At 41.4% G+C, this 105,000-nt stretch overlaps 5 protein-coding genes, 1 long non-coding RNA gene and 1 other non-coding gene across 8 annotated transcripts in view; 4 read left to right on the forward strand and 3 right to left on the reverse strand.

The window, feature by feature from the left end:
- rabgef1 (RAB guanine nucleotide exchange factor (GEF) 1) overlaps nucleotides 1-10,728 on the forward strand; it is a 19,147-nt gene extending 8,419 nt beyond the window's left edge. The window contains exons 4-10 of the mRNA XM_076274544.1: nucleotides 619-785; nucleotides 1,277-1,358; nucleotides 3,788-3,920; nucleotides 4,108-4,199; nucleotides 4,513-4,769; nucleotides 6,937-7,152; nucleotides 8,471-10,728. Coding sequence (XP_076130659.1) covers nucleotides 619-785; nucleotides 1,277-1,358; nucleotides 3,788-3,920; nucleotides 4,108-4,199; nucleotides 4,513-4,769; nucleotides 6,937-7,152; nucleotides 8,471-8,665 — 1,142 coding nt within the window. The 3' untranslated portion in view covers nucleotides 8,666-10,728. The remainder of the gene's footprint in view (nucleotides 1-618; nucleotides 786-1,276; nucleotides 1,359-3,787; nucleotides 3,921-4,107; nucleotides 4,200-4,512; nucleotides 4,770-6,936; nucleotides 7,153-8,470) is intronic.
- Nucleotides 10,729-32,607: 21,879 nt separating this feature from the next.
- On the forward strand, nucleotides 32,608-53,180 carry LOC143111431 (protein NLRC3-like). Of its 2 annotated transcripts, XM_076273668.1 has the most exons (11): nucleotides 32,608-32,682; nucleotides 34,715-34,769; nucleotides 35,112-35,231; nucleotides 35,410-35,439; nucleotides 40,615-42,382; nucleotides 46,253-46,426; nucleotides 47,375-47,548; nucleotides 47,848-48,021; nucleotides 48,430-48,600; nucleotides 49,226-49,272; nucleotides 49,515-53,180. In XM_076273668.1, exons 2-11 carry the CDS (start codon nucleotides 34,718-34,720, stop codon nucleotides 50,138-50,140), a joined length of 3,336 nt encoding a protein of 1,111 aa, XP_076129783.1. In that variant the 5' UTR covers nucleotides 32,608-32,682; nucleotides 34,715-34,717; the 3' UTR covers nucleotides 50,141-53,180. The 2 variants fall into 2 exon arrangements, with proteins under 2 accessions (XP_076129783.1, XP_076129784.1); XM_076273669.1 differs by lacking the exon at nucleotides 32,608-32,682 and having other exon boundaries at nucleotides 32,791-34,769.
- A 4,571-nt stretch (nucleotides 53,181-57,751) lies between these two features.
- Nucleotides 57,752-57,825, forward strand: trnan-guu (transfer RNA asparagine (anticodon GUU)). The gene has a single exon. It is a non-coding gene; the product is annotated as a tRNA-Asn (tRNA).
- Nucleotides 57,826-59,976: 2,151 nt separating this feature from the next.
- mdh2 (malate dehydrogenase 2, NAD (mitochondrial)) lies at nucleotides 59,977-69,600 on the reverse strand. Its single transcript, XM_076273792.1, has 9 exons — nucleotides 69,423-69,600; nucleotides 67,426-67,594; nucleotides 63,768-63,851; nucleotides 62,876-62,985; nucleotides 62,426-62,551; nucleotides 62,186-62,263; nucleotides 61,857-61,956; nucleotides 61,236-61,387; nucleotides 59,977-60,298 (listed from the first exon to the last, which is right to left on the reverse strand). Exons 1-9 carry the CDS (start codon nucleotides 69,483-69,485, stop codon nucleotides 60,167-60,169), a joined length of 1,014 nt encoding a protein of 337 aa, XP_076129907.1. The 5' UTR covers nucleotides 69,486-69,600; the 3' UTR covers nucleotides 59,977-60,166.
- Nucleotides 69,601-87,483: 17,883 nt separating this feature from the next.
- On the reverse strand, nucleotides 87,484-90,868 carry LOC143111541 (uncharacterized). The gene is made up of 3 exons (XR_012984545.1): nucleotides 90,798-90,868; nucleotides 88,355-88,380; nucleotides 87,484-88,254 (listed from the first exon to the last, which is right to left on the reverse strand). It is a non-coding gene; the product is annotated as an uncharacterized LOC143111541 (long non-coding RNA).
- Nucleotides 90,869-91,442: 574 nt separating this feature from the next.
- LOC143112063 (uncharacterized) lies at nucleotides 91,443-96,454 on the reverse strand. Its single transcript, XM_076274313.1, has 6 exons — nucleotides 96,322-96,454; nucleotides 95,758-95,943; nucleotides 94,715-95,032; nucleotides 93,669-94,085; nucleotides 91,625-91,726; nucleotides 91,443-91,450 (listed from the first exon to the last, which is right to left on the reverse strand). Exons 1-6 carry the CDS (start codon nucleotides 96,386-96,388, stop codon nucleotides 91,443-91,445), a joined length of 1,098 nt encoding a protein of 365 aa, XP_076130428.1. The 5' UTR covers nucleotides 96,389-96,454.
- Nucleotides 96,455-98,136: 1,682 nt separating this feature from the next.
- The window catches only part of faxdc2 (fatty acid hydroxylase domain containing 2), an 11,619-nt gene continuing 4,755 nt past the window's right edge, over nucleotides 98,137-105,000 (forward strand). The window contains exons 1-5 of the mRNA XM_076274299.1: nucleotides 98,137-98,243; nucleotides 98,602-98,651; nucleotides 101,225-101,313; nucleotides 101,557-101,660; nucleotides 102,073-102,194. Coding sequence (XP_076130414.1) covers nucleotides 98,171-98,243; nucleotides 98,602-98,651; nucleotides 101,225-101,313; nucleotides 101,557-101,660; nucleotides 102,073-102,194 — 438 coding nt within the window. The 5' untranslated portion in view covers nucleotides 98,137-98,170. The remainder of the gene's footprint in view (nucleotides 98,244-98,601; nucleotides 98,652-101,224; nucleotides 101,314-101,556; nucleotides 101,661-102,072; nucleotides 102,195-105,000) is intronic.

Here is a 105,000-nt window from a genome sequence, read left to right on the forward strand (position 1 = left end):
AGTTTAGTGTACCTCATCTTAGCTTAGCTTAGCTTAGCTTTGCTCAGCTTAGTTTAGCTTAGCTCAGCTTAGCTGTGGGACGGCTGAGAGGCCATGTCGAAGAAGCTTCTGGCGGGTTTTTGAGGCAAAGCCCCTGAGGCACATCGGTCAGACCCCTTGGAGTGATGGAGTCTGCAGCAGGCGGCAAGAGCACCTGTGTGAAATACCTCTCTTTTGCCCCAGCGCGTCAGCACTGCTCCGAGCATGCGCGTGTGTGTGTGTGTGTGAGAGAGAGATCTGTGTTGTCACGGTAACCCTCACATTCTCCACATCTCTCAGCTCCAAACGGCCTCAGCCTGTTCTCATTGGCTCCTCATTAGGATCAACGCTGGTGTACCATAGAGACTCACACTGGCCTGTTCTCATTGGCTCCTCATTAGGATCAACGCTGGTGTACCATAGAGACTCACACCGGCCTGCTATGGCGGGTTTGTACGTTATTGAACACTGACCTGCGCCGGTGTGTGTACGTTAGAAACAATGATGACCTTTGACCTCCTGCTCTCTGCCTGCTAGTGTGTGCTTCAGCAGGACACTGATGCTGTGTGTGTGTGTGTTTGTGTGTGTGTGTGTTCTCAGAGACTCATGAGGGGAAAGCGCCGAGCCCTTCCATCTCGCGGCAGTCCAGCATCGAGACGGACCGGGTGTCGCGGGACTTTGTGGACTTCCTGAAGAACCTGCAGAAGCCGGGTCGAGAGATCCACAAGCAGAGCCGTGCCTTCATCGAGGGCATGGCCAATAAGAAGGTCTGTTCTTAGCAGCATGGCCAATAAGAAGGTCTGTTCTTAGCAGCATGGCCAATAAGATCTGTTAGTTTAGAGGCTAGTGAGCTCTGTTCATTGAGACCATGACTAATAATAATAATGTAAGAATAAAAAAGTATACTCTAAGAGAGTAGCCAATAAGAGAGTCTGTTCATGAGCATGGCCAATAGCCTGGGTGCCATTCCGAACTTAGTCCCGCCCACAACGTTTGAGGTCGGGAAGTTCGACTAGAATTGAGTATGACTACGTCAGGCTACATGGCCAATAAAATTGTCTGTTAATGGAATGGCTAATGAAAAGGTCACTGCTTTTTGAAACACAGTTGTTGTCTAAACTCTGTGCGTGCGTGTGCGTATGCGCGTGTGTGTGTGTGTGCGTGTGCGTGTGCGTGTGCGTGTGCGCGTGCGCGTGCGTGCGTGCGCGCGTGCGTGCGTGCGTGTGTGTGTGTGTGTGCACTATCTACCATCTCACAGGATCTCAGTGCTGATGAGCTGTCGGAGTGTGTGCAGGACTTCTACCAGAACATGTCTGACCGTCTCATGACTCATTTCAAAGGTAAAGTCCACACACACCACACACATACAGGGTACTCCTCTCACACACACACACACACACACACACACACAGGATACTCCTCACACATATACTCCACACACATACATCCACAATGTCATTTTTTAGATGAAAGTCAGTGTTTCCCACAGAATTGAATTCTATTTGTGGTGGTAGGTTTGCGGAATACAACAGTTTTTAACAAATTAGCACAGCGTGGTTAAAAGATTTAAAGGAATTATCCGGAGTAAAATGCACTTTAGATCAATTTACGGATGATTGGGAGTACATACGTTGAGTTGACATCCAAATCATGTCATTCGGATGTGTTTTGAGAAAGTTCGATGTTACCGTTTTTAGTCAAAAGCCTGGAAGTGACGCATGTCATTTCGCCGCTACAAAACGCTATTTTTATACCTCTTCTACAGTTCCAAACAACATTACACTTACGTGGTAGTGAGTAGAGGGTCCCTAAAGCCAAACCGAAGTATCCCGAGGTCTTTATGAAAGGGCGTCGTAGTGGGGGGACAAGTGGGAATAAATTACCCGGGCCCCAAGTGGGGGGAGGGCCCCTAAGGAGTTTAATTTTATTTTCCTTAATAATAAATAATTTCCTTAATTTAAAGATCTTAATAAATGTTATTAACTAATATAGATGCAAATATCTTGGGTAAATGCATCAGTTGATTGATGTATTAAATTGTGTCCAAGCCAACATTGTTTGAGGGCAGGCACCCTCTCCCTTGCACGAAATGGTTCAGTCTGCCTTCCCCTGCTAGGCGCATCTTTGAAGTAACGTTCATTCTGCCGAAGCGGCAATGCAGTCACGGTGTGAAGATGTCTAAGTCTAAGAAAGCTAAATCCGGTTCCCAGAAAAGAAAAGAGAGGCAAGAAAGGGAGAAAAAAAGAAATGAGGGAAAACAAGTGTTAACAACCTTCTTTCCCAAGAAAGGTGAGCCCAATGTGAAAGCAATAGTCTACAAATGAAATGAACTCCACCGTGAATACCACCGTGAATCCGCGATTATCAGTGCTAAAACAGCATTAACACAAAATTAGAAATAACATGATGCCTGATTTATAGCCTACCACAACATTTCAATAGCCTACTAATTTGAAAATTATCATGAGCTAATAGCTTAACTTAGTAGGCTCAATGTTAGGTTCATGAGGAAAGGCTGTCAAATTAGTAGCAAAGCTAACTTGTGAAACGCAACGCAGAAACTGTCACAGAGAGTGATGCAGCAGCAGCAGACCTCTCACCATCTGATGTGGACTTGACTTAATGTATAGATAGCTGTTCTCTCAGCCAAAAGTGTTCAATTTGTATAGATAGCTGTTCTCTCTGCCAAAAGTGTTTTCATTCATTTCATGTTCTAGTTTTTAAACATTCTTCAAATAAAACAGAAATTCAGTGAAGTCTTGGGTAATAAGATTATTTTCTGTTATACAGTACATATAAGAGTTGTTAGATTAATTCAATGTGTGATTAGATAGTAGTTAGTTGTGAACCTCATGCTTCATGCTTACAGCCGGTGGTTGGTTGGTTGGGAGGGGGGGGGGGGGGGGGCTTGGTGCTACGCCCCTGATCCCCAAAAGTCTTTATGTGGTCGGATAGAGAGTCCAGAATGGAAAAAAAAAACGGCGACGAAATGTTGAATTTGCAGAGCGTGTTACTCCACACTCAGCAATCGACTCCTACGAACTTTCCCCTGAAGATAGCAGCAAAGATGGCAACATTTCCGGAAAGATACTGGCTTGATGAAATTCATTCTGGAGTCTATATCCGACCACATAAAGACCTCGGGATACTTCGGTTTGGCTTTAGGGACCCTCTACTCACTACCACGTAAGTGTAATGTTGTTTGGAACTGTAGAAGAGGTATAAAAATAGCGTTTTGTAGCGGCGAAATGACATGCCCGGCCCGCGTCACTTCCAGACTAACGAGTTTTGACTAAAAACGGTAACATCGAACTTTCTCAAAACACATCCGAATGACATGATTTGGATGTCAACTCAACGTATGTACTCCCAATCATCTGTAAATTGATCTAAAGTGCATTTTACTCTGGATAATTCCTTTAAGCCCAATTTAGCCAGTGGACTTTTATGCCAACAATTGCCTGATTGTTAATATTTTCTAAACATGCAGGTAGGTGTTTATTGAGAGACAGAGAGACAAGGAGAGGGTGTGCAAAGGTGCACATAGCTCTACACTGAATGAATTCCATCCAATTGAAATAGTACAACATGGAAAATCATTGTGTGGTGGTCAGTGCTGATATTGTGGTGGGCCGCCACAAATAAGTCAATGTATGGGAAACACTGGAAGTTGCTATGTTTCTTGGTGAAAACTGTGTGTGTGTGTGTGTGTGTGTGTGTGTGTGTGTGTGTGTGTGTGTGTGTGTGTGCGTGCATGTGCGTGTTGCAGGCTCCTCTGAGCGTGTAGAGTGTGTTATGGATCAGGTGGAGAAGTACATCATGACTCGGCTGTACAAGAATGTCTTCTGCCCTGAAACCACCGACGACGAGAAGAAAGACCTGGCAACTCAGAACCGCATCAGGTCAGAAACACACAAGCTCACACATGCATACACACACACACACGCATACACACATGCACACACACGCGCACACACACGCTCACACTTGCATACACACACACACACACACACACACACACACACACACACACACACACACACACACAAGGCTCCTGACATCATGCCAATCTCCCCATATCAATGACAGGGCTCTGCACTGGGTGACCATTCAGATGCTGTGTGTACCACTGGACGAGGAAATACCGGAGGTGTCTGACAGCGTCGTCAAGGCCATCACAGGTGAGAGAGGGAGGGGTCAGAACATCACAGTTGAGGGAGGGGTCAGAACATTACAGGTGAGAGAATGAGGGTTCAGAACATCACAGTTGGAGGGGGGGGGGGTCCTAACATCACAGTTGAGGGAGAAGTCAGAACATTACAGGTGAGAGAATGAGGGTTCAGAACATCACAGGTGAGGGAGGGGGCGTTAGGGAGAATTTATATCAGTACTGACTGTGTGGATGTCAGTGATTACAGTGTTGATTTGGTGCGTGTGTGTGTGTTTCTGTGCGTGCGTGCGTGTGTGTGTGTCTGTGTGTGCGTGCGTGTGTAGATGTGATTGAGATGGACTCGAGGCGTGTGCCGCGGGACAAGCTGGCGTGCATCACCAGCTGCAGTAAGCACATCTTCAACGCCATCCGCGTCACCAGGAACGAGCCCGCGTCCGCCGACGACTTCCTGCCCACGCTCATCTACATCGTGCTCAAGGCCAACCCGCCACGCCTGCAGTCCAACATCCAGTACATCACGCGCTTCTGCAACCCCAGCCGACTCATGACCGGAGAGGACGGATACTACTTCACCAACCTGGTACACACACACACACACACACACACACACACACACACACACACACACACAGTGTCTCAGTCTCTCTCCTCCTCTCTGGATGTTTCTCTCTCTCACACACACACACACACACACACATACACACACAGGGCTATATCTTGCACTTTAGCGCAGACTTTGCGCAAATCGCTTTGTGAGCGTATCTTGGGTGCTGTTTCTATTTTACCGGCGGGATCATGACTGTTGTGCCTGACGCAAATCTAAAATGGGGTGGTCTGAAGTAGCTACATTAATCATGGGTATGGTTTGGGCGTAACGTGCAATAATCCAACCAATCAGAGCGTCATCTCACATTCCCTTTAACAACAGGCACGCTTGTTCCATAGCGGATTGCTATTATTCCTGGCTGGAATCCAGCCAGGAACGGTTCACAGCTCTATAGTCAGTTGGGAACAGTTTGCTATTGATTTTTCCTCTTGACAAAATGTAATACAGAAATGTCACTTTACGATGTTTTGGTATCACTCTCACTGAATCACGAGGTTATGAATGCATGGTGATATTTTTGCAATGTAATCTACCTTACTATAGAGTATAGACAATGCATATCTGTCAGATAAGCTCTCCTCTCCCGTGCTGCTGCTGGGGCATTTGGGTTAAATGGCATTGGCATGCAGTTTAACTTCACGTCTCATTAAGTCCTCTAATATTTCCTAATTTATGTCATCAACACATCCGTGATTCGTGGAAATGTGTACGCTAGATTTATACCTATTTTTTCACATCGGACACCACACTGATTTCTCTCGTGTAGCAATATTTGTCCTTGTAATTATGTATGGTTTGGAGAAATGGGAACTGCGTCGTATAGATGAGAGGAGCAAAGTGCATTGCGCAACACAGGCGCCCAAGCAAGCGCTCCTGCAGGTGTACGCTACGGCTGTACCTTACCATCAGGCAACAGAAACAGTTTCTAAGTTGACCTTTCCAACTCTGCACAGTATCCCATTAACTGCATGACAATAGGCTATTTACAATATTTTATATAAAGTAGAGTTTGTAAACACGTTATCATCAACTTAATGCACACATAACTTTTGTTTGAGCAGGAGAGAAAATAACAATGAATGGACGCAGCAACTACAGAAATTGTAGCCAAGGCTACTTGCTGCTTTCTTTTACTGTCTATGGTTGCTGGTTAACAGCACATAATAAGCTTATTTAAGCGAATTCACAAACTCAAGACTTCAAGGCCATCATGGATATAAAACGTTTTTGAAAACAACAAAAGGATGGAGGGAACAAAGCAAAGCTTGGAGTTATTTCAGATGGACTACAACAAGGTAGGCAAAATTGTGGTGCTTGTCAAAACCTTAGCGCAGCTGGAATAATGCTTATAAGCTGATGTTAAAGCGCACACGAGCCATACACAAAGGTAAATCGAAACAAAACCAAAGGTAACTTTAGCCTTTATAAAGTCTGTATAAAGTTGTCCAAATTAATAGGTCGTAATTAGGCGTTGTTGTTGTAAAGATATTGCATGTAGATGTACTATATAGGCTACTACATTTTTAGTTGACCAATGCACGAACAAACCCGGGAAACGGACAAATATTATCAAGGCTTTGAATGTTTCCATCTGTGCACAGGGTGTCTGTAGATCGGTGTGCATAGCATTAATTTCTGCAGGCCTGTGGCCATGCATGCACCCTTAAAATAGCATCTGAATTTGCGCCACTGACTTTAGACCATGAGGTTCCTGGTCTGTGGCGGAATTGTTTTCTGAAACTGCAAAATATCAACAGGGACCGTTTGCGCCGGAACACGCCCCCTCTTTTTGCTGAAACGCCCCCGTGGGCGCACATGTACCTGTGGAGGGAAAATTCCAATATGCGCTGACTGCAAAATAGGAAAGACAAATGCGCGAGTATACAAAGTCAATTGCGCTGGTGTGCACGATAGAGCCCACAGTGTCTCAGTCTCTCTCCTCCTCTCTGGATGTTTCTCTCTCTCTCTCTCACACACACACACACACACACACACACACACACACACACACACACACACACAGTGTCTCAGTCTCTCCCCTCCTCATTGTCTCTCCTCCTCACTGGATGGTTCTCTCTCACACACACACACACACACACACACACCCTCTCACCCCCTCTGTTTCTGCCCCCTCCCCCAGTGCTGTGCTGTGGCCTTCATAGAGAAGCTGGATGCCCAGTCTCTGAACCTGAGCTCTGAGGACTTTGAGCGCTACATGTCTGGCCAGGCGTCTCCCTGCGGGCCGGAGGCGGGCCGCGGCTGGGCCGGCAGTGGGCCGGCGGGCGCCAGCCCTGGGGTGGTGCAGGCCCAGCGGCAGATAGAGACGCTCTCGGGCCTTAGCCAGCGGCAGGAGCAGGTTGGAGTTGTGTGTGTGTGTGTGTGTGTGTGTGTGTGTGTGTTTGAGGTGTGTGTTTTTGTTGTAACTGAGATGTGTGTGTGTGTGTGTTGTAACTGAGGTGTGTGTGTATGCTCCCCAGGTGCTAAAGGGTGTGTGTGTGTGTGTGTGTGTGTGTGTGTTGTAACTGAGGTGTACATTGATATGTGTGAGTATTGTAACTGATATGTGTGTATTGTAACTAATATGTGTGTGTGTGTGTGTGTGTGTGTGTGTGTGTGTTGTAACTGAGGTGTGTGTGTGTATTGTAACTGATATGTGTATGTGTGTGTGTGTGTGTGTGTGTGTGTGTGTGTGTGTGTGTGTGTTGTAACTAAGGTGTGTGTGTAGGCCTGTCGCAATATTCAATAAATCAATTAATCGCATGATAATTAAAATCAGCTCGATAATTTTTCTGGCCGCGATAAATGCCATTTGCTTTTTTGTTTTCCTCGTCTCTCTCTCTCCCTCTCTCGGGTCCTTAGAGTAACGATGAGTGAACCCTCATGTCAGTCACTTGTCAGTCGCATGGTGTGTGGGGAGGCGGGACTACTGGTGTAGCCTACCACAGAGTGCAGCTAAAGAGCCGCGTGAGAAGTATACCGGTAGGCACTAGGCAGAGAGAAAGCTAGTTGCGAGTTCGAGTAGGCTACGCCTAATAAAGACAAAAAAGATGGAAGTGGTTTCTAAGCCAAACGCGACAGCTGCAGTGTGGGAGCATTTAAACCGAATGCCCGTGGTGAACCACTGAACGTGTGCGAGTCGGTGTGTCGCATTTTCTGGAAAACAGTCACAATTAAAAGCGGCAACACAACAAACATGCATATGCATCTAAAACACAATCATCCGCTGCAGTTTTCCCAGTTGGGAAAAAAAAAACACAACAAGTGGGCCGTCTTCCTCTTCCCGAGGAAAATTCTCAGAATGACAATATTATCGCTTATCGCAATAATTTCTGAGACAATTTATCGTCCAGCAAAATTTGCTATCGTGACAGGCCTATGTGTGTGTATTGTAACTGATATGTCTGTGTGTGCGTGCGTTGTAACTGAGGTATGTGTGTGTATTGTAGCTGATACATGTGTGTGTGTGTGTGTGTGTTGTAACTGAGGTATGTGTGTGTGTGTGTGTGTGTGTGTTGTAACTGAGGTGTACATTGATATGTGTGAGTATTGTAACTGATATGTGTGGTAACTGAGGTATGTGTGTGTGTATTGTAACTGATATATGTGTGTGTGTGTTTTTATTGTAGCTGATATGTGTGTATTGTAACTGATGTGTGTGTGTGCATCTTCCCCAGGTGCTGGAGGGTGTGCGTGAGCTGCAGGCGGAGCTTGTGCAGTGGGAGGCGAGCGTGGCGCGGCAGGTGCAGGGCATCCAGGAGAGGTACCCGCTGGAGCTCCGCCCCCTGCCACCTGCGCCCGCCATCGACTCCGACAACACCGACGACGACCGCCTGCCCCCGCCACTCACGCCGCAGGTCTTCGCTGGCTAACGTCGCCCTGTGTGTGTGTGTACTTATGGTATCCTGCACCTGTGTGCAGCGTGTGTGTGTGTGTGTGTGTTAGCCTGGTACGTGTGGGAGTGTGCAGTGTGTGTATGAGAGATCTGTTATTATTTAAGGGAAAGAGCGTCTGCTGTGCGTTTTCAAATGGGTGTGTTTGATCTCCATCAGTTTTGTTTTTATTTTGATATTTTTCCATCATTTTAATTTCATCCTTTTACTTTTTTTAATTGTGTACATGCTAGAAGCAGACAACTAGGCTGGTGAAACTTAAGAGACATGCTAACAGCAGACGTGCTTAAAGCAAAAATGCTTACAGCAAATGGCCAGGCTAGGGCTAGGCTAGGTTCTTTAGCCAAATGTCCAGGCTAGGGCGAGGCTAGATTCTTTAGCCAAATATCCAGGCTAGGACTAGGCTAGATTCTTTAGCCAAATGTCCAGGCTAGGGCTAGGCTAGGCTCTTTGCCTCTCTCCAGGCTAGGCTCTTTAGCTTCTCTCCAAACTCTTTGCCGTTCAGGTCCATCTTAATTGTGCAACTGACTCTCTGAACTCATAAAGGTTTTATTTATTTATTTAACTTAACTTATTTACCGCAAAAAATTCAGTTCAAATTTCTCTGCGAGCCACATGCAGTCAACAAAAGAACAACAACATATCTGGCTCACGAGCTACCAACTCCCAGCCCCTGCACTCCACACGTATCAGCCTGGGGTTTCCCATGCTGCCTTACGCGCACAATTTTATTCACGCTGCTAGGCAGCCTGGATTCCATGGAGCAAATTTTCGCCTCAATTAGGGGACCAATCACAGAACTGAGTGAGGGACCGAAGCCGTTATGAGCTACGTACAGACGCATTTGATAGACATTCGTAGCGCCCAATAAACGTCTCTGGGCATTTGTAAACCACCTTTCAAAAACTAGAAAATGAATGTCTAGTTCCCAATGAGATGAGGTCTGACGTTAGCCAGGCTACACACGTATATGGTGTACCAACAAGAATATTCAAAATGAGACGCAGGGTTCTAATGCGTGTCCGCAGCTCACATCAGCACTGTGGAAACTGCTCAGTGAGAACAGGCAGTGACACCAGCCCCTGCTAATTTATTGACACGTCACAAGACTGAATCAGGCATTAATCGGTTGGGTAATTAGAAAAACTTTTCGACAAATAGAAGAAGATGACAGCGCTGGACTTTGAATGGGTTTTTTTTTAGAAGATTTGTGGTAATGGTGAGACTTTTCAAGGAATTCAGCGCTTCCTTGTCTGTGCTCTGCCCCACCGTTGTTTGCTTGTAAGGTCTCGTGCATGCTGTTAAATTTCATAGTGATTAAATTAAGGTTAGTTTCTGTGCAGTGGTATTATAACATTGTGTCAGACATATTAGAGCCCAGAGTGCAGGAAGTCAGGGAGCCAGACTCGAGTCGTGTAGAAACCTGAAGCTGAAGTTAGTGTTGCGCTCCAGATTATACCTCATACCTCTGGTCCTCCGCGAGTACATTTGAAGCTCATCAGTCTCATGGCATTACGCACCCACTCCGCTGCGTTACATATCCAGTGTTGCGCTGCTTGGGCTGAAATAGGCAGTGTTGTCCAATGTGTCCAGTATTCACGGTTTTGGGGGCTTAAGACCGAAATGGGAAAAGGAAATTGTAAATGTGTTATATAACTAACATCCCAGAGAAGCTGCTGGGGGCAGACCTGTGGTTATCATAACTGACCGCCACACTTTAGGGATCAATATTCTGGTGGTCAAATGTGTCATAAAACACACCTGAAGAATAAATCTGTACGCTAATGATATTTATACCATTCCTGTGATATATGGGTACGAATATGTTAAAGTTCATTCCGAATACGTTATTGTCTTGTGACTGCATGGGTATGAGGCCTTCCCAAGCTTACTGACCATATGATGCCTCAGGAGTTTGTTGTGGTCTCATTACATTTGGGCTGTAACCGTCTGGCGTCTTCTACAACCATTACAATATGTTACTGTACCTGCTAGTGTTAAAGGAGAATTCCGGTGTGATTTTGACCTAAAGTGTTTTGAATGAACAGGTATGATAAGGGATCAGATTCCAAAAATAATTCTGTGGAAATGCATGGATTACAGTAGCAGCAACTGGAATCCATGCATTTCCACGGAATTATTTTTGGAATCTGATCCCTTATCATACCTGTTCATTCTTACTCGTCGCTCGACTTATCGTGACTAAATTCAAGATGGCTGCAAACGCTAAACTTCGAGAAGATACTGTCTGTATAAATTGTCTTGTAAGTAAACTACCAGTGCTTTTTCAAAGTTCTCAATGTCTCGTTTTAAATGTCAGGGCCCTCGGAAGTCTACCAATGAAGTGTGGAGATACATTGAGCCTCGTAAATGGTGTAAAACAGTGATTTATTTGCATGGCTATGCCGATGCCGAGGCACCACCATTGACCGCCTTGTTGGTAGCATCGGCTAACTAGCGCCAGATTTCGGAGTGCAGGGGACAAGCCGAGATGGGCTATGAGACATACGTTCACACTCGGTATCATGTTTCAAAACACTTTAGGTCAAAATCACACCGGAATTCTCCTTTAATGAGGTTGGGTTCTGCTACACCCATTACAATTATGTTACTGTGCCTGCTAGTGTTAATGAGGTTGGGTTCTGCTACAGGGTTGGAGATAGTACTACAGCGTTAATGTGGTAGCATACTGTTACAGCGTTAATGGGGATGGTACTACATTCTTAATATGGTTAGTACTACAGCGTTAATTGGCTTGGTACTACAGCGTTAATTGGCTTGGTACTACAGCGTTAAAAGGGATGGTACTACATCGTTAATGTGGTTGCATACTTTTCCAGCGCTAAAGGGGATGGTACTACATCGTTAATGTGGTTGGTACTACAGTGTTAATTGGCTTGGTACTACAGCGTTAAAGGGGATGGTACTACATCGTTAATGTGGTAGCATACATTTACAGCGTTAATGGGGATGGTACTACAGCGTTAATAGGGTTGGTACTACAGCGTTAATGTGGTTGGGTACTGCAGTGTTAATGTGGCTGGGTACTGTTACAGCGTTAATGGGGTTGATACTACAGCATTAAAGGGGGATGGTACTACATCGTTAATTGGCTTGGTACTACAGCGTTCATTTGGTTAGGTATTGTTACAGGGTTATTAGGGGTGGGTACTACAGCGTTAATGTGGTTGGTACTACAGTGTTAATTGGCTTGGTACTACAGCATTGATGGGGATGGTACTACATCGTTAATGGATTGATACTAGGGCGTTAATGTGGTTGCATACTGTTACAGCGTTAATGGGTTGATACTACGGCGTTAATGTGGTTAGGTATTGTTCCAGGGTTAATAGGGGTGGGTACTACAGCGCTAATTTGGTTGGTACTACATCGTTAATGGGGTTAAGTATTGTTACAGGGTTAAAAAAGATGGTACTAGAGCAGTGTTTCTCAGTGTGGTCCGCAAGCTATCCCAAGTGGTCCGCGAGCAGACGTGGTAAGATATAATATAGATGAGTTGTTTGCAATATTGAACCAACATGTATGTAAATCCAAACAGTTCTTCAACACTGCCTAAGCTACGGCAGTTTAAATCATATGAATCCTCTGACACAATAAGCAAGGTGCAAAGACAGTTAGCAAGGTGGTTCACTAAGTAGGCCTATTGTGTAATATACTGTTGAAGTAGGTCTAGGCCTACTCTTTTTTTTCAGCTTGGTGGTCCATGTTTTTTTTATTGGTTAAGTGGTCCCTAGTCTGGAAAAGTTTGAGAAACACTGTGCAAAAGCATTAGTGGGGATAGTAGTAAAGCGTTTAGGGCATTTGATTGTTAACCAGCAGCAGCATCCTTTATGCTGGAAGGGGGAAGGAAGGGATGAAACAGGCCCTGCTACTGTACGTTATCACACTGGGACTTGAGACTACTGCTGAAGGGACTGGTGCTAGAGACGTGTGTGTGTGTGTGTGTGTGTGTGTGTGTGTGTGTGTGTGTGTGTGTGCGCGTGCGCGCGCGTGTGCTTGTGTGTGTGATCATGACCCCTGCTCTCATTGATGTTCTGAATATAACCAGTGTGTTGTTTGACTACTGTGCTACCTGTTCAGCCTCTGTAGGGCAGTTTAAGGGACAGTGTGTCTCATTCCTGCACACCTTGGGCTGAAGACCTCAATACCATTCATCTTAATATCAATATCATTCATCACTTATCGTATTATCATCAAAGTCTTGTAACAGTACCAAAATTATGACTTCAATATGACACCAGTATTGATGACACTGTAGTATTCAATATGACACCAGTATTGATGACACAATACCAAGGCAAAAGCCTGAAGCATCAGTTATTAAAGTAGTAGAATAGGCCTAGATAATGGAGCATGGGACTTATATTTCTTCTTTTTTTGTAACTGATAATGAATATGGCTTTTATTTAGACCGAATTAAATTAAACACAATTGTGTATCGGGACATTTTTCTAGTATTGGTGTATCATGCAACACTGGTGGACACTAAACATTAACCTCACTTTTAATGGTCCACACAAGGGTGTGTGTGTGTGAGTGTGAGTGTGTGTGTGTGTGTGTGTGTGTGTGTGCGCGAGCTGCGAGCGAGAGATCAAAAGAGGTTGTGTATTCAGAAAACACTCCTTATTTCACCGGTTTGTAAATGAGGGAGATTATCTCCCTGTAGGGTTAGAACTCTACCTTGACTGGTTTATGTATATTTATTTAAAAATGTAATATATTTGAGTTGTTTGACAGAGTAATCATAATTTATCATGCAAAATAAAACATTAATGAAGGCTGCCGTAGTGTCTTGTTTATCTTCTTTGGTGTGGTGGCTTTAGGTGTCCACGGTTTCAGAAGCTGCATCTAACCCATGTACTGTACAGTGGCTATAAAAAGTATTCACTTGGATATTTCACCTTTTTATTGCTTTAATAAATGGAATCTTTGTCCATTTAATTTGGCCTTTTTTTTTACAATCATTTACAAAAATCCCCTTTTTGATGTCAAAGTGACAGCAAATTTCTACAAAGTAATGTTAATTAATTAAAAATAATGCAAAATACCCGGTTGCTTTAATATTTACCCCTGTTAAAGTGACTGACCTAAATCAACAGTGGTCCAGCCAATTCGCTTATTCACCCAGCGGCGAGAACAAGGCTACAGGTACACTTGCCATTACACCTTAGTCCAGCAGATGGAGGTAATGCACTCTGTTTGCAAAAAAAAACTCACTGAAGAAGAAGAACATGCCATCGAACCCTTCTTCCTTCTTCGGTGAGATTTTTCTGCATACAACATGCATACAACTTTTGTCTGAGTTCTTCACCAGTCAAAGCTCTTTGGGTGAGAGGCAAAGCTGTTATTAAATCTCGACTAATGTTCACCCAAAGACATACGGGAGACTCCAAGGTCAAAAGGTTCTTTGGTCTGATAAGACCAAATTGAGCTTTTTTTGCCATTAGAGTAGATGTTGTGTTTGACGGACATCAATCACATCAAATCACTAAAAACGCACCATCCCTTATTTGAAGAATGGGCATGGTGGCATCATGCTGTGGGTATACCTTTCCACAGCAGGCCCTGGAAGACTTGTAAAGGTGAAAGTAAAATGAATTCAGCAAAATATATAGACAGAAATTGTATAGAATTACAATTTGATTCAGTCTGCAAGAGAACTACGACAGTGAAAACTACACAAATGTTTTAAAGACAGCAAGGTGAATGTTCTGAAGAGTAGAGTCAAAGCCCAGACCTCAATCCTATCTGTGGTTGAACTTGAAAAGGGCTGTTCACACCTGATCCCCTTCCACCCTTGCAGAGCTTGAGCAGTTTTGCACAGAATAATGGAGTAAAATTGCAGTGTCAAGATGTGCAAGCCTAATTAAGACCTATTCACACAGAGTCCATGCTTTAATTGCAGCCAAAGGTGAATCTACTCAATGCTGACTTGAAATAGATGAATATTTATGCAATCGTTTTGTAAATTATTGTTGAATATACAGTCTTGTATTCGAGAACCATTTTTTTCAATGTGGTATCTAACAGGATTTTAATGAAAAGAACTAAATCAGAACTAATTAAGTGTGCTTGCTGAAAGCAGCACACTTATTGTTCTTCTTAAGTTTTCTTATTCCTGTAAGCCCGATTTTTGGCCAGCTCCTGCTCCAAGACCTTTTGAGATATCGCCACCGGTCCAACTCTGGAACGTCCACCCGGAACCGGTGATTGAAAATGATGTCACTGACCCTTGTCATTCGTCCGCCATATTGGGTTGAATAGAAGGCGAAACTAAAGTTTCACAGGTCACAAATTTGGTCCGAACTTCACGAAACTTGACGTACATGATCCTTGGACCAAGCCTCACAAAAGTTACAGAAAGGATTTTTGATTTTCAGAAGCGTTTGCCCGTCACAGCCAAACGAAATCAGCATTTGGCAAACCACCCACCCGTGTTTGGTAACTAGCACCTTTCACATTTGTAGTTGTACTTCATTCACAATGCCTTCCAAGTATGCACAATATCTCTGGGCAGCCACAATGTCTATGGGCAGCATTGCCCAGTCATGAAATCATTGCTCTGCCATGGGATAGTATGGATTTACTGACTGAAATGGCAAGGAGAACAGTAGCTATATATAGCTTACATAATACAGTTGTTTTCACATTGACGGTATTCAAATTAAATTTTTCCTTATTGTTAAATGTCATGATGGGAGAGTATTATTAAAAAATGTTACAAGTATGCAAATTCATATGTTTACGGGAAATTAGGTTTTACTGGGTTGTTTTGTTGTAAAGACATGCAAGGCATTCTGTATGAAGGTATATTGGGTGCAAAAGTGGCGAGCACATTTAACTGCAGATTTTGCATGTGCACACTAAAGTCGTAAATGTGTAACAGTAAAGTTGAAGTTGTACATATTTTTTTATATCTTGTTAACACAAAATAGGGGCTACGGGTTCACAAATCCTTTTTACAGGTACACAAATCCTTTTTACAGGTACACAAATCCTATCCTGTGAGTCACAACTTTCAAGAGTCACGCACTCGACACTTTTGCTCCAATCGTTGCAGCGCAGTAGGTGCGAAACACATTTGCACATCTGTGTTTCATAATCTGAGAACATGCACAACATTCGTGCATTTGTAAACCCAAATGTGAACTAATGCATCCGAAGTTGTGCATCTGTGAAATAATTTCTCATTAATAAAATTCTACAGATCGCTTTGATTTTCTTGCACGACTACAAGTCAATTGATACAAGTGCTCGAATCTGCTTCTACGAGTGACGAGTGACTTTTGCTCCTAGCTAGGTGATATAATAGGTGCAAAAAGATTTGTATGTGTGCACGTCGAGCAATCGATCGAGAAAACAAGGCGGCCGGATCTGGATCCTGGATCACGCTCAGACTACCATTGCCTGCTCATAAAGTAAGTAACCTCAGCATGTTTCCTTATCAATGAAGGACACACGATTTATAGTTTTTCTTTGCACAAAGCGAGGAAAAAAATTTTGCGGTGTGCGGTGTTAAGTTCTACGACCTTATTATTCATAATGTCTGCACAGCAAACAATTGCTAACTTGCCTTGCCCTATCCAATAGTCTTCGTGCAAGATACAAGTCAGCTGTTCGAAAATTGCAGAACGATTGTGTCAGATTGTGTGTCCTAACGATTTTGGACGGGCAGTGTTATATTTCTGTACTTCTAAACTAGTTATTTATCTAGCGATAGCTAGCTTGATCTGGCACTGGAGGATTTAGCAAGCAGGTAAACTAAGCTAAACATAGCTGTCATGATAATGTAAACCAACAAACAAGATAACTTTCTTCATATTATTATCATGTTACTTACCTTAGGAGCAGGCAATGGTAGTCTGAGCGCGATCCAGATCCGGCCGCCTTGTTTTCTCGATCGATTCGCTCGACGTGCACACATACAAATCGTTTTGCTCCTATTATATCACCTAGCCAGGAGCAAAAGTATCGTCACTCGTAGAAGCAGATTCGAGCACTTGTATCAATTGACTTGTAGTCGTGCAAGAAAATCAAAGCGATCTGTAGAATTTTATTAATGAGAAATTATTTCACAGATGCACAACTTCGGATGCATTAGTTCACATTTGGGTTTACAAATGCACGAATGTTGTGCATGTTCTCAGATTATGAAACACAGATGTGCAAATGTGTTTCGCACCTACTGCGCTGCAACGATTGGAGCAAAAGTGTCGAGTGCGTGACTTTTGAAAGTTGTGACTCACAGGATAGGATTTGTGTACCTGTAAAAAGGATTTGTGTACCTGTAAAAAGGATTTGTGAACCCGTAGCCCCTATTTTGTGTTAACAAGATATAAAAAAATATGTACAACTTCAACTTTACTGTTACACATTTACGACTTTAGTGTGCACATGCAAAATCTGCAGTTAAATGTGCTCGCCACTTTTGCACCCAATATACCTTCATAGTTAGTCAGACTGATTACAAACTTGGCAGGTGTCTTGCTACAAGTGCACTGCCGAATTTGACGTTGTTTGAATAAGAAATGCAAAAGATATCGTTAAATAGCCTATATCGGTAAAAGAAGCACGCATTGGCTTTCGCCGCTAGCCACTCCCCCTCCCACACAGCACTGTAGGACTGTAAGCTACCAGTGAGGATAGAAGCAGGGCTTTGGCAGAATTGGATCAGTGTAGGTTACACGGGTAAAAACTTAAGCGAGTGCAAGATAACTCCACGGATTTTGCAACAACACGCCAACATGCCAACACACACAGGTAGGCTATATGCAGTGGCTCTTCAAAATGACGTAAACAATGATGTGCAATAAGCGGACACTTCGAATAGCCCAGGCTACTTTGGACTGTCTTTAGACTTTGAATAAGCACATGACAATTCAAACTGCAAGGTCCTAAATTGAAACGAGCGATAATGGTCCCGAATTAAAGAACGTCTCAGAATGCCACACATGCAAAGCATAACCAGCAACAACCAACGAGTGGCAGACAGAGTGTGATGTCACTTATAGGCCACCAGAGACTGTTTTTGAGTCACACCGTTGCAAATTCCATATGATGCATCATTCCACAAAATGGTTTGTTTTCTCTATCATCAAGTTATTCAATAGGCTAAGCATATAGCCTTGACTCAAAACAGCTGTTAGGATTATGTCATTTTGATTTGTAAAAAATGTCACATGCAGCCATGCTTAAATTCTGCTCACTTCACATTTATTATATTATTATATTATCTGTAGGCCTATTCATTATTGAATGCTTACCTGGAATTATGTTTTTCCCTATCATCCTATTTTTAAAGCAGGCCTACCTGCAGGCATGTAATTGGGCTACAGGAATAGCATGTTTGAACGGGCACTGCACTAGTGTAGTTGAATATTAATTCGTGTTAACGTTTATCATGTACCAGACTTACCATACAGCAATCAAGCCCACTATTGTTCTTCTTAAGTTTTCTTATTAGTGGGTTTGATCCAGCAAGCCCACAGCATGGCTTTTTATATCTTCCTATTCACCCACTTTTTGTACGAACTACTGCTCCTAGATATTTAAAATACTTTCACAGCAAAAACTATATGCTATATGCATTTAGATTAATTAATCACAGAGTACTTAATTAATTAGATTACATTTTTTAATCGATTGACAGCCCTAATTATAATACATTTTGAATGCTCTTCCTTTGATATTTAGAATTCCCCTGTCCAATTATTGGGTAATAACAGTTTTTTTATAAAGTAGTATTGTACCGACAGTACTTGGTGACCTTGAGAAACGGAGCTCTATGTGAAAAAGGTTGCCGGATTTCTCTATTAAGTGTTTCCCTCACGTCCGGTAAGTTTCCATTATAGTCTATGAGACCGGGTAGGTATAAGCTCATACTGTAGGTACTGTCATGACCCGGCTCAAAGGCCATGGCAAAAGATGGAGCGTTTAAAGCCAAAATAATAAGTAATTTTTTATAACGGTAACGCAAGTAGACAGACTAAACCGTAGAGTGTGGAAGTCAGTAAAGTCAGTAGTGTAAAGTGGATGAAAATGCAATGGATGAAAGCGTGTTGCATGCAAGAAAGCAATTGGGCAAAAGAAAAGAAGCTCCAACGGGTAACAGGGTGGAAGCCGTTTTAAAGGGCGTGGAGACACCGGACCCAGCAATTTCACAGATGATCTGCAGCCACGCCTACAAGAAAGACACACAGGGCACAGAGCAAGACAGGCACAGACCATCACCGGGGCAGCAGACCATCACACTACATAAGAAAACACTTCACCAGTGTCTTTTGTTTATGTCTGCAATCTATAAATAGGGCTCAGGTTGAATTATAGCAGATTTTCCCTTTGATGTGAGGTATTTAGTTTGGATCTGTCCATTTTTTTTAAACTTCATTAGAGAAACTTATCCTAGTGGACACCGAGTTGAGCATAGATTTAATATAATTATCTGTAACACTGCACCACGTAGATCACTTCTCTGAAGGAAGTGAATCTGCTTTAATCACAGGCCAGGGAGATGGATCATGGGTATCTGGATGTCTCTGTCCTGTTTCACTTTCTCAGTCAAAGCATGTATAACTGAAGCCTTTGTTTTGATTTTTTGGCAGACTATCAAGGCTTAAACATAGTTCTCAGTAAAAATGTCAAGTTTTTGCCTGAAATTGCACTGTGCCTATTTACAAGGGCATTGTTCCCACCTCTTTTGGGGTCAACCATCAAGTGCTGGACCTCTATAGAAAGCTGAGAACCTGTAGCTTTCGTAGGAAGCAGTCAGGATAACTGTGTGATGTACTGACAAAGAGCTACAGAGGCTAGAATATAGTTTTTTCTTTCTGCCGGATTACAAGCATCTCTGAACTGACCACATTTCAGGCCTCTAGGTCACTTGATATCCCTTAGAAACACAACTGAGCCCTAGCACCAGGTCTTGTGAAGCTGTGTGCAAAAGTTGATCAATATAGAAATAAAATATGAGTGCTTTAGACTATTATTTGCCAAGGTATACCCATGCGTTTTGTAAAATGCCTATGGATACTCCCCATAGGACTTTTTGTTATCCAAAATGCATACTGACAATCAAATGCTTACTGCACATGAACCCCTTTGTCTAGAAGCATAATCCTGGTTTCAAATGAAAGGTAACACTGAGGTTTCTTGTGGACTATTTAGATTGTATGTCAGGTGTTCTGATATAGACTGACTACACAAAATATGGAATAATTACAAAAAAATACAAAAACATGAAGATTCAATTTCTATGGATTCTTGTGAATATTTCAGTACCCAATATGAGGCATCTACTTATTGTGCTGCAGCTACACTGCAGCCAGAAGTCAGGGTATCACCAAAAGCAGAGGACGGGGAGGGAGGCATTTTGGATCAAATTTAATTGAGACATAATAAAATTAATCTGAGAATGTAAAGCACTATACAGATTGTACATGAAAAAAGTTGTCATTTTTGGATTCCCAAGAGTCAAAGCTTTGAAATGGTGTATAACATTACTATGCTACATAGCAATATGGTGCATACAATTGATTTAGAATGTTGGGGGGAGGGGGATCAGTTAATATCTGCATCATAATGACATGTTAACAACAGATTTCAACATCAAAATCTTTAGGTGTGGAGTATAGCACAGGAGAGGTGGTGGGAGTGGGTGATGTCCTCCAAGGAGGGCAGAGAGCAGCTGGGTTCACTTGGGTTCAATCCCTGCCGTTGTGAGTCTATGTCACGTTGTATAACAGCTTCTACTATATAACTTTAAAAAAATCATGGACACTGTTATGTAAGTTGGTGCATAGAAGAACACGGCAACACAGAGGTATGAAGTTATCCACTTTACTGAACTCTTAACTCTCCAGTCTTACATTGTTCTCCGTAACTCTCCTGCGTCACACTTCACCCCCTGACCCTTTGCGTCATCAGTCACAAACTAATCCACACAACAGACACAACATGCTTGTTTTGTTTGTGCAAATGGTCCCCATCTATGGCTATGCATACTGTAGTGATACAACATAGTTTCATAATTTCATAATATTTTGTGGATCACCTGTCTCTGGATCGTAAGTTAAAGGAACCACAAATGCCTACTTACCAAAGATTGTCCGCTAAAGTAATTCAGTGACTGAACCTTATCAGATGCTCTCTGGACCCGACTGATCTCACACATATGACTGTATAGGTGCTATGTGTGTTATAATGTTCACAATCCACTTCTGACGAACAGCTTGGTCTTCGGCTCGCCCTGGGAATCTGTGTAGTGCTTATGTATGGTGTTACACAGGGGCAGGCTGTGTAATAACGGCGGGGGAACTTATATATTTTTGTTCCATATCTGTATTTTCCCACTGCTGTTGTAACAGCCGAACACACAACAGGTTCTTCCCGACATCGTAAGACAATAAACGAAGGGGGGAAAAGACGATTTGTTCAACTCCACAGGTAGCTATCAGCTATCACAAACGTTAGCGCCGACGTGCCTAACCCGCAGTAATGGCACTGCCCCCGCCGGATTCGTCTCAGCGCATGCGCAGTCTTGATCTCGATCTATGTTTCTTTTCTCAACAAGTAATGCCTGTGAATGCGGCGATGACGTATTTTGACAGTTGAGTCACTTGTGCGAAGTCGTACTCATACCAAAGAAAGCCAACTGTAAAGTTTGATTTCGTACTTGTAATTTTTGAATTCATATTTTTTTTCCATCCGTATTCTGATGGATAAAATACACACAATATATTTTATGCACGACTGGACTCATTCGAGAATTCACAAATATTTATTTTATGCACAACTACAGACAAATACGCACGTGTATCAAATCTATGGACACGAATATTTTGACAGCTATCCCCCTCCATAAAACTGGCCCTATTAAGACTACACATCCTGTTAAACTACTTCCTCTGCCAAAAACTGTTTCAAAATAAAAGTCCTCACTACAATATTTCACTGTTAAACAATTTAACCCTTTAAACTACTGAACTTTTTAACTGTTTAGCCATTGTAACTGTTACTTGTCATCAACTATGACTCCTACCCACTGTAGCTAGTTAGCATGGTTAGCATAGTTAGCATGCTAGCATGTTAGCATGCTAGTTAGCATTTTTAGCAAAATTACTAAAAATACATGGTTAACATAGTTAGCATGCTAGCAAGTTAGCATGCTACCATGCTAGTTAGCATTTTTAGCAAAATTATTAAAAATGATTAGCTAAGTTAGCTAAGTCACATGGTTAGCATAGTTAGCATGCTAACATTCTAGTTAGCATTTTTAGCAAAACTGCTAAAAATGATTAGCTAAGTTAGCTAAGTCACATGGTTAGCGTAGTTAACATGCTAACATGTTAGTTAGCATTTTTAGCAAAACTGCTAAAAATGATTAGCTAAGTCACATGGTTAACATAGTTAGCATGCTAGCAAGTTAGCATGCTAGTTAGCATTTTTAGCAAAATTACTAAAAATGATTAGCTAAGTTAGCTAAGTCACATGGTTAGCATAGTTAGCATGCTAGCATGCTAGTTAGCATTTTTAACAAAACTGCTAAAAATTATTAGCTAGGTTAACTAAGTAACATGGTTAGCATAGTTAACATTTTTAGCAAAACTGCTAAAAATGATTAGCTAGGTTAACTAAGTAACATGGTTAGCATAGTTAGCATGCTAATTAGCATAGTTAGCATAACTGCTAAAATTATTAGCTAAGTTAGCTAAGTAACATGGTTAACATAGTTAGCATGCTAACATTGTTAGCATAGTTAGCATGTTTAGTAAAACTGCTAGAAAATGTTAGTTAAGTTAGCTAAGTAACATGGTTAGCATGCTAGCACTGCTATAAAACATTAGCTAAGTAGCATGGTTAACAGAATTAAAAATCTTAGCATAACTGCTAGCAAACATTAGAGCCGTTCAAACAAAGTCAAAGTCAAAGTCAGCTTTATTGTCAATTTCTTCACATGTTCCAGACATACAAAGAGATCGAAATTACGTTTCTCACTATCCCACGGTGGAGACAAGACATATTTTAACAATTTTAAGTCCACAGACAAACATAACATTCAAGTAAACAAAAAAGTAAGTAAATAAGTAAATAAGAGGGCACATATAATGAAAAAATAAGAGCAGCAAAATTTGGTTGAAATTGTGCATAGACAGTCAATAAAATAAAATACTAGTGCAAAGTCAGGCCAATAAGAGGCTGAGGTAGTTCTGTTTGACCTAAGTAAGAAATAAAGTGGCATAGTGGTGCAAGTTATGTAAGAGCAGCAGAAGTGTTGTGTTTCCAGGACAACAACAACAAGTTGCAAAGTGTACAAGTGTGCAAGTGGAGTGGTGCAGGCGGCCATTTGTGGGTCCAATGTCCAGGATGTTATGTAGCTGAGGGTGGAGGGGGGAGAGGAGGGAGAGAGTTCAGCATCCTAACAGCTTGGTGTATGAAGCTGTTGGTGAGTCTGGTAGTGCGGGAGCGCAGGCTTCTGTACCTCTTCCCAGAGGGCAGTAGATCAAACAGATTGTGAGCGGGGTGACTTGCATCACTCACAATTTTGGTCGCCTTGCGGGTGAGGTGGGTGGTGTAAATGTCCTTCAGGGAGGGGAGTGAAGCACCAATAATCCTTCCAGCTGTGTTCACTATGCGCTGCAGGGCTTTCCTGTTGTATTCAGTGCAGCTTCCGCCCCACACAGCGATACAGCTGGAGAGGATGCTCTCAATGGTGCCTCGGTAGAATGTGGTCATGATGGCTGGTGGAGCACTTGCTCGCCTGAGTTTCCGCAGGAAGTACAGGCGGCGCTGAGCTCTCTTCGCCAGTGATGCTGTGTTGGTGGTCCAGGAGAGGTCTTCACTGATGTGCACCCCCAGGAATTTGGTGCTGCTCGCTCTCTCCACCACAGCACCGTCGATGGTCAGTGGCAGGTGTTGGGTGTGACCTCTCCGGAAGTCAACAACAATCTCTTTGGTCTTGCTGACGTTCAGCAGGAGGTTGTTGTCCCTGCACCACGTGGTCAGATGGTCGACCTCCAACCTGTATTGAGTCTCGTCGCCCTTGGTGATGAGACCCACCAGAGTTGTGTCGTCAGCAAATTTCACTATGTGATTGTTGCTGTAGGTTGCAGTGCAGTCATGCGTCAGCAGGGTGAAGAGCAGCGGACTGAGCACGCAGCCTTGGGGGGCCCCTGTGCTCAGTGTGATGCTGCTTGAGGTATTGTTGCCAACACGTACTACTTGAGGCCTCTGACAGAGGAAGTCCAGTAGCCAGTTGCAGAGGTAGGTACTGAGTCCCAGTTTGTCAAGTTTGCAGATGAGTTGTTGTGGTATTATGGTGTTGAATGCAGAACTGAAGTCTATAAACAGCAATCTCACATATGAGTCTCTTTTTTCCAGGTGGGTGAGGGCTGGGTGGAGGGCAGAGCAGATTGCATCCTCTGTAGACCGTTTGGCTCGGTATGCAAACTGGAAGGGGTCCAGGGTGGGGGGGAGAATGGATTTGATATGTGACATGACAAGCCGCTCAAAGCACTTCATGATGATGGGTGTCAGTGCCACAGGGCGGTAGTCATTGAAGCAGGATGGAGCAGTTTTCTTCGGCACAGGTATGATGGTGGCAGCTTTGAAACAAGATGGGACGATGGCTTGCTTCAGGGAAGTGTTAAAGATGTCTGTGAAGACATCCTTAAGCTCCCCTGCGCAGTCCTTCAGCGCACGACCAGGGATGTTGTCTGGACCTGTTGCCTTACGGGTGTTGATAGCAGCAAGTGTCCTCTTCACGCTGTCGGCAGAGAGGCACAGGGGCTGCTCATGTAGAGGGGGATGGGTCTTCTGTGGGCAGGTGCTGTTTTGTGCTTCAAAGCGAGCAAAGAAGCGGTTCAGGTTGTTGAGCAGAGGGATGTTGCTTTCAGTTATCGTTGCTTTCAGTTATCGTCAAATATCTACCTATGCACAGCCATTAAACTATTTGAATATCAACATTCATTAAACTGCTAGAAAACGTTAGCTAAGTAGCATGGTTAGCAGGTTAGCATTGCTAGCACTGCTATAAAACATTAGCTAAGTAGCATGGTTAGCATAGTTAAAAATCTTAGCATAACTGCTAGCGAACATTAGAGCCATTCCAACTTTCAGTTATCGTCAAATATCTACCTATGCACAGCCATTAAACTATTTGAATATCAACATTCATTCAACTTCCAGTCATAGCACAGGGTCGGTATCGACCCAAATCACTCGTTCAATCACTAATCTCAGTGTGAAGTATATCGTAGCCGAGTCATTGTGCTAGCTACATAGTCATGGCATACACCATTGGAAAGCCATGAGCCTCAGGATTCATTTGAGATCCGTGTCGACTGAATGAAACCCATCCCGAACGGCTAAAACCTACAATTTGTATCACTAGTCACGTTTCCAAATGCCCCCACCACCACCGTGTCTCCTCACATTACAGCCTTTGTGTACATCCCGGGCTTCAGGCTACCCCAACATGCTTGGTGTCATACTGTTCACAAGAAGCACGAGAATCTGAATATCCACCGTGTTTTGTCGACATTACGTTTAGAAGATGCATAATTCCACCCAAACAGTACCGTTTAGTTTGTAAAAAAACAAACGATAACTTTTCTCTGACAGAAAACCACATAGTACGTATGCTTATCCTATGTATCGCCGGGATTCACACCACTCAGCGTGTTCAGGAAGCTCTCCTGAGTACGTAGACACCAGTGACAACTTTGTGTGACGTACCGTTGTCGAGAAACACGTGTTAGAAGCATGATAGCCATGCGAGCTGGCTAATGGATAAGTTAGCTTTGATTGACAATAGCTCTGGCCTATGACAAGCTACGAGGATGGTTCAAAGATCGTCTTGTAGCCAACGAGTAGACCTTTCGAATGACGTATGGTACAACCACCTCCGGTGAGGGGAACTCTGGGAAATTGAGTCCACCTTCGTTGTGCATAACGATAGCTTACTAGTACGACCGGCTCGTCAGAGGAATACAGTCGCAATTTTTACAGTTAGATAGATAGATAGATACTTTATTGATCCCCAAGGGTAAATTCAAGGATCATTTGGATCTTTTGAAGAAGAAGAAAGCAGAAAACATGCCGAAAAGACAGGCAAAGAAGAAGAACGTGGAGGTTGAACCAGCTGAGCATTTCCACACAAAAATGGCTCTAAAGGGGTCATACTTCATTGTACAAACATTTCCTTAGATATTTATCTTCACAACACCTGGGAGTGGGCCTCTGATGTGTTTCAGTGGCCCTTTTAGGGACTTTCACATCTGAAATGTGGCCATTTCCAGGGATTTACATAACCGCCTGAAAGAAAAAGCAATATTCCAGCTACTGTAGCACCTTGACAGTACATAACAGAGTCATTCTGACAGTTTCTAAAAATTCTACAAGGTCTCAGCTTTCAGGGGATACCAGGCATTTGATGATAGGTCACAGTATGAGGACACAGGAGCTATTACAATAGACGCTGTGCAATTTCGGGCAAAATCCCAAAAATAGGCCCATATGCATATAAAACTAGCTGTCTATCAACAACTTTTAAACTATCTACTGTCTATCAACAACTTTTAAACTATCTACATTCAACTTTTAAACAGTCTACTTTTAAACTATCAACTTTTATTAAGCTATGCAACCACCATGTCTATCCTAGCATCACCGTAGTAACCATCTCTTTATTATCTGTTTTAACTATACATGATATTTTACATCACAACTTTAGCATTTTCATGCACTGGTAATTCCTTGGAATTGCATTTCTAGTTATTACAGTGCATGAAAATGCACTGTACTGTTCTTCCTAGGCTTCTTCTTATTATTATTATTATTATTCCGCTTACCACTTTTTCTAGACGCAATTTCTCTTGAACAGTTTAACTTAGAAACTTCATTCAAACTTTGTAACGTAGGTCTTCAAACAGATCGGGTTGCTATCTCTTTTCAACTTTGAAACTTTTATACTTTTTAAACTATTAAAGAAAAACTTTTTAAAAATCCCCATAGACTTAACATTGCCGATTATGACATCATAATACGGCCATTAAGCAATTAGAATCCTATGGCAGGTGTTCAGGCCACCTGGATCTCAACTGCCAGTCTCAGGCTTTAAGCATACAAACTGGCCCTATTAAGACTACACATCCTGTTAAACTGCTTCCTCTGCCAAAAACTGTTTCAAAATAAAAGTCCTCACTACAATATTTCACTGTTAAACAATTTAACCCTTTAAACTACTGAACTTTTTAACTGTTTAGCCATTGTAACTGTTACTTGTCATCAACTATGACTCCTACCCACTGTAGCTAGTTAGCATGGTTAGCATAGTTAGCATGCTAGCAAGTTAGCATGCTAGCATGTTAACATGCTAGTTAGCATTTTTAGCAAAATTACTAAAAATGATTAGCTAAGTTAGCTAAGTCACATGGTTAGCATAGTTTAGCATGCTAGCATGTTAGCATGCTAATTAGCATTTTTAGCAAAACTGCTAAAAATGATTAGCTAAGTTAGCTAAGTAACATGGTTAGCGTAGTTAGCATGCTAACATGTTAACATGCTAGTTAACATTTTTAGCAAAACTGCTAAAAATGATTAGCTAAGTTAGCTAAGTAACATGGTTAGCATAGTTAGCATGCTAACATGTTAGCATGCTAATTAACATTTTTAGCAAAACTGCTAAAAATGATTAGCTAAGTCACATGGTTAACATAGTTAGCATGCTAGCAAGTTAGCATGCTAGTTAGCATTTTTAGCAAAATTACTAAAAATGATTAGCTAAGTCACATGGTTAGCATAGTTAATATGCTAGTTAGCATTTTTTTGCAAAACTGCTAAAAATGATTAGCTAAGTTAGCTAAGTAACATGGTTAGCGTAGTTAGCATGCTAACATGTTAACATGCTAGTTAACATTTTTAGCAAAACTGCTAAAAATGATTAGCTAAGTTAGCTAAGTAACATGGTTAGCATAGTTAACATGCTAACATGTTAGCATGCTAGTTAACATTTTTAGCAAAACTGCTAAAAATGATTAGCTAGGTTAACTAAGTAACATGGTTAGCATAGTTAGCATGTTAGTTAGCATAGTTAGCATAACTGCTAAAATTATTAGCTAAGTTAGCTAAGTAACATGGTTAACATAGTTAATATGCTAACATTGTTAGCATAGTTAGCATGTTTAGTAAAACTGCTAGAAAATGTTAGTTAAGTTAGCTAAGTAACATGGTTAGCATGCTAGCACTGCTATAAAACATTAGCTAAGTTGCATGGTTAACATAATTAAAAATCTTAGCATAACTGCTATCAAACATTAGAGCCGTTCAAACTTTCAGTTATCGTCAAATATCTACCTAAGCACAGCCATTAAACTATTTGAATATCAACATTCATTAAACTGCTAGAAAACGTTAGCTAAGTAGCATGGTTAGCAGGTTAGCATTGCTAGCACTGCTATAAAACATTAGCTAAGTAGCATGGTTAGCATAGTTAAAAATCTTAGCATAACTGCTAGCGAACATTAGAGCCATTCCAACTTTCACTTATCGTCAAATATCTACCTATGCACAGCCATTAAACTATTTGAATATCAACATTCATTCAACTTCCAGTCTGTCAACAACTTTTAAACTATTTACCTTCAACTTTTAAACGGTCTACTTTTAAACTATCATTAAACTATCTATTAAACTAGCTGTCTATCAACAACTTTTAAACTATCTACTGTCTATCAACAACTTTTAAACTATCTACATTCAACTTTTAAACAGTCTACTTTTAAACTATCAACTTTTATTAAGCTATGCAACCACCATGTCTATCCTAGCATCACCGTAGTAACCATCTCTTTATTATCTGTTTTAGCTATACATGATATTTTACATCACAACTTTAGCATTTTCATGCACTGGTAATTCCTTGGAATTGCATTTCTAGTTCATTTTAAAGTCTTGTGTGTGGGAGTATGTGGTGTACGTGTGTGTGTGTAGATTCGTAGCTGACACTGAGAGTTGGCCCTCACCAGTGTGTGTATGTATGATGTGATGTTTTGAGGACCCTTCCGTCCGGCCCACCCAGTAGCCATCAGCAGACATCTGAAAGCCTGGACCTACCGCAGCACCTCTCCAGCACACTTCCTCTCTGTGGCCACCAGATGGCGCCCTTTCTTTGCAAGCTGACTCCTGCTGTGATAGTGAGTGTCTGGGGATGGTTTTCTGTCGCTGCTGGTGTGTGGGGGTATAATATTTGGGGATACAGGGCATGATTGGTGCCACCATGCCAGTCTACTGCCCAGACGGCTGTGCCCATATGAAGGCCTGGCACTGCTCTCTCTTGAGGAGGAGCTTTGGCTGCAGCTGAGCGCTCGGCCGATGTCCTGCAGACAAGAGCCCACAGGGAGAGACTCAGCTCAGACAGCACACTCAGGAATCTACTCAGTGCTCTGCACAACCACCACAAAATGCATGACACAGAATATTATTATTTTATTAATTAATACATTTTAATGCTTACACACATAGATGTGATATCTGCTTATTCAACCCTTTTCCCATACTGATGTTAGCTAACATTGACTGTTATGGTAATGGTATGTGGTATGCATTTATATAGCGCTATTCCACTCCTCCAAACACTCAAAGTGCTTTACAATTTCATGCCTCAAATTCGCCCATTCACACACACGCCCATACACCGATAACAGATGCTGCCATGCAAGGCGCTGCACATCGAGAGAAGTTTGGGGTTAAGTGTCTTGCACCTTGACAGGGTCAGGAAGTGTCAGGCTCGAACCAGCAGCTTTCAGGTTGCTAGATGACTCCTCTACTTCCCGTGCCAAGGCTTGCGCCCGTGTGTCGAGGTTGCAAACATAACGTAGCTCAAGAATGCCCCTTATGCGCAGGTTTGAATCCCACCTTGCCTGTCATCAGTATCGTATTACAACTGAAATTACGTGAAATATATTTATTTGTCTACGGAATGCCACTTGCGAAATGTCAGCTGTCATTATTTTGTGTGCAAACTTTTACTCTTGTAATTGCAGGTGCATTGTTTTGTTGTTGACTGATTGAATGAATGAATGAATCAAAACGATGAATATACGCACAAGAGCAACAACAGGATGGTTTAAATAATGTTGCCCTACTGTATATATATATTAGGGCTGTCAAAATAACGGATTAATTTCGATTAATTAATTTGAGGAAAAATAAATGATTAAAAAAATTAGTGCAGATTAATTGATTCCGTATGACTTTGAACTAGAGCCGTTCTAGTCAGTAAAAATTAGACTGTAAAATGAAGGAGAGAGAAGAAAATGCGTTGCCTGGATCATTGATTCGAACATTTACTTTTTAAAAACGGCCTGATGGTGTTGAAAATAAAGTCCTCTGCAATGTCTGCAGCAAGGAATTTGCATATCACCGGAGTTCATCAACTCTATAGTATAGTATAAGTATAGTATATATACTCTTTTGATCCCGTGAGGGAAATTTGGTCTTTGCATTTATCCCAATCCGTGAATTAGTGAAACACACAGCACACAGTGAGGTGAAGCACACACTAATCCCGCCGCAGTGAGCTGCCTGCATCAACAGCGGCGCTCGGGGAGCAGTGAGGGGTTAGGTGCCTTGCTCAAGGGCACTTCAGCCGTGCCTACTGGTCGGGGTTCAAACCGGCAACCCTCCGGTTACAGGTCCGAAGTGCTAACCAGTAGGCCACGGCTGCCCCAAGTCGCACATCAATGCAAAGAAATAAGTGTTGACATTGAGGGGAGTGTTGATTTATTTTCATTGTGTCCCCTAGGTTATATCTGTGGCCTGAAATGCCTTGTATGTGGAAAAAAAAACTTCTTCCCGAAGCACTTTTGAATTTATTTCCTCAGCATATTAGGTCATATCATAGATTATTATGCCAATTATTTTAACAGTGAAAATAATAATAAAAGAGTTTTTGAACTTTAATGTCACTAATGCTGATTATTTAATGATTCATTTGAATTTAAATATTTAAAATACTTTCACAGCAAAAATTATATATGCGATTCATTTAGATTAATTAATGACAGAGTATGTAATTAATTAGATTTTTTTTTAATCGATTGACAGCCCTAATATAAGACTAGTAGTTAAGAAGTTAAGACTAGTAGATAAGACTATAAATGGAATCACACACAGGTTTTATTTACACAATTTATTTTACAGACCCCCCCCCCCCCATGCTTCTTTTCCCGTAGCCTTTGGCTGCCAGTTGCTCCCTCCATTCAGCACTGTGGCTGTCTACTCACAGTACCCATTACTGAAATACTGCTGGTGCCCGGGAAGCCTGCGGTCCTTCAGGCCCTTTTTACAGACTACCACGTCTGTTTTTTTATGTAATTCCATAAAATCCTGGGCTTTCCCTCCCCAGCTTTCTCTTCCCATACAGCTGGGTGGAATACGAGGCAGACTCCACCACCTTTCGACTTGCCAGACATCTCTGTCTTTTTGCGTACCAACAGTAGCCTACTCTGTGACATCGGGAAATGGAGCTTTATGTGAAAGCTTGCCGGATTTCAATTTCAAAGGCCATACAGGTGTAAGATAGCCTGACGAGCCAGACCCACATTAAAATGTAGGGTCTGGGCACTCACCGTTCGCAGTGCTCAGTCCGAGGGGCGGGATAATCGGTTGTCTTTCAAATTCCCTCTGCACGCAATAGGACAGCACTATGAGTCCCGTTTTCCGTTTTCCCACCAACGGAGCTAGTTGGTTAGTTCAAACTTTTGCCAACTTAAAAAAAGCTTAACTTGTGTCACACTGTTTGGCCAACAGCAACATCCATCTTCTTTGTTTTCAAGTAGCAGGGAATTCAAGCCAAACCATTCCAACTCTGCCATCAATCATTATGTTAAGCCCGCCTAACGACTCTATACACGATTTGATTGGCCTGATAGAAGTTTAATTTTTCGAGCTCACAAGTCAACGGAGAGTTGGTAGACTAGCCCTGGAAGCAAATGTAATTTGCTGCCGTTAGGGTGCGTCTAGATTTCTAGGCTAGGTGTAATTTACAATCTTTGCCTAAGCTGATGATAAAATAAAACATGATACATGATAGATAAAAGAATAAAACAGTTTTCTCCCACACATAACCAAAACACAAAGTCCTGAACGTTTGGCATATTTAGGTTGGCTGCTCTTTCACTGACAGTTTGCACGCAGTAGATGGCACAGTTCAGTTGGAAACAGGAAGTATTGCTTAACTGCAGAATCTTTGCACAATCAACATGTTGACACTTAAAGAAAATCTCCAGGTCTTCCTCTATCTGGGGCCTGTTTTTAGATCGGTTTTAGATTCGAAATTGGTCAAGTTTTGAGTCAGAAAATTTAACCTAATTTGTTTTCATTTTGATCTGTCCTTACGCCTCTCTAATTAATAACCAGTTAGAATGTTATAGAAGAATGATTAATAACATATAGGCTACTATGTTAATAAAGTATAAAGTATAGACAGTTTACAAATAAATAATTTAAATCAGTGCTGCAACACATCACAGATCCTGATAAAAGCTTTCTTTCCATGTATGTCCACTCAACTAAAAATGTACAACGTGTTATGTGAAATATTGTCAGTGTTGGTGACTCACTCTTCCCTTTCTACATCCACGGGCAATTTTGTGTAATGTTTGTTTGCTAATGTGTAATGAGTGTAATGTTTGTTTGCTAATGTGTAATGAGTGTAATGTTTGTTTGCTAATGTGTAATGATGGTATGCTAATGTGTAATGTTTGTTTGCTAATGTGTAATGATGGTATGCTAATGTGTAATGTTTGTTTGCTAATGTGTAATGATGGGGAACAGGAAGCAGATTTCCCTCTACTTCCCTATTTCTGTTGCAGAAATACAGAACACAGATTTAGCTCTAAAAGATCAATTCCATTCATGCATGACCGCTAATGTGAACTACATTTATTTTTCATAAGAAGCAGACTGAAGACACTCAGGTAAACATTTTAATCATTGTTATCACCAACTTAGACTTAGTAGGCTAGTATGGAATTATACATAGATAGATAGAGATAGATAGATAGATAGATAGATAGTTAGATAGATACTTTATTGTTCCCCAAGGGGAAATTCAAAATCACATTGTATAGGATTGAGCATTCCTTTAAGTTATAAGGAAATTAAACACTGACTGGGGTTCCATCCCATTTATTTGTATTATTATTTTGAAGAATCTCTGATTAGACACACTTGGAATTCACAGAAACCCATCTATTATCCATCAATAAATTACAACATGGTGCAGAAAAGGGTCAATAGATAGATAATAGATCCTATTAAAGGACTATAGAGTATTTTACCTTAAAATAACATTTCCAAAATCATAGGAATAGCACATAAACTCTTAATAGGGCACTTCTCAGCACTTCTGCCATACTCGGCAGCATGGCCGCATAGCTTGTAGGACTAAACAAGTTGCTTTGTTACACAACAAATGTTTGATTGTGAATGTGTAATTTACTTCCATGTCAACAAGTGCTGAAGATATAGACTCTGTCTCAAATCGTGTACTTCTGCACTTACAATACCTAATTTGAGTGCATGAGGGTGTTCACACTGACAATTCCAACGACACGAAGGGCGCTGCAAGTTCCCGGATGGTGCACTCATAACGGTCAAAAAGCTGAGTGTGCAACGCTGGACACTTTTCGCCCTTAACGGACGCCATCTTGGCCAAATAGCGGAAGGGGAGGGAGCGTTTTCAAACTCGTGGAAATCGCAGTTGAGAAAGCTGAAACAGCAGCAGTGGAAAACAGACTTTATGGAGGTACAAGCAAGTTATAACATAAACAGTTCATGTTTTGACACAGTATGACCATGTCACTGTCGAGTTGAGGACCCCAATAAAGTTATGTTAAAATGTTTGCGATCGTCATTTCCGTGAAGTGCACGGAGTTAGTGTTTGATATGAGACAATACTATTTTGTTAAAATTTGCGCACTCCGCCAGTAAGCACACAGTGCACATAGTGTACTACACGAAAGTGTACTCACGTAAGTACACCATTTGAGACAGACTAATAGTGTTCACTATCTATGCACACACGTCACAGCATACTGTTAGTCACAGTGGTTACTATTACTGCACATGTCAATGCATAAGTCACAGTGGTTACTATCACTGCACACACATATCACTGCATAAGTCACAGTGGTTACTATCACTGCACACATCACAGCATAAGTCACAGTAGTTACTATCTATGCACATGTCACAGCATAAGTCACAGTGGTTACTATGGCTGAGTGGCAAAAAGACAAATTGCAGCTTTCCATTTCAATCTCCAGCAAAATTTGAAATAAGAAAGAGCTGCTATGCTAGTATAGACTGATAGACAGAGGAATTCAGAGCACTCTGTCTACAGACTGCTGTCCGTGCATTCCCTCTATATCGTATCCGGGATATGTTTATAGTTTGTGTGCAGTGTTTGTGTATCGTATCCGGGATATGTTTATAGTTTGTGTGCAGTGTTTGTGTATCGTATCCGGGATATGTTTATAGTTTGTGTACAGTGTTTGTGTATCGTATCCGGGATATGTTTATGTATCCGGGATATGTTTATAGTTTGTGTACAGTGTTTGTGTATCGTATCCGGGATATGTTTATAGTTTGTGTACAGTGTTTGTGTATCGTATCCGGGATATGTTTATAGTTTGTGTACAGTGTTTGTGTATCGTATCCGGGATATGTTTATAGTTTGTTACAGACACGCACATTCTCAACTGTAGGGGGAGGGACTCTGAGAGCAATTCTTCTTTAGTGCTGTAGTGGTTCTGCCCACCTCAATTAGCTAGGCTAACAGTGGGTGCTCATCAGAATGGATGCACCCACTAAACTGCACGCAGACGTTTGGAATATATCATCTCACCTAGCTCTGGGGGAGACGGAAAATAAGATAATGCCCCAAAATGTTTGTGTTGATGCATTTCAGCCAGACAGCTTTGTTTCCTATGTGGCCTTTTGTTCCAGGAGATGATGGATTGCTTGAGAAGATGCTGCAGATGCAAGAATGAAAACACAAATGGTAAAACTCTGCCTCATGTTGGAGGGACACAGGTGACAGGAAGGGAGCTTTGTTGTTCATTTAGCTTCTGTCCAGTAGTGTCCACCTTTCTTTAGCAGTGATCACATCACTTCAGTAGTGCCCACCTCTCTTTAGCAGTGATCACCTCACTTCAGTAGTGTCCACCTCTCTTCAGACAGACCGAGACAGATAGATAGATACCTTATTAATCCAAAGTGACATTTTCAGTGCCCACCTCCAACAGTGTTCAATTCTACATCCTCATTCATGTTGCATGTGGCTCTACAACAGTCTCTACATCTGTTGTTCTGTTCTTGTTGATTTATTTATTTCATCCCCAAGGTCCCACCTCTTACCCAGCAGTGTACACTTCACTCTCGGCTCAGACAGGTGGAGCTGTTACCATGCCAACTCTCACTGGCTGCAACATCACAGGGCCAGTAACCATGACCTTCGGCACAGGTAGGAAACACTGGTCCATGAGCATGAAGCTCAGCAGAGGAAAGAAAATACTTTTCCATTCTGAAATGTAAATTAATTTATTATGTCTATGTAGGCCCTGAGCCATTTAGCTTCTGCTTCACCATACAATTGATTAATTTTGGTTTTCTCTCCCCTCTCCCTCTCACACACACTAAAGAATGTGTGGAAGTTAAAAGGGAAATGGAAGGTATGTTGAAATCTTAAAAACTATTCTCTATGGTAATGTAGTTCATATCATAAAAAAAACAGCCAGGTATAGTGTTAATAATGTACATATTAAGATATTAAATCAACCAGCCAATGGCCGAGTGTTTTCCACAGCCAGCATGTGTGAGTGACAGTTGAACTCACATGAGGGTGCAACTCATTAAGCTGCAACTGAGTTGATGGTTATGGGTAATATCATAGATAAATAGACGTATATGGTTCCGTATTCCATTGTTTTATAATTTGCCATAGTAATGTTTGTGCCCTGTCCATATCCGGATGAATAAAAATATGCATATTTCAGTTGGAAACTATCTCCATCCACATTATCGTTTTTGTGTCATTTTTGACTGTTTTGCGTCCACACTAGAACACAAAAACGCCATTAAAGCGTTTGTTGATGGTGGTGTCTGGGGCAGTCAATTGTGTCAGTATAATGGCAACCGCACATGATCATACAGTATATTAAACTGTTTTCACTGTCCACACTACACCGCGAACCTGCCATTTTCAAATGTTTGCACCTCAGAGACCATTTTTTAAAAATGTATCTTTTTCGGTGTCAACGGCGTTTAAATGTGGACGGAAAGACTAAATAGAGAAATAACTACCGCATAGCGGTACAAAATATGACCGCCGCTCAGTCCTGTACATCCAATCGTGAAAATAAATCACACTAATCAATTTGTCTCCATCTTTTACTCCATCCCCCACTCTTGAAACGTTTGTGTATGCTTGTTTGGCATGCCTGAGTGTGTGTGTGCGGCTGCACAGAAAGTAGCCTACTGGCGCTGCAAAGGTGAATAGATTGTAGAATAGGCAAAAAAGTTGTAGCATTGTTATAAAACCTTTAAATCTCTAAACAATCACAAGTAGGGCTTTTCATCACAGTTCATCCATTGCAACTGGATTGATGAAAGGTCACTTACACTTGTAGGCTACATTGTATTTGGGAAAAGCAGAAGGTATCAGCATAATGTTATATTTTTATTTATTTATTTATTAATAAACAAAAACATCTACGGAGCCCGTGAGGTGACATGAAGAGAAAAAAAACCAAAGGTGAAAAAAAAAAACAAACTGAGAAAAAGTATGTACTTGACTTGTACACTGACTAGGTTTGCGAGATCTTGAGTTTGTTTTGCGAGATCTCGAGTTTCTTTTGCGAGATCTTGACTTTCTTTTGCAAGATCTCGAGTTTCTTTTGCGAGATCTTGACTTTCTTTTGCGAGTCTCGCAAATCCATCAATGCATTATGAGAACCACTAGAGCTTTAGCCACTGGAATTAGGTTGCAGTTCCTTATTTTGGCATCTGCGTTGGTCTGAGGTTGCGTTTGTGAAAAAAGCCAAGGGGGGCGTCATCGCTCCTACACATCACTCCATCCTAAACCTCGATTTCAATAGTCAATTTGATTTTAGAGGCTTTAAAAATATGAAGTTTCGTTTCCCTTTCTTTAACTTGTTTAGCTGTATTCTCCAGTGCAGTGAACAAGACGCTGCATTCTGCAGTGAGTCAAGACCAGAAGTTAACGTTACCGGCACACACGCACAGTGATAGTCTTTTGATTTTAGACAGGGCCGGTTCTACGTTATTCTGTGCCGGGGAGCAACACGCCCACGACCGCAACAGCCATTGTGGTCTAGGAATACGCACGCAGCACAGGCGAGCACAGGCTACCAGGAGAAACATCAACCAATTCAGATCAATTAGTTAAAATAATATAGATGAACCATACAATTGCAAGCGACCATGCCACAGCTGGCTACTGTATTAATGTCATCATTGTCCTGCCGTATCCTCGAACTCGTCTATTGCCCGAATGTGAAGCCAAGAACCATAGGCCTCTTTGCGTTCTCTCCCTCCTTTTTTGTATTTTCTATCCTCTGTTTGTGTTCTTTTTTCTGGCTACCAAATTTGTTTACAGCCATTTTCCCACTAGTTTTGCCTACCAAGCATACGCGTAGCCACGGCCAGGCCTGTCTACTTGTCAGTCTTGCCCGTCCAATTAGGCTTTCCTTCGTTTACGTTCACCATCTAAAAAAGACGCGCAAAGTCAACACTGCGCTGATAGTTCAAGAATCAGTAAAATCGCGTAGGCTACAGCCGGCAGCTCCGTAATTGTCAGGTGTGATGAAATGCGTTCATATTCCACTTTATATGTCATAAACGCTGCATGCCTATGAAAAGGCTTTGCAGTAGGATTGTCCGATGGTCAAGCTGTTGCTTCAATTTGTGTTTTAATTCATGCAACGCACCGATGCTGGGTTCATGCAGTTTTGCGCAAGTTTCAAATGTTTAGCCGACAGCATAATGTGTCATTTTTGTACAATAAGTTCCACTTTTCATGTCATGAATGTAACATGCCTATGATAAGGCTTTGAAGTTGTCCAATATGGTCAATCAATTGTGTTTCATGTGACGCACCGAAGCTACATTCATGCATTGTTTTGTTCCAGCTGGAAATGTTTTTGCGTAATTTGTCAGCTATGATCAAATGCCTTCAATAAATTCCACATAAATATAACATGCCTATGATTAATGTTTGTATGGCCACCCATTTGAACATTTCTGGCTACGCTACCGAGAACAGAATCTTTCAATCTCACATCTTGACAGGTCACGTCTAACGTAGCCTACTATTCCCCACGGGGGAGGGGTAGCCTTTTGATACATTTTTAAAAATAAATCGTAATCAGCCAATAGGAAAACTGCCAGAAACAACAAGCAACAACGCTTTAAGCTGGTGAGTGAGACACATCGATGAATGCACACTTAATGCAGAATCACCACAGAAAGCGTTTATTTGATTATTTATTTCCCCTCCAGACCGGGCCGGTGCTGTTGCTCCCGTTGCTTCCCGTTGCGTCTCTTTCAGTGATTTCGCCGACAATGACACTGCAGCCTGGCCTGCATTTATGCGCGAAGCCCGTTAGTTTTGCTCTTGTTCGCCGCATGCTGGCAAAACAAGGCACTGCAACGTAATTTCAGTGACTGAAGCTCTCCAGAACGTTTGTGGTTCTGCATTGATGGATTTGCGAGATCTCGCAAAAGAAAGTCAATATCTCGCAAAAGAAACTCGAGATCTCGCAAAAGAAAGTCAATATCTCGCAAAAGAAACTCGAGATCTCGCAAAACAAACTCAATATCTCGCAAAAGAAAGTCAAGATCTCGCAAAAGAAACTCGAGATCTCGCAAAACAAACTCAATATCTCGCAAAAGAAACTCAAGATCTCGCAAAACAAACTCAAGATCTCGCAAACCTAGTCAATGTTTGTCCCAAGTACATACCTTTTCTCAGATTTTTTTTTTTTTTTACCTTCGTTTTTATTTTTTTCATGGCACCTCACGGGCTCCTTAAACATCTCTGTCAGTTCCATGCAGTTTTCAACAGCTATCAACAAGAAAGGTCATTTTTGGATGGATGGATTTTTTGTGAATGTTTATTCTTCTACATAAGATTTTAGTCATCTTTAGTTCATGTGATACTTTATTGTCAATGCACAAATTAAGTACCAGTAGTCTGAAACGAAATGCAGTTTTACATCTAACCAGTGGTGCAAATAACTGACATGTCCATATGGGCCTTCATGAAATGCGTCGCTAGACTGTTCATACACATTTTAACGGGCCAAAGTTGAAGAGCTGTTGTCCGTTATTGTTCATGCAAATATAGGCTTATTCATGTTCCCTTGCATTGTGTAACTGAGGTCCATGGCTAGTCTGGCTTTCACCAGACCAAGCTCAATCTTTTAAGAAATCAAAAAATAAATCGCCGGCAGATCAGGCTGGGTTCACCCTAATAGAACGCTAATAGCTTGCTAAAGCAGCCATAATAAAAACCATTGTTTGGATACTTCACACACACATGCTTTTTAATCTCACAGACTACAACTACCAAGCTGGAATCAAAGCACATCGATTCCCCTCTCACACCCTTGCACTTGCACGCATGCACTTAAAACAAATAAACAGGCGTCTCAGTCTTGCGTGTATAGCCATAGGCAAAACTGTATCGGACCGGTGTAACGTTGGTAAATCATCCATTGCACAGAATGATTTTTGTAGCACGTGCAACAAATAATATTACGATTATGAGTACAGCCCTGCCTTGGATACATCTCCAGGTTAATCATACACATAAAATGTGGTGCAGTTCTGAACATCTTAACTGAAGATAGGGGCGATTAAAGCAGAATGATATTGCATTTTCATTTTTTACCGAGGGGTGCAAATCACAAATGAGTGATTATGGGCCAGGTTGATGTGGGCCCTTGAGACCAACATACCATAAAAAATTCTTCATCCTCAGTGCCACGGTTCAGGTAGTTATTTAAGAAAAACTGCATTTTTTAGGTTTCGGGGGGCCCAGCGCGGTGGGGAAGTGGCCCCCGGGGACCAAACAAAATTTTTCAGTAAAAGTCTAGTGGGTCTACATACCCACCAAATTTCATGTGCCCCTGTTTTTCGGTGTCCCGGGTATCGTTGACCAAAAATTCAGGAAGTAGATGACGAAAAAAAAAAAAACTCTACCAATCCCTTATATGACCGCTTCGCCAGCTACGCTAGCGGCGGTCATAATGATGCATATTCATATTTACCCGGCTTAGTGTGGACAGGGCCTGAGAGTTGTGTATTGTTGCTGAGTTCACTGTGGAGACATATTTGCCTGGTTAAAACCAAATTCATTCCTTTCGTGAATAGAGTCTGGGGACTCATGATTGGGAAATCTTTGGGAAACACTAGGATGTCAACGGACGTAAACAGCGTTAACTATGAAAATCATTGCTCCAGCCTAAACAATCACATTAGTTAAGGATTCCTAACTTTACTTCCTATTTTGCCTAAACTTTACAAACTGACAATAAACAGCATTGGTTGTCAGGAAACAATGTATGTAGGCCCACCTTTGCTGTAAAAAAAATGTACACATTCTTCTGACTCCTTTTACCACAACCACTTTCGACTAGCGTCATCCTCTCTTGTCGCTAATTGGCTTGACCTTTTTGGGGTCCAATGGAAACGTCAGTGACTTATGGTGTTACAGACTAATATCTCCCTGAAAGGAGATGTAGGTGGCCATGGCCAGACTACAGACATATATCAGATAGTTATGATTCTTTGTGACAATCATTTTTTACACTGTTTCCAACCAGATGACACAGTCAGGAGTCAAATGAGTGCGGAAAATAAGAAGGCCTTGCGGGAGAGGTATGAAAAGCTGCTTGAGGGAATAGATGAGCGAAACAACAGGAAGTACCTGTGTGAGATCTACACTGACCTCTACATCACAGATGGAGTGAGTGAAGAGGTGAACACGCAGCACGAGGTTCGGCAGATAAAGATCAGATCCCGGAGAGAGAGGAGAACTGAGACAGCAATCACATGCAATGACCTCTTTCATCCCTCTCCTGGACAAGCCTGTGTCCGAACAGTCATGACACAGGGAATAGCGGGCATTGGAAAAACAGTGTCTGTGCAGAAGTTCATCCTAGACTGGGCCGAAGGTCGAGCTAATCAGGATGTAGATTTCATCTTTGTGCTTCCATTCCGGGAACTGAATTTGGTTCAAGATGTTCAGTATAGTCTTCTAAAACTCCTGCTTGACTTTCATCCTGAATTGAGAACTGAAGTAGATCCAAATTTCTATCATAAATCTAAGATCATATTTGTCTTTGATGGTCTGGATGAAAGCAAACTTCCTCTGAGCTTTGAGGAAAACCGTAATCTGTCTGACATAACTGAGGCCACCTCTGTGGACATGCTGGTAACCAACCTCATCCGAAAGAAGCTTCTGCCCTGTGCATTAAAATGGATAACGTCACGACCAGCAGCTGCCAATCAGGTTCCCCCTGAGTTCATAGACAAATGGACGGAGGTCCGGGGATTCACTGACCAGCAGAGGGAGGAGTACTTCAAGAAGAGAATCAAGAGTGAGACTGAAGCAAACAGAGTTGTCTCACAAATAAAGAAATCCACAAGTCTGTACATTATGTGCCACATACCAGTTTTCTGCTGGATTTTGGCCACAGTGATTCAGAGAATACAGAATCAGAGATGCAAAAGAGAACTCCCACAGACTCTGACGGAAGTTTTCATCCAATTTCTCATCATTCAAATCAACAGGAAGAACATGAAATATGGCAAGAAAAATGAGAAAAGGAAGCTCTTGATGTCAAACAAGCTTATGATCCTGAAACTATCTGAACTGGCATTTAAACACCTGGAGAGGGGGAATATTTTATTCACGGAGAAGGACTTGGCAGAGTGCAGAATTGCTGTGAGTGAAGATCTGGAGAAGTCTGGGATGTGTACCGAAATCTTTGCAGAAGAACCTGTAATTCAGAAGAGAAAGCTGTTCTGCTTTGTGCACCTGAGCATTCAGGAGTTCCTGGCTGCTCTCTATGTGTTTCAATCCTTCTTAGCCAAGAACACTGAGGCATTGGCGTCTTTCCCCAGGAATGAGGAGACACTGCATGACCTGCTACAGAGTGCAATCGATAAATCCCTGCAGAGTACTAACGGGCACCTGGACCTTTTCCTGCGCTTCCTGATGGGCATCTCACTGGAGTCCAATCAGAAGCTCCTACAGGACTTGCTGCCTCACACACATCAGAGCTCAGAGAGCCTGGAGGCTACAGCCAAGTACATCAGAGACATTATAGGGCAGGGCCATGACTCCACAGAGAGAAGCATGAACCTTCTACTCTGTCTGCTTGAAGTGAAGGATAACTCCCTTCATGAGGAGATGAAAAAGTACTTGGAATCGGGGACAGGTCTTTCAGAGGCAGACTGTTCAACAATAGCCTACATGCTTCTTATGTCAGATGACATTCTGGATTTGTTTGACCTTAGGAAGTACAACACATTAAATCAGGGTCGTGAGCGATTGGTAATTGCCGTAAGAAACTGCAAAAAGGCACAGTAAGTGACAATAGCCTAGTACTAAACATTTTATAGACCTGCTAACCAGAGATGGGAAACCCAACTTCCGAAAGTAATATCCTAACACATATGTGACCTGATCTGACGATATGACAAGAATGAATTACAAAAAAAACTAGAAAAGCATTTCCTGAAGGAAATACAGTGCATGAAAATGCAAAAATATGATGTAAAATATCATACAGAGTAAAAACAAACTATATTGGTTGCTAGGTAGATTTAATATAGTTGGAATGACTGAACAGTTAAATAGGTGGATAGTTTAAATGGTTAAATTATTTAGGTAGATAGTTGACGATAACTGACAGTTGGAATGGCTCTAATGTTTGCTAGCAGTTATGCTAACTATGTTAACTATGTTACTTAACTTAGTTAACTTAGCTAATGTTTTCTAGCAGTTTTCAAAAAAATGCTAATAATGTCAATGCTGTTAACTATGCTAACTATATTAACCATGTTACTTAGCTAACTTAGCTAATGTTTTCTAGTAGTTTTGTCAAAAATGATAACTATGCTAACCATGTGACTTAGCTAACTTAACTAATCATTTTTAGTAGTTATGCTAACTAGCATGCTAACAATATTAACATACTAACTATGCTAGCCATATTACTTAGCTAACTTAGCTGATCAGTTTTAGCAGTTTTGTTAAAAATGCTAACAATGTTAGCAATGCTAATATGCTAACTAGCTACAGTGGGTAGGAGTCATAGTTGATGACAAGTGACAGCTACAATGGCTGAATAGTTAAAAAGTTGTTAAATTGTTTAACAGTGAAATATTGTAGTGAGGACTTTTATTTTGAAACAGTTTTCGGCAGAGGAAGCAGTTGAACAGGATGTGTAGTCTTAATAGAGCCAGTTTGTATGCTAAAAGCCTGAGACTGGCAGTTGAGCCAGGTGACCTGACCACCTGGCATAGGATTCTAATTTCTTAATGGCTCTATTGTGATGTCATCAGCCCAATGTTAAGTCTATGGGGACATTTTGATTAGTTTTTAGTTAATAGTTTAAAAAGTATAAAAGTTACAAAGATGAAACATACATTGCACTCATGTCCTAAGTAAGACCTACATAACATAGTTTGAATGAAGTTTCTACGTTAAGCAGTTGAGGCTGAATTGCGTGCATTAGAAGAAGAATAATAAGAATTGAAGAAGTAGAAGCCTAGGAATAACAGTACAGTGCATGACTGTAATTACAAAAATGATTATTCTACGTAGTGGGAAATCATATCTGTACCTGCTTGTAACTGGAAACAAATGCTTTTTTCAATTGGAAAAAGATGGTGGGAGACCATAATTCAAAATTCTGTATCTTGACAACGTCAATATGACTTTGATGATGACATTTAGCCTGACGAGCCAGACCCACATCAAGATGTAGGGTCTGGGGACTCACCATTGTGCATAGTGCTCAGTCCGAGGCGCAGGATAATTGGTTGTCTTTCAAATTCCCTCTGCATGCAATAGCGCTACAACATGAGTCCCATGCGTTTTCCCACCAGCAGAGCTAGTTGGCTAGTTTAAACTTGTTTACAATAAAAAAAAAGCTTAAAGGATAATTCCGGTATTTAGCACTTTGAGTTCCTTTTCTGGTTTGTTTTGGATGAACTAGAGTGGTGGACACCGACATTTTGACGATTGGTCCTGTCTCGACTTTTCTGACTCGTTTTGAATCGCCTTTACTGCTTCAGAGTGGCTGCCTACGGGCATGCACAAATATGTCCTTAAAACAACCCTTAACGTTCGTTTTCAAAACTGTGCAACTCACCGAGTGGTTAGTGGTGTTCGTCGATGATTAAAAACAAATATATCGGCATAATGTATGATTTTCAGCCGTTATTTGCTGTTGTGGAACTATTTTTTCCAGACACCTCACAACCGGGTATAAACGCTCAATATTTGAGCCTGAAGCAGACAGTAAAAGAAGGTCTCGGGGAAAGACTACAACCAAATGTAAATAGCCCACGTTTCCGGTGGCGCAGCAATATCCACGTGCAATGACTCTTCCAACAGAAATCAAGGGGATTTTATAAAATGCCAAATAAAACAAGACAGAAACTGTATTTCGCCACGCTACTTGTTTTGGAACATCAGCGAACAACACTAACCACTCGCTGAGTTGCACAGTTAAGGACATTAAGGGTTATTTTAAGAACATGTTAGTGCATGCCTGTAGGTTGCCACTCAAAGTATTAAATACCAGAACTATCCTTTAACTCAGGGGTCGGCAAATAGTGGCCCGCGGGCCAATTTTGGCCCGCCATTGATTCTATCTGGCCCGCGAGATGACGTTAATTTGCTGTTGAATGAATTTTTTTTTTAACCCCATGTTTTTAAAAAGAAAAAAAGGCCTACAGCAATCCCATCAATTTCAAAACATTTATTGAGGTATAGATGATAGTCCTACTAAAGTGACAAAACAGGTGGAACATCCTTGCAGTTATCCATGACGCACAGGTCGGAACGGTATTGGCACGCGAGTGCGCGTAATCTTGTGCAAAAAAAAAACAACAGTGTCCTGTCTCCCTCTTCCAGTGGGCAAGGTCAAAAATAGCCTATGTTTCGTTAAATTAATAGGCTTGGCGTTAAGAAATGCAGGCAGGCTCAACACATACCTCTGCTTCCATTCTTCTTTGTAGGTCCTGCATTCTGAATCAATTTTTCTTTTCAAGGCTTTTGACAACGACATTTTGCATCGATAACTAGCATATAGCAATGTTCAGCTAATCATTTACACGTCATCCAAAAGAATAATATTTGTAGCCTACACATTAGTTACGGCAAGTTGCTAGGCAAGTCGCCTGTTTCATGAGAGACGACAGGAGATGCAGCAGGCGGCATAAAAACAGCGCACATAAGCAAATAAACGTTTTTAATGGAATTAAATTAAATGCATTTTAAAAGTTAGATGATGTTTATTTTAATATAATATAATAATTAATAATTTAAATAGTAGGCCTATAACCTATATAATTACAAAAGCTATGGCCCGCGATGCCATTGTCTGAAAAAAAATTGGCCCGGGTCCAAACGTAATTGCCGACCCCTGCTTTAACTCGTGTTACTCTGTTCGCCAACAGCAACATCCATCTTCTTTGTTTTCAAGTAGCAGGGAATTCACGCCAAACCGTTGCAACTCTGCCATCAATCATTAGGTTAAGCCTGCCTACCGACTCTATACACGATGTGATTAGCCTTATCAAAGTTTACTTTTTCCAGCTCGCAAGCCAACTGAGAGTTGCTAGACTTGCTGTCACTAGGGTGCATCTAGATTTCTAGGCTAGATGACATTGTGCCCTCTGTCCACTATACGACAGGTGTTTGCTTTCTCATTGTAAACAAACCACTCTAGAGTTTGATTGGAAATGAGCCGAGAACACCTCCTCTAAGCGGTCTCGGTCTGTTTGTTTTGTTCCCGAAACAGAGTGATTGCTGCTTTCACATATACCCAATTGAACCGATCTTTTGGTGGAAACGCACCACGTTCTAATTCAAAGAGCCTTGTGTAAAAGCACCCTTACTTTCTCAAGCCAGATTTCCCATCTCTGCTGCTAACTCCAATGCAATGAATTAAAGGAGGCCAATTGCTTGACACTAATAGCAATAAGCCATCCCAAGTACACACATTCTTTCCAGCTGTAATGTGTGTGTGTGTGTGTGTGAGCGCAGAGTGTGAACATGCATGGGTGTCTATGACACTATGTGGTGAGTGTATCTGTATTGTGTATCTGTATGTGTCTGTTGATGTGGTTTTTAAGGTTTGTGTATTTGTGTGGGTGTAGAGTGTGTGTGTCATTTGGCTATAAAGAAACAAGCTGTTTTAATGGTTTTGGTGCTGTTGGCAGATTTGCTGGATGTGGCCTCTCCCTGGGTTCGTGTCAGGTTATAGCTTCTGCTCTCCAGATAGAAGACTCACCTGTGCAGGAGCTGGACCTGAGCTCTAACCCCCTGCTGGACCCGGGGTCACAGGCTCTGTGTTCCGGACTGACTCACACCAACTGCCAGCTGAGGACTCTGAGGTCAGGAACGTAGCATCCTGAGTTATACTGGGGTGTCTTTTCTTTCTGTTGTAAAGATCACCACTTCCTGCTATCAATCAGTCTTTAAAGGGAAACTTGGCAGGATTAGCTATATTTCCCCCTCTGCTGGAGAAATTGTGCATTATGCTATTTCAAACTGTGGAAAAAGGTAATGATAAAGCACATGGATTTGTTTACAAGCTAGCGAAACAGTTAGCATAAGTTCGGCAGAACAATGTGGATGTTACAAGGTAAGAAACACGATTTAAAACGAGTTTCTTGTTTCTTACTTCTCTTTCCGGGACGGTATTCTTAATGTTGCAAGGTTGGTTTTCCGCCTGGGGACGCTAGGGGCAGCGGGGAAAGTCACCATTTTCACAGGGACAGGTCATTTAACCATCCAAATGATTTCTAAATGGGTTTATTATGTTGAAATAGTTGCCAAGTTCCCCTTTAAAGGACAAATCTGGCTGAACATGGCCCCAGAGTGTAGCGCTATAGCTGCCTGGCTGTAGCAACTCGAGCTACGTAAAACCTATTGTTTTTTGGGGGGTATTTTTGTCCGACAGTACTCTGTCGTACAGTTTACTGTCGGTACACTGTCATACAGCCCGCCCGTTAAATCCCCGGGTCATGTCCGGCGCCCAGCTTATGTCTGAAAGGGGCTTGAGCAACACAGAGCATAGGTGTGTTTCTGACAAGCATGACATGTTTTTGACATTACAACAAGGTTAAAAATATCATTACACTTCTGTGATACTATGGAGAGGGTCCCTACAGACAAACCAAAGTCATTTAAATGTGTAAGGGAACAGAATGAAAAGGACTGTTTGTAGAGTTAGTGCATTGCCTAAATGAACAAACCTAAGCAAAAGTTTGTCTTCCTCCTAGTCTAGTATGCTACTGTAGGACAGATGTGACACTGATGTAAAATTATGCTGATTTCAGACTGACTGGGTGTGGGCTCACTGTGAGATCATGTGAGACTCTCAAATCTGCTCTTCAGTCTGAAACATCTCAACTTAGGGAGCTGGACCTGAGTTCCAATGACCTAGATGATTATGGAATGCAGTTATTGTCGAGTGGTTTGACGCACAAACACTGTAAACTGGAGGTGCTGAGGTGAGTACTACATAAAGTAATAAATAATAATGATGTCAGGAGGATATGTTCCATTCAGAAGAAACATACAATCTCTCAGACCTCAAACATACACACACACACACAAAGTAGGAGAGAGAGAGCATACAAACATAATTGTTTTTAAGTAATTCATGACATTGACAAAATACAAAAAGAAAGTAGAAATAGAAAATATGAAAAGATTTTTTTAAAAGCTTGTCATTTTCTTGAACTTAATTCATTTCAATTCATAGATGGTTTTCTGAAACAAACAGTAGGTGGCTGTGTGTGTGTGTCAGACTGGCCTGCTGTAAGCTGGGAGAAGAATCTTGCAGAAGTCTGGCCTCAGTTCTCGAATCAGGACACTCACAGCTGAGAGAGCTGGACCTCTCCAACAATGACCTGACTGATGAAGGCGCTAAAGAGTTATCTTCAGGCCTGAGCCATCCGCACTGCAGGCTCCAGACACTGAGGTAATTCTACAATATACACTGATGAGGGCGCTATAGAGCTATCTACAAGCCTGAGCCATCTGCACTGCAGGCTCAGGACACTGAGGTAATTCTACAATATACACTGATGAGGGAACTATAGAGTTATCTACAGGCCTGAGCCATCTGCACTGCAGGCTCAGGACACTGAGGTATACAACAATATGCATAATACCTCAGGACAACAACCATATTTCCCCACTTCCTAACAACCATACACCTAATCAGTGTGCATGGACTGAATGGCTTTAAGGGATGTATTGGCTTACTGGAATTATTGCTCTACATGATGTGGTAATTGTGATGGCAAAGGTAAACACCTTAGTAGATATTCCTATTTCACCATGGCGATATGCGTCTCCACTTGCCCTGTCTTTCTCTCTCTTCCAGTCTCTCTGGTTGTCTCATCACAAAGAGAGGTTGTAGGTGTCTGTCTCTGGCTCTCAAATCAAACCCCTTCCACCTGAGAGAGCTGGATCTGAGCTACAACCACCTAGAGGACTCTGGAGTGAGAACTCTCTCTGCACTTCTGAATCAAGAGTGCAAACTTCTAAAGCTCAAGTAAGAATAAGGGATGTTAAACTTCATATGTGTCCTTGTCATTGTCAGTTTTACTTAGCATACACCTTTTCACCTGTCAAAAGTGGATTTGAAAAGCCTGCAGGTAACCATAGTTATAGAAAGAAACATGATATAGTAATGTGAAATGGTTCATTTAAGTGTATTTCACATCTTTGTGCGTTGTTAAATACTACTGGAATATATTCGGGGATGGATTACTGCACGGGCCGACTGGGCCCAGGCCCAGGGGCTCAAGGGGTCAGGTTGCCCTGAACCTCAAGCCACTGCATATTGGCCATCCCCAAAATGCACCACAATACATGAAATCACATCAAACAAATGAAAAATTTTCTGGGGGAGGACCCCCAACCCCCCCCTCCCACATATGCGACATTTAGTGGGGGGCCCTTAATACATCTGGGCCCAGGGGCCCGAAAGTTTATAATACGTCCATGACTATATTATTCTAAGTTTTAAGCATTTAATCTTGAAGAAGCTAAGAACCCCACTATCGACAACATCAAACTAGACAGAATGTATAGATTTGACTGATACTCAAGTAGTAAGTTTGTAGGATGTATTTTTTGTGTGTTTTTTTACACCGGGTGCATTTTTGTCTACACAGGACTGATCATGATGCACTTTGCTGGTTGAAACCAGGGCTGCAGAAATGTAAGAAAATCACTGCATATTAAAGGCACCCTGAACAGTTTTTTTACCTCAACATAATAATCATTTTGATGGCACAATCCCATAACATGACAAACGGCACTCCTGCCATTGTCTGAGCTGCCCTCTGTACGTGATTACCGGCCTAGCAACTTTCTAGTCTCGGGTTTGTGGTGTTTCACAACGGTTTACATTTCCTTACCACACACACAGAGTAAACTCAGTTGTCTTGTTGTTTCCTGCAGACAACTGTGAGCCCAGGCTGGACCCCAGCACAGCACTCCAACGTCTCAATCTGTCTGACGGGAACACAAAGGTGACACTTGAAGAAGAAAAAGATGGTACAGACCCAAAGAGCCAACATTTCAATGTGCTGTGCACAGACGGTCTGACTGGACGGCACTACTGGGAGGCTGAATGGAGTGGACTAGGAGTGTCCATAGGAGTGGCCTATAGAAGCGTCATCAGGGAAGGGAATATCTACGACTGTGAGTTTGGGGACAGTCACATGTCCTGGTGTGTGGAAATTTACGATACAAGTTTTACAGCCAGACACAGTGAAATTGACACTTCCATCCCTGAACCCCCCTCTGGCTCCCGTAAAGTTGGAGTGTATCTGGACTGGCCGGCTGGCACTCTGTCCTTTTACAGCGTCTCCTCTAACACACTGACCCACTGGTACACATTCCACACGAGATTCACTGAACCTCTCTACCCAGCTTTTAGCTTTACATTCATGTTTTCTTGCTTTTATGGAATTTACATCTCCTCCTCTGTGACCATCTCTCAGATCCACACAGAAAGAGCCCCCTCACTGCCTTTGCCAGACTGGAATGAAGAGGAGGAGGAGGAAGCGGAGAGAGGTCTATAGTGAGAAGGATATTGGGGATGGGGGGGGCAGCAATAGATCTGGACTGGTGTTCAGGTAGAGATGGTGGGGCAACGGATCTGGACTGGTGTTCAGGTAGAGATGGTGGGGCAACAGATCTGGACTGGTGTTCAGGTAAAGGTGGTGGTGGCCTAACGGCTCGTGTCCATTATCGCGGCAAAGCCCACCGCGCCGCACATAGCCCATTGATTTCCTATGGAGAGCGGCAAGGCGTGGTTTACGCTTCCGCAATGCACCTTGGGAAGGCGGCGCGGCCATTCAAACAGAGGTGGCGCGTCAAGAAGTTGGGCTCGGCTGAACTTTATGCAAATGAGAGCGGTCCTTTGCTCTAGTCTTCCGGTCTGGAACAATAGCCTGCCAGAAATATTTGTTCCGCCTGATTATCGTGTAGGTTTCATGAAAATATATTAAGCTATATAGTGGCGAAGAAGTTATGTCTAGAACAAGTTCGCCACTGCACCCTATCAAAAAGACCTTGTTGGCGACTTGAACCAAGGCAGAATGTGCTTTGGAGGAACATGTCAGTGATATTTGTGAGTGTTTCAATAAAATATGTTAACAGTAGTAGCTACCTCCACTTTAGTAGCCTACGTTAGCTGGCATTGTGTAATTACATCAAATAAAACGTTACACCATACACTTTAGCCTATACACGCCCACAAGCGGCGACGGGAGAGAGGGCTAGGCGTCTGCAAGCGTCTACGCGCCGCAATAGTGGACACGAGCCGTAAGCCAGACCGCAGAACTTCCTTAGTTTAAATGTGCACAATATGTGAAGCAGCACTGAAGTCCTTGTTTGTTAGCTTGAAGTAAGAAATTAATGATCATTATCTGTAAGAAATGGTTCAATACCACAACATAGTATAGTGGCTGGAGTAAAGATAACTGTATGAGACATGTTGGGGCAGTCGTGGCCTACTGGTTAGCGCTTTAGACTTGTAACCAGAGGGTTGCCGGTTCAAACCCCAACCAGTAGGAAGCGGCTGAAGTGCCCTTGAGCAAGGCACCTAACCCCTCCCTGCTCCCCGAGCGCCGCTGTTGTTGCAGGCAGCTCACTGCGTCGGGATTAGTGTGTGCTTCACCTCACTGTGTGTTCACTGTGTGCTGAGTGTGTTTCACTAATTCACGGATTGTAATAAATGCAGAGACCAAATTTCCCTCACGAGATCAAGAGGCATTGCTACTCTGGCCATGTTAAAGGCTGGGCTTTGGTTTACATTAGGCTAAAGCTGGTAGGCTAGATTAAGCTATGTGGATGTCAATAGAAGTGTTTTTGATGTACACAAGATTAAAACAAACCACATCAGACCCATTTCTGACAAAGAAACCTAATTTATATCAGGCCATGACAAAAATATGGGTAAAGAGCAGGAAAGAATGGAGGATGACCAAGAGGAGAGGGATGGAGAGGTAGAATACAGAGGAGAGGGGTGGAAAGGTAGAATACAGAGAGGAAAGGGATGGAGAGGTGGAAAATTAGGTAATGCCACCTTCACCAATACCTAGTCAAATTCTACTACTGTGTTTTGGGATGCTGTATTTGGCTGTGCCAATACATGTGAATCTACAAAGCTCAGCAGCAAAAAATATGCAGAATATGCTTATTGTAACCTAAAATGTACTCTAAATGTAAGAAGAGCTGGACCTAAAATATATTTTAGCAAGATAGTTGCAGCATGGTAGGCTGAATTGCATACCAGCAATATCATAGTGAAAGACAGATTTAAGACCTCCTCTGATGGGGAGAAAGATCTGCTGTCTGATATTTCAAACCTGGTGCTGCCTGGGCTCATTGAAACAGACAAGAGACTTCCATTAGATTATTAGCCCATCTCTAGTGTTCCTGACCAATTTTAAATCTCAAGAATGGAGTTTCCTGGCTGACTTCATGATCATTGGATGGAAAGAAAGCAAATCACGAGACAGACGGCAGACGTGTTTCGACCTATGCCATCTTCAGCGTCTTTGATGCATAAGACAAAACTACAGGGTCTTAGCTGTCTACAGAGGTCAAGCATTTGATGGTAGGCCAAAATAGGTGGGAACAGTGCCCTCTGAAGTAGGTAGAGTGCAATGTCGGGGGAAAAGCCTAGAAATGGCCCAAACCAGATCAGGTTGCCACAGATGAGTGGAGTGTCTATGGATACGGCACCACCAGCCTCTGGAGATGGAGGTTGTGAGGGCTTCAGCTGTCAATCTGATCAAATCATGACCATCCCCCACTATGCCATTATGAGTAAAATCTACATGTATGACTTGTACACAAGTACCAAATTTCTGTTCATTGTCAGTACCATGTTTTTACTTTGAGGGTCAATTGTATAGTGGGATAATCTGATGAAGTAAATTAACCTAATATGAACCCCTCCCAGAAATAATTACCACAACAAATTAAAATTATGAACGTTTTTATTCATTCAGCACAGTATAAAGAGAACGTTATATGGTGACAGAAATCAACAATCAAACAAGCCACTTTGATTTTTTTTGCTGTTTTCATGAATACAAAAGATGGGTGACCCCCCCTCCTAGACAAAAAAAAGTTGGGTGACCCTCCCCTCAACAAAGAATAAAAAGACATGACCCTCCCCTATTTTCTTCTGGTGGCCCCTTCAATAAATAATGAATAGTCAAGATCATTTTTTATGTTTGAGGTCCACACGATGGGGCCCTTACACAAAGGGAGGTGTGTTGATCCAGCATCTTCCACACCTCCCATGACACTCCTGACTCCAGCCAAATGTGTTGCATCCTCCTTACCATGTCCCTCTTATAGGTGTACAGAGTATATGGAGAGCTACCCATCCCTTCCACATTGTGTATTTTGTGTAGTTCGCATACAATTGTTGTTCAAACTTTGAAAACTGACATCTTTTCATTTTTTGGAAACCTAAATGAGTGTCAGACCTCTTTTTTATGTTGCAGTGTCACCATACCTTCCTCCCAGTCTTTTTTGCGTTTGTTCCTGTTCTTGTTTCAAACACACATTGAAAACTTAATAAATAATCTATTGAAAACCTAACATGTATCAGTCATCCTTTTCATGCTGTAGTCTGAAGGGAATATTTTGTATTCATATTTTATGTGAATGGTTTAATGATTCAAGTCTTTATGACTTGAAGACTGTATAGTTCTTATGGTCATTTGTGATTGTGTACCCATGTGTACCCTGTGTGTGTGTCTTTGGTCTGTATGCAGTGTATCCATTGTTTATGCCTTTTGCCCATCACCAAGGTGTGAATGTTTGTAGAACAGCATGTGTCCAAGCCTCTGAAGGACTTCCCAGGAAAGGGGGTAGTTTTAATTAAAAGATAATAGAAGCTGACCAGACCTGATGAAGGCCTAATCCTCATCCTCCCTTTCTATTGCATATTCAAACTGGGTTGGACCTAGAGGTCACTCCTTCTTTGTGTGTAACTTTAAATATGGTCTCTGTTAGTCAGAGAAGTTAGAAGAGAATATTGATAATCTGGTGAAACCCATGATGGGGTGACACAAACATGTACTTTTCTCCCTTGAGGGGCACTAGGCCCCTCATTGAAAAGAATAAAGCCTGGATTCTGACCTGCATCGTCCTGATTAAGTCTCAAGAGAAATATGGTAGTAAAAATATACTATCAGTTATGGAGGTTCCACCGAGATATTACAATTTTGGATTTAAATTGGGTGTTTGACGGCACACTCTTAAGGTAAGGTAATTTATATTTTCTGGTGGTGAGATCTAGGGAGCTCCTAAACAGTTCTAGTCAGACTGGTCGGGCGTTAGAAACAGTCTTTGTTTCTGGAAATGGCTCTAGGTATTGAAATAAATACCATATCGGTTCCATGAATCTAAGCCTTCGGCGTTAGAAACAGTTGTGTTTCTGGAAATAGCCTATGCATTTAAGACTAAAATGCAGTCGGTCCTATGGACACTATTGAGAATTTTGGGGTCAAAATTCTGGGGTAGTTAGGAGAAATGACCAATCTCCTGTAAAAGTCTACAAAAAAGGGGGACTGCTCGCCTGAGGATCTCTCACCTGAAAATGAAATTGCATAAGAGTGTTGCTGGTCATAACAGATGTATGAAACCATCTTTAGATTGTGTAACTAAGATCACAGTTTGAAGTAGCCTATAACGATGTTGAACTGAAAGCGTAATGTAATAGTTGGGGCGTCGAATGACGCTTTCCACCGTTTAAAGTAAAGACATTGGAGTGGATATGATACTGTGTTCTTCAAATTGATAAATAAATGCAATTTTTTTTTTTCTAAATTATGGAGACTTATGATGGATGATGAAACCAGGATTCATGTCGTAGGCTAATAACCTTTTTCAAGTGTGCAAACAGCATAAGCTCAAACAGCATAAGCTCAAGAAACTATAAAAAGGGGGAGATAGATGGCATTGACTTGAAATACTTTCTTCCCTAAGTTTACTGGTTTTATTCCTTAAATTGTCATTTTTAAATGCTTAATGTTTTGTTTTACTGACCCTCACTTCTAATGCAAAATGGAGGTAAATAGCCCTGAAAACATTAGCATTCTTTTGTTGACTTGTGACACTGCATTCACAGGACACTGCTTGACTCTGTAAGTTTTTGTTGCTTTAAAGCACCTAGGCTGTACAGATGCTGGAAGTAACTAATATCATTTCTATACTTTCTTTGATTTGATTCTCTTTGACTTTGAATTTTATTTTTGTTATTCTATTGCACCTTTTATTTCTTTATGCTACGGTTTATTTCATTTGATTTCCTTTTCAGTTTGTCCTGACTAGGAATACTTGTTGCTCAGATGATATGGTTACAGATTTCCTAATTCCATTATAGGTGCTAAGATAACAGGAGGATCATTTTATATAATCCTCATTTGAGCCTTTCCTGGCTGTGTTGTTATTTTATTTTTATTTTATTTGTTTCCTTGTTCTCATTGGGTTAATTTCTGATGGTCTGTTTGCTTGCTTTAACTGCTGATATATTTTAATTTCATTAGAGAGCAGGTTAAAGTTTCATTTTTATGTTGTTTGTTTGTTGTTTTGTTACCACTGTCATAAGAAATTTTTACATTATTACTAGGAATTCTGTTCTGAGGCATCACAAGCCTCAAAGTTCATGTACTGTATTGTTTGCGTGTTTGGAGGTATAACTGAGAGGTCAAGACAGACCTGACTGCAGCTGACGTCATCTTTGAAAAATGTTGAACTCCACTGAATAATCATTTCCTTATTAGTACTGGAATGACAGCTAAAACCTTTTGCTCCAAAGCTACATGTATGTTCAAGATCTGTTTACAGACTCTGAAGTCGCAGACCCAAGAAACATCCTAACGACGCATGTCTCACTTCCCCCGCTGGCTTCAGAAGTGTGATGACACACAACTTATCGAAAGGGGGAAAGCAACCAACATCTCCCCTGGAGACCCCAGCAGACTTCACAGTGTCCTTGGGAGAGCCGCTATGCATTTGGAAGTCTGGTGTACCATCCCACAAAAGGACCTCGGTCAGAACATCACGAGAAAGCAATTTAGAATAGTGGACCTGCTGTGGGCAGAATAACCCCCAAAAGCAGCAAGGATCCGAAGGTTCAAGGTAGTCAACCCTGACCTTCAGACTAGAGAATTTTTATTTTGTTGGTATACTTTAACTGGAGAAGGAAACATTGAAGAAAAAGAAGAGGAACACAGGGTGTTGGGGAACGCCTCCTATTAATAGAGCCAAGCGCCGCCCTAAGCACATTTTGCACACACATACACATACTAAACATTGTGCACCACACGAAGAATGGAAACTGGCTTTGGTTGCATTTTCTTAGCTGTTTCTATGATAGACGATGTCAGTCTTTCTACTGTTGTTATTTTTATCTGTAACCTCCTTCCACACCCTAAAAGTCCTCTGTTGTTAATAAGCTGATTCATAATTTATGTAAGCAAGTTTAGATGTTCAAGTCTTTAAGGACTTGAAAAGGGGGAATTGAAGGGAATATTTTGTATTAATATTTTATGTGAATGGTTTAATGATTCAAGTCTTTATGACTTGAAGACTGTATAGTTCTTATGGTCATTTGTGATTGTGTACCCATGTGTACCCTGTGTGTGTGTCTTTGGTCTGTATGCAGTGTATCCATTGTTTATGCCTTTTGCCCATCACCAAGGTGTGAATGTTTGTAGAACAGCATGTGTCCAAGCCTCTGAAGGACTTCCCAGGAAAGGGGGTAGTTTTAATTAAAAGATAATAGAAGCTGACCAGACCTGATGAAGGCCTAATCCTCATCCTCCCTTTCTATTGCATATTCAAACTGGGTTGGACCTAGAGGTCACTCCTTCTTTGTGTGTAACTTTAAATATGGTCTCTGTTAGTCAGAGAAGTTAGAAGAGAATATTGATAATCTGGTGAAACCCATGATGGGGTGACACAAACATGTACTTTTCTCCCTTGAGGGGCACTAGGCCCCTCATTGAAAAGAATAAAGCCTGGATTCTGACCTGCATCGTCCTGATTAAGTCTCAAGAGAAATATGGTAGTAAAAATATACTATCAAGTCTCACCAGCCGGCTGAAATTTTAGTGATAACTGATAACTATTTCATTGAAACAGTTGATTGCTTATTGAGTTACAATTGTGTTATTGAAACTTATGCTTATCTTGCCGTATTGATCCAACTTTTCACATTTAAGTTGTTGATGATTCTTAACCTATGTGTTTTTGACATGTTTATGGCTTAGTCTTAACATGTTACGTTGTGTGATGGCACCTTTATGCTATTTCTCCAAAAGAACAGAACAGATGTAATGCATTGATCAAACTGTTAAAATGTAAGCTGTTAGGCTACTGATTGCTATTCATATTTATTTGACAGACGTTTATTGCTAGTCTTAGCCTAGGCTACAATGACCAAAGTTGTGCGGTAGGTTTGGGGGGGGGGGGGCACCTTCATCTTCATCCAACGAACTGGAAAGGACACAATCTAATGTCCACAGAAAAAGGATACAAAATGCGTAGCCTACGTTTTGACAATGTAAGTAGCCTAAAGTAGGCTATAGCCTATACGTCAACGAACTTAGGAAGGTGACAGGAACCGACTCTCAATACAGTCTACACTGCCACCCTGTGGTCAGCAGGCTATGTCCACAACATAGTTGGGTTCTTGACTCAACTTGCCTGACTTTTTACAGTCCGGTTCCAAAACAGAAAATGTAACGAACGAAAAGGCCTACTGATTTCAGGTAGGATATTGTGTAGAAATATCTGTCTGTGGACACAAAACTACCGAAAGCCATGCAACTTAGGTGGCCAGGAGGTGGCTCAACAGAGCCATAAACGTCTACATTTTTTTCGTCTTTAAATTAAGAATTAGAGTAGCCTAGGCCTATCTGGTGAATAAACGTGCAATTTTGTCTTGATATTTAAATTCATTCATATTCAATATATTTCATATATTTAAACAATAGCCTACCTTTCTGTAGATCGGCTTCCATTTTTAAAGCCTCTGTCTGACATCGAGAGCAGCAAACATTAGGCTACCAGACAATAGAGAACATCGCATGGACTACTCAAAGAAGTCTGTGAATAGATGTTCGCGTTGAATTAAGTCAATCACGCTTAGTCAGCGCGGAGTCTCTGTGGCGCAATCGGTTAGCGCGTTCGGCTGTTAACCGAAAGGTTGGTGGTTCGAGCCCACCCAGGGACGGAAGGTTTTTATGTAACATAAAATTGTATGCTTTGGCACTGGAGACTGTAAAACGACTTTGATGGTATAGCCACTGCAAGTGTCAAATTACATTTACACGCACATGCTTTGCCAGTTTTTTCCAGACGAATTTGATTGAATTAGATGAGCAATTCAAGGCATTTCATACGAAAACAGTTTCTCTCCTGCACATTTTCATTTCCTGTGGTGAGCAGACTGTGATTGCTGCTAAACTAGTGTTAGAAAGCCGATACATTCTAGTACACGGTATCCGGTGGTACAGTTTGTACCCGTGAACCCAGTAAAGGAGGCATAATAATTCTGTAGGCTTCGAGTTGTCTTGAACGCAGCCACACGGCACTCTTCCATTGACTCGCACTGTATTTAATACAGCGCCTCGCATGGTACAGATGGGCATTACAAGAGTATACCTGGAGCAAGAGCATGCGTTTTGAAATTAGTTTTTTTAAAGTATATTTTTGGGGCTTTTGCCTTATTTGGACAAGACAGTGGAGAGTGACAGGAAGCAAGTGGGAGAGATACATTTGGTGATCATTGGTCATAGTTTTCTGACCTTGCTCTGCCTTAACAATCTTTGCTTACACTACGCCTTTTCATAGCAGAGTAGGCCTATATACAAATGTCAGATAAGGTCTAATAATTGGACTTTGGGTTGGATTTTTTGATAGTTTTATGTGGTTATAAGGAGTAATATGAGAGAGAAAATTGGTGATCACTGAGCGTTGTTTTAGTACATGACTTATGATTTTTTCTTTCAATAGGCCTCAATGAAGCAGAAACGCTTGATCACATAACGTCCATAATTATTGGACTTGGGTTTGATATTTTGACAGTTTTATGTGCTTATGAGGAGCAATATGAAAGATAAATTTGGCATCATTGATCGCGTTGTTTAAACCACGTTAAGCCTTTTCACAGCCTAAAAAGCTTAATGTCAGATAACGTCCATAATAATTGGACTTTGGGTTGTATATTTGTATAGTAGGCTAATTATGATGAGCAATATATGAGATACATTTGGGGATCATAGTTTTACGACCAAGCCTTTTCATAGGCCTATAAAATGCTTAATGCGTAATATCAGATAACGTCCATAATACTTGGACTTTGGGTTCGATTTTTTGATAGTTTTATGTGTTGTTATGAGGAGCAAAAGGTAGGCTACAACCACGTTAAGCTTTCTCCTTTCAATAGGCCTCAATGGAGCAGAAACGCTTTATGTCATAACGTCCATAATTGATTTGGGTTTGAGTTTATGTGCTTATGAGGAGCAATATGACAGAGGTCCCCAATAGGCACTTGGACCCGTATATGGTGCCACAGCGGCCCCCTCCGAAATTACGTTTTAACAGCAGTTTCCTCAAATAGTCATTTCTTTGCCATTTTTTGATGTTGTGAACTAAAAACTATATAGTACCTGGATTCAGCAGATTAAGGACTTAACATTGTCCTGAAGGCAGGGGAAAAAAAGAGCCTATGCACTGCTTTCCTGCCACACATGCATCAACATGAATACACACAGAAAGCAACAACTATCAGTAGAAGGTAGATATTTTATTTCATTTCATAGTTACTTGTCGTCTTGTGGGATCGCTCTAGTGTGTGTGTGTGAGTGAGTGATGCCAGTGGTGAGGAGATGGTGCGGGGACACAGCACGGGCCATGGTTCCCACGACAGCTGAGACTGGATCACTTGGGGCCTAGCAACAGGCCGAGACTGGATCACACGGGGCCTAGCAACAGGCGGCACAAGAGTCCAGACTCACCTGCCGTCTGGGTGCAGGTGAAGGGGACGGCTCTACCGGGCTAAAAGGAGCCTTTTACACCAGTCGGCATCACCATTGGCTTGAAATGAGCTGGCAGGGGGAAATCCCCACCAAGCAAGTTTTCAGACTCAAAAAGAAACGTGCGCCTAGGAAAACCTGGCACCCACATTTTATGTAACACAGAATATACACAGGTAACAATTAATCGGGTGATCATAAACAGGGTTTCAGGTTATACTGAGTGCAGTCATACAGTAATGTTGCCTTATGATGTTCCACCCAGATAAAAAAACAAACAAACACACACATATACACACACACACACAGAGACACAGATACACAACGCACACAAGCTTCCACGTGAGTGTGGTAGAGGACACTGTTTATTGATGAAGCCATGGAGAGATTGAGATCAGTAACAAGCTGCTATGTGTGTCATCGCTCATGATGAAGACTTGACTCGGAGATGCTCCGAACCCAACAGACAAGAGACTGGACTACATAAATAAGTGCTCGTTCTCCGGCTCAGACGGAGAACCCACTGGAACCGCCCGCTCACTTCATGTTTGCCACAAAGTCTTCGCCCTTCTTGATGGAGCCCTTGAGCTCACCGATGGCGTCGGCCACCAGCTTCTCCTCGAAGGCGGACAGCTTGCCCAGGCCCAGGTTCTTCTCAATGCCGTGTTTCTGGAGGAGGACAACAGGCGACTTTACAACCAGATCCATGCACACAATTCAATTTCAATCTTATTTGTAAGGGACAGTGTGCAATTAAAAACATAAATGTAACCATTTGATGCATTACACCAGAGTAAGCCGTAGGCTGATTTACATCTTCAGTCCCACATCAATAGATGAATTGATTTGAACCTACTCTGTCTGTCTGTGTGTGTGGTGTGTGTCTATGTGTGTGTATGTGTGTGAGTATATGTGTGAGTGCGTGTGTGAGTGTGTGTGTCCATGTGTGCGTATGTGTGTGAGTGTGTGTGTGTGTGTGTGTGCGTGCGTGCATGTGTGTCTGTCTGTGTGTGTGTATGTATGTATGTGAGTGTGAGTGTGTGCGTGCGTGCGTGCGTGCATGTGTGTCTGTCTGTGTGTGTATATGTGTGAGTGTGTGCGTGCGTGCATGTGTGTCTGTCTGTCTGTCTGTATGTATGTGAGTGTGAGTGTGTGCGTGCGTGCATGCATGTGTGTCTGTCTGTGTGTGTATATGTGTGAGTGTGTGCGTGCGTGCATGTGTGTCTGTCTGTCTGTATGTATGTGAGTGTGAGTGTGTGCGTGCGTGCATGTGTGTCTGTCTGTCTGTCTGTATGTATGTGAGTGTGAGTGTGTGCGTGTGTGCGTGCGTGCATGCATGTGTGTCTGTCTGTGTGTGTATATGTGTGAGTGTGTGCGTGCGTGCATGTGTGTCTGTCTGTCTGTATGTATGTGAGTGTGAGTGTGTGCGTGCGTGCATGTGTCTGTCTGTGTGTGTATATGTGTGAGTGTGTGCATGTGTGTCTGTCTGTCTATGTATGTGAGTGTGTGCGTGCGTGCATGTGTGTCTGTCTGTGTGTGTATATGTGTGTGTGTATATGTATGTATGAGTGTATATGTGTGTGTGTGTGTGTGCGTGCGTACTCACCCCCAGCAGCAGCGGTGTTGAGAAGTACTTGCATTCGGTCTCCTCGGAGCGCACGTAGGAACATTCCACTACGCCCTCCTTCCCGTTCATAGCGTCCAGCACGGAGAAGGCGAAGCGGGCGCCAGCATACGCCATGGACAGAGTGGCAGAGCCTGGACACACATACACACACGTAAATCAGGTTTCTTGGCCAAGTATACTTGCGTATACAAGGAATTTGGTCTCTGCATTTATCCCATCCGTGAATTAGTGAAGCACACAGAGCACACAGTGACCACACAGTGAGGTGAAGCACACACTATCCACACGGCTAAAGCTGAGAAACAGAACAAGTCCCTCTACCTAGCTACCAGACAGGAAGGCAAACTGCCATTCAGTTCTCTGTTTTGTTAGCAGATGGCAACAGAAGCACATGAGAGCTAGCAGGAAAAGGAACTCTACTCCTCATTCGGCTATGAAAATGGTGTGAACACGTCACAGGCAATGTGGCGCGTGAGAAATGAAAGAATTGGCAAAACTTAAAACACTGCAAACGAATATAAAAAACTTTAAAAAAGGGCCAATCAGACGCGAGGCTGGCCCTGCGGAGCCAATCAGACGCGAGGCTGGCCCTGTGCCCACCTGCTCCAGCCTTGGCCTTGACGACCTCAGTTCCTGCCTCCTGGATCCGACCAGTCAGAGCCGCCAGCTGATCAGCAGGGAACTCCACCTTTGGTGTGCACTAGAGGAGCAAGTACAGCACACACATGCACTCACGTAAGGCAGAGGGAGTCACAGAGGTAGTGTGTGTGTGTGTGACACTGAGTGTGTGTGTATTAGTCAGATGTTGAGGCTGTGTGTGTATCAAACATCGATTGAGTGTGTGTATCTGTCAGATGTTGAGCCTGTGTGTGTGTGTGTGTGTGTGTGTGTGTGTGTGTGTGTGTGTGTGTGTGTGCGTGCGCGCTTACCTGTGAGATGAGGGGGATGATTGTCTTTCCTGCGTGTCCTCCAATCACGGGCACATTCACTCGTGCTGGGTCAAGCCCCTGAGGACACAACACAAACATTACTAAGGTTTCAAACCGAAACACACACATACCCTCTCGCTCAAGAGTGTATACATACAATACCAACTACCAAACACACACACACCCTCTCATTCAAAACAGTGTACACATACAATACCACACACACACCCCCCCCCTCACCTTGAGCTCAGCCACAAAAGCGTTGGCTCTGACGATGTCCAGTGTGGTGACTCCAAAGATCCTGTTGGGGTTGTACACGCCGTGCTTCTTAAAGATCTCTGATGTGATGGGAATAGTGGAGTTGACCTACACACAACAGTTTACGATCAAATAGGGCTTCAGCTAGCTAGATCATAGGGCTACATTCAAAACGATGAAGCATGTGATTCAACAATAAACACACTCATAGTCATGAAGGACAGTGAATAGAGTTTGTGTAGTACCATCAGTAGTGTGTGTATGAGTATGTGTGTGTGTGTGTGTGTGTGGCTCTCAGACAGAAGTTGAGACATCCCATGGTTGGTGTGTAGCAACACACCTTAGGCAATGCTGTACAGTGTGATACACAGGGACACAAGGGCCTGTGCACCCATGCCAGTGTTAGAGGTCAAAGGTCGAGGGTGTACATACGGGGTTGGCGATGATGCAGATCATGGCCTCTGGGCAGTTACGGGCACACGCGTCAGCCAGGGTGGCAACAATGGTGGCGTTGGTGTTGAAGAGATCATCACGGGTCATACCTGCAGACAAACAGGCATGCGTCAGGAGACGTGCGGGCAGGCGCACACAGACAGCTCTCTAGACTCATTATATATAGATTCTCTCCCCAGGTAGAGCACCTCTCTCTCTACAAACGTCTCTCCAGGTACAGCACCTCTCTCCCTCATATATATATATATATACCGTATTTTCCGGACTATAAGTCGCACCGGAGTATAAGTCGCACCAGTCAAAAAATTTTTCATGAAGAGGAAAAAAACATATATATAAATATATATATGTTGCACCTGAGTCGCAGGACCAGCCAAACTATGAAAAAAAGTGCGACTTATAGTCCGGAAAATACGGTATAGATATATATATATATATATATTTTACACACACACACACACACACACTCTCTCTAGGCTCATCTCCCCAGGTACAGCACCTCTGACGGTACAGTTAAACTAGGTGTGCCCACACACACACACACACACACACACACACACACACACACACACACACACAAGCTACTCTCACCTGGCTTCCTGGGCACTCCAGAGGGGATGATGAAGACACACACACACGCACTCCTCACCCAGTCCATCTACCCTTTGGCCTCACCTGGCTTCCTGGGCACTCCAGAGGGAATGATGCGCACACACATACACACACACTCATCACCCAGTCCATCTACCCTTTGTCCTCACCTGGCTTCCTGGGCACTCCAGAGGGGATGATGAAGACACACACACGCACGCACACGCACACACACACACACACACACTCCTCACCCAGTCCATCTACCCTTTGTCCTCACCTGGCTTCCTGGGAACTCCAGCAGGGATGACCACCACCTCACATCCCTTCACCGCTGCATCCAGCTGGTCTGCACCAATGTAACCTGTGGAGCAGAGATACCCATGTGAGCAGGACGGCTATTGAAAACCACACACACAGCTTATATTCAACAACGTAACAAGCAAGAGGGGGGTTTTAAGACTTTATTAAAAAAAAAAAAACGACAACAAAAAAGCCAAAGTAAACTTGGTTCTGTAGTGCCATTAGTGTCTAATTTATTAAACTTTGGAATAAACACATACAACTTATATTTTCCTGATTTTTTTTTTTTTTAAGTATTTTTGCATGGATTGTACTTTTTATGTATATGTATATTTTAACCCTTAGTTTTTTTTAGGGCATTTTCACTACCTTTATTCAGAAGGACTTATTCTGGTCATTGTAAGTGCCACACACACATATTATATATTGTTTTTTTCCGGTAGAGTCTAAGCTATCCAAATCTGCCATCATTTCATGTATTAGTACTAGCATTGATTTTATTTTGATTTTTAAAGAATTAAAATATAAAAAGCGTATTATAAAAAATCTTATATTTTGACATGCATCTCACCACAGCAAGCTCATAGCTCATACATGCATGTCATGTGTGTTTAGGGCAGACTGTCCTGAATCTGGCAATATCATTCCCACTGTGGAGGGATTCTCTGGGGCTGAGCAATTTACAGACATATGTGGTGTGCGCCTTACAGAAATAAATGCCTTTTTTTTTTTTTATTTAGTGATTAAAAATTACCTTTCTGCGCTCCATATCTGGAACACGAACTGATCTGACCTGACTTGAGCCGAGTTTATGTGCGTGTGCCTGTCTGCACTCATGATTCTCTACAACTTTTTCCTGCGTTGCCATGAACAAAGTAAAGGCAAAAAAGGCGTTTCTTTGACGAACAAATTGGGATGCAATGTGAGCTTTGAATTGAATGCCATGCAGGAATTAGCTAGGACCTCAAAACCAAATTATGAACATTCTTTGCCATAGAGAAACACACAATAGCGTTGGATTATAAACATGCTTTGCCACAAAAACAGACAAAAACGTAAGGTAAGTCGAGCTATATGAAGTTATTATTTTGCTGTCACTTCGTCTGTTTCATAACCCAGAAGGATGTACTTGGTATCAAATGATAGCTCTGTCTCCTCTTTCATCTGGTTTTTGTACATGACGTTATTATTTTGCAGTCACTTCGTCTGTTTTCATAAGCCAGAAGGATCGACATAGTTGGTACCAATGGATAGCCCTGTGTCTCCTCTTTCATCTGATCGTGATATGCTTGCCATATCTATCCGATCACGGGTTCGCGAGTAATTCAAACGAGAGTAATGGGTGCGCAGGTGAACGTAGAGACTGTAAATATAATGCAATTTGATTTAATTTCATGATTTATTTTTTAATCTTCATACTTTAACGTACAGACAAGTGGTGGTCTCGTTGGAAAGCCCCACTTCTGCTCTGTCACTCACACACACAATAAAGGCTTCTCGCTGCTATGAACAGTTGCGGAGCAATGTAACAGAGAAGAAAGGGTGTGTTTTTTGACGCACTTTGCGTAATCGGCTTTTAAGGATTAAAATCTCACGTACCCCCTGGAGTGCCTTCGCGTACCCCCATTTGAGAACCACTGGTCTACATCACTTAAGTTGGTACACTATGCTTTCCAATAATTAGAATGACCCTCACTGTTTTTTGCTGTGGAAAACTGCTGCACTACTGCTAGATAGCATGCTAGTTAGCGGTACTGCTGCACTAATGCTAGATAGCATGCTAGTTAGCGGTATTGCTATACTACTGCTAGATAGCATGCTAGTTAGCGGTACTGCAGCACTACTGCTAGATAGCATGCTAGTTAACGGTAGGCAAAGTAATAAATAACATCTGGTATTTTAGGGAAATTGTTAAAATTGTTGTATAGCAAGTTACAGGTTTTGAACATTGTGTCGTCTGAGTATTCTCATTAGCAGGTGATTTATAAGAGGAAGAAGTATAATAAGAGAAACGAGGGGCTAAACTGTCCTGATCGATTTAAAGTGTGTGCAGGTATGTCACAGTGTGAGGAGGAAGAAACTACAGCACTAAATCCGAGAAACGAGGGACTAACTTAAAGGAAAATTCCGGTTTTTAGCAATTTAAGGCCCTTTTCTGGTTTGTTTTGGATGAACTAGAGTGGTGGACACCGAAATTTTCACGATTGGTCCTGTCTCGACTTTTCTGACTCGTTTTGAATCGCCTTTTCACCTCTCAGGGTGGCTGGCAATGGGCATACTGTAGTAGGCTACTCAAACATGTCCTAAAACAACCCTTAACGTTCGTTTTCAAAACTGTGCAACTCACCGAGTGGTTAGTGGAGTTCGTTGGCTATTAAAAGCAAATATATCGGTGCAATGTATGATTTCGTATTTGAACCTGAAGCATAGACGGTGGCTATCAACGTGCAATGAGTCTTCCAACAGAAATCAATGGGATTTTACAAAATGCCAAATAAAAGAAGACAGAAACTGTATTTCGCTACGCTACTTGTTTTGGAACATCAACGAACACCACTAACCACTCGGTGAGTTGCACAGTTTTGAAAACGAACGTTAAGGGTTGTTTTAGGACATGTTTGAGTAGCCTACTACAGTATGCCCATTGCCAGCCACGCTGAGAGGTGAAAAGGCGATTCAAAACGAGTCAGAAAAGTCGAGACAGGACCAATCGTGAAAATTTCGGTGTCCACCACTCTAGTTCATCCAAAACAAACCAGAAAAGGGCCTTAAAGTGCTAAAAACCGGAATTTTCCTTTAAAGAAGCCTATACATCTCAAACTGAACTAGAAACAAAAATTAATGACAGGGCAGCAACATGGATTTAGATTGGATCTATATCTTTTTAATAATTATATTTTTGCGGGCGGTAAAACATATTTAGATAAAATAGAAGTGAAGCGTAAAAATATGCTTCCTCTACTTTTTACAGTCGTAACACATGCATTAAAGCAGGTGTAAACTGATGCCCTGGTTCCAATAGAATTCTAGAGTTAACAATAGACAGCTGATGGCAACTGGTGGCTCTGGTGTAAATTCCCAGTAAGGCAAGCACTACTTCTGCTCCTCTCTTTAGCGTACCTTAATTTCCCAACTATTAGCCGCGGTTTATACATGGATTTTGAAAAATTTCTTCAGCCATGAGGTTAATACACGGGGGCAGTCAACATGGTATTAATGTTTTTTTTGTTTCGTCTTTTTTACTTGCATAAAATACTGTCCTGCGGTTTATACACAATGTGACTAATTACTGTACATCATACTGCTTCCCATGGTGCTTTTTAAAATGTTGGTCGTGTTGCCAAATAGTCCGAGTAGCAAAATACTCCAAGATAATGAGCTGCACAATTAATTGCGGCCTTAACAATTTCCTATTAGTTCAAATTGCGAATTTTGATTTAAAAATTATTCCTTTTTCAGCCCCATCACAAACCCACTGACAAACCTACCCACCCAAAAGCAGACGCTTTTATCCAAAGCAAATTACAAAAATGAGGATTAACATCTACACATCACATTACATCAAAAGCTACAATGCAGGAGGACCTTGGGTTTTTGACCCGCGTGCTGGTGTGTGGGATGTTTCGAGAAGTTACCTTTGACTTGTGCGCGGGTCTCGATGTGGCTGAGGTCAGCAGCGACGCCGGGAGTGTGAGCGATGTCGTAGAGGGCCAGGTGGCTGACCAGAGGGCTGTTCTTCAGCAGGAGCGAGAGCGGCTGGCCAATACCTCCCGACGCACCCAACACGGCCACTTTAGCATGGCTCTGCACACACACACACACGATCAGATATGCGAACAGAGTGACACCATGGGCTACTGTGAGGAAGGGACCCTCTCCCATCTCTCTATGCCCTCTAAAGGCACGGAGTGGTAATGGTCAAGGTCAACATTTACCCCACATCATCATAGCCATATGGATCAACAGGCCCAAACTGTAAAACCTGACCAGTAGTGACTGCTGGTCCAATTAAGATTCCAGACACCACCTATGGCCCAGTAAGAATATGCCCTCCAAGGCAACCCAGCACTGCCCTCAGACAACACTGAGGCCACCTGTACTCTACTGTGCTGTACAGCATGAGTCATACTGTAGGATGTTCAACAAAGACACTCATTAGCAGCAGGAGGCTTGGCCTGTATTGAGCAACTTCATGGTTTCCTTATCAGGCAATGGCAGGGGCAGAGATAGATCGATGTGCACCAGCTGACAAGAGAAGTGCTTGTGGTCTGGTTTAAGAGATGCAGAATTGAGGGATGTGCTCTGCAGTGAGAAAAAAAGATTGCACTGTTTAATTTCATGAAGTGCCTCTGAGTGATGCTCAGTATTCTAGAACCTGAGAACAGGTGACATTCTTAAACAGAACACCACCAACAAACTCAGTCCACCGGAAACTCGGACCTGAGCAGAAGCTCTAATATATATATATATATATAAAAAAAAAACTGACTACCTGACCTTCATGAAGCACTCCACGCAGAAAGGGTAAGGTCAGAGGACAATATTTTAGGAGGTAACCTTTCTGCTGCTCCAAACTGGTCACATGTGAGCGGTGGGGGTCCAAGAACCACTCACTGTAAGCAGGGGATTTGAATTAAAGGCCCTGCTTGTGAACTAAGAATTCACTAAAGCGCTTTACGCTACAATACCGGCTACATGACATAGTCTTCGCAGTGGCCTGCTCAGACTATGGCGCTGGGTCAATCACAAGGGGGTCGCGATGTTGGCTACTACCGATTACTAAACTATGACATTTGCCCAGCCCTTGTGCCGATTACAATACTGCAAGCCAGCCAACGTGAGACGGCTAAAGTTACTGCAATGCTAAACCAACCGGAGTTTCATCTGATTTGGGTTTGATTAGGGTTGGGTTGGGCACTTGCTTCAACGTGCAATGCCAGTTCAAAGGCCAAAGAAGACTAGCAAAGTGTATCAGACAACAAGGATTCCAAATGTGTTACCGTTAACTTTACAGTAACGTAAAGTCAACCCCACATCCTCATCAGGTGTCCGACGTAATCCAGAGAGACCTTCATTAACCTTTCCAATCAACACGCGTGCAATCCGAGTAAAGAAACAAAGGTGCGTTAAAACAATGTGATCTTATTTGAAATGCGAAAATGCTAAGAGGACAAGGTTAGCCACTGATGTTATTGCGGGCCACCCGTTGTCATCCATCAAGCATTGACCTTTTGGATGTGCAGCTAACGTAATGGTTAGCGCGCTAACATTTGAGCTAGCAAGTTAACTGACAGCTGAGGTTAAAGTAACTTGGCATTCAACCTAATATAACGTTACTGAGGCAAAGTGACAGATTCACACGGACAGAAAGTAACGTTATCTGACTACTTTCTAGCCTGCGCCATAACGTTGCCCTTAGTAGCCAGCTATCATTAAATCATTACACAAGGGTGGTGCATTACAGAACATTTAAGCTAACACTTTCAATAACCAATCGTAATGTAAGCCTACAGTAGAATATTGATGCCAAGCTAGCTAGCCCAAGCAGGCTAATATAGCCCTCACTAACTAACGTTAGCTAAGCTAGTCACTGCTGCAGCTTGGCAGCTATAAATATGAATTAATACCTCACCTGTGAAGATGTGGAAAGACTCCGAGCAACACTGATGGTTGGTCTTGCAACGCGGGAGAACATATTGGACAGAGATTGTGGGGCTTCACTTTAAAAAAAAACGAATTAAATAAAATGTATCGTTTCTCTCCCGTGTGACTCCAACGTCCTCTACCACAGCAGCCGGTCGAGAAAGAGTGTACGTGCTGCCTAACGCCGACGACATAAAATACGCAATATTCCTTGACGTCTCTGATTGGACGAACGATAGCAAACCTCTATTGTGATTGTACAAAAAACGTGCCAATCATCCTTTGGGTGGCGAGCTACCAAAGAAGAACAGGAACGAGTGGTCCAGTATTTAAAATCACAGCGCCATCAAAGTTCAGGAGAATACAAGCCATTGAGACAGTGAGAAATGTCAAATAAATTCCACAGGGCCTCCTCCACCAAACAACTTTGACAAGATTTGGGAAAGATTATTGTCAGATTGGAGTCTTTTAACTAAATGTGTGTATTTTTGTTGTAGCAGTTTTAAATTTACTTGCCAAAATTAACACTGGAGTATATCTGGTTACTAGCTTTACTGCTTGCTGCTTGTTTTATGTAGCACCCCTCTACTCTACTTAATAAAAAATGTACTTTAAAGTAAAAGGAGGTGCTTCTATGGGTTACTGTTAAGTATAGGCCAGTTCTAGGTTCGGCATTAAGGGGGGAGTAAATTGACAAGGACACCAGTATGTAAAATGTTATAAATAAATAATGCAGGTTTATTAAATGCAAGAATATCTTTTCTCTATGAGAAAAGAAGAGGAAATATTAGTAAATAGAAAATAAATAGTAAATAAATACAAAACCCTATTAAATAAGAAAAGAGCTCTTAAAAAATGCAAAGTATCAAATCAATAGTTAAAAAACTCAAATGTCCAAAAGAAAAGAAATACCCGGGTAAGGTGGTGTGAGTGTACAATGTCAGTGTATGTGTGAAGGCTTATCTGTATCCAGGGAACAGATCCAAGGGGTTGGTTATCCAGTATGAAAGGGCAGTTCAAGGGGTTGGTTATCCAGTTGGTTATCCAGTATGAAAGGGCAGTTCAAGGGGTTGGTTATCCAGTATGAAAGGGTAGAAGTTCAATCGATCCAAGGGGACTGACTCGCCATCCAGTGTTCCAGTGTACATAAAAAAAACCAATCTGCATACAGCAGTTTGAGAATACAATTAAGGGTATATATTAAATATCAAAGTCGTAAGATATCATTAAATTCCAATTCCAATTCAACTACAATTCCAGTTCAATTAAGTCCTATTAACTTAGCTAGGCACAAACTACGACGTTAGCGTCGCTGGTAATGAGAGAAGAAGTGCCGTTCTCACTCACACACACACACAGGCTACTACCAGAGAGGGTTAAAGCGGAGCGAGAGGCGCAAACGTTCGACAATTTCCGCGTTCGATTATTGCAAGGGGGAGGGGGCAAAATCCCCCTTTATGCAGACCAGAGTAAACCCTCGCTGCACTAATGTCAATGGAGACTTGTGGAATTTTACCAATAAATTGGTCATTATGTCTTTCTGGATTTGTTGAGGGTTTTTTGGAAAATTTTGTCATAATCTGTAAGTGTTCCCATCCACTTGTATAGTATTTTAAGCTAGCGTTAGCTAGTTAGCTAGCTCGGTTCACATGACTAATTAAATTATTCATATCATGTCCTAAAGAATGATTCATTGGTATCATACATGATTATAGACAATTATGTGTTATTATTATTATGCTTATGTGTTATGGTTTGTATAATGTTGTTTTATTTTAATTGGGCTGTTAATTAATTTGACATTATTGTTTATTATTGATATTCTCCTTAATGTAGTCTTAGCATGTCATTGTTTTTATATTATTGATTGAATGGACATTATTGTTTATTATTGCCTTTCCCCTTTTTTTCCATTGCTTTTTTATTAGGCTATTGATTGAATTGATTTTATTGTGTACTATAACTATTCTCCTTACTATATTTGACCTACATTCTAATCTGTTCCCTGTTCAATTTTAAATATTATTATGTTGTTTTGTATTTATGTGTCGCTTTGGACAAAGGCGTCTGCTAAATCCATAACCATAACCATAACCATAACAATAATACTGTGAACACAATTATGTTTATCTGTTCTTATTGCTTATTAAGAGAGAAAGTTTATTTAGTGAAGTAAGGTGACACTCCCACTTATGCAGACCGGAACTGTCCCGTTTTGCTCCCATAGTAACGAAATACGTTGCTCTAAACGGGCTCTGCTAGTAATCAAGGATCTTTGCTACTACCACTACTGTGCGCGCACCTCTAAACCAAAGATTCTAGAACAGAGCTCTGTTCTAGAATCTTTGCTCTAAACATTCTAATATTAACGTCTCCTATCTCTTAGGAGTTTGTTACTACCAACGGTCATATATTTAAAATCTATGGCAAGCGATTTTATCATTTACCCGCTAAATTTGACTATCTGGAATTAACATTGTAGATATCAACAACGTCTTTCTGACTAGTCGCAATTACATTTTGGATAGTTGGAATTGTCATTCAAGATATCTGTAACGTAATTGTGACTAGTCGAAACGTCAGATAGAGATATCTGTAATTTAGTTTTGACTAGGCAAAACTGAATTACAGATATCTGTCCTCACGTCATTGAAAACAACATTCAACTCGTCACACATCTTAAATGGCAATTGCAGATATCTTTAATTCAGTTTTGACTAGGCAGAATGAAAGGTGAAGATATCTCAAATGTCATTATGACTAGTGCAAATTATTGTGCAAGACGTTGCTCTTTAGTTCCGTAGCAGAGCCCGTCTAGATTTCTAGGCTAGTCCATCTACTTAGACATTGTCAGCTAATTTCCCCTCCCCAACATAATCGAAGAAAAAGTGGGCTTATTTCCTTATTTCTATGAATGGAAGAAGAATAAGCAGGCTGTAATGTCGTAGCCTACATTAATTAGTAGGCATAGGCTACTAAATTCACCAGCACCAGCTACAGGAAATTCCATTCATAATGGTGTTGGCTGTAATCGAAAAAATCAAAGCAACATTGAATCATCAATTCTTGCTGCCAGCTCCTGTCTTGCATAGGCTGCAGCATTAAAAAGACAATTAAAAACTCCTTCGCCCTCTGGCTGCTCTGACATGGTGCTAATTACAAAGTTAACAGTTAACAGGTGCTATGTGATTTGATGATTTGAACAACAACACGCTCTTCTCCCGCCTAAAGTGGGATGCGGGCCTAATTTGCATAGCAATACAGATATCTCTAACGTCATTTCGCCTAGTCAAAACTCTAATTCAAGATATCTATAATTACATTTTGACTAGGCAGAATGAAAGTTATAGATATCTCCAATTTCAGATATCTCTAATCAAAACTCATTCAAGATATCTATAACTTGATAATAGATATCTACAATCAAATTATGACTATCCCTAACTCCAGTTTGAGATATCTACAACGTCATTTTGACTAGTCAAAATTCCATTTACAGATATCTACAATGTCATTTCGCCTAGTCAAAACTTAATTCAAGATATCTGAAAAGGAACATGTAGATATCTTGAATTGAAGTGAATTAAAGATATCTTCAACTGGAGTTATGACTAGTCAGAATCAAATTGTAGATATCTCTAACTGGAATTACAGATATCTACAATTCAATTGCAGATATCCGTAATTCACATAGTGGATATCTGCAACTGAATTGTAGATATCCGTAATGATAAACCCCATAGAAATGAATGGCAAATGTGGCGTCATTTGTCCTAGGAAGAATGTCTTTGTGGATATCTGAAATGACGATTATGGATAGGAAGAATTCAGTTGCGGATATCTAAAATGTTCGTTTTGACTAGGCAAAACTGAATTACAGATATCTGCAATACATATCCAGTCTAGCGGGAAAATGTTAAAATCGCTTGCCATAAAAATCATGTAATTCAATATATTCATTAACAACTTCTCTATTACTCAAAAACATACATAAAGACATTATCGTTACTTACGCAGCACTTAAAAGAACAATCAAATAAAAGCATATCTCCGATTGGTTTTTGATTAGTTAGCTCAGTTTTCTAGCATGCTAATCATCCTATTGACTTGAATGTACTATCAGCTAGAAGCTAAGGGTGCTAATTACTCGCTAGCAGAATGCTAGCGAAGTATTTTAACTCACCGGAGTTTGAGATTCAAACAACACAGGTCTTCAACAATCCGTAGAAAAATAGATATAAGGAAAGGTAAGATGATTCAATATGATAGACAGATTTAGAAAAAGTTAGATTAGAGTTAGATAAAGTTAGTATTCATTTTCTTAAGAGGATTATCAGTAAAGTCTAATCAATTTCATTCAAGTGGAGTCTCCAGAGCAAATCTTTGCTCCAGAGTGAAAAAAAAAAAACCGTCACCTAGGAGATGACTATACCACAATAAAAGTATTTTAGAATAGAAGCTACCTGCACTTTCAAGCAGACCAAAAAAAGAATGAAAAAGAAATACATATAATCATGTAAACTCAGCTTCTTGTTCTTGCTACTTCTTCATATTTATTCTATTTATTCATATTTATATATTAAAATATTTATTGTACTCAAACCATTCTAAAGCTAAAGTTACGGTCTTAGTAACCAAACTTTAAGGTGGGTTACACCTGCTTGCTTGCAATGCCCATTTATTAAACCTGACTCTCGCCAGATGAATTTCGGTCCGCCTAGCTAGCTCCACTCACATCCATCTGGGATCGCTTCCGTTGAGAGTGATTTCAGCACCAGATTTTATGGTAGAGCTAATCAGGACGCAGGGCAGGAGTTTCATAGACGTGACGTAGCATAGAAGCCACTGTGAGACTGTTCTCAGTGTCACGAATTGGCTTTGATGTGAGTGGTTAAAGTAGCACGTCAGTAGATGACGGACAAGTGGCTTATCCAATCATATGCAAGGATTTTTGATAAGGTCCATAAGGTCCAATGGATCGATCCCAGATGGATGAGTGGAGCTAGGCGGAACGAAAGTCATCTGGCGAGAGTCAGGTTACATTTATTCATCTCCCGCTGTAAAGAAGTAAAAGATTCTTGAGCGCTGTAGCTGCACTGAAATCATTGGTCGGTATATTGTACAATTAATTATATAAGTTAGCCTGGCTAACGTCAGACCTCATCTCATTGAGATGGGGTCTGGGAACTACACATTCAGTCTCGTATTTGAGACGTGGTTTACGAATGCCCAGAGCCGTTTATTGGGCGCTACTAATGTCTATCAACTGCGCTGTACGTAGCTCATAACCGCTTTGTCTTGCTGTCCCCCCTCTGTTCTGTGATTGGTTCCTTCACTCTAAAAAATACTGGGTTATTTTCTCAACCCAAACACTGGGTTGAGGCTGTCAGGTCATTTTGTGGGGTTGTTTTTACTCATGTTGGGTTATTTTCTGTAACCCAGCTTGTTTGGTTGATAGTTTGGGACAGTGTCCCTCCTCTCCCCCACCTGATGTTGAGTACAGCACCTGGGTGACTTTAACACAGCTGCATAGTTATTTGAGAGTTCGAAAAAAATCATTATTCTTCCAACCGTCCAGTCCAGAAGCTGTCAACATGCAATGGAAATCAGGCGATTTCGGAAGGTCTTTAAGCAAGCAAAATTATGCTTTTTTATGTCAGTAGGGGAGAACCGGCACAATTGTAACACTTTTTTTTTCCAGTTCAACCTCGATTTACACAAAGACGATATACTTGAGAGCTGTGAAATTTGACCAGAACAGAGTCGTACATGTCTACTCCATGAAAGTTGAAACAGAATTAAAAAAATATGTTATAGTTTGTCAATAATTTAACTTAACAGCGACATGTACCTTTGTTACAACCTTGACGCAGTCATAAAAAAGTGTGGAACCAGATAAAACCAGTAAATGTACTTCATAAACGGCTTATTTCTTACATGTCTGAAGCAGTTGGTCCAACAGTGATATTTGAAGTTGCTGTGTTAACTTTAATTGGGTGATCGCGGCACAAAAATCATAATCCAGACTCAAGAAAGCCTTCCTCAGAAATCAAATTACTCTCTTACATCCTTAAAGGAGCAGGCACTCAATTAGACCACCACCAAAACAATGTAACGACATTAAATAATATTAATAGTTTAGCTCACAGGGGTGATAGTGGCCTATGCCATGAAGGTTTCATTTTTAATTCATTATCAATAATAATTTTCTGTGCTGTGCCGTTTTATGCCGCTGAAAATGAACACAAAAGAAAAACCATGAACAATCCTGTCGATGCTGATACTAAGGTTTTTGTTGTGACCAGTTCAAGTCATACGATAATCCTGCATTGTAACTGACATTTTTTATAGCAGATGCCTTGAATCTGTTGATGGTTATGCTATGTGCTGTGCTGCTGCTGGAAAAATGTCTCAGGGAAAACAATGATTTTGTGATGTTTTGTAGGGAAAATGGTCCATTCATTGTGCCCACTCAAAAATTTGCCCCCCCAATCTGAGCAGTCTAGATCCGGGCCTGCCACATATTTGTTAATTTTGGTGTCTTCTTTATAATTCTAATCTTCTTTCATCCTTTAGATCCTTTCACTTTCTTTTTTTGGCCCCACTCGAATGCTTTCTTTGACTGGACATTTTTGCTAGTTATTTCTGTGTCACTCTGATTTTTGTTCCGTTGACTCACCGATGAAGCTCCCTGAAGCCCCCTAGAGGCGAGGCCCGGAGCTGCAGCCCACATAGCCCCCTTTGTTAAACCGGCCCTGCACACAAAATAGTTAATATTTATGCAATCACTTATTTTACATTATATATTTTCAATTAATTAACATTACTTTGTAGAAATCTGCTTTTACTTAGACTTTAAAGGGGTTTTTTTTGTAAATTATTGTAAATTGTACCAAATTTGTAAATTATTGTAAACAAAAAGGCCAAAATAAATTGATCAAGATTCCATTTATGAAAGCAGTATAATGGGAAATATCCAAGGGGGGGTGAATACTTTTTTTAGGCAATGCATGTATTGGTACAGTAGGGTATGGACTCGGAGTAAACAAAAATTCTTTAATAACACAGTTCAAAGAGGAAAGGCAGTACAGCACATCATTATGATCGGCACTTTGTGTAGAAATGTACACGTGCACAGCACGCTGGTCCAACAGCTAAACTCTCTCTTTTAGCGCCACTCAGGACAACACTATATGACTTAATGTTATAATCAGTTGATTAATAGAAGCCTATAACCTATTTTCCAGTTATGACATGCACACACACACACAGGATGGACAATGCCAGCCAGCTGTTGCAGAACCATACACCTCCCCCCCACCCCCTCAACCCAACCCATCAGTCACATGACCATAAGGCTACAAGCTAGTGATGGAACACACAATATGATATACGAGGAACCTTTTGTGTGTTTTTTTTAGAAGTAAGTGATTGGGTCCTGCAGGGTCTTGTTTTTCTGTAGGCCGTCAAGCTCCAAGTTAAGGTCAGCGTAGGGAAGGCTCTGGAATACTCTGATGTGGATGTAGTCACCTCCAACCACATGCACCTGCAGGCAGGCCCGGGGTGGGTAATCGGGAGAATTCCCGGTGGGTCCGTTTCACTTTTGGGCCGGTCAAGGAATAACATTTGTCACGTTAGTCTATCTTCTCTTAAAGTAGGCTACTCACAATCCACAATCTATGCCTGACACCGCAGCCTCTGCATGGATTGTAGGCTACCATGTGAGGGAGTTCTCCCCTCCCAAAAAGAGTTGGTTGGGTCCATTTAGCCCGTCTTTTCCAAAAAGTTTTCTCAGATAATGTCTACTGATAGCCGGACCGGCCCTACCGTAGCGATAAGCGTCAGGGAGGATGGATGGTATAAAGAGAGGTAAAAAAAAGAAAGGAAGGCATTGGAGCAGGATGTTGCCAAATGTGCCAAGCTTCCAGATTTTTTAAAAGACAGACACTGGCAACTGGTAAGAGAGATAGCAATAATTAGCAACGTAATTATTGGGTAATATTGGACGTTGAATAGCCGGACCAGCTGCCCACACAGCTCTCACTCACATCACTGCCAGGGGCCACCTGGATCAGTTTACCTTCGGGGGAAAATAATACATCCACCTGATATCAGTGTTTAGTGGACACATAGAGAGCCCTGGCATCACTTAAAACAGGAAGCACTTCTGAGTCAGAATGTAACTATTCTAAATCCAGGGTTCCTACACATTTTCCATTTAAAAATTCCATACTTTTTCCATACTCAAATGTTCAAACTTCTCGTTAGATTTTTCTGACCGTATTCTAGACATTGTCAATGGAGTGTTCTACTAGCATTGTGAAAAGCTGTATAATAATGTTTATTATGAACTTGTTAGCCCTCAGAAAACACTTGCCCATTGTTGGATACTTTTCGTTGGGGAAGTGCTGTGTTGGAAGGTGCACTCACATTTGATACAGCATAGCCTACATATGTTGGGAGACTAGTGCACTGCTGGCAGAGGCCTCAGAAATCACCGTAAACAGTATTATTTGTTTGCAAAAACAGTTTATCAGATAATGCAGTATCCATGTCTTGGTAACTTTTACAAAATCAAAAAAGTCTACCAGTGTTTTAGCCGAAAATAGCAGAGCTACGCAAACAAACCAGTGCACAATGGCATAAGGCACATGCATAGAACAGGGGTTCTCGATTTGGTTTTGGTACCAGGGTCCCCTTGTGGGAGAGTTTTTTCTGAGGACCCCCATTCAATTGTATTTTGATGATGTGGACTGACAGTTAAGCTACACAACAGTAGGAATGCTTCATTATGACCTGAGTGAAGTGATTGGTACTGTAGATGCAATAGTCTGGCAACACAAATATTTCTCCATACCCTTGTTTCTTTTTTCCATACTTATCCAGACCTGGAAATTACTAAAATCAAATTCCATACTTTTCCAGGTTTTCCATACTGCGTAGGAACCCTGTAAATCAGAATGTAACTATTCTAAATCAGATTGTAACTATTCTAAATCAGATTGTATCTCTTCTAAATCAGAATAATTCTTCTATTCTAGATTTTAACTCGTCTCAATCAGAATGTAACTCCTCTAAATAACAACTATAATGAATCAGAAATTAATTATTCTTAATTATAATTGTATTCCTCAAATCTAAAATACCTCCAAAATCAGAATGTAATTCTTTTAAATCAGAATGTCACTCCTCAGAATGTGATTCTTCTAAATCAGATTGTTCTTACCATTCCTGAGCCCAGTCAAGCAAAGAAGCAAACCTACACACAGTACGCTGGTCATTCTGGCATATCCAAAAGGTAATGACATGAGATGATCTTGCCTGAGCTGCCTTTGTGTCTAATTTCCTGTAAGCAGATGATTGAAGTTTCCACTGCCAGTCAGGCTGCTGTACAATTATACCACAAACCACAAGTTCGACAGACACGCAACTACTCCATATGTGCAATAAACACGCAATCCACTTTATAATGCATTACTGTACTGTACTGTACTGTCCTGTCCTGTACTGTATTGTATTACTGTTGTGTTGCTGTAAAGAGAAGCGGATTCTGTGGATGAATGCTAATTAGGCATCATGTGGACAGTTTGGTGGCATTAAAAACATCAAACGGTGTCTCCTGCTCTCACCACACTGGCCTGTGATGATGCGTGGCCTCTGTGGTCATAGTACAGTACGCTGTGTTTGGAAAATAGGGTCCCGCTGGATTTTCATGTAAAAATTGTTTTTTTTTGCATATTTTGCTAATATAGAGTCTAAGGAACAAGATTTTTTTTGTCTTCAAATTTTCACGATCCATCTTTAGTGTTTTTTCCTGTATGTTTTAAAATAAGCGATTATATCTAGTCCGAAAAGTGATTTTCACATTTTCTTCTAATTTTTTGACAATTAATTCCACTTTTTGCACACAAAACCCCCAGATAATGTAGAAAGGTTGTTGGTTCTAAAACAATATCCATAGTTTTCAAACTTTGAGTGTCTGAAAAATGTAAAAACACCTCCACCCTTGTTGCCCATGTCAAAAAACGATTTCTTAATCTTTGCTTTTCTTGATGCTTTCCTTGACCTGCCATGTCATTCTATTGTCTACCTTAAGAGAAATTTGTCTTGGAAATAATCTATAATAGTACAAATAGGCAACACAGTACACCACTAGGGGTCATAGGCATGGGTAGTTGAGTAACAGTAGGCAAAATTAAGAAACAAAAGAATATAAGGTACAAACAAACAGACAAACCACGGATGGCCCTCTCACAGCCTGAACTAATACAAAAAACAAATAACTCAAGGGAAACATTGCTCAGACACTAAACCATGTGCATTTGCTCTCTTTAAAAGCAACGGGTTATCCACAGCCAACAGGCCGGGCGTTTGAGAGAAGCAATGAAGTCTTAGAATTAAGAATAAAGCCATGTTCTTCCAACAACAACAACCACAAACACCCATGCGGCAAAAATATCAAATGACCGGCTGTGTTCTCCCAGAGAGGAAGCTACGTATATGATCACCACCCACGGGTGGGCGTGTGCGCCAGCGCTGCAGGTCAGCCTTTCTGCATGCAGTACACACCTGGCTTTAAAGTTCACCATCCTTGTAGCATACCTATCTGCCAAGGCCTGAAGGGGACGGGGAGAATATTTACTTCTGCTAAATACTCATGTGAAACAGACTGTGGGAGGTGGAAGGGGATTGAATGCGGTCCGGCAGTATTATGAGTGGAACGTCTTAAGGGGGCCCTTTTCCCCATACAGCCTGATCTTATAGTGTGTGCCAATTCCATCAAGACACTCCACAATTTAATACTTGGTAGACACCCATGTATCCTGGATTTTGTGGCGACCGTGAAAATGGTTCTTGCAAAAGAGTTTACATGTACATTATATTTAGCAGACACTACTTGACCAAAGTCACTTACATACTGTATGTCAGCTATATTACAAGGGATCACATTGTCCCCGGAGCAACTTGGGGTTAAGTGCCTTGCTCAAGGGCACAACAGTGAAAGCCGGGAATTGAACAGACAACTTTCAGGCTACTGCACGCTAGCCTAGCTCCTTAACCACTACACTACCACTGCCCACTTGAAAGACTAGAGTGCCAGGTGGTAATATGGGTACAGTGTCAGGACCGCACACTGCAATCTCCCAGAAGAACTACATTTATTGAGCTAAAAACATAACGCAACATTTCGACCCACCAGGGTCTTTATCAGGCCTGATGATGACCCTGGTGGGTCGAAACGAGCTGAGGGAGCAACTGGGGCCATTTACACTTCTTTTCAGGGGGTAAGGTCCTGACCAAGTCATGAAGTGTCCTGTTGAAACGTTCACATTGACCATTCCCCTCTGGAGGATAAGTGGCGGTTCTAGTCTTTGTTATGATGTAGGTGTCACACAGGTGCTTCAACAGCTCCCCCTCAAAGCTGCGCCCCTGATCAGAGTGGATTCTCCTTGGCACGCCATACACATAGAACCATCTCTCAGTTAGAATCTTAGATACGGTGGAAGCTCTCTGATCAGGGGTGGGAAAGGCCTGGGTAAGCTTTGAGAAAACATTTGTGATAACCAGAACATTCTCTTGTCCTATGCTCAATCCAAGAGAGTAAAGTCAATGGAGATTATCTACAAAGGCTTAGTGGCTAACATATTTCCCAAGAAATGGGTTGTCTTGCTTTAGCAAGCACAGTGCTCACACTCAGAACACCACTTTTGCACCTCATGCCACATCTGGGGCCAGTAGCACCTCTGTCATATCAAATCTGTGGTCCTGTCCACCCCCAGATGGCCGTGGTTGTTGTGTAGGCTAGTGAGCACTTCGACTCGCAACACCTTTGGCAGTAAAAGCTGCAGCACTGGATCCCTAGAAGGAGGAGCCTAGATCGCTCGGTACAAGGTCCCACCCACTTCCTGTATCTGGGACCACTGCTTTATCAACTGCGGACTTCCCTTGGTTCACTCCACTTGTCTTAACGGGTATGTGGTCGTCCCGGTCACCAAAACCACAGGTATCTGGAAATACAGGGATCAGTCCCTTGCAGGACTTTCAGGTCTCTTTTGGTTCGACCAGGGATGGTGTCCACCATACAAGATTCTGTCATCCAAGAGTCTTGGATAGGTGCACTCGAGGCTTGCATGTTGGCTATGGCAAGCGGCAGGGGAACGTCCAGGCCGTGTGACACAGATCGCAAAGTGTTAGTGGGGCTTCTGGGAAGCCTAGAAAGGGTATCGCCATTGCAATTAGCTGTCCCAGGATGATATTTGATGAAATAAAGAGGGCAAGCTGAGAAACCCAGCAATAATCCAGAGTGCCCAGTTTCGCTGACTGCAGGTATTGGAGGGGATTGTTGTCAGTGTACATGGTGAACGTGTTGCCCAGGAGATACTTGCCATTTTTTTCTGTGATTGCCCACTTGACTGCAAGGAGTTTGAGTTTCATGGCACTATAATTTGACATGTTCCTCTCACTTGGCCGCAAGCCCCGGCTAGGAAATGCTATTGGTCGCTGTAACCCATCCTTCTCCTGTGACAGAACTGCCTCCAATCCATGCATCCGTCTCTAAGATAAAGGGACGACTGAAATCGGCATAACCTAGGACTGAACAAGCCATTCTTTTCAGGCTCTGAATCCAGAAAAAGTTCTGAAGGCAAACCTGAACGTCACTTCATTCAATGTTAACTATCCAATATTCAGATGTCTGTAATTGAAATGTATGCAAATTAGCGCATAATTAATGATATATTGTTAAATTACATGCATAAACATATATTTTCAGAAAACTTGTAATGCAAAAAAATATTGTCTCTACATAAATAATCAACTAGTAAAGTTTCATAAGAATATCAAAGAGTTACATTTTTTACCCTATTCACCCATTCTATGTTGCCTATGGAGGCCAGTTTTAGGCCGCAAATGCTAATTAGCAGGTTTAAAACTAAAAAATCAGCTAAGTAAATATGATATTCAGAATCAGCACCCAAAAATTAGGCAGAATACCCTCTTTGCCAGTGTTTTCTCACATTTGACCCCCAAGTGATAGTAGTCCCAGTCTTAATTATGCATTATATAAATGATGATGTCATCTAAGTGTGAAAATGGATCGTGAAAATTTGAAGACAAAAAAAATCTTGTTCCTTAGACTCTATACTAGCAAAATATGCAAAAAAATCAATTTTTACAAGAAAATCCAGCGGAATTACACAAGACACCGTACTATCAATGGGTTTGTTGTTCACAGGAAAGACACACTGCCTGTCTCTATACAGGTGTGTTGAGCAGGAAAGCCACACTGTCTGTCTAAGCACATGTGTGTTGAGCAGGCCTTAAAATATCTCTGCTCTAAAGTGAAGTAAAGAAATTGGGGGGGGGGGGGTTATTCATTCTATGTTTATGAGTTAAATGTAAGGTTATAGGCTATACTGACATCTTTACCGGTTAAACATGTTCTCTTGTCAAAGCAGCTGCAATGATCTTTGGTCCAAAATTAGCAATCTAACTACTGAAAAATGTAAAAACCTCATAGACAACACCATCTGGCTGAAAAAAGTATTGTTATACTTACGCATGCACTGTATTTTGGTGATTATTGGTGATTCATAATTGTGGCACATGTGTTGGATGGTTTTATGAGATTTTTCTTTTCTCAGAATGGATTTGCTTCCCTTAACTGTTGGACTTTTCCCTCATTGTTTTTATTGTGTGACTATGATAAATCACCAAAAACATGATTTTTGTATTACTCTTTTACGCAATTTAGCTAATAAATGTCATAAAGGCCATGTATAATATAGATTAGTGCATGCCATAAATTAGTGTTTTCAGTAGGGCTGTCAATCGATTAAAAACAAAATCTAATTAATTACATATTCTGTGATTAATTAATCTAAATTAATCGCATATATAATTTTTGATGTGAAAGTATTTTAAATATTTAAATTCAAATGAATCATTGAAAATTCAGCATTGACATTAAAGTTAAAAAACTCTTTTATTATTATTTTCACTGTTCAAATAATGGCCATAATAATCTATGATATGACCTAATATGCTGAGGAAATAAATTCAACAGTGCTTCGGGAAGAAGTTTTTTTTTGCACATACAAGGCATTTCAGGCCACAGATATAACCTAGGGGACACAATGAAAATAAATTAACACTCCCCTCAATGTCAACACTTATTTCTTTGCATTGATGTGCAACTATAGAGTTGATGAACTCCGGTGATATGCAAATTCCTTGCTGCAGACATTGCAGAGGACTTTATTTTCAACACTTTATTTTTATCAACACCATCAGGCCATTTTTTAAAAGTAAATGTTCTAATCAATGATCCAGGCAGCACGTTTTCTTCTCTCTCCTTCATTTTACAGTCTAATTTTTACTGACTAGAACGGCTCGGGGTCAAAGGACTTTTTTTTGTTTTCTTTGTAAACTCTGTCCACCAGATGTCACTAGCTCATCTCAACAAACCAGGCAAATCTCTTTTGGTGGTCCCTATAGGCAGCCAAGGCTCCGGAAACTGGAAATAAAGTGGGGGCAGCCTGTCCCCCAAACAAGAATGAAACCCTGTGTGGAGTTTCTCTGGGCATCCTGAAGAGAGGGGTGCTACAATACCTCTCTGGTGTGTTTCATATGGTCCTTGGTTAAATAATGTGCGTTGTTTTGGATAAAAGCGTGTGTTAATAACTCTAAATAAAAACATAAACATAAACAAACGCAACTTCCTGCACCGTTGCTGACCTCACCTTTAAGCTAACAGACCTACAGGTTTACAATGGGGTAGAAACACATACTGTAAGCCTATTTCGTAACATAAACTGACTGTTACTGACACCTTGCAAATAACCTCAGACTTATTTTTGTGATTACAATAACTAGGTCATTGGAATATACTGTGTCTATTTCTTAATAACCTTTACAAAACCTAAGCAAGAAAAGGGTAAACATAACATTAACGCAAATGTATGAAGACATTCTCAAAAATACTGCATTTCAGGAATTTCAGGAATAACATTTTACTCTAACATGTCCAAAATAAAAAAACAGAAAGAAGAATATTGAGCATGACTTTATCCACTGTGAAGTTTTCCATACTTGAAATGTATGCAAAATATTGCATATTTTAGTAGATAACAGCTCATTGACACATTTATACGTAACATTTCGGAAAACCTGCAATACAGAAAATGATTGACTTAATGTAAATAATCAGCTATGTACATTTTGTGGGGATATCTATTAGTTAATATTTTTTAGTCTATTCAGCTGTAATATATCTGTGCATATGCATATAATTAACATACACAGGGTGGTAAAACACTCCAAGTACAATGCTATTATATATTTATTAATTCTAGAATGGTATACTGTGCTGGTCGCCATAGCGGCCACACACCAAATGCACTAACTCTCCCTTTTTCATTAAATCTTAATTATATGCTCACACTTTGATGTCTACATATTTACATTCATATTCACGCACACTCTACGTTTAGCAACACTACGTGGCAACCAAGTAAAACCAACACATAGACTTTTGATTTCATACAACATACAGACTTTATTGCTTAGTTCAATGGTATGTGATTGTGTGGTTGAGTGCACGCGACTTATCAATTGTGTTCCGTTACTAATTAGTTTAAGTTTGTTATTTAATGCATTTTGTTGATTTACCATGTATCATGTTTGTGGCGTTCCTGTTTTGAGTGCGGCCGACTCCGGGAGCTGTGTGCGTCATGGTATTTGGTCCGGGCGGACTTCCCGACTGTCAAGACGGAGCGGCAAGTTCCGCTGGTTTAAATGATCTATGGCCACATCCATTTCACGTCTTTGCCATGGGGGAAGGGGAAGCCTTTCGTGTTTATTGACGGGAGCTTTCTGGTTGGATTATTTTGTGTTTATGCCCAGATGTCTTTGTGTAGTTTGTTTATTGCTAGCATTATGTGTGGTTATCTTTTTGAATGTTTTGGTAATGTCTGAAAGTTAATTGATTTTGTCGTGTCCCCCTTTTAGTTATTCATGGTCTGTCCAGTCTGTATTTAAGTTCCCCTTTGTCTCCTTTTGTTAGTTCTTGCTGTGTGTTCATGTCGGAGGTTTGCATCGGAGGTTAATGTTTGTTCTGTTTAGATACCCTTATTTTGGGCACAGAAATGTATTTAGAAAAGTAATTTATTGATTTTTGATAATAAAACCATTTTTGTAGGGATGGGCAGAACGAGGCTTTGTGAAACAACGAAACGTTCGAAGCAATTGCGCCGGAATGTGTCGAGGTTTCGAAACAATCCGACACCCGTAACTCCATGTTAGCAAAACTAGCCACTAGATGTCACCATCACATTTTGACCGTGAAGCACAACTGCTTCAGACGAAGAATATAAATAGCCAACATGGAACGCACAATTTCGTCCACAGCTACGTGGTTGAGTGGTTAACACACTTGCATTCGGCCGGAGCGTCCGGTGTTCGATTCCCTGCTGGTGCTTAGAAATATCAGACTATATGCCTTCAATAACAAGAATATTTTTATATCTGCCAGTTAGATGTTTTGTTATTTCAGTTTCATAGTACATTATCCTTTGGAATATGCTGGAGAGGAAAATGCTACAATGGTTTTAAAATGTAGGCTATGCTTATGGCCCAGGGTTTTTTTTGGGAACATGTTGTAGGGAAATAAAGGATACATGCGTTAGACTAAACAGGTACAACATGGGAAAAATAAACAACACATTTTTTGTATGTCAACATACATTTTTATTTAGGAATAACAGTTGTTCTGCCGTCTTGGCATTTAATCTGTTTCTTGTTTTTGAATAAACCTCCCCAGCCTTGGAAACAATTCTTTCACAAGGCACACTTGTTGCTGGCATGCACAAATATTTTTTGGCCATCACAGTTAGGTTTGGATAAACCACTCTCCTCTCCTGCCAGTATTTCAAAGGGTCAGCTGTTCTTGAAATAAAGGCATCAGTCATATATTTTTTTACTTCTGCTACTATCTAAATATTAACGTCACTAGACTATATCTATCTAAACTATCGCTCACTGTCTGTCTCTAGCCTGTCAACTAATCTATATCACTAACCTATCAATCACAAGAATGCACTATAAATCGCTATATCTCTATATGTCTCTATGTCGCTATATCTCTCAAAATCTCTCTCCTCACAAAAAACCCACAAAGATAGGATGTGTTTGAATGACTTTTAAGCATTCTGGGACTTTGTAATTTAGATCAAACAGGTGTTTACTCGGGTAATTGGCTCGCGCGGTAAGGCTGTGCACCTGTCCAAACCAAATTGAAACACCACGAAGCCTCACTAAGCCATGGTCACGTGACATGGGCGTTTTGAACCACACTTCGAAACACTGTTCGAAACACTTGCGTTTTGGAAGCTCGACACTGTTTCGAAACGTCAGCTTCGAGCGTCACATCCCTACATTTTTGCGGAATTTGCAATCCTGGCTCCCTGTGTCGACAGCTCGATCCCTCACATATACCTTGTCAAAAAGCAATGTGAGATGTATTATTATTCCCCTCGAATGGTTGACCAAAATTAGGGGGTCTGGCTCCAGGACTATAACCACTAGATGGCACTAAACAGCCTATGCTGAACTGTAACTAAAACCAGAGACTTTCTAATGAGAAGACACAGCACTTAAAAAAATCCTCCATAGAAATGCATGGGGCTAGTTTGTCTACACATATCCCACCCCTTCCTCGGCAAAACATCGACATGTGAATACATTGAGCCAATCATATGGTGTGTTGTGAAGACATCGTGCCAATCATGTGTTGTGAGCACATGTGCAAGATTGGTGTCCTGAAGCCTTGTGCACGTGCATTTCTGCCGAATAGGATGCCCGATGAGTGCCCAAAAAGCGTTGCAATATGGCCGCCGAGTGGAGGGACTTGCCTAAAAGGACTTTGCTAAAACTGCCTGAGGCTGAACACTGTGATGCTCAGGCATAGACTACCTGTGATCCGTTCCCTCTGACTGGCTGCATTAACATGAATTTGTGCCGGATGGTTTTTTGTTTTTTGTTTGAGCTTTGCTTCTTTGCATGTAACTGGATTGATTGATCGATTGATTGGTTGATTGATTGATCATTCATTTGTTCATTTAGTTATAGATAGATAGATAGATAGATAGATAGATAGATAGATACTTTATTAAATTAAATCAAGTTATTGCTTGATTAGTATAATGTAATGCTGCATATTCCTTTTCAGTCTTAAAAAACTTAATCTTAAAACTATACCAGGCATAAGACCCACCTTTGTTATATGTAGTTAGATTCAGTTAAGCTTTTGAGACATGAGTATGAAGGTTACATCAGTATTTTTGGATATGGTTGTATAGGCGTTAACAATATGTTGAGTTGTACAAGGCTAACCACTGTTGTTCATTGTAAAGTAAATTACAACAATGCAGTATTTTCTCTTGTTAGTTATTTTGGTGATGAGTCAACATTGGCATTATTTCACATCACACGCTGTTACCAACTGTTAATATTTACAAGGGCATGATGTGCATCATACAAAAACGGCCACCATAAACAGAATAAACAGGATAAACATAATAAAGCTTAAAAAAATAAAGTTTAAAATATTGCTTAATATTGCATACACTATACCCAAACTATCAGGTTTTGGACACCACATGGCTACTCAAGAGGATTTACAACTATAAGGGCATAAACCTGCAGACAGAGTTCTGAGTCAGACTGCTCACAATAGACGAGATGAGTCTCTGTTAACTGCATGAATTCATCTTCAGTCCAGCGTATATGACTGTGACATCCTCCCCCTCAGTGCCACCAGCAGTCTAAACAAACACAGATAAATCACCAGCAGTTAGATAAGAGAGCAGTTTACCTTTGCTTAGATATAGATATACTGTACATAGACACTGGAGATAAACTCACAGCAGGAGGATCTGTGGGTGCAACATCTGAAAAACAACAGAAAAGAGTACAGAAGACATTTTACTGAATTATAATAGATAATATAATTAACTAAATAATTAAGTTAGTTAAATAACTAACCATATTATGATGAATGTGTTATGATAATTGTATACAAACATCATGTGCACATATTGACAGGTTATAAATATGACATTTTGACATAAACATGAAACGCTGTGACAGCCACAAAATGTAGACAAATATAAAGATAAACGCAAATAAAACTGTGTGTGTGTGCATGTGTGTGTGTGTGTGTGTGTGTGTGTGTGTGTCTGTGTCTGTGTGTCTGTGTTTGTGTGTAGCTGCTTTCAGACACAACCTCCGCAGTATATGTAGAGCTTTGTCAAACGGAGGTCCAACCCTTCGGGTGATTCAGACATGATGCTAACCTGCTGACCTTATGCGATCATATATGTGAATGACACACGCACATAAACAGAATGTCCGTGTAGTTGAACTGGTTGAACATGGTTGAACACACTCATGAACAGAATATCTGCATGTTCTTCGCTTTGTTCAGACACAAGCTCTTTTACATAATGTCCGTCTGAAATACTAGGAGGGGAGCAGTAGAACAGCTGGCTAAGTTCGGACTTCCAAATGACCGGTTATGTTGTTCAGATATACGGCCCAACCGCTTGACATCCGCACTTACACGTAGGTCTGAAAGCAACTTTTGTGTAAGATAAGATAAGATAAGATAAGATAAGATAAGACTTTATTGATCCCACAGCTGGGAAATTCACTTGTCAAAACAGCCCAGTAGTATTTAAATAGAGAGTAGGAAAGTTGTATACAGTATGCCCAGCATACAAGCACACCTAAAAAAACAAAAAAAATCACACAGTGATTGCAACACGTGTATGTGTGTGTGGGTGTGTGTGTCTGTGTGTGTTTGTGTCTCTGTGTACTGTGTATGTGTGGGTGGGTGTGTGTGAATGTGTGGAATGTGCGTGTGCAAATGACTGTTCACACGTTCAAGTGTTTCAACCCATTGATTGATGTCTTTGGAAATACAAATTAATTTACCCTTAAGCATTAGGTAACTGAATCTGATGTACCGGTATATACCTGAAGACAAAATTAAATTAAACCAAGTAGACTTTAAAAGGACTTTGCCTTGAACGTTGACTGTGTTTGTAGCATATTACACACCACAACACACTCTCTCTATACGTGAAGATCAGACCAACTTCTCCAAGTGTACATTCATGACCTAAGACCTACAGGGAATTCACATGTGAGTCCACACTGCTTTATCTCCAGGTGAAGGCCACAGAAAGCTTAATATTCTACAACCCACAGGGGCCCTTAGCTGTGACATAATGCTGCTTAAAGACCATGATTACATGCACAGTCATCTCCAACTGACCCTACAGAGTCCAATCCAAGCCCACCTCTCACAAAACTATTATATTATTAATGTTATTAATTATTTATATTCTAGATTTAGTATAATACAGCAGCATTCTAGAAGCCATCCCCCTGGCTGCTTCTTGCACAGATTAGATTGTTGCAACTATATAGACTACAATGCAACTATGCTTTACCTTTGTTGATAGATTTAATCAGACTGTGATACCTGATCATTTGTATTAAAGGTTGTATCAGCGATTTCAGGCCCAAAAAAGGCCCAAACATAAACGACCACATTCATCTAACCTTTCCTAACGATCCACTAGCTACCTGCCCCATAAGCAGGCCGTCAAAAAAAACACGTCTCTGTAGGCAGCCTAGGCTCCGAGATCTGTACACAAAAACAATTGCTACCAACAAGTGTTGCCAACCACTCCAAGGCAAAATAAAGTGTTCCAACCAATAACCGACGAGATGCGCGTTTAGGAGAGTTTCAATTGCACGGGAGGGAGGGGGAGGGAGTAGTGAGCTAGCTCTCTGTTTTGTTTGAACATCAACAGAAGTGACGTTACCCCGCAATCACTGATACAACCTCTAATTTCTTCCTCTTCACATAATTATTTCATTCATAATTGAATCATTCCAGTCTCAGTACTATAAATGTATATTAACTTGTCAAACAAAGTGCAGACAGAAGTGACCTCTCTCCATAGCTGTTGTATAACAATAGTACAACTGTGCTTTACCTTTTCTGATAGATTAACAATGACTTTGCTCACACTTTTTTGTTTGTTTATTAACAAAACAATACAGTTTTTAACCAATTATGTTCAAACTCTTGAGGTGTATAGCAATCTACAACTTATAAGTGTATGACAAACTACATCACTGTTGCTTCATAGTTTCAAATGTGACATATAGGTGTGTAGCTGAATATGAAACTGACAGTTCACAAACAGAAGGTGCCAAATTTTGAGAGGTTTTTTTTTCTGTTGATTTAATTCAAACTGAAAGTTTCAAGTGTAACGAGAGAAGAGGAATTAACCTTTGCGCAGATCCTCAGTGGGTTTTCTCTTGAAATGCACCGATGCGTATGTCACACTCCCTCTGTGGGGCGATGCGTATGTCACACTCCCTCTGTGGGGCAAAAGCCCCTCAGCACACGCCTCTTCATCTGATGTCCTACGCTCATCCTCATCCTCACACACTTCTACATCTGAAAAACACAACATCAACGTATAAGTTCAAACTTAACACAGACATACACACACACACACACACACACACGCACATACACACACGCACACACACACACACACACACACACACACACACACACACACACACACACACACACACACACACACACACACTCACTCACTCACTCACTCACTCACACACACACACACAGAAACACACACACACACACACACACACACGCACATACACACACGCACACACACACACACACACACACACACACACACACACACACACACACACACTCACCCACTCACTCACACACACACACAGAAACACACACACACAGAAACACACACACACACACACACACACACACACACACACACAGACACACACATGGACGAGCACACAAGATGCACTGTCAAATGTCAAATGTACGAGTTACATAAACAGTCAATTACATTTGTAGACCACTAGACCACCCAAATTACCAAACTGAAGAGTAAAAATAAAACACAAGATTTATTCAGAAGTAGTAGAACATTTGGTTGAAAAAAAGGAAGGCCTCAGAAACTTAAGGTTGATTGAAGTAAACAAACCGAAGAGGGAAGTAATTATACGCAGGCGTTTAAAATCCTCTCAGGGAGCACAAAATAAGAGCATGAGTACCTTTATCTGCTAGTTTCCACAGCAGCAGAGCGGTCAGAGCCACCAAGATGACCACAACCAGGCCAAACACACTCATGACACAGATATGTGGGACACTTACTCCTGCAGGGGGACACAACAGCACTATCAGTCTTAGTAATGATCATCTGTACGATACAGCACTGGGGGACACAACAGCACTATCAGTCTTAGTAATGATCATCTGTACGATACAGCACTGGGGGACACAACAGCACTATCAGTCTTAGTAATGATCATCTGTACGATACAGCACTGGGGCAGTAACAGTTACTATGAGTAAACACAGTTTCAGTAAATAATAACACATAGTCATGACCAGACACAGAGCTTAACACCACTCCTGCAGGGAGACATTACTATGAGCTATGTGTAAACACAGTTTTAGTAAATAATAACACATAGTCATGACCAGACACAGAGCTTAACCCCACTCCTGCAGAGAGACATTAGTAAACACAGTTTTAGTAAATAAGAAGACATAGTCATGACCAGACACAGAGCTTAACCCCACTCCTGCAGAGAGACATTAGTAAACACAGTTTTAGTAAATAAGAAGACATAGTCATGACCAGACACAGAGCTTAACCCCACTCCTGCAGGTAGACACTACTGGAGCAGTAGCAGTAGATGGTAACAGTAGTCGTAACTATACTTATACTATACATGTTAATTTAATTATATACATTTTAATTTAATTATATAATGACAATAATATTATATAATAATAACACATGTTGTTTTTGTTATTGCCGTTATTGTTTTTTCTGTGAGAATGTTGCCTGTAAAAGTAATAGTATACAATAAATAAATATTTATAGTTTCCCCCAAACAATAATAATCTACTGACTGATTACACATTGAATTTGAAATACGGGGCATAGTTTCTGAAACCTGTGAATCAAAACTAACATCAAGTCAGCAGAACTTCAAAGGTTTTACACTCAGTTTGTAATTACATGTCTCACCATTGTCTCCAAAAGACACAAGACAAACAAGAACATGGCCTATAATGGAGGCATATTACTATGGCCAGACACAAACAGGAAATGTAGACAAACGTGTTTTTTTTTTATCATACATGCATAGCATACTGCACTTTAATACCATGTAATATTTATTGTGGGCATTGTTTTTTTTTTTTTTATCAGTGAGTGCATCAGGTAGCCTATTTGATATGAAGAGGTTTTGAAATTACACAAACATGTTTTTGTTTTAGAACTGGACATGTGGTTATATACTTCAGTTCACATTCTCTTGCTCATACAGTGAAAATCCGAATGGAAAAGTCCCAGATTTAAAAAAAAAAAAAAAAAAATGCAGTGTGTACTAAATGAGCTGGGGGATTTTCTACATCATCACTTAAATATGAAGAGTTTTGAATATGCACGAGTTACAGAATACGCACACTGAAAATGCAAATGGAAAATACAAAGAGATTAAAGAAAACACTGCTTCTGCAGAGTGTAAATGCCTACATGAAGTCCACATTAAATTGATAACACTGAATAAAACAATTAAACATCATACACATTAATTAGTAATATAGATTTTAACGAATAATGCTGTTTATGTAAAACAATATTTTGGAACTTATCGGTATTTTTTTTTAAATGTAGTGTTTCATTATGGAAGGGATGTTTGGTTTTTTTTTAGAAGTTTCTTTGGGCAGTGTTATTTTTCTGGGCATGTTTTTCTGTTTTTTGACAAAATTATACTATGTTGTATACCGCAAAGAGCACACATACTCTGACTTTGCTCTGCACTGTAAATTATGGCTGTATAAGTTGAGTTTCCATCTAGTACAGCATACGGTCTCAGGCTATCTGCTCTGGAAGTACATAAATATAAATCCAGTTCTCCCTCCACTATGATGTAAAGAAGAATGCAAGGACAATAACATGAATGGATGGATGGGTGGATGGATGGATGGATGGATGGGTGGATGGATGGATGGATGGATGGATGGATGGGTGGATGGATGGATGGATGGATAGATAGATGGATGGATGGATAAAAGACACACCTGCTGATGGCTCTGTGTGTTGTGTTGCCGTGGCGTTTCTAGCATCCTCAGCGGTCTCACTGTGTGTTGCCGGCAGAGTCGTGGCCCTCCGCACCGCCGTCGTGTGTGTGGGTGGCGTGTGTGTGGTGGTGTGTTTGGACACGTTCAGCTGGACAGGCAGCAGAGCTCTCAGTGTGCCCTCATGGAAAACCGCACAGGCCCACTGGCTCTGGTCTGAGCTGACGATGCTCACGGTGTGAGAGACAGCTGCTGTCCCAGGTTTACAGCGGTTTGAGTAAGTAGAGTAATGCTGACAGGAGTATTTGCTGTTGGAATCCAGGTGAATCCAGCACACCTGCACAGGTGTCTTACAGAGAGAGACAGAGCAGCGCAGGGTCACGCTTCCTCCCTCATACACACGCTGGGGCTCCACTGTGGCTGAGGACACACACACACACACACACACACACACACACACACACACACACACACACACACACAAGCCGCTCTAATGAAGCCAAGCCACACCAGACCCAAAGCTGAACAGTGTGAGTACACCAGACACTGCATGTGTGCTCCCCTCTTCAAACTCTTATCAGTATTCCATGCTGACAACTGCACTCTGTACTTTAATTCATGCGTTATTGAGACACATGCCAAAGGGTTGGTGTTGAAGAGGGATTACCAGACAGAGCTCAGAGTTTCACAATATCACTGCAATAACACAGCAAGAACTCTCCACACATTACAGAATGAGAATGCATTCCAAAACCTTAGTCATGGATAAAACATTTACTTTATTTATCCTCCAGTTGGGCTTATCTTTCAGTCTTATGTGATCTTATCATTATATAACCCTAAACACCACACTCAGTGCAAATGTTATCTGATATTCTCTACTTCCCTTGCCTAATAATTAAGTCATTGATGAATTCATTGAGAAAGTTTTAAATGTGTAATTGGCTTAAGTGTAATATTCTTGAAAACAACCAAGAGTAATTGCAGATATTTTAAAAAGAATAAATGAAAAAATGTTTTTTTTGTGTTTGTTTTTGTAAATCACTCACCCTGAACAACCACCAGCTCGTAGGATGTCTGTTTCTCTGGGCCTCCTCCCGGCCGTATCAGGCGCATTGTGCACTGGAACCGCCCTGAGTCACCCCACTCCACAGAAGAGATGTGCAGCGAGAAGTCATTATCTCCCCTTCCTTTTTTAGATACTCGCCCTGTAAAGGGCCCCGAGCTGTTAGAGAGGCGTCTGTTGAAGCTCCCATGAGGTTTCCAGCTCCAGTCCCCTGAGTACGTCTCAGAGCCCAGGTGTTTGCAGAAGAGATGCACAGACTGACCCACGGCTCTGAACAGCAGGGTGGCGTCACCTGAGGAGGCTGAGAGAAACGTAAACATATGGAGCATCATCCTACATGTATATGCATATCACATATTTATCATCATCATGTTTATTTATGTCATTATCAGTAGGATATCAGAATATAACATTATCAGGAAATAAGAGTACTTAAGAGTACTCTTAGAGTACACAGTTTACTCCGTGTGAGAATGGCCACATTAACACAAACAGCCCATACTCTTTACATTATTCATATATAGATGTGTGTACTGCATTTGTGCAATTAACAATTATAAAAATGCAATTTAGAAATTATAGTAATTTCATAAAAATTAGTGTGAAATTAATTTGTGGATATATTCATGGAATAGTATTGCTTATTTGACAAATGATTGCATAGTTGTGTACCAGACTGTTAAAATCAGCATGAAAATCGAATTTTGTGTTGTCTAATTAGCTACAATAAACGTTACTTTGTCTGCTACAGAATTTCTACCAAAAGTAAACTGACCAGTAAAATGCTTTCTATAGATTATGAATTTATGATAAATCTAAATAACATTATTATATAAAAAAAAACATAAAATGTACATGACATGACAATGCAATGAACATTTCTGACCTATACACAAATTCAAAGTGATTATTAATATAAAATTACAACTGGCTTACAGATTGATTACCACCAAGTGTAATTGTCTGCAAATGTTATACTACAATTGATGAATTATCATGCAGAGTTGTGTACATGTTGTAATTTACCATGTTTCCTCTCCAGTATAAGCTCTTTACTGCCGCATGTGTAACGTCTTTTGTCTTGAAAGTTCTGCACCAGGAGATGGGCAGTGTTGTCTATCTTCAGCACTATGTCGTCGGTTCTGATTCCGTCCCAGCTGCCCTCACATTTCTCACTCACATCACTGCCAGGAGCCACCGGGATCACTTTACCTTCAGAGAAAAACACAATGACCTGATATCAGAGCGTTTAGTGAACACATCTGCAAAATGTTCTACAGAACGTGCATCACTTAGATGAAGAGAACACTTCTAATACTACTCTGCCTGAGCCTGATGCTTTATTTGGCTTAGCATTGCTCTTCCAAGTGCAAAAAAATTATAAAGAGAAAATGTAGATTATTTTATCACATCAGCAGACAAAGGTCACTTCATGTTTAGACCACTTCAGAAGACAAGTAGGCATGATGGAGACTATAGCTATACTGTTACAGAGGACATGACAGTCGCCATTCGAAGCCCACCAGCGTGGAGAAACATACGTGGAGAAAATGTGTATCATTTCACTATACGAGAGGACGCAATTCTTACCGTGTCTAAGCCCACTCAGGCAGAGAAGCAGGCCTGCGGAGAAAAAGGTCCTCATTCTGGCGTACATATCAAAAGCATTCTGACACAATAGGATGGTAGATAGCACTGCACTAATACTGCTGGTGTATCTGCAGCTGTGTCTGATTTCCTGTAAACAGAAGTGTGAAGTTTCCATTGACACTCGTCCTGCTCAGGTCATACCCTCCACCGCAGCACAAACCACAAGCCTTACCAGACGCCCAGACCCTCAGTACACTGTATTTACAACAACCTACAGTTTTCATGTGGACACTGTGACATGTGAAGATCACAGGGTGAAGTGGAAAATAGAGAGAGGATTATGTAGACTGCTCCATGGCCCTTAGCCATTGCAATTGCAAATTACGATTAGCGATCAGTTAAAGTTAAAAAACTACATTTAACTTAGTGTAATTTCAATACTTAATTAATTTGATTAGATATAATTTAAATAATGTATTTTTAATGTATCATCAAATTTCACTGGCTCAGTAGATGCTTATAAGGCACACATCTGTACTCTGAGGTTGTATTTTTAGTCATGCTCAGTGGCTTTCCTGAGAATGGCAACCCCTCTGACTGCAGAAACGGAATGTTCCACAGCACGTCTTCATCTTTTGTGATATTTAGAGATGAGGGAAGGCCCACTAAAAATGGCAATACATAAAACAAATCAAGAAAACAAACAAACAAGTCAATACATGTAATATCAGCGTGAAGAATAAATTTGAGGTGTGGAATGTGCACCCCTTTCTCTCCTGACAAGCTGCTGGTGTTGAACTTTAAATGTTAGACAGGATGTGGGTTCTGCTTATCTAAACAAAAGTGGTTAAAGCTCACATGAGCTTTATGTCGCTTGAATATAATATTCGGTTGTAGCCCATTGTAGCTGTGAGGAACAGCTAAATAGCTGATCTATTCTGGGCAAAAACACAAGCTGAGCTTTTTGATGTCAAAGGCCACGTCAGACACCCAACAGTCACTTTGCCAGTGTAGGAGTGAGGGGTGGACAATCATATTCACACTTATGTCACATATGATTCAAATCATTTCAGTGTCAGTGAAGAGGTAGTAGAACACACACACACACACACACACACAGAGAGAGAGAGAGACAGAATCAATGTTGACTGCTACCTGTGGTAGCGGCCCTTGGAATTCATCTTATTGCAACACAATTAGATTATACTTATTGTAGCAAAATCAGATCAGAATAGAATCAGAACAGGAAGCCTGATTCCTATCACACATATTTCTGAGGCCGGAGGCCCTTGTTAATCTTTTGAGAGGTAACGGAGGGTTTCTGCATCTATACTGCCCTCCTGCACCTGTCTGTAGTCTACTGTGGCGAACATCACCAGCGTCTGGAACACATCTGCCCAGATCACTGCCTTTAGTCCTCCCTGCAGGGATGTGAGAAGAATAACAATATTCCATAGCCCGCGTGCGCGCGCACACACACACACACACACACACATAGCTAGACCCTGATTTTTAAGCAGTATAGGCTATTTCAGTAACTGACCTATAGAAATGTAGGGATCCCTTAAGACACTCAACACACTGCATGTGGAAATGTGTGATAATAGGCCTAGGTCTATGCCCAATCATTTCTTATCGGTCTTGTTATTCAAGTTCCTCTCGGGTCAATAAAGGTTGGATAAGACTGGCTTCTCAGAAAGACATAGGCCTAACCAAAGATTGTACATAGGTGGAGCCTCTAATCATCTCCGTGATCGATTAGGCTACAGTCGACAAATGACCGGCACCGGCTAAGCGCATGTGGACGGGCGAACATGTGACTTGAAACACCACCAATCAGGACTCGTTTATGGCGCAGATACTGTCAACAAAAGTTGTGGATGTTGGGTCAGAGTTGATCGTCAGCTATCCCCACACTGCAGGTGAGTTTTGTTACCTGAATTTCGATTCGTCATTCGTCGATTCCTCATTCGCTCTTAACGAATTAAACAATGTCGTGTAGTTTTTGGAATGTGTTATTTTTGTCAACGCGATAGCCTACTAGCCTACGTACGGGTGCGTCGTCAATTCTTTGACCCGTCCCAGGCATACACCGGCCTGGGTTTTTTGACTTTGACACTAATGTAACTTCTGTGCCTCGCAGTAGTTTAATGGATACAGTGTTTGATTGTCTATATTGTGTGAGCTGCAGAAACGCGATCGGAGGCCAAGTGTTACTTGTAGTAGCGTAGTCTATGCGTGACCAAAGCAGACACAAACTTGCTTTGTTTTCTCTTGCAGACATGACTAAACAAACGGTTCAATCCCAGACGGATCAATGCGCCAACCAGGTAAACACATGTCTTGTCTATGTCTGTCTTTGTGAAACACGTGAAAGCATAGCTTTCTATGTGAAACACCGCGATTACTTTTTTCCATGTGGGGATACAGAAAGTGTTAATATAGAATGTCGGTGAGTGAACGTGTGTGTGTGTGTGTGTGTGTGTGTGTGTGTGTGTGTGTGTGTGTGTGTGTGTGCAGGGATGGGCAGTAGCATTTCAAATACAAAATAGTATTTTGTAATTTGTATTTTATTGGATTAAAAGAATGCCTTCATATTTTGTATCAAAATACTTTATAGGCGTGTATTTTAGTTTAAAAATGCTGCCAAATATTTTTTGGTAAAACCAATACTTTTGGTGATAAAAGTAGCCTAAAAGTGCAAAACAATGCCTCTGACTGGTGAAGATTTGGGAAGGCGATCCATTACAAGATGAGTAACAAGCAGGTTGCTCACACACACTCCTCTTACACCAACGTGTTTCTTGAGAACAAACCATCAGCTTTTTCTTGAGAACTTTAATAATCCAATTGGAACACATAGAATCGGTTTTGTCGTTGCCCTGCAACATATCAAAAAGTTGCCCCATGTATCACCTGAAGCAACACAATTAAAAATCCATATTTATGCCCCATGGTGTCAATATAACACCATTTAGCACTTACACGGTACCGAGTTAGTTAAAAACCAACTAGGGTCATGGTCCTACCTGATCAACAGCATTACACAGTGCAATATCAAGCATTCCTGGCATACATTGATACAATGTCAGAGACTTCATTCTCCGTATTATATGCCATGAGTTTGAAGTTGTTATTTTAAGGTAATAGAACTGCATTCTGCATTCTGTTGCCCACATTCTGTATCTCCCAATAGGTTCGGCGGTCAGTTTGTTTGTACCACTTGACAAGTTCGGTTGTGACTTTTTGAGTACATCTCTGATTCAGTAGGCTATGAGATGTACCAGGCAGGTCGGCATAGTTGATCTGTTGACTGTGCAGATTTATGGCATGCCTTGTAAGCAGAGAAAAGTGGTTGCTCTCAAACACTGCCCATTCAATCAACAGACTCAGTGTAGTGATAAAGGAATAGATTAAATAGACAGATACGGAAGGTTTGCAAAGGGATTTCATGCTCCCTTTAAAGGCACACTATGCAGGTTTTATAGCTTAATATGCAAGTTTTTTAGCTTAATTTAACTTCATTTACCAGCTTCAGAGTCATTGGAATGGTTATATGACTTTTTTCGGGTTGAATGGTGGCCGTCTCAGTTCCCCCTAGCGCCTGTGAGCGGAAAAACCACCCTTGCAACTGTGGGCCGGCGGGCCGACGGCCTCAGTGTCAGGAAGTATTACGAGTGTAACGAATTGCTTTACTGCATTCAAATACACATACACGCCAGGCATCATGACAGAGCAAGCGAAAAATAAGCAAAAAACGAAAAAAACAGTAAGGAAATTGCCAATACTGCATAGTTTACCTTTAAAGAGTATTTTTTAGTATTTTCAAAATACAAAAATACAGTATTTTATTTTGATACATGGCATGGCTACTGTATTTGGTAGTTTATTTTGATACACTTACAATTAGGGTATTTCAAATTTTATTTTTTTAAATACATTTTGATGAATTTTTGCCCATCCTTGTACTGTGTGTGTGTGTGTGTGTGTGACTGTGTTTTAGGAACAGAGTTCTGATGGGCGGTGTTAATCTAAGCATTTGAGTGAGAGCAGTTATGATTTGTGGTGTGCCCTGTTAAACTGGCTTAATCCAGAGTGGGAGGAGGACATCATGTCCTCATACCAAAGGTCATCTGGCAGAACTAGACTGTGTGTGTTGTTGTTTGTTATATTTGTAGTTGTGTGTGTGCCTGTGTGTGTGTGTATTTGTTTGTTTGTTTATGTATGTATTATATAATACAAGAAAAGATACCAACAAAGTATAGAATTGGCATGTTGAAAAGTCCTCACAGTTTCTTTATTGATGACGTGACTGGAGACATGCTCTCAGTGCTTGTCTCTACACGCGGTGGAAATCACTCTCTATTAGCATAATTGTTTACAATACAGCAAGAATTGCTATTTGATTTATTGCCATCATAATTGCTATATTGAGAGTCTGCTGCGGCCATCTTGATTCTTGAGGCAGTAGTTGATGAGTCACTCATACTTACTTTCCGATTTCCGCTGTGACTCAAGGTAGTGTGGCATGTAGCAGACAGCAGAAGCAATGTTATCAGGGTAGACGTCAGTACCAACATAGAATTCATATCATAATATTAAGTAAATAAATATCACGCTACTGTGTCACAGTGGTATAATGCATTGTGTCATATATGGCCCACTCTTTATGTTTATGTCCTTGTGATGGTATATTTGACCTGCATGACCTTGTGATAATATGCATTTAAGGTACAGGAAAATGCTGAATGAGAGTCAGTATCGCGGCACTGGCTTGGACATTACAATCCATCATACTGTTCATTATAGGTTCACATAACCTCCCATTGGGTGGAATACTCTGACTGATCAATGATTGGTTGTTCGATTGATTGGTTGATTGATTGATTGATTACTTGTGTAGGGAGGATTATGGGACTCTATGAAGAAGGCAGCCTTCATCATCGGCTCAAGCCTCTTCTTCCTGGTGGCGTTCCGGAACTCAGTGATGTGGTACGTGTTCCACCGGACCCTAGCCCCAGTGTGTACAGGATGGGCATCTGCTTAGCTGCTGCTGTTGTTGTTGTACATGCTGTTTATTTGTTGCGTATTTCATGATATGGCACTTTGGCATATTTTCATAACAGCCAACAAGTAAAGAGGTGTGTGTGTGTGTGTGTGTGTGTGTGTGTGTGTGCTTGCGTGTGTGTGTCTGTGTACATGCCTGCGTGTGTGTGTGTGTGCCCCCTCTTGAAGGCATCTGCAGCGGTTCTGGGGTGCATCTGGAGACTTCTGGCAGACCCAGTGGAGTAACCTTCTGCTCCACTTTGAAGGTCGCGAGACAACGCTCTTCTTCCTGGGTGAGGCCCTGACCTGTAACCATTGTGTGTGTGAGTGTGCGTGCATGCGTGTGTGTGTGTGTGTGTGTGTGTGTGTGTGTGTGTGTGTGGCTGTATGTGACCAAGAGAACATTTTATTTTTGGCACAACAATAGAACAGGATACCGGATATATTCCGCTTTGATACCCATGTTACGTCTGAGTATCTGTGATAGCATCCTTTATTCTCATGCATATGCCATATTAAAACTGTGTGTGTGTGTGTGTGTGTGTGTGTGTGTGTGTGTGTGTGTGTGTGTGTGTGTGTGTGTGTGTGTGTGTGTGTGTGTGTGTGTGTGTGTGTGTGTGTGTGTGTGTGTGTGTGTGTGTGTGTGTGTGTGTGTGTGTGTGTGTGTGTGTGTGTGTGTGTGTGTGTGTGTGTGTGTGTGTGTAGGGACCATGCTGGTTCCCACCGCTGGTTTCTGGTTGTTGAATGGACTTTTCATGTTGGCTGACTCCACTGGAAAGCCAAGCTTCATCACGCGCTACCGCATCCAACAGGACAAGAACAACCCGGTATGAACACACACACACACACACACACACACGCGCACACACACACACACACACTCAACTTTGGCCTACTTCCACCAAATCACTTGCTGAACAAATTCCAAAATCCCATCAGCAAAGGGTGTGTGTGTGTGTGTGTGTGTGTGTGTGTGTGTGTGTGTGTGTGTGTGTGTGTGTGTGTGTGTGTGTGTGTGTGTGTGTGTGTGTGTGTGTGTGTGTACTAGAGTGTGTGCACATCTGATAAGGGCTGTTGGCTATGTTATCTGCTTGTTTGTCGTTATGATAACCCAGACAGACACACTCCATGGAGTGATCCCAGGTTACCCCATACTGGGTTATCACTGTGTGTGTGTGTGTGTGTGTGTCTGTCTGTGTGTGTTGATAAGGTATTTGGTAATGCACACATAGCACAATATCTCAGGTACAAAGATCATTGAAAGTGCTCTATTCGCATTCATATCCCACAATCTCCGTCCATTAGTGTGTCTATTTTAGTTATGAGTTTATATAATGACATGCATACACTCTAGATAGAAATTTGATATTTGTGTGTGTGTGTGTGTGTGTGTGTGTGTTAGTTAAGAGTTTATATAATGACATGCATACACTCTAGATAGAAATTTGATATTTGTGTGTGTACGTGTGTGTGTACATATATGTGTGTGTGTGTGTGTGTTAGTTATGAGTTTATATAATGTGACATGCATACACTTTAAATAGAAATTTGATATTTGTGTGTGTACGTGTGTGTACACATGTGTGTGTGTGTTAGTTATGAGTTAATATAATGACTTATTCCACTGCTTGGTTGAATTTCCCATTGTCCTACGTAATTTAGAACGACCATTAACCGTATGTTATCTGCACACCTATGAAGTAGATCCATTTTTTTGGCCGTATCACACTTGTATATTAATTCGCCGAACTCGTTGTGAAGTTTAAATGAACTGTCACGTTGCATCCGAGCTGTAAAATGCAGATGTTCAGAACATGGCAACATTGTAGCATATGACGGAGGTGGCTTTTAGCTAGATGGATGACAGCAGGCTAAGTAAAAGCGATGTTTCAAAGCTAAAGTTCATCAGATTCTTGGGATACGCCCGCTTGACAACGGGAGAGATAGAACTAACGACTGGCCTTTGGCCGTAGCAACCATCTATTTAGAACTAGTAACGGCAGTTTGTCCTGTGTTGAGAAATTAGTTGATATGTGTCGGAAGAAATTAGTTCTACAAACAAGACAGTTTTAGCGATTAAAACGTTAAAATTGTAACAGGAAATGAACACAACGCAAGTGGCAACAGTGGAATAAGCGGGATAATGGACTCCACGGTGGTCTGTTCACAGAAGTTAATGCACTACGAGGCTTCGCGTCGGGGCCGTTTTACAACCTCGACCGTGCATTAACTTCTGTGAACAGAACACCGTGTCGTCCATTATCCCTTACATGCATACACTTTAGATAGAAATTTGATATTTGTGTGTGTGTGTGTGTGTGTGTGTGTGTGTGTGTGTGTGTGTGTGTGTGTGTGTGTGTGTGTGTGTGTGTGTACGTGTGTGTGTGTGTGTGTGTGTGTGTGTGTGTACATATGTGTGTGTGTACATATGTGTGTATGTACATATGTGTGTGTGTGTGTACATATGTATGTGTGTGTGTGTGTGTGTGTGTGTGTGTGTGTGTGTGTGTGTGTGTGTGTGTGTGTGTGTGTGTGTGTGTGTGTGTGTGTGTGTGTACATATATGTGTGTGTGTGTGTGTGTGTGTGTGTGTGTGTGTGTGTGTGTGTGTGTGTGTGTGTGTGTGTGTGTGTGTGTGTGTGTGTACATGTGTGTGTGTGTACATATGTGTGTGTGTACATATGTGTGTGTGTGTGTCCATCATGGGGCAGCCCATCAGAGTCTACCCACGCCATGAGTCATACACCTATCTTGGCCATAACATCAACATTGCAGGTGAGTGGGGGGAGCAGGTACAGGAGCTATGCCATGCCTATAAGAACAGGATCGACCTAATTGACTCCTCCCCCCTCCCTGTAGTCATGAAACTGGACGCTATCAGAGAGGTGGCCCTGACAAAGGTACAACACCTCTTTGCAAACGTCCACATCCCACAAAATGTCCTATGCGACATGAATAATAAAACCATCCAGGCCGTCAGAAAATGGCTGGGGCTGAACTCTCACTCTACCCGGGACCTCATCTTCCTCTCACGCAAAGAGGGGGGGCTGGGAGTCCCAAACGTGGAATGGGTATACACTGCCACCAGGCTGACACACCTCATCTGCATGCTCAACAATGACGATTCCACTGTCAGAGAGCTAGCCAGAGCTTCCCTCCTGCTGGACCTCAGGAAGAGGAAGGTACCCCTGGCCAAACCAGGCCAGGACAGCTTCCTAGGCTTTAGGAGGAAAAGCAGCGGGAAACTGGACACACAAGCTGCAGGCTTTGGAGTCCGATCAGACTGGCCGGACTTAAATGATCTGTGCAACAGAATGTCAGTCAAACTGGAATGGACACAACACAACTCACACACAGCACCACAGGCATCTGATGCAGTTGTCACAGACCCATCTGTAACAGCAGAGGCTACTGTATATCACAACGAGGCACAACACACACTACAGAATACAACAGCAAGGAGATTCCTTCTTAACATAAAACAAACAGACACCAAAAAACATTGGACTGGACTCAGAATGCAGGGAAAGTTGGCATGCCTACACTTTGCCGACCACTCCGTTTCACACTCTATGTTCACAAATGCCGCTGTTGGGGAGGATATCCTCTGTTTCACTGTCAAGGCCAGACTGCA

Source organism: Alosa pseudoharengus, unplaced genomic scaffold, assembly GCF_046254945.1.
Source record: "Alosa pseudoharengus isolate Yale_2024_CS ecotype anadromous, Long Island Sound unplaced genomic scaffold, YU_APseudo_1.1 YU_APseudo_1.1_scf_8, whole genome shotgun sequence".
In the NCBI taxonomy this organism is placed as follows: Eukaryota; Metazoa; Chordata; class Actinopteri; order Clupeiformes; family Clupeidae; genus Alosa; species Alosa pseudoharengus.

What these genes read in the sequence shown, in the direction of transcription:
- LOC143111431 (XM_076273668.1), top strand. Translation starts at nt 34,718, where the DNA reads ATGATGGATTGCTTGAGAAGATGCTGCAGATGCAAGAATGAAAACACA. An exon ending in CAAGAATGAAAACACAAATG is followed by an intron (nt 34,770 to 35,111) that starts GTAAAACTCTGC and finishes TTCATCCCCAAG; the next exon opens with GTCCCACCTCTTACCCAGCA. An exon ending in GAAACCAGGGCTGCAGAAAT is followed by an intron (nt 49,273 to 49,514) that starts GTAAGAAAATCA and finishes TGTTTCCTGCAG; the next exon opens with ACAACTGTGAGCCCAGGCTG.
- mdh2 (XM_076273792.1), bottom strand. Translation starts at nt 69,485, where the DNA reads ATGTTCTCCCGCGTTGCAAGACCAACCATCAGTGTTGCTCGGAGTCTT. An exon ending in TCATCCCCCTCATCTCACAG is followed by an intron (nt 61,957 to 62,185) that starts GTAAGCGCGCAC and finishes TTGCTCCTCTAG; the next exon opens with TGCACACCAAAGGTGGAGTT. An exon ending in CAAGGCCAAGGCTGGAGCAG is followed by an intron (nt 61,388 to 61,856) that starts GTGGGCACAGGG and finishes ATGTGTGTCCAG; the next exon opens with GCTCTGCCACTCTGTCCATG.
- LOC143112063 (XM_076274313.1), bottom strand. Translation starts at nt 96,388, where the DNA reads ATGTACGCCAGAATGAGGACCTTTTTCTCCGCAGGCCTGCTTCTCTGC. An exon ending in CCTGAGTGGGCTTAGACACG is followed by an intron (nt 95,944 to 96,321) that starts GTAAGAATTGCG and finishes TTTTCTCTGAAG; the next exon opens with GTAAAGTGATCCCGGTGGCT. An exon ending in ACACACAGAGCCATCAGCAG is followed by an intron (nt 91,727 to 93,668) that starts GTGTGTCTTTTA and finishes GTCCCCCTGCAG; the next exon opens with GAGTAAGTGTCCCACATATC.